The sequence below is a fragment of the Sceloporus occidentalis genome, unplaced genomic scaffold (assembly GCF_023333645.1).
Source record: "Sceloporus occidentalis isolate IW3139 unplaced genomic scaffold, rSceOcc1.0.p SCAF_30, whole genome shotgun sequence".
NCBI classification, from domain to species: domain Eukaryota; kingdom Metazoa; phylum Chordata; class Lepidosauria; order Squamata; family Phrynosomatidae; genus Sceloporus; species Sceloporus occidentalis.
Genome location: NW_028317010.1, coordinates 2,998,841 through 3,140,409, shown reverse-complemented (window position 1 = coordinate 3,140,409; position 141,569 = coordinate 2,998,841). Strand labels below are relative to the sequence as shown.

Below are 141,569 nucleotides of genomic sequence, written 5' to 3'. Positions count from 1 at the left end.
ATCAATGTCTAAACTGTTTAAGCTATGATAAACAAAGCAAACTATAGGATATTTTCATAAAGAGCAATTCTGTGCCCAAGCAGGAATATTCCATTACTATTCATAATGTTTGTTCCACATTTGTATGATTGAAATAGCTTGCATATTCTTTAACAGGTGAATGAGAAATGCAGGTGGCTTATTGTTTCTTGTAAAAGGGAAAATCATTTTGTTATTGTCCTAAAGAGTCTCATAAGTAGATTCATCTACCCATGGCTCACTGCTATTTGAGAAGCTAGTTCTCGACACTTTTTTCTTTAAATAAATAACAAGATTTGCCTTTGTTTGTGGTAATACCGAGGCTTCACATATGGCACGTCTGACATCAGCTAAGGCTACTATTGCCCTTAGCATTCAAAGTCCAACTAGGAAAGGCGACACTGAACTATACAGAACATTTGATTTAATGCAGGTTCATTTGAAAAGAGGAACTAAGGAACACCAACGCAAAACACAATGTAAGTCCTCGTGCTCTTCTGCATCAAGTAACACTAACTACTTAGCACACATGCTATGTAACACATACAGTAATACAAAGAAGTGTCCTTCTAGAATATCCAAAGCTTCGCTGCACTACATTCATGATATAAAACCCACATCCAACATACAAACATTCTTGTACTATTTTATAGAAGGATTAGTGGAAATGTTTTGTTACCCATTTCCATGATGATATTCACTAGTTGATTTGCTTAAATTAGTCTACTCCTATCATTATCACTACATATAATATTCTGTTTATGTCATGTTTTTACAATTGTTAGTGATACATTATATACACTTTATATACACTGAACATCTAAAGACCATGGTTATTAAAGACATAAGAAATTAGAAACTATGTAGAATTAGGTATCATTCCTGTATATTGGTAAGCTCCTCATTCACATGTACATGGCACTTTCTCTCTAGTATTAAGTAAGGTTACATTAGTTAAAATGTAATCCAAATGACGTTATGAAATCCTTGAAAATGTCTTTTTATGTACTTGTTTTCCTTGGGTTATCAGGTTGTGTTCATTATACATTATGTATTCTATGATATAATATATATGTATATGCTATACCCTACACAAATAAAAATTGATTTTCTAAGCAGTTGCAGATTTAAGGTTTAATAAAAAAATGCTTAGAACTGCAATGATGGCAAAGTATAAACTGTTTATTAACAAACATTTTCCATAATAAGACATGCCAAAATGTATATATGTGAATGGAAATGCATATAACCAAGCAATATAACGTGGGCCACACTATATATAAATATTTCTTAGGTTTTTGCTTCAAAAATAACTACCATGAAATAGAGGTATGGTATCCCCAACACGAGTATGCATAAAGGATGATACTTCCGTTTGTACATATCATATATAAGATGGAGTTGGAGCTTTAGCATAGTACACCAAAAGGCCTTGACATGGTCCTGAATACAGGTCTCCAAATGCACCTCATTGGAAACCTGCCTCTTTATGATTGTTCTAGAGTTGCCATTTAGATGCCTCCCTAGGTTTATGGGCCGATGCTGTTATATAAAAAAGTTAGAATAGTATTACCTTTAATTTTAAGGCTTTAGTTGCACCCTATATCACAGTACCCTATGTACACATGCACAGACTTACTCACATGTACCATATATTCCAGTCAAACTAACAAGCCTAATAAGGGTACTTGCTGCACGACAAAGCTTACTGAAGAAAACACCAGAACTGAGACTGTTAAGAGACAGTGACCTTTTAAGGAGTGAAGTCTAAATGATGCTGTTAAGAACTCTGACACCATAAAGGGAAGAGTGTTTTTTTCTGGGAATGTCCTTATAATTACTAATATTCAAGAATTACTTAAATATATTTCTCTTCCTATTAGCATTGAAATTGTTGCCAGCTGGAGCCAAGAGCAGCTTTAACAAAGCTTCTTTTAATTCCCTACAGTTATAAAAAAAACATTGTTGGCACAATCTACTACCTTTTAATGGTGAGGTAAACATATATTAAATAACTATAACTATGTTTTCTTACTTAGCTCAAAAAAGCACAAAAGGGAATATATCAACCAGCTTATCAACGATATACAAAGCACAAGCAAGACCACCTGGGCATTTTCTTGTTCTTATTATTCATTAATTTAAATTCAAACACTGCACAACAATGCATGAAAATAAATTAACTATGCCTCAAATTCAGAGTCATGCATTACATCCATGAACATCAAATATTCTATAATTGTAGTGGACATATATTTTATTTCAAAATACAGCTTGGGGTCATTTTCAACTATTCAACAAGGCTATAAGAGAATATGCCCATATTTGCTTGTATTCAAAATAATAGAAGAAAAAAAAAACAAAGAAAATGTTTACATATTAAGCAATCCTAAGAGTTGAAACTGTTTTTTTTTGCAAGTTATACCAATATACTTATTTTTTATTATTATTCATCAAACTAATGCTTACCATATTGCACTCCGGGGCAGGGCTTTTGGGGTAGATGTCTTTAACCTGAAGTGTCAACATAAAGCATATTCATAAATGTCATAATTCACTTTAATCAAACAAAATAAGTAACACAGTATTTGTTATAACAAAAACATTTAAATGAGGAGGGCTACACAATCTATTCAATGTATGAAACATCTCATGTAAAACTTCCCATTGCCCTAATAATGCAACTTTACAAGCAAGAAGCAGAGTAACAGAAAAAGTCTACCTCTTCACAGCAAATAGTACAAAGACTGTAAATGATGATTTATTACCTTTAAAATGGTAATTACCACTTGATTGGCATAATATCCTTCCGGTTGGATCTTTGAATTACCGTAATTTCACCTCATTACATTTTGGTGCAATGAGTCTTACAGGATAAACCCCCCAAGCATATTATTGTAAGGAAAACTGACATATTATAAATGTCACACCTTGACACAGAAAGATGTAGTTGCTTTACCTTCCCAACATGAAGTGTATTCTCCTCAGTTTTACCTAACTTTCCTGGTAATGTCTCTTCCTCTGTTCACATCCTGACACCCAGAGGTCAGTCAGGTCATTAAGGAGAGTCGGGAAAGGGGCAATTGTGTCTGGGCCCTTGAATAACTGTCCCCTTGTAGCAGGGCCGGATTAAGAGCATCATGGGCCTGGTGATGAGGATTTTGGTGGGCCTTTTTATGGAAATAAAATAAAATAGACAGAATTTTAACTCCCCGGCATCCATATGTACTGGATAAAGAGAACATCACTGTTAAGCAGATACTATAAGATAGAATCTTATGTGATGGGATTGGGAGTACACTGTTACACTAAATAAAGTCATCATACATGGAACACCTGAGGCCACAATTTAGTGTCACTATTCCTTTTTAATAACATATGCAGATTTAAATAGATTAAATAACACAAAAACCTTTACTTTTCCTCCCACTGATTTCTGGGCCTAGAAAGTTTTGTCCTCTGAAGTGAGGATGTTTTATCTCTAGATAAGTAAAAATTAAATAATTAAATTTATTCCTACAGTAAGTAAAGTGCCAGGAAACAGAGGACCAAACACACACATCAGGACGAGCTCTGCAACACTGACACCCCAACACACACACCAGGACGGACTCTGCCACACCGACACCCAAACATACACACCAGAACAGGCTCTTCCACGCGACACCCAAACACACACACCAGGACAGGCTCTGCCACACTGATGCCAAAACACACACACTAGGATAGGCTCTGCCACACTGACACCCAAACAAACACACCAGGACATGCTCTGCCATACTGACACCCAAACACACACACCAGGATGGGCTCTGCAACACCGACACCCAAACATACACCAGGACAGGCTCTGCCTCACTGACACCCAAACACACACACCAGGACAGGCTCTGCCACACTGACACTAAAACACACACACCCGGACAGGCTCTGCCACACTGACACCCAAACACATACACCAGGACAGGCTGTGCCACACTGACACCCAAACATACACACCAGGACAGGCTCTGCCACACCGACACCCAAACACACACACACACACACCAGGACAGGCTCTGACACACCGACATCCACCTCCGGACGGGCTAAACTAACAATTTTTTTTAAATAAATTTCCACGCTGCTTATGTATTTTGTGTTTTTGCACCCTTGTGTATCGCCCCCAACCAGCCCTATGTGTATTTATGCCCCCAGCCTGACCCTCTCTTTGGTTTTGATATATGTGATGGCCCCAGCTTCCCCCCTTGTCTATTGATGCCGCCAGCGCCGACGTGTATTTTTGCACTCCAGCGAGGCCCCATTGTGTATTTATGCCCCCCAGCCAACCCCACATTGTATATTTATCCCACCAGACAGCCCTCTTTTAGTATTGCTTTATGTGATACCCGAGCCAACAACCCTTTGTGAATTAATGCCCCCACACCCTTGCGTATTGCCCCCAGGCAACCCCACATTATGTATTGATGCCTCCTATCCAGCCCTCCCTTTTGTATCAAATCAGCCGTGGCACCCAGATTGCATCCACAGGACCTGCCTAGCACCCAGATTGGTAGCATAGGACTTGCCATCTTTGCCCCCAAACAGCCTGCCTGTGGCATCTTTGCCCCCAAAACATCCTGCCCATGGCATATCTGCCCCCAAACAACCTCCCTTTGCCATGCCCCCCACTTACACATCCATGCTATCACACACATATTTAGTCACTCATTCACAAATATTCATTCACTAATTCACAGATACTTATTCATTCACTCATTCATATACTCATTCATTCACTCATTCATTCACTAAATCTCACATGCTTATTCATACAGCCTCCCCCACCCCCTTACTGCAGATGTGTCTGTGCCGCTCTAGGGACCCGCTGCATCCTTCTGTGTAGCTTGCACTCTGTGCAAACAACCTCTGTTTCACCGGACAGAGGAATCAGACGTGCAGCAGGGTCAAGTGACGTACATGATGTGATTCTGCTGAGTTCCTGCATCCCCTTAGCGGTACAAGAGATGTTGCTCGCATAGTGTGCGAGCAAAGCACAGGTAAGTAGCAGGCCCCTAGAGTGGCGGGCCGGCCCGCAACTGTGGCCTCAAAAACTCAAGGGGCAGCTGCCCCTATTGCCTGCATTAAAGACGGGCCTGGCACTGAGCATAGGCCCAGTCAGTCTTGCCCAGACTGGGCCTTTTTTCAGGTAGGGGCTGGAGCTGCAGCTTCATCTGCCCCTATGTTAATCCAGCCCTGCCTTGTAGTAATGATGTTGTTGTGTACAAGAGGTATTTTATGCCCAATGTGTTATGAATCCTCACTGTGACCTATGTTTACAGTGCCACCACTGTCGTGTTTTCAGCTGTAGGGATGTTTGACTGGATTCCTCTGAGGTTTTGTAGCAAAAAGATATACAAGTACAGTTAGAGTGTGAATGGGCTATGGGACCTACTCAAGAAAATAGGTATAGTTGTAAAACCTCATATAAAATATAAAACCTCATAGGGGTATAAGGCATTTCTGGAGGCAGAGTCATATATAGGGGGTTAAAAGGCATATCATGGGGCAGAGTGGCATATAGGGGGGTATAAGGCATTTTTGGGGGCAGAATGGCAAGTCTGTTGGCAAATAAAAGGACATAAAAACAAAAAACAAAAATTTCTCAATCATAGCTTTTATTAAATATGAAAAATAATTTACATGAATTAAGAAATAAAAGTTTCTTACAAAAATATCGTGAAGAATAATGTGATCACTGTTTTTTTCCACTGAATAAATTGGAACTTTTTCATCAAAAAGGTTTTGCAGTAGCAAATGTTTTGATTCCATTCTGTCTAATGTATTTCATTTATTAGGGCCTTTTAACACTTTTGCTTTCTGAAATTTAATACAAATAATGTGATAAAAAGAATGTTTTAGTTATTTGTATGGCAAATAGTGTGACTCGGGTATGTATAAGGGGTGCGTGTGGGTACAAGAGCTCGAGCGCGAGATAAACTATATGCAGGGCCAGCCTTAGGGGTGTGTGACCTGTGCGGCCGCACAGGGCGCCATGGCAACAGGGGTGCCTGCCCGGGACTTAAATTAAAACATCGGGTTTTTTTGTTTTTTTTTTTTTCTTAATTTAACATCCTCCATGTTAAATAAAGTTTTTTTTTAACTTTATTTAACACGGAGAATGTTAAATAAAGTTAAAACAAAAAAAGTTTTTTTAATTTGAGTCCCGGGCAGGGGCGCCGAGCGGTCGCTCGTGAAGTTTTCAGCAACCGCTCGGCACCCCTCACTCTCCGTGACAACGTCGTGGTGCCGGCGTATCTTGCTGAGCGCTGTGGCAGAGCGGGAAGATAACAGCAATCATGCCCAGGCAACCAGTACATGCTAGACCTGGGCATGATAGGAGTGTGATTACAGCCTCCCTATGCCATGTCACCAGAGGCGTATCTACTGAAAATAGCACCTATGGCAAGCACTGAAATTGTGCCCCTGTCCAAATATCTAAAACCCATTTATTAGCCCCTGCTGCCCATATATATATATATAAATATTAGACCCTGCTGCCGATAGCAGGTATAGATCAACACATTAACACACAAACTCAGCTTTGCATGTATAGATCAATTGAAATTCACTTGTGATCTCAGCACTGAAGGTATATATCAAATAAACAGAATCAGACATACAAATCCTGTATTTGCAGGTATACAATAATAATATATGAAACGTAGCATTGCAGGTATAGATCAAATAAATGCATGGAAACAGCATTGCAGGTATAGATCAAATAAATACATGGAAACAGAATTGCAGGTATTGATCAACTGAATAAGGCATATTAACCATGTATTTGCAGGTATACATAAATAATGTATGGAAACATAGCATAGCAGATATGGATCTACAGAATAACACAAAAACCCAGGTATAGATCAATTGGAATTCACATAAAAACATGGCATTAAAGGTACATTTAAACCCCCCTAAATTACAGGCATAGATCACAGGTTGCACACCCCAAAGCCAGCCCTGGCGTCCACACTGCCCACATAGAACCTGACCAGCACCCAGATAACACAAATAAGATTTGCCATCTTTGTCCCCAAATAGCCCAGCACAAGTCAACTTTGTCCCCAAACAGTCCGGCCTGTGCCATCTTTGTCCCCAAATATCCCAGCACAAGTCAACTTTGTCCCCAAACAGTTCGGTCTGTGCCATCTTTATCCCATATACACCCTGCCTGTGCCATCTTGGTCCCCAAGGCTCAAACCTCCTGCTAGTGCCATCTTTGCATTTCCACAATTATACATCTATGATACACACAAACACTTTTACAGTCACTCACTAATTCACACTTTCATTCAGACAATTTATCCACACATTAACTCATGCTCTCCCTCATTCAGACAATTCATCCACACATTAACTCATGCTCTCCCTCATTCAGACAATTCATCCACACATTAACTCATGCTCTCCCTCATTCAGACAATTCATCCACATTAACTCATGCTCTCCCTCATTCAGACAATTCATCCACACATTAACTCATGCTCTCCCTCATTCAGACAAGTCATCCACACATTAACTCATGCTCTCCCTCATTAAGACAATTCAGCCACATATTAACTCATGCTCCCCCTCATTCAGACAATACATCCACATATTAACTCATGCTCTCCCTCATTCAGACAATTCATCCACATATTAACTCATGCTCTCCCTCATTCACTCGGTGCATCCACACATCAATTCACACTCTTTACTTATATCTACCCCCTCTCCCTCCCTTGTCATTTTCTAACCCCTCTCCCTCCCCTTTCTCTACTACCCTCTTTCCCAATATCTACCCCCTCTCTCACTATCTACCCCCTCTCCCTCCCTTATCACTTTCTACCCTCTCTCCCCCCCTTTCTCACTATCTACCCCCTCTCATTCCCTTATCACTTTCTACCCCCTCTCCTTCCCTTATCACTTTCTAACCCCGCTCCCTCCCTTATCACTTTCTAACCCCTCTCCCTTCCTTATCACTTTCTAACCCCTCTCCCTCCCCCTACTCACTATCTACCCTCTCCCCCTTTGTAGTTCTCTCACCTTTAGGTTTAGCGACGGGAGCACGAGGCTTCTGTCTTCCTGCTCTGCTGCGGTGCGGCTGCTTCACTGCTGAGCGCCGAAATATGACACCAGGACGGAGGTAGAGGCCTCGTGGAGGAGACTGAGGGGCGCTGAGCGGTTGCTAGGCGCCCCTCTCTCTCCTCCGCATAAAAAAAACAGCGGTTAAAAGCCACTCACTGGCGCCTCCCTTTTCAAATGGCACCTATGGCACTAGCCATAGGTGCCATACCTTAGATACGCCTCTGCATGCCACCCTCCCACACACACACTCATTGATATACTCATTCACAGAAACTCATTAATTCCCTTAATCACGCATATTTGCTCATACACTCTTCGTGTTCGTTTTCATGTTCGCCCCAAGACAAATGCACAAGTCTAGTTTTAAGTGTTCTGGCTGTGTTACATGTGGACATATGATTCAGGGAGACAGCATCCCACATACTGGCAAACATATCAAAATTATCTTAATTATAAAAAACTATTGCATTACCTCCACAACTAAATATGTCATAAAAAATAACTTGTCCCTGTGGTATGAATTATTCTGTAATAACCTACAGTTGAATATGAATCCCATAAGAAATAAAAGACATGTGTTTTGGCTGCTCACTCATGTTTTCTATAAAAATTTAACATATATTACCAACTTTTGAGCACAATTGTACCTCTGATAAGACAAGGAGGGGATAGGGTCAGATGTCTTCTGCAACAAGAAATGTGCTGGATCTGGATTTAGTGGATAGCACTAAATGGCCATTGGGCCTTAATGAATACATATCTTTTAAATCCTTTTATGAACCTTGCTGATTAATCGTGTGCTTTTATCTCTTCCTATGGCCTATTTCACTTTATTTTCATTTTAACAATTCATTTAGATATTGTTACCATGTAGACATAACATATATCATGCAGATATCGTTAAAGTGAGAGTGCCTCGCCGTAGAGATATGTTTACATGTGAGTTGGCTCTCAGGGACACATTGGTGTTTCTATATGATACATACTTGTTGTGGTCCTTCCGGGTCCAATGTGGGTGTCCTTTCATCCCAGCCCCCATCCAGCGACCAATATGGCGGATACGTGCATGCCAGCAGCCAATATGGTGGATGCTTGTGTTCCAGCAGCCAATATGGTGGACGCATGCGTTCCACCATCCAATATGGCAGACGCAAGAATCAAATAAAAGGGAAGCGTGTCTAGGTATCGCCATATCCTCTGGATTTCTGCATACTGTTGCTCCTCCTTCCATTTCCCTGGCAACGGAGGCATACCTTGGATACCAGGAAGTATAAAAACTCTCTGCACCATTCCTTCAGCTTGGCATTGCGCATACTGATCTTATGGCTGGCATTGTGTGCAGCTGCTCAGCCATGGAAACCCATTTCATGAAGCTCCTGATGCACAGTGATTGTGCTGATGTTGTTTCCTGAGGCAGTTTGGAACTCTGTAGTGAGTAATGCTACGGAGGACAGGTAATTTTGTACGAGCTATGTGCTTCATCCTTTGGCAGCCCCACTCTGTGAATGTGCATAATCTACCACCTTGTGGCTGAGCTGTTGTTACACCTAGACACTTCCACTTCACAATAATAGCACTTACAGTGGACGAGAGAGCATCAAGCAGAGGAGAGACTTCACAAACTGACTTGCGGCAAAGATTGCATCCTGTGACACTGCCACGTTTAATGCCACTGAGTTCTGCACTATGACCCATTCTGCTGCTAATGTTTGTTTATGGAGATGGCAGCCTATGTGCTTGATTTTATACCTGTTAGGAATGAATGTGGCTGAAACCTCTAAACTTAATAATTTGGAGGGGTGTCCACATACTTCTGGTCATATAGTGTGTAAAATTCAGGTGTAAAGATTCAAAAGTATGTTGTCACCATATCAACCAAAGGACAGACGCAGACATCTAAAACAACATTTCTTTTGATGGCATGGTAATGAGACTTTTTGTTAAACTTTGCACCAGAATCACTTTTTGTATACAACTTCATAGCACTGTATTCTAATTGATAGTTTCATATACATCAGTAGATGGCAATGTGACCTCGTAAAGATTTCCAGGTGAAGAAATACAAATGCCTTCATATTCATGAGGTGGCTTATTTGATATGGACAGTCTGGTTTCGTATGGGTTACTTGTTTGTCGTTCTCGTGTTTTAACAGCCTGGAAAACAAAAATTTTCACTGTCAAAGTTCCTAGCTCTGTCATCCATTTCTATGATTACATATACAACCGTGCTTAACTATCCTATCCAAAGGGTGCCATTTTTATGTAATTTTCTCTTGTATAACGCACTTCCATAACCAGGGCCAGCCCGACAATGGAGCCGAGTGGGGCAGCCACTCCAGGCGGCACTTTTGAAGGGCCCCCTTTTTTTTTTTAAAAGCGAAAGAGAGAGAAAGGGGCGCCGAGTGGTTTTCGCTTACCAAGCTGTCAGTACCCGCTCGGCACCCCTCGCTCTCTCCTCTGCGGCGAGTCTCCCTGTTCGGTCTCGGTGCCGGCTTGTAATGCTGAGTGCCGGAAGATTTCCGGCGCTCAGCATTACAAGCCGGCACCGAGACCGAACGGAGACTCGCCGCAGGACTGCTGAAAGGTAAGTACAAGGGGGTGGGTGGGGGGGCGGCAGGGACGGAGGGAGAGGAAGGGTAGATAAGGGGGGGGCGGCATTTTAAAATTCGCCCCAGGCGGCATTTTGCCTTGTCCATAACGATTACTTCTTAAACCCCAAGTTACATACCTAAAAGTCTAACAGAATTGAGCATAACAGCTCAATAGAAACTACACGGTAAATTCACTACTTGACAAGCATTTTTTAAATTATATTACATAATAATTAGATTATTTTTATTAGTATTATTCTTATTAACATAATAATAAGATCCCTTACTATATGATCACGGGTTATACAGTTTACACGACTAATTTAGACATAACAGATACATAAGGTACAGAGGGGACTGGTTGTTAGAATTTACAATTTGATGGGTATTTTGCCATGATGCATTAGTATCTTTCCAGGGACTCCGGTTCTTGAGCTTAGTCTACCTCAATTTTTTTATAAATAATCCCCTCATTTTTAAATTAGGTAAACTAACTGCCTGAAAAGCCATATGAGAGCTCTAAGGAAGGGGAATGAAAAGTCCCAATGTTTTATGTGACGTTTTCATGATTTACCAAGGACTCCCATATGGCTATATTCATTTACCTTTAGGAAAAAAATAAATCATGTCTTATTTATAATAAGGAAAAATCCATTTGGCGGGTACTTCTGCATTGAGTTATTTTATTAACATATGTTCCTTCTAACTGTAAGCAAAATTTTACCTTAGTGTTTTTCCATCTCCAGTAAAAGAACAACAGGACTGCACATATCAACAACACAGCACATGGTATCCCAACAGAAAGGCCAATTATTAAGGACTAGGAAGAAAAATAAAATGTATTACTTTGGAAAATAGCTATAGATAGTATACTTGTGCACGATGACCACAATCTTTTCAAATTTTTCATTTCATTTCTGCTACATTTGTTTTTGGACAATAGATTTGGTTTCCTGACCATTCAGAGGGTTTTTGTTTCAAAATGAAATGTGGTGCAATATTTTCTTTGGGTGGTGGAAGGACTCACATTTCAACAAGCAACAGCATCGTACGGCAGCATTTTTTTGAAGCAGCAGTTACAGGGTTGAATGCATATGTTATGTAAATGCAGACTCACTGACCAACATCCAAACTACACAATGCAGTCACACCACAAACTAACTAAATAATACACAGTGACCCTACCCTCTACACATGATTTCTATCACAGGTATCCCAAACAAATCACACTACGCATGCTACACAATCACACAAAGCTGTACACATGCATACTATACCATAAAAAGTCACACTTCCCTATACGCAAACATGTTAAACAATATACAGTGACCCTTACTGGCATAACTACAGGGGTCACAACGGTCCGTGCCTCTAAGGGGGCCCGGTGTTACCCCTGCGACTCCTTCTTGTATCCTCATACTGGTTCAAAATAGTTTAGAAAGGGCTCTTTCTAAACTATTTTGAACCGGCACGGGGAGAGAGGAACATATCGGGGTCACGTGTGTGAGCATGCATGTGTACTTGTGTGTGTGAGTATGAATGTGTACTTGTGTGTTTAAGAATGGATGTGTACTTGTGAGTGTGTGTGTGAGCATGCATGTGTTCTTGTGTGTGAGCATTGGTGTTTACTTGTGTGTGTGAACATGGATGTGTAATTGTGTATGTGTGTGTGAGTATGGATGTGTAAGTGGGGTGAGATGAGTGTGAATAAGTGTGTAATTTGTGTATGTTTACATATGTTGTATGTTGGAATGGGGGCAAGGGGCAAAGAAGGCACAGAGCAGTTGTTGAAGTTGGGGGAGCCCGGGGCATTTTTTCGAACCAGGGCCCCACGTAATTTCTAGTTACGCCCCTGGTGACCCTACATTGACAATACCTTATTCACGGTCACCCATCCCTATACACCCCTATGCATACTGAAAAAACACATTCAATACTAAACATGCCACACAATACACAGTCACACAACACTATACACATGTAAAGTATACAAAGTCACACTTCCCTATGCAGATACATACTAATCAATACACAGTGACCATACCATATGCACATTCATACTACCTTATGCACAACTGCACTACTCTATGCACAAGAAAACTGCACAAGTCACTTTACCTACATCAATTATTTTCCTCGCCTCCTTTCTGAGATGTCATCCAACAGTCAATTAAGACTTGTTAGATTTTATTGGAGTCATACAAGGTGACAAGCAGTCATTCATTGTAGGATGACATCCCAGAAATTATGGCCCAGGTTCCAAGAGATTATGTCAAGGAGAGGAAGGGTAAGGTGAGGTTGTAAAGGTGCCAAATTAGGTCTCTCATATTTTTCTTTGTTTTGGGCTCCCTCCTCATTTTTGAAAGATTCTTACGAATGCATAAATTCGGCAAACATCCTTAAAACTGAAGTTTGAAAAAATCTGAGTGCACAAGCCTAATAGCAGTAATGACGGCAGGCCTCTGGGTATGACCTCCTCTCCATTTGGGAGACATATGTTAGCACACCTTATCCTTGTGCTGCACTTCCCTCTCTTTCCCATTTGTCAGCATGGCTACTACTAGTTATAGTGCTCAATCTAATGGAAGGGGGTTGCACTCCAAAAAATGCATAACACAATCACTAAATGTAATGTGGGGTTTAAGGCTTTTCTGGAGGCAGAGTGCCCCATGATATGCCTTTTAACCCCCTTCATGCCACATAGGGGGGGTATAAGGCATATCAGGGAGGCAGAGTGGCATATAGGGGGGTATAAGGCATTTCTGGGGGCAGAGTGGCAAGCCTGGGGGCAGATGTGCATAACTGGGGGGGGGGGCAGGTTGGCAAATAAAAGGAAATAAAAACAAAAAAAAATATTTTTCTCAATCACAGCTTTTCTTAAATATGAAAAAAAAGTTTATATGAATTAATAAAGAAATAAAAATTTCTTACAAGAATATCGTGAGGAATAATGTGATCACTGTTTTGTTCCACTGAATAAAATGGAACTTTTTAATCTAAAAATGTTTGCAGTAGCAAATATTTTATTTATTAGGGCCTGTTAACACTTTTGCTTTCTGGCATTTTAATACAAATAATGTGATAAAAAGAATGTTTTATAGTTATTTGTATGGCAAATAGTGTGACTCGGGTATGTATAAGGGGTGCATGTGGGTATAAGAGCTCGACCGCGAGATAAACTATATGGGGCTGCTCTCCAAATGTTTCCAGGGCTGCTTTTCAGTCCCAGTCCAGCCCTGCCCAGCATAGAGAAAACTGGAGGACAGCACATAAAGGAAAGTAATAATAGCTAATTTATGCAATTAAACCATGGTTCAAATTGTTTAATAGAAAATATTAAAAACGTAACTTACTTAGACACTTACATTGTCTTGTTTTGTTGTACTTGATACCGTAGTTATATTAGCTGTGGAAATGTTCTAAAATAAAGAAAATGATATGCTTAAATGATTGTGAATTGACTACTTACTAATAAAAATGAAAACAATATCAGCAAGATGAAAAAAGTTAAACAGAAATTTGTCTAGTTGGAACCTTCAACAAAACATCATGAACATTGGAAAACCAAGAATATATTGGATATACAAAATATACTGTATCTTATGCAGGGAAAAGCTTCTGTAATAAAAGTCAACGGGATAATTTGAAAATGCATTTTATTGGTACGAGAGGTCTATCTCCAGGGTCGTGGGCAAGGAACAGAAGAAAAGAAGCTGATATCAATCTTACAGCAGTATTCGATTTAGAGTCCATTCAATAAGTTGAAGAGTTAAGTTGTCTGATATGACTCAATTCAGCTTGCATGTACTGTATAAGCATGGGGCAACTAGTATGCTTCAATTTACAATGCAAGTGCAATATTCGTTAATATTTGCATTGCTTGTAAGTTTAAGTGTATCTGGGATCAAACGTATGCCTTTAATTTCCACTCCACATAAACAAAATCAAAAATAAATGAAATAAGTAATAAAAAAAAAAAAGATTGGTTAATAGCTGCATATAATATTAATCCTCCAACTGTAAGATTCTGTTCTAGGCCGCCTTGTGCATTATCAGGGCAAATCAGACTATTGCTTACACACTTCACCCCTACTCAATGGGCCAGTTAGGCAGGTAGGTCGTTAGGCTAGACTAATCTTTCTCAGTCACCATTTCTCATCTGCTGCTCCATTGTGCCAATGGCTGCACTGGCTGCCTATACCCTTCATAATCAAATCTAAACTTTTGACCCTGACCTACAGAACCCTTAACAACTCCGCACCCTTGTGTAAAGGGTGGAAGTCCCATTCCATTCCTCAAGCTTGCAAGTAATTTGAGGATTAAAACATCTGAATTCATGATGATGAATTTTATGTTTAGTTGTAAACTGCCAACTCACATTAACTAGACTAGATTAGTCAATTTACTAAATTGGTACTCTGGTTTTATTTCTCCCAATGAAGTTACAGATTATTGTTATTTTTAATAGCAGCTCCTTCCTTACAGCTGTAGAAGGACAAGTGTTTAAGAGATGGAGCTGCAACCCAGCCAAGGAAAGGCAGTAAGGCCCCCTTTCTCTTTTAGACATGGCTGCCAACACCTTAATGGAAAGTGAGTTATTGAGATTGTTGTTGATTGTCAAGAGCTAGGCTGGGAGCATAAGGCAGGGTGTAGGGCCATGGGGGCCAGCAGACCAAAATAAATTTGAAGATCAATTTCGATTATTTTTTTTGACTGGAGAATATGTATCATACCTTATACCTTTTTGGAACCCAAAACCCCATTGCCCATCCCTAATGTGCCTCTTTTGTATGAGCTCAGAATATCCATACCGAAATAAGCTCTACTTCAGTGTAGAGTAGGTCCACAAGGGATCATCAGGAACCACTGTAAAACATAGAAAACTATCCTCCCCATAAGCATTGCAGTAGGGCTAGTTTCACATGAAATTTCCTTCTAAACATGTAAGGCATTGGAAATTGGATACTTTAACAAAAAAATGTTAAAATACTTACTGTTGTGGTTTGTGAAAAATCCCATGGTATCTAAAAGAAAAAATACTTCAAACACTTATATACAAGCTACTAAGGAAGCAAAGACTTTCTGTATCCAGTGATTTCTTGTGGTAATGAGTAGCTCTACTATCAAAGCATTTTCCATGTAGTGTAAGACCACTAGAGATTATTATTTTTATTATTATTATTATTTATTGTTTTATATAGCGCCATCAAATTCCATAGCGCTGTACAATTGGTGGACAGGACACAACAAGTAGTATGTAACATAACAAATTGACTTACAGAGACAACAGGTGAGGAGGGCCCTGCTCAAACAAGCTTACAGTCTAGAGATCTGCAGGAAGTGATCTGTACCAACAACACAATACTTCTACAAAAATACTAAAATACTCACTGTTGTGCCTTCTGTAAAATCCCATGGAGTCTGAAAGAAAAATAAATCAAACAAGTATTTTATATATCTAATAAATAATAGAGTCTAATGCTTGAGACACAACAGGTGAGATCAGAAGCTGAACAAGCACAGTTCACTCACTGCTCTACTTGGCTCGGAAAAAGGTAGAGAGGTAAAGATTCCCTCTACCAATACATGTTTAAATGGTGCTGCTCATTGCAGAAAAAGCGAGTTTTCTGTAATAATGGAGTTCTCTTTACCAGAGAATCTCACTTAGCTTCCACTCACTAATCCCAAAGTATTCCAGCACAGGTTTTCTGAACATAGGGAAATACAGCATTCAGACTAGGAATAAAAAAGAGCCCTGGAAAAACCTACCAGTCTCATGGTTAATTTTTGTGAGACTGTCCAAACAGAGTAAGTGTATTCAATCATTACTGGGCTTTTCATCATCCCAAAATATGGCTGCCAATGATGTAAAACACTTCGTCCTATCCTAAAACTTTCCCAGGCAATCAAAAACCCTTGGTTGCCATCCTCTGCCAGTCACTAGTTAAATTAGCCGTCCCATACTTCCACCCGTGTCTCATGTGAAATCTAAGCCCCCATACTAGTCTAATGTCAAATTTGATGCTATCCAAAGCAAGTATTATATAATGCCCATCTACAAACCTCTAGTTCATTAGCCTAATTTTGGAGGCTATGGAAGAACTTCTTTATGGATCTTTTTCAGTCTTGCAGTCATATATAGCTTTAACACCAAAAATCCCTACATGTAGCATAGGGCCACACGAAATCAACAGAAAGAGATCTGTGCCAATAAAACAGTATGAATACCTCAACAAAAATGCTAAAATACTCACTGTTGTGCCTTCTGTAAAATCTTTTGATGTCTAAAACAAAAATAAGTCAAAATATTAGGTCAGTTAGGTGTCTCTAAGTTATCTCATAAATAACAGAGAATATGGCTCTTTTTGGCTCACAAATGGTAGAGAGGATCCCCTCAACCAACATACATTTAAATTGTGCAACTCAGGACAGGATCAGTGCGTTGCTGTCTTCTAATAATGCTCAGGTTTTTTTTTCATCATTTTTTATGTAATATTTTTGTCCTGGGGAAAATGTCAGCCCCATATTTTACTTTGTCATCATGGTGTGCTCTGCAAATCAGCCATGGTTGCAAAAAGTACTGCAACCATGCCTAGTCAACTTAGGTACCTCTTCCCTCCTCTCACGCTCCATTTCAAATGTAGTTCCTATTCTAGTTTCATGTCCAATATGCCTCTGTTCAACCAGATAATTTAAGTACAAACCACTAGTTCCTTAGCCTGAATTTTGGAAGCTAAGGCAGCAGAGTCCATCTTTTAAGATCTCTCTCCAGTGATAGCTTGAAGTCATGATTAGCTAAGCACTCCTTGCATATAGTATATGACCACGGGAATTTAGCAGGAACAGGATCTCTTGCAGTAACACTAAAATACTCACAGTTGTCCATTCCGTAAACACACCTGATGTCTACAAGAAAAGTAAAAAATAAATTTAGTTTGTCATCTATACATTATTTTGGGGATCATTCACATGAAGGCGAAATCTTTGAACATTTTTACACCAGTAGAGAGAACAATTCAGATGTGGTGTGCAGGAATTAAGCTATATTGAATAGTAAGGTGATTGGATTGGACGGTTGTAGATAATGTTACTAGACAACATGCTCGTAAGCTTGGAGAAAAAGCAAAGAATGCAAAATAACTCAAAATTAGGGAAAATTGTGAGTACTCCTGGGAATCATTGTATAGTATCTCCTGGAACTAGAGTAAATTGGGTATACCTATACTGCTATAATTCCTACAACAGTATTAAATAATTTTCATGAAACCAAAAAAGGCAAAACTTACCTATAAATAATGAGATTTGATTCGACCCCGGTTATATTCTAAGTTATAGGTTATTTTTCCAGTGTGAAAATAATCAACATTCATTCTTACGTATTAATTCAGGAACATAATTTATGTCCAAATCTGCATTAGGCATGCATATTTAACTACATAATATGGACTTATCTCTTTGAAGTAAAGACGGTGATTGAAATATGATTTCAATATGATAACAACTGAACTGGCAGTTATCGCTTTTCTTTAAATTCACAATAATTACATACATTATATCTAATATCTCATGATGCAGAAATGATTGTGAAACTGTTCTTTAAATAATAAATATTTTATTTTCACAATTATTTGTAACATGTAAATTGATTGAACTTTAAATTTACTTTTGCAAATAAATATTTGACAAATATAGAAAGTGGACATTTGTTCCTTGGTATAGTAGCTTTAACATGAAGGTATTAAAGTGTATATATTAATTGGATTTATTCTGTAAACTGAGTTTGTAGATGTGACCTAAATGGACTCTGTTAACCTAAACATTGCCTTTATTACATTATAATATGCAATGCTGCAGCAAACACAAATGTAGAGATCGTTTTTCCTCAAAATATACTATAGACAAAAAATTACATTCTGAAGGGCCAACTCTAATGAGCAAGTCTTGTAAAAAAGAGTTGATTTAACTACTTCCATGAGAAACTACCAATGTTGGCCTTTCATAACGCAAACTTATGTCTATGGATGAAATTTGTCATAATAATAACTGGAAATCTCCAACAAATACACCCAAACCAAATAATGGTAAACATTGTAAAGTGAAGTGCAACAACTATTTTGCCCCAAAGGCAATAATAATAATATAAATAACATATATCTTACTGCAACTATTAAAGTGCCACAGCAAAAGAAAACAAGGTATAAGTTTTAGGTGTTTTTTAAACTATAAATATTTAACTTTTAATTATTACTAGGTAAACAGACATTATAAGATAACACAATTATTAAATCCTTTTACTGTGAACTGCAATCAAGTACATATCCACGCTCACACACAGAAGTACACATCAATGCTCATACACACACGTACATATCCATGGTCACACACACACAAGTACACATTCATGCTCACACACACACAAGTACACATCCGTGATCAAACACACACACGTACATATCCATGCTCACCAACAAACAAGTATACAGGCATGCATGCATATTAATATATATTTATGCAAACATATATATATATATATCCTACCTCTCACCCCCGCTTACCTCTCACTGCTCCTGCAGCTTTCCCTCTGGCTGGTTGCACACAGTGTGCGAGCAGCCTCGGTTTCACCACGGGGTCATGTGATCCCGATATGCTCCTGTCTCCCCGTGCCGGTTCAAAATCATTTAGAAAGGGCCCTTATAACCTGCATTGGTGCGGTCCAGGTCGGAAGGGCCCTTTCTAAACAATTTTGAACTGGTACGAGGAGACAGGAAGAAGGGGTCGCACTGGGCCCACTAGAGGTACGGGCCCCTATAATTATACGAGTGCTTGGAAGCATAAATCAGTGTTCCCTCGTGGCTGCACAAAAAAAAAATGAAAGTACGACATTTCAATCGGTGGGCCACACGGGCCACAGCCCCCTCTGCCAACGCCACTGTTTAAGAAGAAGGTGTAAAACCCCAGATACAAACTAGTGGCACATTTAAGTAGCTAAAGCACCCATTACATACCATTACTCATTTAACTATTCTTTGCTCTCAGTTCAGCTAGGCTGTTATTATTTTTCCACACTGCTCATTTTACCAGTAGCTTAAATTCAGACATTCAAACTATTTAACAAGGAAGTAACAGAAATAAATGCTCTGATAGAAAGTAAAACTGGACATTGATCACGATTAAATTGGAGTGTAGAAATCACACACCCATATTTACAAGTCTTGTAGAACCATGTAGATAAAAAAAACCTTTATTTCCATTACGAAGAGAAATACCCCAAAAATAGTGTGTGCTAAATAAATAAATCTATTGAAAATAGATTTTCTTACAGCTGCCGCCTTAAAAACACCTCTCTCCAGGTGTTGTAAAGTATAGGTTCAATTACAATTGGGGGCGCTCATGTAAGAGAAACAAACCAAACAACAACAATAGTGTAGACTGTCCAGACAATACGGTGTTAATTATATTGTGTCAATTGCACTCACAATAGTGCTGAAGGTTTGCATATGTTTCTCATTCTCCTCTCATAGCAGGATTAGACTTCAGGGATCCAATGCACAAAAAGTTATGTGCTAGGTGCGCTCAGGGAGGGGGGTGGGGGAACCCCATTGTGTCCAAGATCTCTCCTCCAAATGTTGTGGATCTTCAGGTCCGACCCCCGAAGGCTGTGATACAGCGCAGAACCATCTTCCGGAAACCTCTGGGGGTGGTTTTCCCGCTCCCTGGCTGGAAGAAGTTTCTGTCTACCTATGGACCTTGCGGGGCTCGGTGGCCAGAGTATGGCGCTGGACTGTCTGGGTAGGGCGGGGTTATGTAGACATGATTTATGGCCTTTTTCCTGTGTTGGATTGTATATAAGCCTATAAAGAGTCCCTGTTTTACCTCACTACGAGTCTCGTCTTGTTATTGAGGCAAGCCTCGGCGCTGCCCTTATCAGGGCGGTAGAGCGGTAACTTTGCTTTACTTGCCTGCAGGCCAGAAGGAACCTGTCCTCCCCTGTACATATTCAATTTCCAATTACAACATATCATGCCCTTCTCTCAGATGCTGAGAAGTAACATCTACTTTATAGAACAGTTAAGTCAAATATGGACTACATTTTTTGGAGATTTGAATACATGTATTACATTTTTTTTCAGCACAACCTGCCCAACCAATCACACTTTATTTAAAGCTGAGGCACTACTGAGGTAGGTTCACCTGATGAAGTCAAATGTTACTTGGTGAAATATGTCTCAGGTAGTGATTTTGAACACAATGTAAGGAAAATGGATGTACTAATGTCTCACATGCAGTGACTGATGTTTAACAGATAAGATCATTGTGAGTAGGCTGATCTCCAGAACAGTGGCGTCGGCAGGGGGGGGCCAGAGGGGGCCAAGGCCCCCCCTACAACATGCTGTGCCCCCCGGTGTGCCCCCCCAATGGAAACGCCGTCTCAGCAACCCTTCGGCGCCTCTCACTCTTCTCCGCGACCGCGAGGCCTCTGCCTTGTTCGCAGTGCCGGCATTTCAAGCCGAGCGCCGGTATATGTTGTCATATCTGGCGCCCAGCAGTGAAGCCGGCAGAACCAGGGATACAGAGACCTCGCGATCTCACCGCTGGACAAGCCCAAGGTAAGTGAACTTTAAAAGTGCGGGTAGGAGGGGGGTTAGAGAGGAGGGGTTAGGAGGGGGTTAGAGAGTCATAAGAGGTAGATAGGAAGTGAGAAGGGGTAGATTGGGAGGGAGAGGATATAGATTGGGAGGGAGAAGGGGTAGATAGGATAGATTGGGAGGGGGAAGGGGTAGATAGGATAGATTGGGAGGGAGAGGGGGGTAGATGGGATAGATTGGGAGGGAGAGGGGGTAGATGGGATAGATTGGGAGGGAGAGGGGGGTAGATGGAATAGATTGGGAGGGAGAGGGGGGTAGATGGAATAGATTGGGAGGGAGAGGGGGGTAGATGGGATAGATTGGGAGGGAGAGGGGGGTAGATGGGATAGATTGGGAGGGAGAGGGGGGTAGATGGGAGAGATTGGGAGGGAGAGGGAGTAGATGGGATAGATAGGGAGGGAGAGGGGGTAGATAGGGAGGGAGAGGGGGTAGATGGGATAGATTGGGAGGGAGAGGGGGTAGATGGGATAGATTGGGAGGGAGAGGGGGTAGATAGGATAGATTGGGACGGAGAGGGGGGTACATAGGATAGATTGGGAGGGAGAGGGGGTACATAGGAAAGATAGGGAGGCAGATGTGGTAGATAGGGAGGGAGAGGGGGTAGATAGGATAGATTGGGAGGGAGAGGGAGTAGATAGGATAGATTGGGAGGGAGAGGGGGTAGATAGGCTAGATTAGGAGGAAGAGGTGTTTATGGGACAAACTTGGCGTACGTTCAGCTGTTTGGGGACAAAGTTGACACAATGTGTAATTTGGGTGCTGGTCATGTTCTATGTGGGCAGTGTGGACACCAGGGCTGGCTTTGGGGTGTGTGACCAGTGATCTATGCCTGTAATTTAGGGGGGTTTATCTATACCTTTAATGCAGGTATCTGCAAAGCTGGGCTTTGTGTCATTCTGTTCATCTGTATCGGCTATATCTCCATACATTATTTATGTTTACCTGCAAATATAGGATTTGCATGTCTTATTCAGTTGATCAATACCTGGAGAGCTGTTTCCATGTGTTGTTTATTTGATCTATACCTTCAGTGCTGAGTGTACATGTGATTTCCAGTTGATATATACCTGCAATGCTGGGTTTGTGTGTTCTGTTGGTTTATACCTGCAATGCTATGTTTCCATACATTATTTATGTATACCTGCAAATACAAGTTTTTTTTTTATCTCATTCAGTTGCATGTGCTGTTTCCATGTGTTGTTTATTTGATCTATACCTGAACTACAGGGTGTAAGTAAAAGAGCGCTATGGTTTAGTGAATGAGGGGATAAAGGGACTCTGGGGATGATTAGAGGGGAGAGGACCTCTCAATGTAACGGTGCAGGACTGACTCTCACGGTCTTCCCCTAATCTGCAGTCAGTGTGGGAAATATTTTTTTTTTTAGTATGTTAGCAGAGGGAGTGATTGCATGCAAGGAAGCGTTGAGCGGGGCCCAAGGAAATGCTTGGGTAGGGTCCAATTTTTTCACTATAAAATATATTGGCAGCAGGGGCTAATATTTATTTATATACTGGCAACAGGGTCTAATATTAATATATATTGGCTGCAGGGGCTAATATTAATATATATAGGAAGCAGGGACTAATATATATTGGCAGTAGGAGCTAATATTAACATATATTGGCAGCAGGGGCTAATATTAATATTTATTGGCAGCAGGGTCTAGTATTTATATTCATATTGGCAGCAGGGTCTAGTATTTATATATATATATACCGGCAGCAGGGGCTAATATTAATATATATTGGTTGCAGGGGCTAATTTTATATATATTGGCTGCAGGGACTAATAATATATTTTGGCAGTAGGGGCTAATATTAATATATACTGGTAGCAGGGTCAAATATTAATATATATCAGAAGCAGGGTGTAATATTTCTATATATCGGCAGCAGGTTCTAATATTTATATATATTGTCAGCAGGGGCTAATATTAAAGAATGAGAAATAACTGCCAGTTTAGCTGTTATTTTGAAATCATATTTTAATCACGGTCTTTACTTCAAAGAGATGAGTGCATATTATGTAGTTAAAAATGCACGTCTAACGTGTGTGTATGTATATATATATATATATATTAGGGCTGCAACTAACGATTATTTTAATAATCGATTAGTTGGCAGATTATTTTTTCGATTAATCGATTAATCGGATAAAAAAAAACAATATGCAAATTTTTTGTTTATTTAAAATAATTTAATTAACTGGATGTTAAAAAACAACTTAAAATTTACATTAACATTCTTATTTTGTTATGATGTAATAAAAAAACAATATTTTCAAAGTACAAAAACCCAAACACAATATTTATGAAACAAAATAACCCCAAACATTCTGAAAAGAGGTGGACTATTACTGTTCAAGAAACTTTGCACCCGGCACTTTGCACCCGGCACTTTGCACCCAGCCCTGGCACTTTGCACCCAGCACTTTGCCCCACCCCTGGCACTTTGCACCCGGCACTTTGCACCCGGCACTTTGCCCCAGCGCTGGCACTTTGCACCCAGAACTTTGCACCCAGCACTTTGCACCCAGCCCTGGCACTTTGCACCCGGCACTTTGCACCCAGCCCTGGCACTTTGCACCCGGCACTTTGCACCCAGCCCTGGCACTTTGCACCCGGCACTTTGCACCCAGCCCTGGCACTTTGCACCCAGCACTTTGCCCCACCCCTGGCACTTTGCACCCGGCACTTTGCACCCGGCACTTTGCCCCAGCCCTGGCACTTTGCACCCAGAACTTTGCACCCAGCACTTTGCACCCAGCCCTGGCACTTTGCACCCAGAACTTTGCACCCAGCCCTGGCACTTTGCACCCAGCACTTTGCACCCGGCACTTTGCACCCAGCCCTGGCACTTTGCACCCAGCACTTTGCACCCAGCCCTGGCACTTTGCACCCAGAACTTTGCACCCAGAACTTTGCACCCAGCCCTGGCACTTTGCACCCAGCCCTGGCACTTTGCACCCAGCCCTGGCACTTTGCACTGTGCCCCTGCACCCAGTCTCCAACTCTGCCCTGCACCCAGCCCTGCCCCCACATTCTGCCCTGCCCCCACACTCACACCCTGCACCCACTCTGCTCTGCACCCACACTCACACTCTGCCCTGCACCCAGTCTCCAACTCTGCCCTGCACCCCCACCCCCACTCTGCCCTGCACCCAGTCTCCTGCCCTGCCCCCACACTCACACCCTGCCCTGCATCCCCACCCCCACCCTGCACTCAGTCTCCTACCCTGGCCTGCCCCCCCCCCACTCTGCCCTGCATCCCCTGAAACCCCACCCCCACCCCCGCGAATCGCTCTGTGCGAATGGAGCCACTCGCACAGAGCGGTTCGCTCTGTGCGAACGGAGCCACTCGCACAGAGCGAATCGCTCTGTGCGAACGGAGCCACTCGCACAGAGCGAACCGCTCTGTGCGAACGGAGCCACTCGCACAGAGCGAACCGCAACTAAAAGAAGGCGCGTGTAGCGGAAGCGGGGAACGCTCGCGGAGGTAAGTAAAAGGAGCCGAGTGCTCCAACAACTAATCGATCACTCGATTAATCGATAACGGAAATCGTCGACAACGATTTCCGTTATCGATTATTATCGATTTTATCGATTCGTTGTTTCAGCCCTAATATATATATATATATATATATATATATATATATATATAGTGTATATGTACCGTTTTTTTATTTGCCCCCCTACTTTGGTCCCTGGCCCCCCATGTGCCCCCCCTAAATATGAAAGCTGGAGACGCCACTGCTCCAGAATGGTAGTAGCCTCCCATAGATATATTTTCCATTTTTAGGCAAGTAGTGTGGGGTTAGAAGGCACATGTTTATGGTGCACCTGGATAATTAAATACAGGTGCTGGACGTCATTCATATCTGCCTATGGATTAGATTTTACTTCTAAACCCCCCTTTGATTTGCTGGTTACGTAATAGACTATATCGTGTCTAGCTATTATAGTAGTCATAATAACAAAATGCTCTGGTTTATCAAGGATAGAAAGCTGGCTAAACTAAACAAGATTTATCAAGCATTACCTATACTCTCTTATTACAGTACTCTTATCTGTTTCCTGTTACCTACCAGCAAGCCCTTGAACATTGATAATGTGTCCTTTTTCCTTAATGATGTGGGCTTGTGTCAAGCTTCTGGAAATAATACATTAGCTGTACAGTTTGGGCTAAGATTAATTGGCCTACAGCATGGGGCATGCCATAATGGACAACCCAAGTGGTGTTACATAGTGAATTTCTGCAGTATTGACAATGCAGATTATAATTAACGGTGTAAGAACCAATCAAGCACCAACAAAAAAGAGAAAAACAGACCTGAACTGGATTTCTTTTGGATCAACAACAAACAATATAAATATTAGCAAATCACCTAAAGAGCTAAGTATGTTATCTGTACATATACACAGTCTATAGCACTCATGTTTCTAGAATAATTTAAGATAAATTGAATTTAAGGCGGAAATTTATTATAAGTGACATATATAAGAAATAATACATTTCGATTAACTTTTGAGGATATGTTGTTACAAGGTATACCTTGCATGTCCCTCTATAATATTATGTACATTTTACCAAAATGCAAGGCACTAGAGTTAATAATCAGATAAGTAACCTGAATGCTTATCATTCATTAGTACCGTATTTGCTCGATTATAAGACGACCCTGATTATAAGACGACCCCCCAAAATCTGAATATTAACTTAGGAAAAAAGAAAAAGCCTGAATATAAGACGACCCTAAAGGAAAAAAGTTTTACCAGTAAATGTTAATTCATGTAAACTATTTTTTTTAATAAAAGCTATGATTGAGAAAAATATTTTTTTTGTTTTTATTTCTTGTATTTTCCAGCCTGTCCCCCAGTTACGCACATCTGCCCCCAGGCTTGCCACACCAATATGGCACTGTGGCCCATGATATGCCTTTTAACCCTCTATATGCCACTGTGCCCCATGGTATGCCTTTTGACCCCCTATATGCCACTCTGCCTCCAGAAATGCCTTATACCCCTATATCCCATTCTGGCATTTAGGGGGTTAAAATGCATATTATGGGGCAGAGTGGCATATAGGGAGGTATAAGGCATTTCAGGAGGCAGAGTGGCATTAAGGGAGTTAAAAGGCATTGTATAGAGCACTCTGCCTCCAGAAATGCCTTATACCCCTATATGCCACTCTGGCATTTAGGGGGTTAAAAGGCATATTATGGGGCAGAGTGGCATATAGGGAGGTATAAGGCATTTCAGGAGGCAGAGTGCTCTATTAAATGCCCCCTTAACGCCTCCTCCAGAAATGCCCTATGCCCCCATTTAACTAACACACACACACACACTCTCTCCCCCCCCCTCCCCTCCCCTCTCCTCTCTCCTCTCTCCCCTCTCAGCCCTCTCTTACCGGTGCTTCCAGCCGGGGCAGCGGGTTGACGTCGCCTTCTGCTGCAGCCGGAAGGAGGTGGAGTTGGCAGCGGGGGTTTGTATGCGTCCGTCGCGTATACTTTCCCCGGCTGTCAGAGATCAGAGATCTCTGACAGTCGGGGAAGATCTACGCGACGGACGCAGACAACCCCCGCTGCTAGCCACACCTCCTTCCGGCTGCAGCGGACGTTGTCTACGCGGATCGCGTAGACGTCAACCCGCTGCCCCGGCAATACAGCAGGAAGCACCGGTAAGTGTGTATGATGGGGGGGGGGGGGTGAGACAGGAGGATCCAGGTCCCCTGCAGCGGTGCGGGGGATCTGGATCTTAGTCTCCTAATCAGACTCTATTTGAGGTCTGATTAGAAGACGACCCCGATTAGAAGACGAGGGGTATTTTTCAGAGCATTTGCTCTGAAAAAAACCTCGTCTTATAATCGAGCAAATACGGTAACTTAATTCTTTGAATGCCTGACAAAGACTTATTGACAGCTCATAATTGTATGTTATCCAAATTTACCAATAAAATTAATTGTTGTGGTAGATTACAGGGGCGTAACTAGAAGCCTCAGGGCCCCGGTGCGAGAATCTGTTAAGGGCCCCCCCCCTAACCCAATCTACCCTCCTCTCACACCATCTACCCCCTATTCCCCCCTTCTCAGGCTATCTACCCTATCCCTACCCCCTTCCAGCTACATTTTTTTTTATTTCCTTTTATTCGCCAACCTGACCCCCCCCAGTTATGCACATCTGCCCCAGGCTTGCCACTCTGCCCCCTGATATGCCGTTTAACCCCCTATATGCCTCTCTGCCTCCAGAAATGCCTTATACCCCTATACGCCACTCTGGTTAAAAGGCATATAATGGGACAGAGTGGCATATAAGGGGGTATAAGGCATTTCTGGAGGCAGAGTGGCATATAGGGGGTTAAAAGGCATTTATAGAGACAGAGTGGTATATAGGGGTTAAAAGGCATTTATAGAGGCAGAGTGGTATATAGGGGTTAAAAGGCATTTCTGGAGACAGAGTGGTATAAAGGGGGTTAAAAGGCATATCATGGGGCACTCTGCCTCCAGAAAAGCCTTATGCCCCCTATATGCCACTCTGCCTCCCCGATATGCTTTATACCCTCCTATATGCCACTCTGCCCCATGATATGCCTTTTAATCCCCTATATGCCACTGCCTCCAGATATGCCTTTTGACCCCCTATATGTCACTCTGCCTCCAGAAATGCCTTATACCCCTATATGCCACTATGGCATATAGGGGGTTAAAAGGCATATCATGGGACAGAGTGGCATATAGGGGGGTATAAGGCATTTCTGGAGGCAGAGTGGCATATAGGGGGACTCACTTACATACACACACACACATGCCGATTTTTTTGTTTTTAACAAATACAAAAAAATATTATACAGTTTGTACAAAAAATACATTAGTTTACTGACCTTCTACTTCTCTTCACTTCCGTCCTCTGGTAGCTGCACACGACATCCGGTGCTCTAGCAGTCTGAGTGCGAGGGGGCGGAGCTTTCACCCCTCACGCTGCTCCCATCACTATGCGGCCATCAGATTGCTGGGAATGTGATCTAAACGGCTGATGCGTGCTGATGCCGCCGGTCGGAGCTACTTTAACACTTTTTTTTTAATGTAATATGGCAAGCTGGATTGGCTTGTAAAAAAAAAAAGTATTAAAGCAGAGCCGGCCGGCGGCATCAGCACGCACCGACCGTTTAGATTACATTCCCAGCAATCTGATGGCCGCATAGTGATGGGAGCAGCGTGAGGGGTGAAAGGTCAGTGCGAGGGGGCGGAGCTTTCACCCTTCACGCTGCTCCCATCACTAGGCGGCCATCGCACACGGCTGCTGGGTGCTGATGCCGCAGGCCGGCGCTGCTTTAATAAATTTTTTAAATTAAGCACCCAGCGGCCGCTTATATTAGATTTCGTGCAGCCTGGGGGTCAATTGTCCCCCTGCCCAGCCCGCCCCTGGCGCCGGAGGCGGCTTCCAATCCTGCTCCGCTGGCCGAATCTGCGGGCCCACCGGGAAATTTCCCGGTATCCCGGTGGGCCAGTCCGGCCCTGCTTGGGCCCCCTTGAGTGGCAGAACTCCAGGGCTCGGTCACAGTCGCGACCCCTGCGACCCCGGTAGTTCCGCCACTGGTTGATTATCCATTAAACGCTCTAGGCTTGTGCATAGGAGCATCCAAGTTATTGGGGGCCTAATGCGCTAATGAGCTACTGAGGTCAGTGGGTGGGTGCTCATTGGGGTCACTTTACGTGTCCACATATTACCTGTACGGTAGTGTATGTGTATGTGCTTTGGGAGCCCCAAAGGGTCTTAAGCTGTCACTGTCAATGGGATGCCACAATCCTGATCTACCAGATATATATATATATATATATATATATATATATATATATATATATATATAAAAAAACATAAACTTAAAGTTAACATTAATTTTATTAAGAACATTTTCCCAAGGGACATCCCTTCTGATTACTGTGTTATATTAATTAACGGTAAATTAATTTTGAATTGCTTTACCACTCAAAAAACGCATGCCTTTCCAAAAACTTGCAAATATTGATTTAAAAAAATGAAATAATATTACCTACCATTGTCACCCTTGTCTCCTAGGATTTTCTTATGTGATCCAGTTAAAAGAATGATCGTACTGCAGAAATCTTGTTATACAGTTACTTCCTCATGAGAGAGATTTTTCCTCCTTCATTTGCATTTCTTTAGGGTTACAGGCAGGCTTTTACTTCAGAGGGTGTGAACTGATTGCTGGGACCGTAGTGCAGAGTACAGCCTTGTATTTCTAGAGTTATTCAGGTATTTTGTTCCCAAAATAAGATTGTTTACCTCATTCAGAGTAATACGTCGTTTATTTCCTGCTCTGCGGGTTAAAAATATCCGGCTTAAAGCAACAATATTTTTTCCCTGCAGTTGTAAAGAGACATTGAGTAAGATGTGTAAAACAATTTCTCTGACAATGTGTTCTACCCATGCGTAAAGTAGATGACTGAAGTACCCTCGATATCGGGGCCAGGCCCCCACCCAATTTCTCATTACCCAATAACAACAGACACCAGAAAAAAATTCATTGAAAAGGACATGGCTAATTTATTTATTAAGTCATTGTCATGCAGCCTTAGGCCCAATGTTGTTGCATTAACAGGGCAAAAACTACCAAACTGAACACATAAATATAATAAATAACATCAATGAACATAAATATTTAACAAACCCTATAAAGCCTAGCAGCGAATCTATTAACCACCACCATACCTGGGAACTCTCCAGGCTTGACCCAGAGAACACCGGGTGAAGCGCCGAATACGATTTGGTATGATCTTCCTGAGGTAAACCCATGCTGTTTTTTTTTTTATCTTGAAACCCATGTGACTTCAGATTTTCTACAATCCTATCCTTTAACATAGTTTCCTTTAATTTTGCCACTACTGATGTTGGATTTACAGCCCTGTAGTTGCCCGACTAATCCCTACTGCATTTCTTGTGAATGGGTACAACATTCGCTAATTTCCAATCTTCTGGGACTACTCCTGTTGAGTATAACAATGATTTGTTAAATAAATCAGTTTACGGTTTTGCTAGAACACCCCCAATAAGTCTTTTAATAACTTGGGGTGTATCCCATCAGTCCCTATCAACTTATTTGTCTTTACCTTAGACAACTGAAGTAGAACCTCGGCCTTGATAAACTCACATATTTCAAATGATTCAGTCTTTTTTCCTGAGGTCCCTTTCCTTCATTTCCATCTGTAAAAACTGAACAGAAATATAAATTGAGGCGGTCAGCTAGACCTTTATACTCTTCTACATACCTTCTTTTGTTTTTACTTTCCTTTTCTCATTATGTATATATAAAAATCCTTTTATCTCCCTTTTTTTATGACTCCACAATTTTCTCTTCTGCTTGTGCTTTGGCAGCTTTTATAACCTGCTTTGACTCTTTCTGTCTAATCTGATAGATCTTTTTTTTTCACTTTGGGTTTTTTTGTATTTACTAAATGATGTTTTGTTTGGTTTTTTACTATTCTGGACACTTATGTGGAGTATCACAGTGGTTTCTTTACTTATTTGCCCTTACTGACTAGCCTAATATAATATTCTGTTACCTTCAATAATTCAACTTTTAAATAATACCATTTTTCCTGTAGTCCATTTCAATCGCCTCAGTCTGATAGTGACTCCTCTACACAAATGATCATTTGAGAAAAATCAGCTTTTCTAAAATCTAAAACTTTTGTTTTTGTGTGGTGTCTCACTGTTCGTGTATTAAACCACACAGACTGATGATCACTAGATCCCAAACTTTCACCTACAGTAATATCTGTTAACAAATCTCCATTTGTGAACACTAAATCTTACAAGATGGCTCCTCAACTACTTGTTTTAAAGATAATCCCAGTAGGGAGATTAGAATATGTGCACACTGGTTCCTATCAGGAAGATGAAAGTCACCCATGATTATAACTTCCCCCTTCACTGTCATTTTAGCTGTTTCCTCAATTAGTAGTTTATCTAGCTCTTCTATTTGTCCAGGGGGTATATAAATCACACCTACTAGAGTTACTGTACACCTGTTATTATTATTATTTCTTGTCTTATATAGCTCCATAAAATTCCGTAGTGCTGTACAATGGGTAGACAGGACATAACACCTGTAACCCAAACTGACTATATGTTCTCCTCACTAACTTGTGTTAAATTAAAACTTATCTTTCACATATAGGGCCACCCCTCCCCCTTTCTTGCCCTCCATGTCTTCTTCTATATAAATGGTACCCTGGTATTGCTATGCCCCAGTCATTTTCCTCATTATACCATGTTTCAGTAATGACCACTAAATCCAAGTTCATGGATCTTGTTCCCTAAACTGCGAGCATTTGTAGACATGACCTTTAGCTTGTCATTTACCACACATGCTGCAGACACCTTTTGTCCCTATTTTGGGGAGCAACATATTTCTCACTATTATCTGTACAAACCAAGCCACCAGACTCGGAGATTGCAGGGTGAAGCACCGGTTCTCTGGGTGAACACCCAAATCCCCCGGGTCGCGGGGTCTTGACACGCCCCGCTCTCCGCCCATTTTCTTTTAAATGGGGGTGTTTCCCCCTGACATCAGTGGGAGGTCCTGGACGCGCCCTGCAAGGGAAGGCTCTGGGTAACCGGAGCCCAGGTATGCTGGTTACTAACTAAAACACCTTCCGTTTCTATACTGTCTAGCCCGGTATTTATTCCCTTCCCCTCATTCCTAGTTTAAAATCTCCCCGTCTAGCCATCCTCTCCCCAAGCGCATTGTACCCACGTGCATTCAGGTGCAATCCATCCTGACTCTAAATTGTACTCCAAAGCAAAATCAGCCCAGTGATCTTAAAAACCAAAGCCCCCCTTCTTATGCCAATACATCAGCCATGCATTTAGCGTCCCAATCCTTAACTTCTGTATTTCCGGTGTAGCACATGGCAGTCCCATGTCTGAGTCTGCATCACCAACATAGTGACTTAAATGGGCAAATATTTTTGGGACTAGCTTCTATCTTCCTCTTTTCTCCTCCACTGCAACCATGTCTGTCACCCAAATATGTGCCTGACTCATTTGTGACTGCCCCTCATTTTTGGGGGCCCATCTAATCTCTGGTCACTGTCTCAATGTTTCAATATGGCTCTTCAGAGCTCCAATTTGAGCTTCCAGAGAGGCCAGTTGTTCACACTTGCCACAGCTATATGGACCCAGGAACAGCTCTTCCAAACATGCATACATATGGCATGACATGCACTGAGTGAGATCTCCAAGCTTGCTCATACTTTATGGAGAGATGTGAGTCCTTACAAAATTGAAACAATTAAGTTTTGCCTTACACCTCTTGGTTTGGACTAACTGCTGTAGTGCACAAACCATCCACTTACAGAAAGTAAGTCACCTAGAGAAATGCAAGCCCTTACTATGAGCAAGCTCTGCGAGTGTAGCCACTTAATTTATATAGAGCAGCACAGCTAATTGATTACAAGCCCTACCATTAACTAACTTTACCCACTAAAAAAGGACAAAACAACACACAATTTTTCTTACTGCAGATTGAGATACAAACCCACTGTTGGTATGGAATGTCCCAGACACCGGATAATTAAATCAGGGTCACAGGATTGCTGTCCCAAATCAGACATAAGAATAGAGTGGTAAAATCATGCAATAAGGGACTGTTGGGAGGCATGAGGCATAGATCAAGGTTTTGAGGTCTTTGGCTAGGTTTCCACTTGGGTTTTTGTCCTGCGTTTTTTTTCTTGATGAAAAACGCTAAGAAAACTGCCACTGCATTTTCCTGCGTTTTGGCGTTTTTTTCTGGAGTTTTTTCTGGCGTTTTAGCCTTTCTGTGGAAATTGCTTTTTTTGACTTTAGGCAGTTTTTCCAGCCTTTACAAGTTAGAAGTTTCACCCAGCTAAAAGGGATTAGGATAAATGGCAAGTATCTGCCCCCTGATGTCATTTACTTGGTAGAGTTCTACTTAAACGCCCCGGCGGACCCTTTTGTCACTTTTCTGTGGTTTGTAAGGCCTGCTTTATTCCGAATGTCTGCTCCTCTAGGAAGATTGGCCCCAAATGATGGTGCAAATTGTTTGCTGTTGCTTTTGGCAGGCAGGATCCCGTTGATGCGTCGCGTATGTTTGTTTGTAATGGCATGTTTGTTCCAAATTGTGTAGAATTCAATATGAACTTTGTTTTGTGTGAAACTGTTTGTTTCCAGCCTATTTCTCGTAGGACACACAGATACTGGGTCCATCCTCTGCATTGTAACTGTGGAAAAAACGCCATAAAAAACGCCAAGGCAATAAACCCACATGGCTTTTTCATGGCGTTTTTTCTCTCCCATAGACTTCTATTGGAGAAAAACGCCAAGATTTCCTTGCAAAAAACGCCAGAGTGTCAACATGCTGCGATTTTGAAAAACTGCCACAGAGCCCAAAAAAGCAGAAAAACGCCAAAGAGGACTGAAAAAACGCCAAACAAAAAAACGCCAAGTGGATATGGCATTCTGCGATTTCCTATTGAAGAACAGCTAACATCTGGCTGCTGCGTTTTTTCACAAAAAAAACGCCAGGTGGCGCTATTGGCGTTTTTATGGGCGTTTTTAGCTAAAAAAAACCAAGTGGAAACCTAGCCTTACAGCAGTTCTACAGAAATCTACAGACTTGATTTGCCAAATGGGCTCTTATCTATCATCATATTGTGTGATTCTACTTCTAAGCTGCCAAATGGTTAAGGCAATTAACTACAGATAGTACAATAGTCATGTAATTATTCTCCGTTTCCAAATCATGTGCTTGTTGACTGTGAGCAGCTATGTAAACCCACAGTTGCCTGACCACACATGTAGCAATTTGGGACACCAACGATAAAACAAAATGCCATCTTGGTGTTCAAGATAGAGGATGGTGCTCTCAGAGGTATCCCATGATGTAGATTATTACATGTCACTATTAATATATTGCTAACATTTTTGTTAAATTAGCAGTTGTTGATTGGAAGGAAAAAGTAGAGGATTTCAGACCAGACAACTAATTTTGGCCATGTTGTAAAATAAACAATTTCCTGTAAACTATTTATATTCAAAACAAATAAACTGATTTCGCACAAACTATAGCCCATTTTAATAAACACAGTTCCCCTTGTTTTAAGCAAACAGAACATTTTACAATGTTCCAATGTAATACATTTGTAGTATTATTTATTTCACTACAACGGTAAAGTTCTTTTGTCAAAATAATAACATAACTACAGTATATGGGATTACATACTAAATTCTATACAGTACATAGGAGCCAAAAGCATCAAATTGAAGGCTCCATTAAGTCAGCTACCCCAATTTCACTTTACATCCTGGCCTACAACTTCACTTAACGACAGAGCTAAAGACTGCATAAAAAGTCAAACTGGTGCAAAATTTGGTAACTGTTCCTACGACCATAGCAACTAGAGTAAATGTCATTTGCTGTCTATTTTATTGGTTGCTATGGTTATAAGACCACTTTTCAAACTTTGCATAGTCAGGATAATTCTGTACCTGTCTACCATGTCAGGGATTCAAGGGGCTATAATCCACCACACTATTATTTAGTAGAATATATTTAAGTAACTTCAGTGGGTTACATTATTTTTTTAATAAAAGTTATGTTAATGATATGTCCAGTATTTACATAGTTATGTTGCAAAAATGTTGTTATAATTCCCCTTAAGAGAGAGACAGCACTTCAGTCAAGAAATAAAAAACATTTTAATATCGTAAAAATACATATTTTTTATTTGACAATGGAAATCAGCTGTCTAAAATATCTCCTTTTGTTAAGTACAGATTCCATACATACCTAACTTACATTAGGCAGTAAAGCCAATAAATAAAATGGCCACAGCATGTCTAGAAACTACTTGGAAATCTGAATTAGTCTTACATATTGCACAGGCTAATATAAGGTCGTTTAAAACATTGTATTTACAATCGGCAGGTAATGTTCTCTACATAACTTAAAAGTACAAAACAATACTAAAAAAGCATTTAAGTAACAAAACAAATGGAACATACTGGTGAACCATACAGTACAGTAGACATGAGAGTTTCAAGGAGACTATTGAGGTTTAACCAGTAGAGGGCAGTATAGGAAAACTATGTCACGGAACAAACAACAGAGCTACATAAAAAAGAGTTTTCCATATGATGCAATACCAATTTACTTGGTTAAATCCATATAGCTGGAGCTTAATGTATCTTAAATAGTATTTTATACTTCCGCCAATGACTGGGACACAAAATAAAGACCACAGCAATACAAATATAAAGACATTTTATGATGATATTTGTTTATTACCCATTTTTTTTTATTATTTTATTCAATAATAATCAATGTTAGTTTAGTTTTAGTGTCTCTGTGGGGGTGACAACTCTTCTACAAGATCTTTTTACAATAATAAAAGGTGTTTATATGTGCTCATTTAAAAAATAAAACCTGCCCGATTACATATTTAAGTTGCCTTAGCCCTCATCCAGGGCAGTGGTGTTAAGTACACAGCGCTATGGAGGCTGTGATTGACAGACATAGGCCTCCATAGCATAAACAGACTAGTTACAAGGCATATATTGTTTCCCCCTCCCCTAATTCGATGGAACATTGGTAGCCACCTTTGGACCAGCATTCCTAGGTCTAAATAACCCACCGCCTGCACTTGTGTATGTACTCGAGAATCAATGCTGAGTGACTTAAACTTAATGGCGAGGTCGGGAAAGAGCATTTTGTTTATACGAGAGCTCAGGCTAGTGAATGTGTCACCTCACCAAACTTTGGTCAATATATTTTGACAGGTTGTCTTCTTAGCTAAACAAAAAAAGGTCAATTTGTATTTGTACACCAGAAGAAGGAGGCGGACATCTGAAAATTTAGCAATTTCAATATTTTCTAAAAATAAAAAATAAATTACAAAACTGAATTTTAACTGCAGAGCCTTTTACGGATAAATGTGCTGACATGTAGGAGTGGCGTCAGTACTGGCTATTAGGCTATTTTAGAATACGGATGAAATTCCAGCATATCTTTAGTGCTGTTATAACTGTCAATCATTTGGGCCATGCCAAACACCTTCTAGATTGGATTTAGATTTCAAAACTACAGCTTTCTAATGTTTAGATGTTTTACAAATTCTAATGTTATGCTGAGAAAGTACATTTAGATACCAATTTCTACACATTCTCAATATATAGGGATCAACAATTACATAGTTTTAAAGTGTCAGTTGGTTTGATTTTGGTCTAAAATACATTAAGAACTCTTGCATACCGTAGGAAGGCCATCCTAAAAGAGCTGTGCTCTCAGGGGCATAAATAAGAACTAATAAAACTCCTTTTCAAGAAAGATTTGCGACTTTAGCTGGGTCCATAAGGTACGATAATCGACACTTCGCTGAATAACCACATTGAGATTGTAGGTAAGCTTTAATTCAAAATTATTTGGTCCTTTGAGCAGTGACATTTACCCCTTGGCATTCCAAGTATGGATCCATATTTGGGTGCATGTCATGGACTGCACACAAACCAATCATGGAGACATGTACAGCTTTCAGATCAGTCTCTGAGATCCAAAACGGCTGATACCCAACATAAAAATATATATAAAAAATCATGAGGATTATAATCATTTCCGCATGTGAAGGGCATCCTGAAATTTGGTGCTAATGTATCGCCCATGGAAACCCTTCTTGTTGATTGTGTCATCCGTATGAAAACGAATCATAAGGGAATCCCCAGCTGAATATATTTCTTCAGGAGGCTAAAAATGGAAAGAAACGTATTTATTAGACTTGTGCACAGGGAGCAAAATCAATTAGTTTTTGGCATATCCGTTTTAGTCAAAAAATTTCCTTTATTCACCTTTTGGTTTAGATGAAATTCAGAGGGTTTTCTTCATTTTAAAATTTAATTTGGTGCAATATTTTAAATAATGGAGGTCCCTGCCAGGTCATGTGATGCCGGCGCCCAGTCATAGAAGCCCCGGCAGAGGTACTCGCCAGCAGCAGTGGAGGTCTGCATCCCACAGATCTCCTACAGCTGCCCCACTAGACATCAGGGAGTCTGAAGCATGGGTCACAAGTAAAGGGATGCAGTGGTAAGTCGGGGGGGGGGGGGGTAAGAGTGGCATGGGGGGGTCAATGGTTTTCTGGAGGCAGAGTGGCATATAGGGGGTTAATAAGCATATCAGGGAGGCAAAGTGGCATATTGGGGTGTATAAGGCATATCTGAGGGGAGAGTGGCAAATAGGGGGTTAAAATGCATGTCAGGGAGGCAGAGTGGCATATATGGGTGTATAAGGCATATGTGGAGGGCAGAGTGGCATATAGGGGGTATAAGGCATTTCAGAGGGGCAGAGTGGCATATAAGGCATATCTGGGGGCAGGTTGGCAAATAAACGGAAATAAAACCAAAAAAAAAAATTTTTTCAATCATAGTTTTTACTAAATATGAAAAAATTAATTAATATTTACTAGTAAAACTTTTATTTAGTCTTATAGTCAGGCTTTTTCCTAAATTCATATTCAAATTTGGGGGGGGTCGTCTTATAATCAGGGTTGTCTTATAATTGAACAAATACGGTAATTTATCTTTTATGTATGGAAGTGAATTTACACCAGATGAAATAACTGCAGTCTAATTTGGGTGATATGGTCAAAACTGTACACAAAAAACATGATAGCCAGAAAGTAAACAAAAAGCCTACCCCAGATCCACAATATCTCCCAAGTCTTGGAGCAGTGCTGTCATATCCATCATAGATTTCCATGTAATCGTAACCACAGTCTGCTTCTTCTTCTATCTCAAAAGTCTGGAAAATTAATTCAACGCCATATCCGTCCTCCGCTACTATGACCCACTCACAGTTAGACTGTACTGGGTAATTGTTATCACCAAACTGGGAGTGTGAATAAAGATCCTTTGTCTGAATTTCCGCCTTTAGCCGCCCTCCACATTCTCAAAATGTAATAAAAAAAAGAAATATCAATGTTTATAGTGCTGTTTTTTGCAGGTTTACATAAAGTTCCATTTATCTAGCTAGGTAACACCTGAGCAAGTGTTTTTTGCAGATCTTCTTTTTTGGGATGATTATCACATTATGTTGCAAATTTGTTTGAACAGACACCTGGGCACCTTATGAGTGTGACCTGGAGTCTCCAGGTGAAGCCCTGCTTCCTCAGATCAGTTGGTCAGTCAGGTCCAATTTTTTTTCAGACATCAAAAAGCAGGGCCGGCCCAAGGCAAAATGCCGCCTGGGGCGAATTTTAAAATGCCGCCCCCCCTAATCTACCCTTCCTCTCCCTCCGTCCCTGCCACCCCCCCCATTATCTACCCCCCCCCCCCTTGTACTTACCTTTCAGCAGTCCTGCGTCGAGTCTCCCTGTTCGGTCTCGGTGCCGGCTTGTAATGCTGAGCAGAGGAGAGAGAGAGGGGCGCCGAGCGGGTACTGACATCTTGGTAAGCGAAAACCACTCGGCGCCCCTTTCTCTCTCTTTCTCTTTAAAAAAAAAAAAAAAAAAAAAGGGGCTTGGGGCGGCAAGGTGCCGCCCCTTCAAAAGTGCCGCCTGGAGCGGTTGCCCCACTCGGCTCCATTGTCGGGCCGGCCCTGTCAATAAGATAAACAAAGCTTAATCTGGCAAAACTATGTAGCTCTGCATTCCGGCTAACAGATAAAATTTGCAGTGCATGGGGAGGCAGGTGTGGATTTTGATAATCAGACTGTTCCATTAAGAGGTGGAAACATTTTTCTGAAGTCCACTAAAGAAATACAAATTAAAAGTAAAATAGGCATTACATATGTTTTTAATGTTTTGTAGCCTAGACACTTTTCTATGGGAATGAATAGGACTTCAATTCCACAATGTCCAAGTGAGAATGTTTTCAGGCCCTAGAGTATAAGAAGACTGACAGGTTGGAGAAGAAGCCTCCCATGGAATGATGATTTTTCCCTCTGGGATAAATTCAAAGGACAGCCACATTCTGATCAAAAAATAGATTTCGCTTTCAATTTATATTTGATTTCAACTCACAAGAGAGACTGAACTGTAAATGAAACTTGCAGGTTGCTTAAAATAAACTAAAGTAGTTTTTACTAATTTTTTGAACACTGTTAGAATGATAGTAGAACAAATTAATGAAATGATACAATTTTAAAGGTCATGAAATCTTGAAAATGGTCTGAGCTTTATATCCTTTAAAATGTATTAGAAGATATCTAATTTATTATAGTCAATTATTGATACAATAACAGTCCCAACGCAGAGGCCTACAAGCGGAGACATTTTAAATCTTGAACAAAAATTACCCAGCAGCATTCCCCAAACCAGCGCTGGAGCTGCAGGTAAATATATCACATGCAAGGAGATGTGTTCAGCTGAACACATCTCCTGTGAGGCGTTCAGCCTGGGGGTAAATGCCTATGGGGGGGATTCTGCATCATTTGCAAAAGAGACAATATGAAAATTTAAAGGGACCACACAGTTATATGCATTAATGTGCATAGAATGGCTGGAGTGACCCTTTGATGACCACTTTAGAAAACTCTTGGCTTGGATCTTCTATAAAGATAACTATGATAATTAGGCATCCTCTCTTGACAGAAGATCAACAGGTTGATAAACTCATTAATTTGTTCTTCCAGGAGATTCTGTGCTCATATAAAGTGATTCTTTTTATCTGGCTACTGAAAACACATCTGGGCTAGAGTCAGATAATTTTCCTCTAAGCAATAATGGAATCCACATACCTGTACTATACTTTGCCTGAAATCCTTTCCTTTGAACAGAAGCATCAGAATAGAAACGCAAAAACATATTGTTGGTTGTTGCGACCACTGGACCAGGAGTTTTACTGCCGCAGAAACGTCCAAGAATAGGGAATTTACTGCTGGGTCCATCATACATTTCTAGGTGATCATATGCACATTCTTGATGCTGTTCTATTTCAAAATCATTGAACACCTATAAAGATCAAATCTTCTTAATGAGGGAATATAACAAAAATCACATGATATGTGTAAAAATAGTTAATAAAAAAAATAATCAAACACAATGTTGATAAACAAAGTCTATGAGACGTCTATGACTGATAAACCATTTTATTGAATACACCAGCAGCTATGTAGCTGTTCAAATTTAACAGCATATATGGAATAAAGTGAAAACTCTATAATGCGGTTAAAAAAACAACCTGAATGCTTAATTATTCTGTGAATTTAGGATGAAATGATTTATAGTTTATCCAGTGACCAAGATTTGTTACCCTTTATGACCACAGTGTACCCGTCTTCTGATGGCTACCTCCAGCAAGATAATGCACCATATCACAAAGCGCACATCATCTCAAACTGGTTTCTTGAACAATGAGTTCACTGTACTCCAATGGCCTCCACAGTCAGCAGATCTCAGTCCAATAAAGCACCCTTGGGATGTGGTAGAACGGGAGATTTCCATCATGGATGTGCAGCTGACAAATCTGCAGCAACTGCGTGATGTCATCATGTCCATATGTACCAACATTTCTAAGGAATGTTTCCAGCAACTTGGAATGAAGGCAATTATGAAGGCAAAATAGGGTCCAACCCGGTACTAGCAAGTTCACCTAATAAAGTGGCCAGTGAGTGTATGTATGTATGTATGTATATAATAAATATATATATATATATATATATATATATATATATATATGGAATTGCTTAAAACACTTGCACTCAAAAGGTTTCACAAAACCCAGTAAAATTATTTTCTTTGTTAGGATATAAGAAAGTACTTACGAGTTTGACTCTGTGACCAGCAGTTGCGGTGATGTCCCATGTGCACTCTTTCCGGCTTGGGTATTTATCTGGCCAGTTAGGACTTGAAATTGTTCCTTCTGCACTTAGAAGTTTGTGTTCACATCCAGCTAGAAAATAAAGATCATTTAGATTTAGAAAGCCTATTCATGAGGTTGATGCACTAACTGGGTGATTAGAAAAATGCCATCCTTTAAGGTTATGTCTTATACCCAAGTGTATATTATACTGGATATTGCATAGTAATTAGGATAAAGTATGAGGTATAAATAGATTATTATTACTATCATCACCCTGTGTTTTAAAATACATAAACATAAATACTCTTATCTGATGAATACAGCCAGTAAAAAACAGAATATCGCAGCAAAAATAGCTCTCTTAGTAAAGCCGGACTGGATGACCCCCTCAGGGTCAATACATCTGACAAAAATTGATATATCTGTGTACTTTTTCCACAAGCAAATGTACAAAGTAATGGAAATTCTGATTTAAAGCTGATACCTTCTTTACAGTCGTGTGCATTTTCATGAAGCGTGAATCCATTTTTGCACTGACATACATAGCTACCAAATGTATTGATACACTCATGTTGACAGCCACCATTATCTTTAGAGCATTCATCCTTATCTGTAAAGACAAAGTATGGGTTCACTTAGGGATTAGGCAATCATTTAGGAAGAGGGAATGCTCTATGCAGTCATTTTAATTGTGTCCAAGGGCTGACGTGAATTTAATAATTGAAGATTTTTATTTTGAGGTGTCAATCTCTTTGAAGCTTAGTAGGTCTCAGCTTTCTTCTTATGTCTTCTCTTGTGTTCCACATGTCTAGCTCTTTGCACCATTATCCAGGGCTGCAGTCCTGTAGTAGGGCAGAGCAGATTGGAGAAATGGGGAGAGTCTGTCCCCGTGGTGTGCAACTAGGCTCTGTCCTGTTGTGGAAGGACTACACCAGATCAGAATAATGCAGCCGGAAAAAGCTTCCTTATTCCGTGGCTCAGGCTTCATTACTCTGGCCTGGTGTAATATTTCCGCAACACGGCAGAGCCTCGGCACACGCCACATGGACATCCTATCCTAATAGGACATTCCTCTAATCGAGGGAAAGGGTGTGTGATATGGCTATCTTGCGGGAACTACACCAGGCCGGGAGAACACTGCCAAGAGAGCCAAGCGGAGCACCAGAGACAACAGAAGCAATGGAAACAGAGCAAATGTATAATAATTGAATGTAACCAAAAAAGCTTTCCATATGTATGTATTGCAAATTTTGTATTTATTTACTTCATTAGGAAAAGACAGACCACCATTGTTGTTATGAAATTTGATCCGTTATTACTGTTTTAAATTTAAAAAAAGCAAGCAGATGTTTTGGTTCAATTTTAGAACCAACTCTGCCCTTTTTTAAACCACAAAGTGATTTTATTCCACTTGTATTGGCAGGATTTATCCAGTTACAATTGTTTCATACCTCTGAAGAAGCCGCATCTAGACGGCGAAACGCGTCAGGTTCATTGATTTCCACCAAATGGAGTTTTAACAAATGTAAGGAGGAAACAATTCATACGTGTGTTTTATTATTATTCTATCTGATATTTATATGTACAACCAATGTTGAATTTTACATATTTCTTATGTTTATTACATTTTATTCAATTGTACATTTAATATAATTCCTGCCATTTTTATATATACATCATAATACACTGCCAATCAAGCTCTTCTTGCTGTACTGTAGAGGTTTACAGAGATTGCCTCTCCATACTGCATTGTAGGGCCTGTTAGGTGAAACTACAACTATCCTGCAAGCTCACCTCCAAACGTAATAACTCCATACAGTTTGCTAGATGTATCTCACTTACCCGAGAAAAAGTTAACCTTAAACCCTCTCTTGGATACGGTGTTGTCTGATTTGAATTCCAGTCTTATACTATTGCCTTGAGAAGTGATGACTTCAGGTTTTTCTAAACCACAAAATCTTCCATGAAGTTTGGATTCTGATGATAATCCGCTGCGAATTTCCACATAATCGTACTTACACACCTTAATGAGAGGCCTGATAAGTTAATATGAACACCAATATTTTGCTAAAAAAATATTTAAAAACTATTTTGTAATATTCTAATAAAATATATTATTTTAGAGAAATGCCTCAATTTGCCCAATGGGGAATAGTAAACAGGGCTGGCCCTAGACGAAATGGCTGCCCAGGCAGAAAGCACCCTCAGGGCTATACCTGTGGCACCCTCTTAAATTTGGGGAGTCAACTCCCTGGGTTACCTAAAGCAAGGTCTAAACAAGATTTTTTTTATTGTCACAAGCATGGTGAATCATTTCATAGATTTGATTATGATTAAGTTCAAAGCAGAATTTGAAAACTATTTGTCAATAAATTAATTAAGTTTTGAGTACTTACATCATTGCCTTCTAGCTCAAAGACTTCAAACTGCAGAGATATTCTGTACTGTGCTGGGGCTACCAGTTGCCACACGCAGTTTTTATTAGTGGGGTATTCCTTTGGCCAGCCAGGGCTTGTTACCGTCCCATTCAACTTTGTAATATATCCTCCACACGCAGCTTCAGGGAAGAAGAAATATAAATTGGAATTTAGGAATTGTATAGTACAGAGAAACCCAGGAAACCATAAGTCATAAAAATAAATCCTATATTTTGACCAGGTCAGCATTATACATTGGAAAGCCTGACCAACTGATCCCTTTTTTTCTACTCACTTTATTATCTAATGTTTAATGTGTATACTTTATATAGTTTCGTAGTCATGCTGTAAAGGTTTCAGTTAGAAGTATCCTAAAGTATTAGTTTAGCTGAATTACATGTACAACATACATACTCCAGTGGTCGAGGGCAGCAAACAGGGCACAAGTTTTGGATACTCCACCTTGATCGCAGGCACCTCAATTAAACATTTATTAAACTGCTTGGCATCAGGCGAAGTTACACACAACTCCTACATCCCTGGTCAAGAAGATCTAAGCCATCAGCCCATTGACTGCTGCTCAAAGACCATTTGTGTTTTATGGCAAATTTGGCACTTGGGCAAATTTTAACCCTCTAAGGACAATGGGTTGTCCTTAAACCCATTAAAAACAATGCATTGTGAGCCTGTACATGTACGGGCTTTGTCATGAAGGGGTTAAAATGCTTTACATTTGGTCTGGCTTTAAAAAGTTTCCTTGCTAGCGTTCTAGACAGTTGGCTAGTTTGGTCTCACTGATATACCAACTCTCCATCTATCATATTTAAGCCCATGGGTGACCAAATACACTAAAAATGTGGCCACTTAAATTGATTTAAATTGAAGTAACTTACATACCTTCACAGTGTTTCTTATCTGCAGTCAATTCAAATCCAGGTTCACAAACACATTTGTAACTTCCCAAGGTGTTTACACATCGCTGCGCACATCCCCCATTATCCGGCATGGAACATTCATCCATCTCTTTTGGAGATTTAGACAAATATTGCAGGATACAATTACAACATTATAAAGACTGTATAACATGTAAACTAAATGTTTGCAATGTCAAATGTAATTCAATGAATTGCGTTTGAAAATGGCAAATAACCATATTTGTGTTATTATGATGTCATATTGCAGTTTTGTTGTGGTACTTTTTTAATAGAGCTGGGCTCTTAAATATATATTAAAGAAAAGCAACCTCCTCTGTGACAGCATATAAATTGGCGAACAGTATTAAGAATACTTTAGATTATATTGAACATGTTTATGTGTAATAATAAAACACTACCTAGGGCTCACCTATACAAGTAATATCATCAGGTAGGGTTAAAATAATGTTCTTTCAATCAGTGTTTTCAAATCATTTGGGGAAATTGGGGGGGGGAATATAATATATGTTAACAACAACTTCATTTTCTTTTACAGTATTAAAACATTCTACATGGATGGCAGAAGTTGGCACCTCTCAGTGTAATCCTTTGATATACCTGTGGACTTTTATTACATACACATAAAGGTGTTAAGGGTCTTTTTTGAAGCAGAAAGTGGCTGTCCAAAGACAATGCCAGTACCTACGCTGTTTGAATGTCTCATCATATGATCACTGCTGACACCGCCGAAGGCCTGATGAAATGAGCAGAGAAGAACAAGGAGCTGCCCAGATCTATGATAACTCCCCCAACAATCCCCTATATATGTATGTGTATATGGGAAGACTGAACAGCAACAGATCCTGAGTTTCCAACTTATTTTCCATGTAGACTATATTCTTGTAGAATATTTGAACGCTCAAAGTAGAACTTTCTCCAATAAAGATTTTATTTCGGTTTTCCATAACCCCATTGTTACCAGATAGAAGAAACAGAAGCCTGTACTGTTGAGGTTACTGAAGGACAGACTTTCTGTCCCTATCTATACACCAGATCTCTAAATTAACAGTGTTAAACCTTCTACACATGCATGAATCAAAAAACACAATGGTGTGGGGGAAAAAACACACTTAAACTGCCCCATATCAGGACATGAGCGCTTGTCATCTTACATCAATATAACTAGGTCATAAAAAAACTGAATGGAATAATATTTAATTACCTTTAAAGAAGTTGGCAGAAAATCCAGCTTTGTTGATAGACCCATCTGATACAAATTTTATCCACAGTTTATTTGAGGTAGATTTAATATCTTCAGGCTTTTCATAGCCACAGAAATGACCAATCAATGGACTCGCTTCTGAAATTCCATCACGGACTTCCAGGTAGTCATATGCGCAATTGTCGTGTCTTTCAATCTATGGTCAGCAGAATTGACAAACCATGATATGAATGGTAAGTTCTGGTAATATAATGTAGGTTAATATTTTGTATCTTAATAGGACGGAAAGTATTAAAATATAAATTTGTGGTCATGATCTCAATATATAAGGATTTAAGATCTGGTGGAAATTTATATTTGTTAGATCCCTTGTCCTTTGAAACTTTTGTCATAACAGATATATTTTTGTAAACATCACAGTCTCTATGACTGTGTGCTGGTCACTTAAAGAACGCAAGAAACTTAATAAAGTTCAGAAGACATGACCAAATTTACAACATAATCCTTAGGTATCTGGTCCATAATTCCAAACGGAAAGTTTCTTTTTAAAATTCATTACCTCAAAAGCTTGAAAAGACAGACCCACTAGGAATCCCTCTAAAACTGTGATTTTCCAGATGCACTCCTTAGATGGTCTATAGTCATCAGGGTAATTTGGAGACTGGATTTGTCCAGAGTCTTTTCTGATTTCTCCTCCGCATATAGCTCAAGATTAAAAAAAGAATATTAGGTTGTAGAAACTTGTATATGATTAAATAGTTATGGTATTAGACAATTATAATACATGTAATGATTTTAATACTACTTGAAAATAAGACGTATATAATTATTGATGGCCTTTTAATCTGTAGTAATCTGGTATCTACCTTCATAGACAGCAAAAAATCCCTTTCCCAGGATGTTGCTGCTGCTTCGGAATTCAATCCATAGTTTGCTGTCTGAAGAAATGATTGGCTCTGGAAGTCTATCACCGCACAACCTGCCTAAAAACAGCAATGTAAACATTGCTTTCATTGGTTTTAACTAAAAAATAAATCCTACAAGTTTTCTTGTTCTGGGAAGCTTGACATTTACAGTACTACCTACTTGTGCCCAGAAAGACCTATAAGCAAATGTTTTCCTATAAGCAAATATGGACAACATTTTTGGAATGAATGCTTACAGTAACAGCATAGAAAGATCCAGTACTTTATCCCCCATAATACATCCATATGTTTAATATTGTTTTGTTATATGTCCAATACAAGGTCTTCGTAAGAAGGTACACAGACTGACACAATAAGTCAATCTCTTGCCCTGTGTAACCCAATGGTGATTACATATGATGACAAAGGGTGTGTGCATATAATTACCTAGCAAGGGTGCTTTTCTCCAATAACCATCACGAATTTCAATGTAATCGTACCAACACAATCTACTTTTAAATAGATCCATTGCTGTGAAGTTCAAAATAATCTAAAAAATTCAAATAAAATAACATTCAGTGGTCTAATAAGTCATTAATGTGTACATGACTGATCCTAGACCCAGACCAAATGGTACTGAAGGCAAGAGTACTTTTGGAGGGTTATGTTTTTGCACATTTATTTGGGGTTTTTACACATTTGGGGTTTAAACAATTTAACTTAGAACACTGTGATAACACTCATACCCATCAAACATTCTGTATTCTTAAACAAGGGAAATGGGGGGCATAGGGATTTCATTCTCAGTATGACAATCAGGTCCCTAGGGAAGTGGCCCAGGGGCTGTCGCCACGTTACACCTGTCTCCCTAGGAAGAATATGCCACGCGTTCCTATTCTTTGGTGGCCATGAATTTGCACATTTTCAAGTCATACAAATATGAATTCAACAACAACAGTTCGATAATTTATGACTACAACGTACACTTTGTCCTCCAGTGAAAAAATAGTGGAAGTATTTGCGTATAGATCAACTGAATCTCCTTTCGCAGGGAGAAGACATGCACAATTAATGTGTTCTTTCTTTAGATAAAAAAAACTATAGTAATATGATGTTTACAGAAGCTGGTTTTATGGATGCCGCAGAGTCTCGGAGAGTCAGATTCTTAAACTGAAAAACAAGAAGGTCTAGAGGTTTGATCAAAGCTCTTACCTTCTCTCCTGGTGTAACAGATATTCTCCAGATACAGTGCGTGTAAGAGGGGTAACCACTTGGGTAGCCAGGGGCTGAAAAATTCCCACTTGAGTCCTGCAATGTGTCCCCACATGCTTAGAAAAACAAAACAAAAACATAAATCAATTAATAATGTTAACAGTAAAGATGTTATAAGAACCATGTCTCAAATGGGTATTCGTATAGCCAGCCTTGAGTATGTAGTCTTTTGTTCTGTCCCAAAAGCGTAGGTAACTTTAGGTACATTTCTATGTTGGTCCAATAATGCATCAACCCCGACTGAAAACTATATTTTCTCTTTAAGAAATTCTTTCAGCTTTACCCAGGAATCAAGAAAAACAAAAAATCTCAAGCTTTGACATAGTTTACTCGGATGCATTTTTTTTGTTCTTGGTTGAAACAGACTCTGGAAGATATATTTGGTATTATGTAAAGAGGGTTTATCAAAATACTATAATAAACCAACCAATGACACATGCGCGTCTGGGTTCCTATGCATAACTAAATATATATTTATATTATTATATTACTATACTTCTAAACCATTATTAGACTGGGTTCTAGTATCTAGATGTGTATGTACAACGCTACATTTAGGTAATTAAACAATAGCCCTTCCACATAACCTCTCTAGTTGACGATTGAGAGAAATTCTTCCAAATGTTTTCACTGATTTTAGCTGAATTTATTAGTTTGATCGGCATGCTTAGGTGGGAATGACATTCCAAACTGATGCACATTACAAAGGGTAAACATTCCTGATTGACATTGAAGTACTTCCCACGATCTTAAAAATGTAAAGGCCCATTGATTATAAGTGTTCACTCAAAGTCAATGTTACTTGAATAAAAATCGATTGGCATGAAGTATTTAAATTATGCATGGCTTCGGAAGTAAGTGAATAGTCTTTGAGAAACAAAGGCACAGAAGCATGTTGATAAATTTAAAGATTACAAAATATTAGAACATATGATATTCTACAAATTTTATGTATAATCAGGTTCAAAATATCAAAAAAATTGAGCAATTCATATATATATATTAGAAAGATTTGCTCTAAGAAGTAAGCACCCTTAACAATGTGCTTTTTCCATTTAGCCTTGTTACACTTTGTTTCAACATGCCAGTAAATTAAAGTTACATTTGTATTTCATGGCATGCTGCCCAAGATATCAGCGCTACTACATAAAATCTCCTGTAGAATGGTGAGCCTCAGAACAACATTTGGTAGTGAATTATTTCTTTATTTTTTTTTTTATTATTGTAAGTCTTGGCTTGTCTCTGACATGGGTGATTAATGACGCCTGTGTTGCTATGCTTGTGTTTTATATGTAAACAATATCATGGTGACAGATTATATAATGCTTATTGGATTACTTGTGTATAAATCATCTTTTGTTGCTTCGTTATAAAGATGACACTATACTATACTAAAACATTTTGGGACTGCTCACATTTAATGGCCTTAATATCACTTTTATTGTGCAACATAACTTAGGTATCGCTAAGTCATTCTGGGGTTAATAAGTCATAACATGACTTCAACAAAACAATGTTATACACGCGTGGTATTTTGTTAAGGTACACAAAAAATCTATATATTATATATATTTCTTAAAACGCAATAACCAAATAAATGTACATTTACAAACTATTTCTGCATATGATCTTTGGTTATTTATCAATATGAAACATAATTTATTTTGTTATAGCTAGCATTTTCACATTTTGGCTTTTGAGCTTTCTCTTACCTTTTTCATTGCTTATGTGTGTTTTAAATTTGTGATTCATAGTTCATTAAAGGATAAAATAAAAAAAAGTCTATACTTCATAGCAACTCTTTTTACTTTGATGTTATGTAGTACAGGGTAGAAGATAACTCATTAGACTAGCAGCGCAAAATATAATAAAAAGAAAAGGTGTTCATTTAAAACACTTAGTAGAACACGTGTATTTACCTGGACATTTATAGAGTTTCTTTGCTTGTGCAATGTCTCCTTGGCTGAGCCGTATGCGCTGACCAATAGTGGGTCGGACGGAGGCATCAATTCGTCTAGGAAGTATGGTGTCAAGGAAAACACCCCTGTACATATACATACATAAAAAGTGTTAAACATGGTAGAATCTGGAAACCCTTTGATATTATATATATACATACAGAACATGTTTAGTGTGTAACATATCCAAAGCATGGTATAATGTTATAATATCGTGCTTATTGCATGCCTGGCAGACCTGCATCATTACAAAATACTTTACCCCGATATTCGTTTTACTTGGCATCATACTTTTTTTACTATTGCATATATGAACACAAACAAATATATTTATATACCGATGCATTGTTTTTACAATTACCTCGTCTCATTGAACAAAAAGTTACCATTTCCAAAAATACACTAGAAATCTATTGTTTAAAGCCTACTGAAAAGCTTCAGATCCGAGGTTAATCTTTAATCATATGACAGAAGAATATGTGCCGCTTCTAAACAAGCATGATCTGATAATGATGAATGTTTGAAGAACGATGAATGATGTTTCAAAACACAAAGGCACTTTGTACTCATTACTGGCCATTGTGACAAGGTTTTGATTGTCTTCTCAAGAAACCAAATCAGATCTTAGCTTTGCAGGCTTTTACGTTTAGTCCTTAACAATTGAGGAAACATTCATCATCACAGCTTTTGCATAAGTAAACCAAAACTTGTACATTTTGTCAATCGATGTATTTGTTTGGAAGATATTTCATTTATATTTTTACCATAGAGGAACTGAGATCTGTGGCATAATACAACAGAACTTGCATGTCTAATTAATTTCCTGTCCTCAAGTTACCTTTCTTCTCCCTCTCCACCATAACACAGGCTGCCTGAACCAATCAACAACAAAGAATGTTATGAGATTAACTGGGAGGAAAAAAAAACCATGTAGATCTTTGGCATGACTGCTCCTATTGCTTATAAAGTATAGGTATTGTTCATTTGATTACCTGGGTTTATTTATTTAGTACACAAAACTGTAAGAGGTACGATTTGGGAAAGGTGGCATGTCCTCTAATCTTTCATTTCTTAGCTCACATATATAACGTCTTACACCAAGAGATATGGACAAAAACATCAGGCTATGGCATGTCCAGAACTGCCATGTTTTAGAAGGTTTCGCAATCTGTTTAAACATACACAGTCACGTGTTCCATTAACATCTTTACAAGATTACTGGAGAGCATTGAAACATGAAACATTACGGCATGGGATCACAGCCCTGGAGAAATGAATCTCAACCATTGCACTAAGAAAAATAAAAAATATAAAATCTTAATCAAATATTTAAAAAGCAACTTAAAATTACCTTCACTTTGACATTAACGTCTATTCAGGGGAGTGATTTTGCAACAGTGACACGGGATCATTGTGATGCAGATCTTGTGGTGTGGTAATTAGAGACTCATTAGCTACCATTTAAAGAGACTATATAATGGCATGCTGAGAGATGTTGAAACCTAGAACCCATTCAAAACTAAAATGTAGCAACACTTTGTTGCTAATCACTGAACCATGGGCTCTTTCGAAAAAGGAAAAAAAAAGTATCACTAATTTCTAGCCAGCCCAGAACTCCAATGCATGACAGTGAAACATTGACCAGGCTAATTTGTATATATTGGAAGGTTTGTTTTGGTTGGCAAATTCAAAATGGGAATCTATATGCAAGTACAAAATAATGCACATAACTGATTTTAAAGGATTATAGAAAAAAGTGTTCTAGATTGTAAAGCCTAAAATAAACTTAGTTTCACAATACAGCTTTCACTCTTTTTCATGCCTTTAATTCGTCCACATTACATCTGCCTCTAAACAAAGCTTCTTTCATGAAAAAGTCTGACATAGTTGTCATTCCGAGAGATTATTCTTTTATCTCTTTACAAGCTGTTGGAGGATTAATATCTTTAGTTTGTAGAAGCATTCAATTTGATGGGTGATGAATAGCTCATTCTCAATGTCACAGATGGGGCAACACTAGGTGGAGTATGCTCGGCAGTGGCCACTAATATCTGTTAGTTCAAATAAAGATTAGGTTTATATTTGCTTCTGTTCTGTTCTGTTTAAAACATTAAGAATTTGCCACATGTATTTGCCATTTATTTGGTTTCATCTCAGTTTGTGCTTCATAAAGGTCCATACCAGCTTACAGCTGGTCTGATATATCAGTTTACTTTATACTATTCACTTCCATGTTTATTACGATCAAGTTTACAGTTACAAGCTTAGTGCAGCTGGTACAGGAAAACTATTTTGTTTGTCTATACATATAGATTTGGAACCTGTTATTACAGAATCACAAACTCTACTCATTATTGTGCAAAATAAAAACCATTAAGCCCTTATATAAATATTGACAAAATCCCTATAAAACAGTGTGTGAGTAGGTGATTAAAGCAAGGAATATAGATTAAAACTCAATAAAACATAAAACTTTGGGATATTGAAGCTATTTCACAAAACCTGGTTCTATTTAGGCACCGCCTGGCAACAATTGTGTGTTTATGGGGCCAATGCCCTAAGCCTGACCCAAAGCAGGGCCACAAGTGCCCCCAGTTGTATCATGACACTGGGGATCTTTGTCAGTCTTTTTTTGAGCAGAGCATTAGGACATGAAATTTTATCATGGCACTCCACATTGGGACTCTCTAAAAACTGATTTCTGCTGTATAAGTAGTTGAAATTCAGGGGAGATATTACAAACCAGCCTATTAAGAGATCAAGTCTAATCGCCAAATGTCCAGATCGTCTCCTAGTAAAGTTACTTCCCTGCTTGTCAAAGATAAGAGTAAGGCCATCTGAGTCTTTTTACTGCAATCCAGTTAGTGATTCACTTACGCTCTTCAGAATCCATCAGACCTTTGTGTGACTAGGACATCAAATAGTAAGCATGGGGTTAAGCCTGGTATCTTTTATTTCAGAAAATCATCAATGCATATGACACAACTGTACTTTCTAAATTATCAACCTAAGATGATATACCACAAGGTTTTCATTGGTTATTTCAATGACTTGCTTAAAGAATGACCAACTGGTTGCCCCCACCACAACTGATATAAGCTTTTAACTTATTACACTTTTTTTTCCAGACAGTATGGTCCCATTAAAAAGTTGTAGCTGTTGCTATAAAGAAGACAGTTTGCTCAAATCATGATATTCCCAACAGTTTTCTAATAGGATGGTTGCTTACTTTGCAGTCTCTGCCCTCTATCAGCACAAAAAATAAAAGTAATTTCAGAGAGGAAGATATTTTAATTAAACCATATACAGCTGAAGCAGGCAAGGAAGCTAAACACAAGAGATTGTCCATAATCTATTAAATTATCTATTTTTTCAGCTCACAATGTTTGAATACGGCTGCGTATAACTAAACATGGATTAACATAATGTCATATAACCAAATAGGATACACTGGGTTATGGGCATAAAAAGTATACACTATGAAAAATGAAGAGACATAACCTTAGAATCCAACCTTGAGAATGTGTTCCGGGCATAGTGCATTATACTGTCAAAATCATAGGTTTCTCCTAAAGAATTAACTTCACCTGGCTCCATTTTAAGGAAGTTGTATTCCTGACCTGTAATAACAACACACAGTAAATATAGGGTCTGTGAACAAAGTACCAGAAGAAAATTCTACATTTATTATGGTTGTCCTGAAAAATATTATCAATATACCTATCAATAACATTTGGTCATATATGTCCCAAATATCATGCAGCCCCCGGCCACTTGTGTCAAATCCCTAGCATTATAATAGGGCAACGCTACGGGGTTGATTCTTCATGATGTTCTAAACTAGTCCTAGATTTCGTGCAAGTCACTGATATAAAAGGTTAGATCAGCACTTATTGCCCTGACAATGCGTATCAAATATTCAACTCTCCTGAAAACATATAATTTAGTGAATACTTCCAAAAACATGTATTACTAGTATGGTTTATGGGCACATCTGTGAACTCGGAGACTTAAGATAAAACACTGGTTCATTGAGTCAGTCTCTTTAAAGTCCAGACAGAGGAGCTCTGTTCCTTTCCACCCAGATTCTGCCCACTACTGCCCACTCCCTACTTCCCTTCAAACTCTCATTTGGGCTAGTCCTTCCAAAGAAGGTATAGGCAGCTGTCCCTGAGAAAATCTTTAAGCACATTGCTGACAAATATTACAGCATCAGAAATTAAGGCAAAAGCTAACACAGGTTTAATGAATAAACATAGATTTGGTTGTTCCCTGGTTTATCCTTAGTACTATGTTATCTTACCTTGTTGTATGTTTTCTCTTATAATCGATACATGTTCATCTCTGTCCGGTCGAGTGTGCTCATGCCAAAATCCAACAACATGACCCAACTCATGTACCACAATGCCAAACTTATCGCAGTTTTTGCCTATGGATATAGCCTGAGGACCTCCTCCTCGTCGACCTACATATGAACAGCAGCTTAAAAGATTTTAAAAACAATTATAAACAATCCTCTACACTTAGTGCCTTGCGCATTACTTCTGTCTGTATTTTATCCCACTGTGTACTTCCATTAAAATTTTTTCTTTCTTAAAAAAAAAAAAAGCAACCATATTCTGGCTACCTAAATGTACCTAAATCCAACTTCTATTCAAAACATTTTAATAATAATTGACATCAATTTTAGTCCAATTTTGTAACATATTGTGAATCTTTTTAGTTATTTTGTTTCTACATCTTATTATACTATAAGCAGTTATTTCAATAAACCAAATAAACATTATTTGGCAGAAATATTTTAGCAAAACCAAAATAAGTCTGTAGAATTGAATATTAGTTTTAACACAGTTAAGCCTGCCCTCTAGATTGTAAGCATCTGAGCAGGGCCCTCTTTACCTCATATAATGTCTAGTTTTTTTCTTACTTTACATAGATTGTAAGCTTGCAAGAACAGAGCCATCTTCTCCTTCTGTCCCAGTATGTTTAACTTCTGTTAATGTTATTTAATTTGTTTATTTACTTTCACTGGGCCTTTTTGTAACATCACCTTGGAATCTGCTGGCGCTATATAAATAATTCCAATGTAATGTCACTAACCAAGTATTAAAACCAAAAAGGTTAAAACTGTTGCTATTACTGTTTTTTGATCAATACTACCAGTAGCTTCTGCTTTTTTCCCCCTTTCTAATAAGTGTAATTGTGTTAGAGATATTTAGTTTTAGAGTCTGCAGCATAGAAGCTGCAATATATGGCATTCTGTGGCACAGCCGTCACTATCTCATCAATTTCCTATTTTAGGCTATCACTCTTATGCTCACCTCTCTCTATTACAAAGTTTTTCTGAAACAACCACTAATCAGCAATTTAAAAACAGGTCAGAGATAATCACTGATACTTATACAGGTCCTTATAACAAGAAATGTGGCAGATAACAGCAGCTCCCATGGTATTTGCATATGGTGGTTCTAATGCACATATACGTAGTGTGTCTAATCTCTAAATGCCATTATATGGGTTTATTTAGTGGAAATAACTGAAATATGTAGGATCTGCGGAAAATGAAAGCTCCGTTCACTTGGCATAGCACGATGCATCTGAGAAAATACTTGCCGTCCCAGTCTTTGACCACTGCTATAGTATACACAAATCTATCATGTACATTTTAAGATAAAGAATGATATTTGGGTTAAATGTGTTGCAATCGTTTCCAGCTTTCAAACTTACCCACATGTCCTGTAAGTAAATACGATGAAACTTTCCTCATCGGTTCTTTCTACAAATGTTACGCAAGTGTATTTTTCCCAATGTCTCATTGCTTGTTTAAAAATTGCTCTTTGAGAACCTGGATATATCACAACAAGAAGATAGAGAGGAAGCTTAGCTGTTGGTAAAAGTGATGAACCCACCTGATCATTATATGCAATATCCCCTACACTCAATGATTTTGTACACAAAAGGAGTTACATATTAAAAGAGATTCTGGTTCAACATTTGAAAATGGTTTTGTTGTCATAGCAAACAATGGAATGATCCAGTCAGCAAGAAAGTTCAAGCAGTTGCTATGGCGATAGGATCACTTTCCCAACTTTGCACCAGAAACGAATGCTTAACATAATCCTCACTACTTAAGTGTACTAACAAACTAAGTAATCTTAACTTAATGGGTAGAATATTAACCAAAGGGATACCATTTTATGTCGTTATGCATAAATACATAAATTGCTGATTGTTATTGTAATTTTGTTATAAGGTTTCCTTCAGGTAGTAATTTAGTTAATTGAAGGCACTTTAAACTACCGAATTTGCTCGATTATAAGATGAGGTTTTTTTCAGAGCAAATGCTCTGAAAAATACCCCTCGTCTTATAATTGGGGTCGTCTTATAATCAGACCTCAAAGTCTGACTATGAGACGACTAAGATCCAGATCCCCCGCAGCTGCAGGGGATCTGGATCCTCCTGTCTCAACCCCCGCGCCCCACTTACCGGTACTTCAGAGTCCCCGGTGTGCAGGTGGGGCAGCGTGTAGATGTCTACGCGATTCGCGTAGACAAGTTCCACTGCAGCCGGAAAAAGGTGTGGCTAGCAGCGGGGGTTGTCTGCGTGCATCGCGCAGACCTTCCCCGGCTGTCAAAGATCGGAGTTCCCCGCACCGGTGCGGCACCGGCACCAGCGCCGGCGCGGGGAACTCTGATCTCTGACAGCCGGGGAATGTCTGCGCGATGCACGCAGACAACCCCCGCTGCTGGCCACGCCTCCTTCCGGCTGCACCGTGAGTCTACACGCTGCCCCAGCTACATGACAGGAGACTGTACCGGTAAGTGGGGCTGGGGCGGGGGGGGGTGAGTGTTAAATGGGGGGCATAAGACATTTCTGGAGGCAGGGTGCTTTGTGAAATGCCTTTTAACCCCCTTAATGCCACTCTGCCTCCAGAAATGCCTTTTTAACCCTCTATACGCCACTCTGCCTCCTGAAATGCCTTAAACCTCCCAATATGCCACTCTTCCCCATAATATGCCTTTTAACATGCACAATGGCATATAGGGTTAAAAGGCATATCATGGGGCACAGTGGCATATAGGGGGTATAAGGCATTTCTGGGGCAGATGTGCATAACTGGGGGGCAGGTTGGAAAATAGAAGGAAATGAAACCAAAATATTTTTCTCAATCATAGCTTTTATTAAAAAAATAGTTTAAATGAATTAACATTTACTGGTAAAACTTTTTTCCTATAGGGTCGTCTTATATTCAGGCTTTTTCTTTTTTTCCTAAATTAATATTAAGATTTGGGGGGTCGTCTTATAATCAGGGACGTCTTATAATCGAGTGAATACGGTATTTTCTTTCCATCTTCTTGCATGCAGGCCCAGACTGGCCATCTGGCACATAGGGCAAATGCCTGGGGGACTGGTGCCCAACATTTACTCCGTACATCGCTCCAGAGGCAGATCAGGTGAAGCAGACGGTATCCACTGGCTGGATATGCCTGGGTGAATGCTACGTGAGCCTCGAAACATGCAGGCTCTTATAGCCAGCCATTGACGGTGCATATGTCATTGGACAGCCACCACCTAAAGTGCTAGGGCTGCCTCATTATCCCCAGCCTGGGCCTTCTTGCATGTACTTAATCTTAGCATGTTTTTCTTAATTTTCATACATATATGATTTCCCAACAGCCTATTGAACAGACCAGTAAAGTTTCCTCCAATGACATATGGTATCACTCCCCCAGGCCATATTCTTTCAGTTCTTGATGTTGCAGCTCTACGAACTCTTTCATTAGATCCTTGCAGATGCAGAGCACTGTATGGTGGTGTGGGGTTTTCTGTGACCATTTCACTCATGGTGACATCTGGTAAAGAGAGAATTACAGTAAAGATGAACAGGAGGTGGTGATGAATGACAATATATATATATATATATATATATATATATATATATATATATATATTAGGGCAGCAACTAACGATTATTTTCATAATCTTTTAGTTGGCCGATTATTTTTTCGATTAAACAATTTTTTCGATTTTTTTAATACTAAATAATTTAATAAAGGAACAGGATGATAAAAACAAACAGCAGAATAAAAAACTTTGATAAAAATGCATTTCTTGTTTTTATTTCACAACCTGCCCCCCCAGTTAAGCACATTTGAGCCCAGGCTTGCCACACTGCCTCCCAGATATGCCACACTGCCTCTCAGATATGCCACATACCCCCAGATATCCCACTCCACATACCCCAGATATGCCTTATATACCCTGATATGCCACTGGGCCCCCTGATATGCCTTATATCCCAGATATGCCACTCCGTCCTCGCCAGATATGCCTTTTACCCCCCAGATATGCCATTGTGCCTTCACAGATTCAGAGACTCGTTCACATCACACTGACACAATACTTTCATAAATAAATACAGGATTAATCTTCACTGGCCCCTGGATTTAGATTCCCCTTTACATCTTACTGCACCTTAAGTTAACCTTATTAAATTAATTAAATTAACTCTCAGTCCTCAGCATGAAATTAACCCTAAAGACCCCATCAACCATAACTGCCCCTAAATTAACCCTAAAGACCCCATCAACCATAACTACCTCTAAATTAACCCTAAAGACCCCATCAACCATAACTGCCCCTAAAAACACCCTAAAGACCCCATCAACCATAACTGCCCTTAAATTAACCCTAACGACCCCATTAACCATAACTGCCCTAATGCTATAAGGAAATGGGCGGGGACAATCATCAGTGTGACTGCGAGGAGGGACTGTAAGTAGTAACTGCTTTAAGTGACACAGAATGAACCGGATTATAAAACAAGGGGTATTTTTCTGAGCATTTGCTCAGAAAAACCATCAAATTATAATCGATAAAATTGATTCAACTAATGGATAATGAAATTCGTTGGCAACTATTTTCATTATCGATTATTATGCATTTTATCAATTAGTTGTTGCAGCCCTAGTATATATCACTTTTAGCGATCTCAAGCACAGGCTTCCCTGTCAGACCCAGCTAAGTCAGGTTCCGCTACCCCCTTCCCCCAACAAAATGCACATGTCCAGGCAGGTAGTGACGCACTTGGCTTAGGTATAGTCTTCTGGGTCTGTCCTTGTCCTGGGAGCACAGGGGAACTTCCTCTCCCCTCAACAGTCTTTCTGATTGTGAGCCTTCAGAGAGTTTAAAATATTAATTTTCTGATGCAGGCTTCCTCAAAGTCTTGGACTTTGAAAATCCAGTGTGGACTCCCAGTCTACTGAAACACTAGAGTCGGAGCGCTCCAAATGCTCCACCTCAAGGACCCATACACACAAGAGAGACAAAAAGAAAAGAGAGAGAGAGTGTGAAAAGGAGGATATAATGAGAAACAAGAGAGATGGGGATGGGGAATAATGAGAAAAGTGGGAGATGAGAGATAAGGATAGAGAAAGAAGAAAGATAACGAAAAGGGGAGTGGTAATGACAAAGGGGAGTGAGAGTGTGTTTGTATTTTAAAAGTGCATGTATGTTAGGCAAGCGTGTATCTAAGGGAAAGTAAGCGTGTTGCTGCAAAGGCAAGTGTGAGTCAGTATGTGGGAATGTATGTGTGCGCGAGAAGGCATTTGTAAGGATAGTGTTTACGTAGTGTATATATGTTTATACGGGCATTGTATATGTGTGTGCATGGGCAGGCGTTTGTAAGGGCAATGTATGTGTATACAGTATGTGTGCATTATACAGTATGTGTGCGTCCATACTACCGTATGTGCAGACTGTCTACCCACATTGTGCAGACGTTCACCGGCTGCCAGAGAGGAGTATCGCCCGCAGCGCTGCAGTAGACCTGGATCCTCCTTTCTGGCAGCCGATGTATGTCTGCGCGATGGGTAGATGTGTAAAAGATGAGCACCAGAATTGTTTTTTTTTTTTAAAGTGATGCTAATAATACAAATTGGTGGGATATCTTGTTTAAGTAAGGATACCCCTACAACCTAAACTGTTGGTACTTGAATTTTGGGAATGGTAAAGGGTAATGACTTAATTAGTAGCTAAGTAATTAAAACAAAATTAAAGCATGAAGAAGAGAATCTAGAAAAATGTCACCTTAAGCCCAGAACAGGTGAACCATTACACAGAATCATACTTTAAGCATACCCACATGATACATAGAACATTCTATCCACATATTTTGACTCTTTGAAGGATTTAGTTGGCTAAGAAGTACTTGCATTCTCAATAGGGTAGAGAATTTGCACACTGACTGGATTAAGCGAAGAGCCTACCTTTTCATGCCATTCACTATCATGGGACAATATAAAGGTCCCTCCCACTAGGCAGTCCTTTTTCTGTGGTAAATGCATACCAAATAGAGCTAACCAAAATAAAGAAAGCCCTTTCTGCCCCAGGGAACTTCTTGTTTCAAAGCCTTCGTATAATTCACATGTGCTGTATGCTTTTTCTATGTTGCCCAATAAAATCAACATCTACTAAAGTAAAGCATGCAGGACCTCAAACCTCAGTCTCTTCTTCAGATAGAACCATCTAAAAGCTTTGCTTAACTGTCTATGTCGGTCCAACAAAGGGTATTAACGTAAACTATAGTCTCCAACCTCAACCTATACAACACCAAGAATATTAAAACCAAATAACAGCAAATAAGGACAGTTCAGGGATTTTCTCCCATGTGCTGGTGACTGTAATTAAAGAAGACAAAAACAGTTAATGTTCCTTTCCAAACTCACAAAAAAAGACATTTCCAGAGGCAGTTGACCGTTTCCATTTGGGAGTCTGTGTTCTTATTCATGGAGTCTGTCATAAAACCATCCAAGTTTACAAATTACTTCCTGAAGCCATGGTAAACCAATGAGTGGAACCATTTAATTGGATTATAGACCTGTTTAATGAACTCTAAACCATTCTTTCAACATTTGTTCTTTATATGGTTACATAATCCATAAAAAAGAAGTTTGCTGCTCAAGCACTGTACATAGATTGTAAAACAGACAGTTCACGCAGTCAACTTCTAAATCTAATTTCATAAGAAACTCAAAGAACTATCTAAACCTTAAGTGGATTTAACAGGGGTGGAAAATGCATGGTCAATGCACTCATTGACCTGTTTAAACACAGGCTAGCTGTTAGACAACCCACTTACCGCTTCAATGTGAGCCCACCAACCAGTCACTGCCTAAAAATCTCCTAAAACAATCCCAGGTCCTCTGTCAATCTGTGAGGCTTCATTGAGGCAAGGCATCCTTTGTGGACCGCTGACTGCTTCATGAGGTGTATGGTGAGTCTATCTGGTGCATGTGCATTTGCCGATAGAGTTTTCACTAGACTTGTGCATTCGTCTTCGGGCGAACATCGAAACGAACACGAAGAGTGCGTTTTCGTGTTCGTTCTGAAGACACGCCGAAGAGAAGACAGCGGCGGTAAAACGTAGGCGAAGACGAAGACACACACCACGAACATCTTCGTGATTGTCTTCATCTTCGTCTACCATTCCCCCCCCCTCTTCTAACTTACCTTGTCTTCGCGGCTTCGCGGCAGTTCCCGGAAGTGGAAATCCGCAGGTTCACCGTCACGGGTTACAGGGCAGTGCGAATGAGCTTATTGGTAGTCTACAGGGTCCTCCTCTGGCATCAACCAATTGGTTGATGCCAGAGGAAGACCCTGCAGGTGACCAATAGGCTCACTCGCACGGTCTTTGTAACCCCTGCCAGCGAACCTATGGATTTCCGCTCCCGTTAACCCCTTCGATGCTGCGTTATCTAACACAGCATCGAAGGGGTTAACGGGAGCGGAAATCCATAGGTTAAAGGGCCGTGCAAGCGACCAATAGGCTCACTTGCACGGCCCCTTAACCCTTTAAAAAATAAAGTTAACCCCTAACTAATTGAACAGGGAGGGAGACCAGTGGGATCTGCCGGGTAAGTTGCAGCATTGAGGTTTTAAAACCCCAATGCTGCAACTTACCCTGCCGATGCCACTGATCTCCCTCCCTGTTCAATTAGTTAAATGTCCGTACGAGCGACTTTATTGTTCGCTCGTACGGACATTTAATTAATTGAACAAGGAGGGAGACCAGTGGGATGTGCAGGGCAAGTTGCAGCATTGGGGTTTTAAAACCTCAATGCTGCAATTTACCCGGCACATCCCACTGGTCTCCCTGTTCTATCAGTTAAATGTCCGTACGAACGACTTTATTGGTCGCTCGTACGGACATTTAACTGATAGAACAGGGAGACCAGTGGGATGTGCCGGGTAAGTTACAGCACCAGGACCCTAAAAGTCTGTACGAGCGACCAACAGAGTCGCTCGTACAGACTTTTAAAATCCCAATGCTGCAACTTACCTGGCAGATCCCACTGGTCTCCCTGTTCTATCAATTAATAAATGATAGAACAGGGAGACCAGCGGGATCTGCCGGACAATTACGGCACCAGGAGTTTAACAGTCTGAACGAGCGACCCTATTGGTCGCCAGCAGGGGGCTCGTCTGCCATCAGCCAATAGCATACGGACATTTAAACTCCTGGCGCCAGAGCGGCTTTAACCCCGTTTTAACCCCTTAACCGGGGAAAACGAAGAAAACCCGAACACGAAGAATGTCCGCGAATATTCGCCCGAAGAGAAGACAGGACCAGGCGAATATTCGCGGAATACGAAGTTTTTTTTTTTGCCGAAGACGAGCACGAAGACGAACACGAAGAGCCCCCTGGTGCCCAAGTCTAGTTTTCACCCAATTTCAGTGAAAGATCTGCCAGTGACTTTCAGGATGCTATACAAGACTCTGACATCTTGGTTGTTTGTTGCGCTTGCCACTGCAACGTGGCTCTTTTTTACTTCTGCCTTGTGTGCCCCAGTTCCTGGTTTCCTAACTTCTCCTTTGCCTGGTTCTCGTACCCCTCCAGGCTGCTGATTCCTTTTTTAACTGGCTATTGATATTTGGGATACGTTTTCGAACCTGTTGCTGACCTTGCATTTTGTATTGCTGCTATTGGGACTGTTAACCTGTTACTGACCACAACTTGTCCTACTGCTTCTCTGTTCAACAGCTTCATGCACAGTACCTGTCCACTCTCCAATGCTACAGTTGTGTGAAAAAGAAAGTACACCCTCTGTGAATTCTATGGTTTTACATATCAGGACAGGGGTGGACTGAGACCATCTAGGGCCCAGGGCAACAAAAAGGCATACCCTATCATGGCCACACCTCTTATTGGTTAAGTTCCTCCCTTGTGGTTTCCCCATATCTATTTTCTCAATGGTGGGCGTTGCTTCAGTGCTGGGCGCCAGGGTAAGACATCAAATCCCAGCGCACATATACTTTTACAAAGACATTTATGCACAAATATATTATATATATAATATTCATGCACAAATGCCCTTATACATAGACATTCATGCTCACACGTACTTTTTTACAGACATCCATGATTACATTTCACATTATTACACACATGCATTCAAACATACATGCATTCAAACATACATAGCCTGTCTCTCCCTCAGCCCCCCCGTACCCCGCTCCCGTTCATGCAGCCTCGGTGATTCAGATGTGTTACTGTCTCCCCCTTTAAATGGGCACAGGGAGACAGAAACAAGTGGTCACAGGGGTCGCCATAGTTATGCCACTGTTTGAGCCGGTTACCGGGAGATCCATGATCTGCCCCTAACTGGCCCTGCTCCTGCAGACCCAGTCTATGCCCGATGAGTAAGTCCCCCTGTATCAGGACATGATAGCAATAATTTGTTTGTTAGCACAAATCTAAAAATTAGGTAAATACAACTTTAGATGAACAACACATGACATATTGAGAAACTAAGTATACCTTACGATTAAATAGCTTGTTTGATTACTTAGCAGCAACAACTTGAAGTAATTGATTTCTGTATGACTTTATCTGTCTCATATTGTTGTGGAGGAATTTTGACCCACCCTTCTTTATAACGTTGCTTAAGTTCATTGAGGTTTGCGGGCATTTGTTTATGCACGGCTCTCTTATGGTGCCACCACAACATTTCAATTGGGATGAGGACTTGACTGGCCATTGCAACGCCCTGATTCTTTTCTTTTTCAGCCATTCTGTTGTAGATTTACTGGTGTGTTGGTGTGTGATCATTGTCCTGTTGGATAACCCCATGTGGGCCAAGTTTTAGTTGTCAGACAGACAGTCTCATAGAAGACTCTACAATACTTTGGCATACAGAGGAGTTCATAGTCCACTCAACCATGATCATCACCCCTTCACCACCATGCTTGACCATTGGTATGAGGTGTTTGTGCTGATATGCTTTGTTTGTTTTTTCATCTAATGTTGCACTGTGCGTTATGGCCAAACAACTCATCTGTCCAAAGGATATCTTGTGGTTTGTTCAGATGCAACATTGCAAACCTAAGACATGCTGCCATGTTCTTTTTTAGAGAGAAGAGGATTTCTCCTGGCAACCCTTCCAAACAAACCATACTTTAACATTTAACATGCTAACTGAGGCCTGTAGAGCTAAATGACCCCAAACGTTTGAATGGTAGTGCAATATGGGATCGCTACTTTGTACCACAGATGAGAGGTATGGAGTACTCAGAACGGCAGGGCCTTGGAACATTTGCTGAAGGGCGTTCAACTTTAACATTCTTTGATAGTGTCATGTCCTGACTATTTAAACAAAAAAATAATTACTATTACAAAAATATTATAATTGTTTCTGGAGTATTTTAAAGAGTCAGTTTACTGTGCCTGAAAGCACCTCTGAAGAAGAATGCATATAAAAGTACATTTAGAGTACTTTAATATGCATTATTTGAAGAAAAAAAATATATTTACAATAGAGAGATGCTTCAGCTCCCCTCTTTCTCCTTGATCCAACCAGTGGCAGGAAAATACTCCCATCAAAAACATTCAGCTTGTTTTACAGACTAATTAGATTCAATGCACAGCTTTCACAAATTCACCACTGGAACTGACTGGCAATAAGTCATAAGTCAGGAGTGTTCGGTTAGGTACATATCTGAGCATGGCAAATAACTAGGGGTTCGGAAAGGGGCAATACAATGTTAAAGTAAAGCAATCACATTGAATGATTGTTCGTGCCATTTGTTTTTTTTATGTTTTCAGAATGCCTAGTTCAGTGCATTTTAATCATTATAATGAAAAAGAAAAGTCCTACTATCCAGAGGTCATAATGTTAAAACTTTCCATTACATTATTTAGCAAGAAACCATATTTCAATTTATTTATTCATCTATTTTACAAAACATAGTGCACCTTAATTTGTAAGATAATTTTTTTTGCTTATATTAACGTGTAAAATTAACTGGGAGATTGAATTGAAAATCACCCTGTAGTGCACATTGTGCTCCTGACCTTTGTGCTATTGTTTTAACAAGCAGAAAAGCTCTTTTCTTACTTTGCCTGCGCTTACATTCTTTCCCAGGAAAACGTTTAACCTATTCAATGCAAGTAATGATCTCTGCCTGGAAACAAAATTTTATTTATTTTTTAGAATACATTTTTTACTTGAAATAAAAATGTTATACTAGCCAAAAAGGATTAAAGAAAAATAACTTCTTACAGGCATCATCAAAACACAGATGTTGGCCCACCTTCACACACACTGCCTCAAGTATATGTGTGTGCATATCCCTCAAAGTGGTTAGTAGGAAGGTGAGGATTTAGTTAATAGCAAAACATCAATATGATGTCATATTGACCGAGGTGCTCAGCTTCACAGCGTCACAAGTAGGCCACATGGAAGCTGCCATTCAGCTCTGTGCCGCAAAAACCTTTGATTGATTTCACAGCTCAGTGGGCTTTTCAGAGGAAATCCTCTGATCTCTCTAGCTGGCCCATGATCCCTGCTTCCCACAAAAGCAAGTCAGTTGGGCCGTTTGAAAGGTGTGCAGCCATGTGTATCCAGCAGGTGGCCGCACACTAAAGAAGGAGATTAGCTGCACAAGCAGCACTAAAGGTACATGGGAGGTGCAGTTGGGCACTGGTCCATCCGGCATTGGGCTTGTACCCTTGGACCAGTGTGGGCCCGGTAGTAATAAATATACTTAAGTAACTCCATTCGAACTCAGTGGAATATAATTTAATGTAGACGTAGCATAGCGGCCTAGTGGTAATAAATATGTTTATGTAACTTCTAATTCAATTGACTATAGCAGCTGCTGCAACTGTTGTGCTAGTCTGTTGGTAGACTTAGACTTAAATTGTTATTAGTATACTGTGTTTTTGCGCTCCTCAGCACATGTGCAGGGTGATTATTATTTTTTTTTTACATGTGTCTTATAGGTTTTAAGGTGACAGTTTAAAAACCACTATGGCTTTTTAGGGTTCAGTGAAGGAGTTAAATCACAGATCCATACATTTTTAATCACCATCAACTCCAATTAAGGGTTAGATGGGTGATTGAATGGAGCACAATTAGTGACTATATAATAAGAAATGTCTTGGAAAGGCGCAGTAATTCTGCTACAGGAAGCAATAAACCAAGCACCTACAAAAAGTGATGAGAGCAGCCATATAATTATTAAGAAACTTCTATGAGCACAAACAATAGATTAAAAATAATACAAAGCTATTTTAAATTACAACTACAAATGCAGATATTGCAGGCTTCAGGAAAAGGGTGTCTATGTTTAAGGTTTTTCTTAGTGTCATCACGATTAGTAAAAAGGTCCTCTGGAAAAAGGTCTGTTTAAAGAAAAGGAAAAAGAGGAATTTTACAAAAGCCTTAAAGCTGGTGTTCAACGTTACTGAATATACCATTCCTGGATGCAATTCTAGACCATGGGCATGTAACATAAAATAAGTTCGACAAACTTGATGTCACAGTAACAAAAAACATTGGTCATATTTTTATGCCTATAAATGGTATATCCATTTAAGTTTCTTGTTTAACAACCCGAAAACAATTTTAGAACAACCATTTTAATGTTGTAACTAATTATACAGTGAATATATATACATACCCCTCTTGGTTCCTGAAATGAATACATTTAAGAGTATCTTGATATTTTAGCTCAAATGTTGATACTACTGAATAGCTAGACATTGAATACCTTCTTTACTAAAGGGAGATTGACTGTCAACTTTACTACAGACAAGTCAACTAAAGTTGCCAACTAGTAGCAAGCTGCTATGAAAGACAAATCAACTTTTACTCCAGCCAAAATGCAGTTGAGTTGAAAAAGGGTTCTACCTTAAACAACCAAACTTCTTGACAAGATATTTAGATTCAAGTCAGTTGAGTTACCTCTGTAACTCAATGATCAGCTAAAATCTTAGTGAACAGACTTGTCTGTTAAATACAAAATATATGATTATTTTTACATTTTTTGTTGCTGCTGACAATTGATCTCATATTTACAGTTGTTCTCCATTAAGTTATGTTGCCCTGGAAAGTTAATTGATGTTGTGCTATCCTGAAATGCAAGGAGAAATTAAATCCCCCATCTTTCTTCTGATGGCTAATTCTGATGGCTAATTCACAAGGGTCCGTCTTTGTGAGGATATAGGGAACACAAAAGATGCGCAGACCTCCAGCAGAGAAAAAAACAAGGAATTTGTAGGCACAAAACCATCAAGATCTGGAAAGAGTATGCATAGAAAACTGCAAAACATTTCATAGATTCTCTACAAAAGAACAAAGTGCAGAAAGTGGACAGTTAGGAGGGCGTGTTGCACTTAAGCACTTCATAAACAAGACTTGTAAAGAGAAGCACATTCAGCAACTCTAACGGCTTAAAAATTCCAATAATGTGTTCAGCGCCGAGGCCAGATACAGCTCACATCACAACTACTGTGAGTTGGAAAGAAAAGAGGAAAACTCCAATTAGCACTGCATTCGTGTCTAATATAAGCTTGCCCCCTTATAGCAATCCTCTACATTAAAGAGTTCAATCCAGCTAGGAACAAAGACACGCTGAATATTAGTTCAATGGAGGATTCAAGGTCAAATCCATGAAAAAAGGTGGACAGGCTTAATCAGTCAAATTAATAATCTGTCGAATTGCATTGTCATCCAAAAAGAAGATATGCCACCTTCTACTGACACTATTTATATAAATCAAGATTTGATGTGAAATTCCTGACCGTTTCCCTTGAAATCACCAAGTATTCCAAAATTGCAACCCACAAGAACGCGTTATAGGACATGAAGATTAATTAGAAATATATTCCCCTTGGCATGCCTCATATAAAGCCAAAAACATTGTACAACGCTAGATGTAATTTAAGGAAGGATGGAGAATACAGAACCATACGTTCAGAATATAAAATTCACTGAATACTAAATTTCAGTGCAAAGTTTGGAGTTTCAGCACAAAATATAAGCAGAGCTGGTCCTACAATTTGTATGGTCAGGTTCATTATAATTTGAGGGACTGTATTTTTTTTACTCTTTTACTATTAAATTATAAAAAATTTTAAAACACTTGCTTTTACTTTTCTTTAGTTAGTTTGTAAGGAACCTTAGGCCCCTGGTTTTGCTGTGGTAACATCAATGGGGTGGCTATTTATGTATTTATAACATTTTTAAAACAAAACAAAAAATTGTCACTTCATTTTTTTTTAGTCAAGGGAAACTATTTTGTGTCCCTTCTTTTTACTTTGATCACCATGGGAGGCATATTCATGTAAATCATGAGAACAGAAAGATGACTGCTTCCATGACATACACATAAGGAAGTTTTGTACTACATACATATTGCTTATTTAAATCCATAAACTCTGTTACATAGTTATTTAGTGTACTGAACTGAAAAATGTAGGGTCTGTAAAACAGCAGATCAACTTGAAAAAAAGAGAAATTTGACTTTTAGTGGCTTTAAGATAATGAAAATTCATCAATACAGGTTTTTAGCTTTTGAAATTAACAACAGCTTCCTTGTGTAGAGAAAAAGAACCAACATAATCCAAGCACATTTTTGCATCCTACACTTACATTGTTAATCATCCTTTTCTCCAAACAAAGAAAAAACTGTTACAGAATTTCAGTGACTTCCTGCAATGTGTTTTAATAAAAAATATTTTACAAAGCATTTTGCCAGTACTGGCAGACACATTTTATTACAAAGCATGGAAAATAAATTGACCAACAGCCAACTAGTGGCAATATTCCGGGACTAGAAAATAGTATTACGTTTACTAATGTGCAATGGGAGTTTGCTATTAACTTCAATTCTGCATGATCACACCTCTTTTGTGTATGTGTGCATAGATGTGTACTTGTGTGAGCATGTATGTGTACTTGTGTGTGTATGTGTGTGTGTGAGCATGGATGTGTACTTGTGTGTGTGTATGTGTGTTAGCATGGATGTGTACTTGTTTGTGTGCGTGTGAGCATGGCTGTGTACTGTTGTGTGTGTATGAATGTGTACTTGTATGTGTGTGAGCATGGATGTGTAATAGTGTGCATGTGAGCATGGATGTGTATTTGTGTGTGTGTATGAATGTGCAATTGTGTGTGTGTGTATGAGCATGGATATGTAATTGTGTGTGAGCATGGATGTGTACTTGTGTGTGTATGTGTGTGAGCATAGATGTGTACTTGTGTGAGCATGGATGTGTATTTGTGTGTGAGCATGGATGTGTACTTGTGTGTGTGGGCATGGATGTGTACTCTTGTGTGTGTACGGATGTGTACTTGTTTGTGTGTGAGCATGGATGTGTACTTGTGTGTGTGTATGCACGGTTGTATAATTGTGTATGTGTATGAGCACGGATGTGTAATTGTGTGTGAGCAGCCAGAGGGAAAGCTGCAAGAGCAGAGAGAGGTAAGCGGGGGCGGGAGAGAGGGAGGTTGGATGTATGTATATGTGTTTGTGTATATATATATATATATATATATATATATATATATATATATATATATATATATATATATTATATATATTTATATATTTCTAGTTATGCCCCTGTGAGTATGAGTAAGTGTGTGTTTACATATGTTGTATGTTGAAAGGGGGACGGGCGATGATGGCATAGATCAGCTGTTTAAGTTGGAGGGCCCTGGGGAAATTTTTGCAACAGGGCCCCCGTGGTTTCCTGTTATGCCCCTGCATACATACATACATACATACATACATGAACACATCTGCCGCAGTAATGGGTCTCAGGACTACTAGTGCTTTTTTGTGGAAGGAAATCTTTGCTAGAACTGGCAGCTGTTCACATTCCTTGCTGACAACATGCCTACCATCAGTGGATTTAATCCACCAGAGCACATTCCTCTAGCGCCCACAATAAAGCATTTGTTTACTATATGATTTTTTCATAGGAAAATAAGGTAGGAAGTAGTAAAACCAGGCCATGTTTTTTTAACCAGAAATTGTGTTAACTTGTCGTAGAATAATCAGGTTATACAATATCCTTGCATTCTCTTGCGCTAGAAAGTTTACAGAGTATTGTGTCCTAAGGACCAAACTAATCAGATCATCTTCACACCTGGCTATTCACTAATTAATACTTTCTTCACAATTTGAAGAAGGATGCAAGTGCTGAAAGACTTGCATCCGTTCTTCAAATTGTGAAAGTTTGGCAACACAAGTTTCCAGTGAGATGAGTCTACTATGAAATCAAACAGAATTTAGTTTGTGGAAATTAGCTAGCTTCATCAATTAATATTTGATAATAGGGTTACCAGATCATTCCTATTAACTGTAAATATTACATTTCAAAAGTCCGAAGCGTTAGATTCCTAATTCTCTCTTACCTGTTGTAAGTCCAGTTTGGTTAACTGTAGTTTTTCTGATATCATATGATTTGTTTATGTGAAGCCACTGCAGGTCATCTTCCTCCAGAGCAATATCTCCCCAGTAAGCAGCTGTAGGGACCGTTAGAAAACATTAATTAGCTTGTTTATATGTTAGAAAATTGCATTAATATAATAAATAGTATCCACTGTTATAGGAGGAATAATGGGTAGACTAGATGGACCAAATGGTTCCTATCTGCCGTCAAAATCTTTATTTTAATTTCTGTTTCAGTAAAGTCTAGATCTTCCCTTAGGCTGAGGCATTGGCAGTCTTAGTCATTTAATAAATCACTTGTTTTCTGCTTCATGCTCAGAAAATTGTATAATTTAAAATCAGTATGTATTTGTAAATAGACATGGCTAACAACATGAGGGTAAGAAGAGGTCAGGGTTGTTCTTTTTGTGAAGCCTTCTTAATGCACACATATTTAAACATATATGCCTTGTTCAGTCATATGGAATCCAGAGAAATAGTTATTATCTTAATGAATTACAAGAGAAATTAATCCCTTAATAAAGTAGGCACAACAGGTGTGTTTCACTTCAACTTGTAATTTTAGTATCCTTGTGTCATCACATTCTTTGCAATTTAGAGTTCAGGAATAGTGATTTTACATCAAATAAATATAAATGAATAAATAAATGTAAAGACATAATTGTGTACAGTACAAATACACTTTTACAACAATACATATATAAATATAATCTAAATTTGATATACCCTTAATCCTAAAAGCATGGACTCTCAATAATATATATGTTCTCAATAATATATGTTCTCATAAATCTCATTCATCCCTAAAATATATCCATAACTTTCTTATAGGTATCATTTCGATCTAATTTTCCATATTAGATTTTCCAACTGTATGCTGTATAAATAATGGGTTAACCACGGAGACCGAATGTCTTTTTTGTTTACCTTTACTAATATAGAATCCTTCTTCCATTTTACATTGGAATTGCATTTGTGCATTTATCTCTTCCCATCTTAGTTTCCCTGGTGTTTTCCAATTTCTTGCCATGATGATCTTACATGCTAATATTACTTGAACCACTAAGTTTTTCTGGTTATTATTACATTTGATGGAAAAGGAATGTCTGGGGGGACGGATCTAATTTAAGATTCAATAATTCAGCAATTGTTTTAAACGTATTGACTATTGAAGACGTTATCTCTTCACATTTTCACCACATATGGAATAGCAAGCCATCCTCCTTTCCACATCTCCAACATTTCCTAGTCTTATTCTTATTATATTGTAAACTTGTATTGGAGTTCCATACCATCTGTAAATCAGTTTATAATATAGTTCATGCATACCAACACAATACAAACATTTCCTGAATTGATTGTAGGCTAGAAGCCATTCTTCTTTTGAATATGTTTCACCCAGATCTCTTTCCCATTTCTCCATGTTGGTTAATGAATCATTTATTTTTAGATTATCTTTTAGTGTTCTTATTCGGTATATTAATTTTAATTTGTGTTGTTTACTAAAGAAATCCTTGAATTGAGGGGAGTTTATAACTGCCATCATTTGGAGGAAATGCTTTATTCTTGTATAATTAAATAATTCTGATGTTGGTATGTTCCATTTCTTTCTTAATTGAAACCATGTCAGGAGTGTGTCTGTATCGTATACATCCGATAAATGATTTATATTCACTTGTTTCCATTTGCTTAAATCAATATCCTTTATGTAAGTTGTTAACTCGTCATTTGGGGATGCTAATAAGATTTTTCCTTCCATTTTCATACTCTTTTTTTTCATTTATTGTTTTTATCATATCATTTACACTCTTTATAGGGTTTATTATTTCATTATTCATCCAAATAATATTATAAGGGGTAGATAAATTGACTGCCTTTTTTCAATCTCAAACCATGAGATGTTGTTATTATTAGGTCCGTTCCAAAGTAAGAAGTGTGCAAGCATACAATTTTCATGGATCTCTTTTATATTTGGTACTAATAATCCTCCCCTTTGGATACTTTTAACTAAATTAGAAAATTAAATTCTGGGAGGTTTATTCTGCCATATAAATATTGTTATTTATTTTTGAAAAAGAGATAAAATAGAATATGGAACTCTTAGGGGTATTGTTCTTAAAACATAAACTATTTTTAGAATATAATATGCGTTAAATGCATTTATTCTTCCTATCCAAGAAAGTTCTAAGCCTTTCCAGCCCTGCAATTTTGTTTTCATCTTTTCCAATAAATAGGTATAATTACTGCTAATCATCTCTTTAATATTTAATTTTATGTTTTATACCTAGATAATCAATACTATCGTTAGTCCAATTTACATTGATATGCGTCCTCGTCGATTTAGCTTGCTCCTCTGACTGATGTGTTGATATAATTTGAGTTATATTAATATTTAATTTATAGTTTGAATATATGCAATATTTACTACATTTTACTGAGTTTTCAGGGTGCGAAAGTGTCAAAATAATATTATCAGCAAATAATGTAATCTTATGTTAATTTTTTTTAGTTTTAATACCTGAAATTTCCATTGAGTTCCTAATAGATTGTGCCATTGGTTCTACAGTAAGAATATAAAGCAGAGGGGCCAATGGACAGCCTTGTCTAGTGCCATTGCCGATCTCAAAGCTTTCTGTTGTAAATGTAGTCCCTATAATTCTAGCCGTAGGAGATCTATACAATGCCAAAGTACTTTTTTCTAAATGCTCCCGAGATGCCGAAAGCCTCCATTGTTTCAGATAAAAATAACCAATCGACACGATCGAAGGCTTTTTCTGCATCCAATGCAATGAATGGCGTGTGCTTAGATCTTTTATTTGCTAGGTCTATCAAATCTATTATTTAAGGGTATTATCTGTTATTTGTCTGCCCATTATAAAGCCAGCCTGGTCTGGGTGTATTAATTCTGGAAGAAAATGTTTAAGTCTCTCTGCCAAATTTTACATATTTTTTGAGGCCAAATACATTTCAATTAAGGACTTGAATTTTGGCCACTTTTACTTCTTTGCTCATATTAACTTAAGTACACTTTCCTTGCAGATTCTAGCATGATCTAATTTGGCAGAAATTTGATAAAATAAGCCTTTGTAATGTAAGGGAGGCAGATCTATATTACATTTTACGGACACTGCTATCCTTTCCCCTGATAGTATTGAATATATCTAAAAACAATCACTGAACCGATTATTTTTTCATGAAAAAAGATAATGCTTTGAAAAATGGCTAAATAGCTACTAAGTGAAGAAATGTTTCCCATGAATCTTATGCTGTGTTGTTGGCAAACTGTATAACTTTTTATTCTAAAAGGGAACAAAATATATCTAATATTACATTAGTGTTTCACTGTGATTTCAAAACTGTGACCAATGTTGTTAAAATATCCATTCTTTATTTTGGTATTTGTTTACATTGGTACTAATGCAATTTCTTGGAGTCCTTCAATACTATGGATTAAAACAGCCAAATAGTTTTCCAGCTGATACAATCTGGGATGTCCTCCAGCTGTAGTATTTTTTGAGAACTATTTACTTGTAATCCAATGCAGTTACATTCCTTTTTGTATAACACAGTTCCGGTTGAGGGGATATCCCTTCCTAGACAAGAAGCGTTTTTTCTTAAGTCCTTTGGGGTTCAAAAAAGTGCACAATTTTTCAGTGCAATGATAAAACTGTCTAATGTTGGTTTATACTGTATATGTGATCTAACTCTCTTACATGTTCCTTTTCTACATATCTACCAATCTCTAGAGGCAGCCCTAGAACTTTTAGAACTAATGATGTAAGAGCAGCCGGCGACCGCATGGCCGCACGCTATGTTTTTATGCTTCCGTGGTGTGAAGCCGAGCATATCCAGCCCCCGGCTGCCCACTGGAGCACCCAATCTACCAGTGGAGCGAAAGATCGGGTAAGTGTGTGGAGTTGTCGGCTAGCAGCCCACTGAGCATTTGCCCTGGGTGCCAGATAACCAGTCCAGTCCTGCTCCTTACATTCAAAGTTGTTAGTCTACTTACTTGGTTTAATTTAACACTTTTCTATATAAGTGATGCATTATAATCATCAGTCCTAGTTCTGTTGAATTCCCAAACCATTTGCAGAATTAATTTAAACATATTTTTTTTCCAGGAAAGCTTGTCATATACCAAAAAAACAGACACTGGTAGGTCTTTGTCGTATAACTTCTGAAAAGTTTCTGTGTAGTTTTCACGTAATTAGACCATCTGATGAAAAAAAAATTACACAACATGCTATAAAGCTCAAATAAAGCTCAATTAAGTGTGTACAAAAATATATGTACAGAATATCAGTAGATAGACATTCTTCATGTATCAAATCAGCAGGGTATCTGATCTGGGCATATAACAACTAGTCTAGGGCTTAAGCAGCAGGCCTGATGTGGCATGTGCAGATGGGGCAGATATCCCTGTTGGGCAATCAGACTCCTTGTGCACCTGAACACAGATCTTAATTTCAACTGGTTACATCTTGAAGGTCCGTGCCTAGCTGACACAGCCACAATGGTACATTGTACCTGGCTCTGTCTCTTTCTGAGCACATGCAGTGCCACAATGGTCTTTATTTAGCCAACCTGCTCCTCCCTTTTAGAATGACAAAATCCAGGGTTCAATTTCATAAAAGTATAATAAATTAAGGTGGCTGAGATTTGTAAAACTTGATATCATTAAATTGTCGAAAATGCTTAATATGTTTCTTTGGTACTTAAAATTATTAGGTTTGCTCACATCCGCCAGAAAATAACTGATAATAGTAATAAGAATAATAGTAATTCAAATAATTATAATCAAGCACAACTACAATAAATCTGCACCCAACTTTACTTTAGTAATTGCTGTATCGTTTATGACCCTACATTTGAAATTCCGAGTTACCCCGAGCTCTGCGTCTTCTGGGGTTGTTAGCTACATACAACAGGTTAATGGGAAAAAAACATCTTGGCAATATTTTCCTAATCATACAGAGTGAATTAAATTAAAGTAAATTCCCTTTGCCTTTTCTGGATGAAGAGGCAGCATCCACAATAATCACTGTGGTTTCCAGGTTACATTAGAAGTAGAAAATCAACTAACTTATTTATATGCATCAAAAAGCTATTTTATTGTCCATTTGTAGAGGACATGCATATCAAGCAAGTCCAGAAATACCATACGTCAAACATTAGAACTTTATTTTTCACATTCGCACCAATTTCATGGAAAACCCAAAATTGACACACTGCCAGTTTCTGTAATCCCCATGTGAAATTCTCCATTTTCAACAGTACAATATGATATCCGGCTTGATGCATATGGATAACAATGATTGAGCAACCCTTCATGCTGAATTATTCAGACATGAGTTACCCAAAATGACACAGGAACAAATGGTGATAAACTGCTACAGTTGTATATCCAAAATATCCAAAATAGACTAAAGTATTAATAGCAGATGTATATTTTTGGTGTATATTTTACACCAATCATACTAAAATGTACCTGTATCTGTACATTAGGGTACTAGACCAGCCAAGTCCTGGTGATTGATATCATCCTCTATTAGCTCATTAACTATTATCTACAGTATAAGTTTAGAAGCTATAAGGCTTTAGTTATACCAATACAGCACAAAAACAGCAGTTTTAAAAACACTGTATTATGAAGGGACAACCCGTGTGAGTTTGTACTACATGAAAGGCTGAGATGGACCCTTATCAAGCACAAAGTAGCAGGATTATTATTATTTTTTTTGCATTTTACAGCACCGTCATATTTCCACTGTGCTGTACAATGTGTAAACAAACAAGTGGTGGCTTGTGTTAGTGCCAGATGAGGTGCCTGAAACAGGGGGCACCAACAGTCACCCCAGAAAAGCCCCCAATGTGTAGAGATTGGTCTGATACATGACAGGGGTACTAAGGAGAGGAGTGTCAGTTACCATGTCAGCTTCCCTGAATAAGTCTTTTTTAAGGAATTTTTTGAAGGACTAACTGAATTGTGATGCATACAGGAAGCCAGTGAAGAGATTTTCAGAGGGGAGAGGCGCTAGTTGCACAGTGGGTAAAGAAGATGAAGCTGGTACCAATATTAATGATGTATTGTTAAGGGGGCAAAAAGGTCGTAAAGGATGTGAGGATGGTTAAGACAGGAGATATTGAGATCTCTTTTTTATTAAAGAAAATGAGCACATGAACAAGAGTTTTATTTGCATCTTGTGTTAAGAAGGGAACAATATAGACAGATGTAGAAGGAAGTTTGAGATGAGAGAAAGTAGAGTAATGGGGTGCTGGTTTGACTGGTAGGGTCCAGGGAGAGCTTTTTTCAGGATGGTAGAGGCATATTTGAAAAGGGTGGGAAGGATGCAGTGGAGAGGGGCAGGTTGAAGATGTTAGGGTAGGAATGTGAGTGAACAAAAGCAACCAGGTAAAAAAGAGAGGATATAGGATCACAATGTATAGGTGGTTAGGCAAGAGGAAAAGAGAAAGACAGACATCTTATATTCAGTGACTGTTGGGATTAAAAAGGAAGGAAGAGTGAAATGTTTGCAAAAATGCAGAGTTAAATTGGAGTGTGAGAGCAGGAAGGAGATCGTTCAGAGATCTCACATCTAAGAGTCAGAATTAAAAGTTTGGTAGTAGGGATGCGATGTTTCACCTAACTGTAATTACCCTTGTTAGGGAAAATGCTGCATTGTTCATGTTATCTATTCAGTCATCTTACACTAAAGACTAAACTAGCCACTCTAGCTAAACAGAATCACAATAGAATACGATTTTCTAAACTGCAGACTATTGTAAGGTCCAGTACTTTGATGTCTCTTGCCATGAGGTCTGTTACCTCCTTGCCTCTATCCACGTCTGGAGGTTCCACAACACTCGGCATCCAGTTCCACCGCTGCTCCACATTTGCACTCCAAGCCTTGTTTCCACCATGCAGGGGGTGGAATTAGAGTGCTAATTAAACCCTCAAAATACTCTGTGTGATTGCCTGTGTCACCTTTCACTACTGGGTTCTACCTCCACTTCTCCACCCACTGTTGATGATTGCTCGTTAGATTCCTTACAAGTATCCTGTCATCTCCAGCTGTCCTGTGGCTCCAGGGGTGTGTAACATATTAGTGGAGTTAAACCCACTCAAGACAACCTGGAACTATACTAACACCCAGGTTCCTGCATTGCTGGCCCTCCAAATGTAGCAGATAATCACAGGCCAATATAATGGACCTCGCATACCTGGTACGTGTAGCCACCCATCAACCGGCTGAGATTGTGTTGAGAGATATAGTTGAGCTTCACAGGGTACCCTAAAGCAAGACTTCTGAGAGAGGTTCCCAATTTGTTTCCAGGTTTTGGAAAGCCTTGTGTACATATCTGGGCATAATCCTCCACTTTTCTTTAGCTTACCATCATGAATCCAACAGTCAAGTAGAAAGGACCAACCAGATTCTGAAACAACATCTCCACATATATGTCTCGAAGGTTTTATCTGACTGAGCACCAATGCTCCATTTGGTGGAGCTTTCATATAATTGATCATGCTCCCCTAAACTCTTCTCCCTTCTGTGCATCCCATGAGTTTCAACCACACCACCTTGACACCATGATTTCTTCGTTCTGACAACCCAGCAGCCAATACACAGTACAGGGAACTAGAACAACACTGGAAATCTGCCTCTGAAACCATCTCCAAGGCCAAGCAGCTACAGAAAAGGGCCATACATAAATACCGCTCTGATGACCTATTATTTTCTCTGAAGACTCTCTGGTTATCCATACAGAATTTCCACCTATGCCAGAGTTACAAGTCATTAGGTTCCAAGCACTGCTGTCACTTTAAGAATTTGGTTCCCAATTAATGATGTGTAGTACTCCCTGGAGCTTCCTCCTTTGTTATGCATTCATAATGCATTTCATGCTTCACTACTAAAACCTGTTATCCAGAACAGACCTCACCTGTAGAGGAGGGGGACATGTATGGTTTGGTACCTTGATGTCCCCCACCATGAGGTCCGAGACCTCCATGCCTTCCGCCAAATCCAGACGTTCTACGGGGCTTTCACGACACTCAACATCCTGATCCACCTGCTCCTCCAGGCCGCACGGACTACAGCGACATCAGAAGGAAACATGCTTCCAACAGCTAGTACACTGAACCTCTTAAAGGGTCATATACAACATTGTTTCCACTCCTAAGGCAGGGGCTGTAATTGGGCCTCCTGTACATTATACCCTCTGATCAGTTATTCCGGTGTGACTTTTGGCTTGTTCGTGACCTAGTACCTGACCACAAGAAACTTCTACCTGCCTGGTTACTGACCTGAGCATGACTCCAGGACTAGACTTGGGCACCAGGGGGCTCTTCGTGTTCGTCTTCGTGCTCGTCTTCGGGGAAAAAAAAATCTTCGTATTCCGCGAATATTCGCCCGTTCCTGTCTTCTCTTCGGGCGAATATTCGCGGACATTCTTCGTGCTCGTTTAATCTTCGTTTTCCTCCTGGTTGCCTAGCAGGGGTTAATACGGGGTTAATAACACATCACAGCAGCAGCAGCTGCCGTGAAGGTACGTGTGTGCAGCTCTATTGGTCGTTTCGGCAGGGGGCTGGTCTGGCATCAACGAGTGAATTGCAGAACTGCAGAATGCACTTCATTCGTTGATGGCAGGCGAGCCCCCTGCCGAAACGACCAATAGAGTTGCACACACATACCGAGGTGTACTGTCCATAGATGTTTAATAAAAGAATAGGGAATATTTTACATTTTTAAATTGATTTTGGACCACTTTACATGCCTAACATTTGCTACCTATTTACAATGGCATACTTTGCAACAACCCAACTTACTTATTGGACAGGACTGGAAAATAGCAGGACTGTCCACCAAAATCTTGGGTGTGTTGGCAGGTATGCTGATGGAAAAATGTTGGACAAGAACTAAAAAATAGCTTAGGGTTAATGTACGGTTATGTTTAAGATTAGTAGCAGTGCACTGGTTTGGTTAAAGATGGATTATGTCTAAATAATAATAATTAAATTTTAATGTTTTTTTTTAAAAAAAAATAGGGGTTTATTTAAATGTATTTTAAAGTTAGATTTATTATTTAGTACTTGATTATATTTATTAAATGTTTATAGTAGCGTTACCTACCGAGCTATAACTACCTATGTGTATTTGCATTTTGCATACCTAGTTTAGCTAAATTAGATGGGACAGGACTGGAAAAAAGCAGGACTGTCCCTGAAAAAGTTGGGTCTGTTGGCAGGTATGTGGATGGAAAAATGTTATAGGGTGAAGTGTGAGTTATAGTGTTAATGTAATGCTATTAGTGAGTGAAGGCCAGGGCAAATAACAAGGAAAAGGTCCTTGTGTTTTGTGCATTGTAAGTGTGTGTGTATGTGTGTTATGTGTGATGTCACTGTGTGTTATATGTGTTATATGTGTTATTGTGTGTGTTATGTTTGGTTGGTTGTGTATCAGAAGGAAAATAATGAAATGGAAAAGGAAATGGGAAAGGCAAATGAGTGGGCAATTGGCGACCCGCTCACCTGTTTCACCCCAGGGCAAAGCACCCAAACACTGTCAGTCTTAGACGTTTGGCAGCAGACTTCCAGAGCTCAGACACAAGGCCCTAGCGTAAGCTGGCCACTCCGGCGGAGGTAGCAGGCGTTGCCACACCGCAAACAGAGGCAGCCAGGGGGGAGAAACTGCCCTTACCATTAGGGACATTTTGGGCATGACTCTAGCCAGGAAGCGAACTGGCAGAGAAGAGATGCTGGCACCACCACCAGCAGCAGCATTGAAAAGGCGAATGAGTGGGCAATTGGCGACCCACTCACCTGTTTCACCCCAGGGCAAAGCACCCAAACACTGTCAGTCTTAGACGTTTGGCAGCAGACTTCCAGAGCTCAGACACAAGGCCCTAGCGTAAGCTGGCCACTCCGGCGGAGGTAGCAGGCGTTGCCACACCGCAGACAGAGGCAGCCAGGGGGGAGAAACTGCCCTTACAATTAGGGACATTTTGGGCATGACTCTAGCCAGGAAGCGAACTGGCAGAGAAGAGATGCTGGCACCACCACCACCACCACCACCACCAGCAGCATTGAAAAATTGGAAAGGCGAATGAGAGGGCAATTGGCGACCCGCTCACCTGTTTCACCCCAGGGCAAAGCACCCAAACACTGTCAGTCTTAGACGTTTGGCAGCAGACTTCCAGAGCTCAGACACAAGGCCCTAGCGTAAGCTGGCCACTCCGGCGGAGGTAGCAGGCGTTGCCACACCGCAGACAGAGGCAGCCAGGGGGGAGAAACTGCCCTTACAATTAGGGACATTTGAGGCATGACACTAGCCAGGAAGCGAACTGGCAGAGAAGAGATGCTGGCACCACCACCAGCAGCAGCATTGAAAAGGCGAATGAGTGGGCAATTGGCGACCCACTCACCTGTTTCACCCCAGGGCAAAGCACCCAAACACTGTCAGTCTTAGACGTTTGGCAGCAGACTTCCAGAGCTCAGACACAAGGCCCTAGCGTAAGCTGGCCACTCCGGCGGAGGTAGCAGGCGTTGCCACACCGCAGACAGAGGCAGCCAGGGGGGAGAAACTGCCCTTACAATTAGGGACATTTTGGGCATGACTCTAGCCAGGAAGCGAACTGGCAGAGAAGAGATGCTGGCACCACCACCACCACCACCACCACCAGCAGCATTGAAAAATTGGAAAGGCGAATGAGAGGGCAATTGGCGACCCGCTCACCTGTTTCACCCCAGGGCAAAGCACCCAAACACTGTCAGTCTTAGACGTTTGGCAGCAGACTTCCAGAGCTCAGACACAAGGCCCTAGCGTAAGCTGGCCACTCCGGCGGAGGTAGCAGGCGTTGCCACACCGCAGACAGAGGCAGCCAGGGGGGAGAAACTGCCCTTACAATTAGGGACATTTGAGGCATGACACTAGCCAGGAAGCGAACTGGCAGAGAAGAGATGCTGGCACCACCACCAGCAGCAGCATTGAAAAGGCGAATGAGTGGGCAATTGGCGACCCACTCACCTGTTTCACCCCAGGGCAAAGCACCCAAACACTGTCAGTCTTAGACGTTTGGCAGCAGACTTCCAGAGCTCAGACACAAGGCCCTAGCGTAAGCTGGCCACTCCGGCGGAGGTAGCAGGCGTTGCCACACCGCAGACAGAGGCAGCCAGGGGGGAGAAACTGCCCTTACAATTAGGGACATTTTGGGCATGACTCTAGCCAGGAAGCGAACTGGCAGAGAAGAGATGCTGGCACCACCACCACCACCACCACCACCAGCAGCATTGAAAAATTGGAAAGGCGAATGAGAGGGCAATTGGCGACCCGCTCACCTGTTTCACCCCAGGGCAAAGCACCCAAACACTGTCAGTCTTAGACGTTTGGCAGCAGACTTCCAGAGCTCAGACACAAGGCCCTAGCGTAAGCTGGCCACTCCGGCGGAGGTAGCAGGCGTTGCCACACCGCAGACAGAGGCAGCCAGGGGGGAGAAACTGCCCTTACAATTAGGGACATTTGAGGCATGACACTAGCCAGGAAGCGAACTGGCAGAGAAGAGATGCTGGCACCACCACCAGCAGCAGCATTGAAAAGGCGAATGAGTGGGCAATTGGCGACCCACTCACCTGTTTCACCCCAGGGCAAAGCACCCAAACACTGTCAGTCTTAAACGTTTGGCAGCAGACTTCCAGAGCTCAGACACAAGGCCCTAGCGTAAGCTGGCCACTCCGGCGGAGGTAGCAGGCGTTGCCACACCGCAGACAGAGGCAGCCAGGGGGGAGAAACTGCCCTTACCATTAGGGACATTTGATTCATGACACTAGCCAGGAAGCGAACTGGCATCGAAGAGACACTGGCACCACCACCAGCAGCAGCAGCAGCAGAATTGGGAAAGGCGAATGAGTGGGCAATTGGCGACCCACTCACCTGTTTCACCCCAGGGCAAAGCATCCAAAAACTGTCAGTCCTTGGCGTTTGGGAGCGGACTTCCAGAACTCAGACACAAGGCCCTAGCGTAAGCTGGCTACACCGGCGGAGGTAGCAGGCGTTGCCACACCGCAACAAGTGCAACCAGGGGGGAGAAACTACCCTTACCATCAGGGACATTCGAGGCATGACACTAGCCAGGAAGCGAACTGGCATTGAAGAGAGACACTGGCACCACCACCAGCAGCAGCAGAATTGGGAAAGGCGAATGAGTGGGCAATTGACGACCCGCTCACCTGTTTCACCCCAGGGCAAAGCATCCAAGCACTGTCAGTCCTTGGCGTTTGGGAGCAGACCTACAGAACTCAGACACAGGGCCCTAGCATAAGCTAGCTACACCGGCGGAGGTAGCAGGCGTTGCCACACCGCAGCAAGTGCAACCAGGGGGGAGAAACTACCCTTTCCATTAGGGACATCTGAGGCATGATTTCAGCCAGGAAGCGAACTGGCAAAAGATACTGGCACCACCACCAGCAGCAGCGTTGGAAACGGAAAAAGGTGAATGAGTGGGCAATTGACGACCCACTCACCTGTTTCACCCCAGGGCAAAGCATCCAAAGACTGTCAGTCCTAGGCGTTTGGGAGCGGACTTACAGAGCTCAGACACTAGGCCCTAGCGTAAATTGGCTACACCAGCGGAGGTAGCAGGCATTGCCACACCGCAGCAAGTGCAACCAGGGGGAGAAACTACCTTAAACATTAGAGAGAAAAAATTTAACTTTCCAAGCTAAGAGCTGGGTAACCCAATTTGGGCAGATTGAATTTAAGAAAGGCAATCTGCTCCATCAGATGAGGTGCCATGCGTGAGCGCTGTGGACTCAGTATGTTTCCAGTCATAGAAAACACGCGCTCACTTTGAACAGTGGTTGGCGGACATGATAGAAGCTGCTGCGCAACCCATGAGAGTGCAGGCCACACACTCTTCTTTTCATCCCAGTAGCTAAGAGGATCAACATTAGGAGCAGAAGGAACTTCACAGAGGTAAAGTTTGACCATTTCAGCAGCACTACTCTCCTTTCTGCTGCTAGCTCTGTCAGATGGTCCAACTATACTGCCAAGTGCCTCTTCCCAAAACGCAGCTGCTCCACTCAGCTGTGTTGTGCTGCTTGTGGCACTGCTGCTGATGCTGCTGCTAGGGGTAGCAGACCACATCATCTCTTCCTCCTCCTGCACCTCACCCTCCTCGGACAGCATTCCCATTTTACGCTGCCAGTCACGCACCTTGTTGACCAATTGCTCCCGGTAGCTACTGAGAACATTGAATTTCAAAGCTAGCTTTCCCTTAATTCTTGGATCACAAAGGCACGCTAGCATCATTTCGGGACTCTCTTCCATTCGCTTGCGAAGGTGTACTTTTAGCAGATCCTTCAGCTTCCTGACTATGGCTGCTACGTCAGGATGTAGAGTGCCACCTTGAACAGCCTCACGGTTTCCAAGGAACACATCCATCTTGCTGCCTAGATGGGAGAACACTGGGATTACCTGGGCCAGACTGGCAGTGTTTGAGCTTAAATTTTCTGTGGCATCCCTGAATGGTTTAAGGACTGCCACTAGCTGGGCGATCACTGTCCAATCCTCCCTATTCAATGGAGAGGTAATCCCAATATTGTGCTCTGAGGCAAGATTATGGATTGCCCTCTGCTGCTCCAAAATCCTCTCTAGCATGTCTAACGTGGAGTTCCACCGTGTACTGACATCCTGACGTAGGCAGTGTACGGGAAGACCTGACCTCTCTTGCTCTTCCCTCAAAAGTTGGCTAGCCTTAACACTATGGTGAAAGTGCCCAGCGATCTTTCTGCAGCGGGACAGAACTACTGCTGCCACATTAGTTCCTTCTGACATTGCTGCCTTCACTACAAGATGGATGATGTGGGCTGCACAGCGCACACCAACAATATGACCATCTCGCAGCGCTTTCACCATATTGGCACCTCCGTCAGTTACCACAAAACCAACTTCAACATTGGTGCCCGCCTCTGCTCCCACCCAAAGGCTAAACATTTTCCTAATCGCATGCAGAATATTTTGGGAAGTGTGCTTTTCATCCATCACTTCTGCATGGAGAAGGAATGATCGGTAGCCTGCTGCAGCAACTTCCTTAGACACACCGGGCTGCCACCAGTGTGCTGTCAAAGAAAGAAAGGCATGCTGGGCGCTAGGTGCACTCCACAAATCTGTAGTGAAATGAACACACTGACCAGCAGCCTTGGAAAGCTCCTCTTTCACTGCTGCAACACAGGACCGATACAGCGAGGGGACAATGTTCCTGCTGAAAGTGGAACGTGACGGAACTGTGTATTGTGGAGCCACAGCCGCCATCAATTGTTTGAAAGGCTCCCCTTCAATCATGGAGAAGGATGCCCCTCCAACAGCAATGAACTGACCAATAAGTCGCGTTACTTTATTGGCCTGCTGTTTGGGCATCGTTCTCTTGGAGTGGAATGCCCCAAATTCTTCCAGGGTGGGCTGGGCATGCAGTGCTCCAACCTGCCTTGGTCTCTGGCTGCCAGCACTAGTTGCTGCTGCTGCTGCTGCTGCTATTGGCTCAGAAGAAGAAGCTGTTGGGGTTTTTCCACGGCCACCAGCTATGCTGCCTGCACTAAGTTTTACCTCTGCATCTTTCCCCAATAGCACAGCGTTGTGTTGAGTGCTGAGGTGATGCTTCATGCTAGCACTGGTAAAATGGCCAGACACTTTCCCTCTGCTTATTAGCTTCCCACAATGTTTGCACTTTCCATAGCGCCCTTCTTCAACATTTTCAAAGTGCTCCCAAATTGGGGCGCGCATAGCCTTGGAGTGTGCCTTGGGTGCTGCTCTTACTGCTCGGGGTGGATGAACAGAGGCAGAACTAGTGGTGGTGGGACTGGTGGTAACAGTACTGGCCATAGTGGGACTGCTAATTGCTTTAGATTTGCTAGGTTTTGCTGCTGCTGCTGGTGGTGGTGATGGTGATGATCGTAGCGGAGAAGGTGGAGGCTCAGGGGAAAATTGTGCACTAGTCATTTGGACACTGCTCCCTGAGGAATCTGATTCCTGACCACTCATCTCCTCTACTTCCTCTGGCTCATAGTCTAGCTCTTCATTAGCCAGATCGAATGGAATTCCTGCTAGGCTGGAGCTAAGACTGATATCGTCGTGAGACTCGTGACTAGTAGTAGTGCGAGCAGGAAGAATAGACTCTGCACTTGGCCTCTCAGTCTCAGGCTCCTCTGCTACCTCGCTAGGTGGAGTTCCACTATGTGTAGCCCTCTCTCTAACTGTCTTTACAAAAATTTTGTAAGGACTTGGTGGCTTGCTAGAGGTACTAGGAGGACATGGCGTGGCGGTACCAGTGGGAACAGTAGGCGCAGCACTAGTGGTGGTAGAGGCGGGGGTGGTGGTGGTGGTGGTTTTCCCTACAAAGGAATGAGATCGCTTTGGTTTGGGACCCCTCTGAGTCTTGCTGCTAATTTGGCTCTGCTTGGTACCTTGCATGCTGCTGGTGGATGGGGAAGATGCTGCTTGGGGCAAAAGGCACTTCTTTTTAGTCACTGGGCTGGTACTACTTGTGCTACCCTTTAACTTTGAACGTGCTTCTGGTGCTTTAGGCTTTCCGTAAAAAACCATAGAGCTTGTGGGCCTAGCCGCACTACTACTGCCTGCTTTTGGTGCCTTTCCTTTACTTGATGATCCTTCAAGCAATGCTTCCCCAAATGATAAGCGAGAGCTTGGCCTACTTGGCCGACTAGACTGACGCAAAGGCTGCATCTTAGAGCTGGTGGTGGTGCTGGTGGTGGTGCTGGTGGTGGTGGTGGTGGTGGTAGATGGAGCTTGTCCCTCCTTAGTCCCAAAAGGAGGATCCATTTCAAATTTTGTGTTGTGTGTGTAGTGTAGTGTAGTGTAGTGTAGTGTAGTGTTTAAAAAACTATAAAAAAAAAAATAAAAAAATAAAAATAAAAAAAAGGAAAAACGAATTAAAGACAAAAAAATTAGAGGAAGTTCTCTTCAGTGCTACTGCTTAAAAAGTAAAACTATGCACTACTGCACTGTGCTGTGTGCAATCTGCCAAAATCCTAAAGTTATTGAAATTATTAACTCAAGATTAACTATTTAATAACTAGCAGTATTTTATTTTTAATTTGAATTTACACGGGCCTAAGAGCTTAGCCTACCACTATGCTAGCCTAAAGCTATATTTCCTTACTATAAGTCTACCTCTAGGCAGACGCTCTCAAACCCACTAAGCTAAAGTGAGGTTAAATCAGATTCAGTATATGATTTATTAATTAATATTAAGTTATATAATATTAATAGATTAGAACTAATTTACTTATATATTATGTATTATAGATAGAAGAATATAGATTATGAATTAGAATTTAGAATTAGAATTACTTATATTATAGATTATGAATTAGAATATTATTATTTATAATATATTATAGATTAAGATTAAAGAAGATTAGAATTATTTTAGTACTACAGCTAGTAGCTTGAAGCTTTGCTTAGTACAGCTCGTCACAGTCAATTTTTCTTGAAAAGAATTAGAAATAAAATAAAATGTCACAGCAAAACAGTTATCTTCACTGCTTGCTGCACTCACTAGCCCAACAAGTTCACTTCACTGATGGACTGAGGTGAGCAAAACACTAAGGGTACTTTTAATAAAATTGAAATAAAATGTAAAATAAATGAGAAAATCTTTGCAAAACAGTTAACGTCACTGCTTGCTGATCAAAAAAAAACACAGCACTTATGCGGCTGCACTCACTAGCCCAACAAGTTCACTTCACTGATGGACTGAGGTGAGCAAAACAAATGAAATAAAATGAAAGATTAATTAAGAAAAATTGACTTGGTCTCTTACTGTTGCTAAAACAAAGCACAAACTATAGAGCTGCAGCACCAGTACTAATAAGATTAGCTGAACTATACGCTAGTAGTAATTAATTAATATTATTACTTTTATTTATAGCTAATTTAATTAACTATTAAGATAAGAAAGAATTAGAGAATTATTGATATTACTGATTTTAGATTAGACACTAGTAGATGTTCTGAATGTCTACAGTACACTCTACACTAGTATACTATTACTAACTATAACTGACAAATATATATATAATTTTATAATGAATTCAATTATTAATTATATTAATTAATATTACTGATTTTAAATTAGACACTAGTAGATGAATGTCTACAGTACACTCTACACTAGTATACTATAGTATATATATATATGACTGACAAATATATATATATATATAATATTATAATGAACTATTAAATTATAGATTCTATTAAATTGTAATTTATAAATTCTATTTAATTTATTTAAGCAGGACAGGCAATAGGCACTAGTGCCAGCCCAGGGCAAGGGCACCCCAGTGCCACTGAGGCACTGGGTGCACTGTCAACTCAACAGCACTTACACTAAAGTTGATGACAAATTAATTTTAAAAAAATTAAATTAATCAAATTATTATTATTAAATATATTAATTAAGTAGCACTGAAGTGAGGATGAAGTACACAGTGAGAAATGGCAGGCTAAGGCTTACCAGTCTCACACAGAACAGAACAATCTCTCTCTGTAACGCTCGGATGCAGCACAGCAGTGTTGCCAAAGCAGTCACAGCGAAAAATGAATGGATCTCTCAGGCAAGCTCTGGTCTTATAAAGGCGCCTTCAGAATTCAAAAAACAGCAGCACAGGCATTGGACGAGACCCTTAGCGTTACGTCACAAGAGTGAGCTGATTGGACAGACGAGGATCAGCTCACTCCTGTTTGAAATTTTGGCGGTTGCGCGGCAAAAACGAAGACGATCACGAAGAATCTTCGAATCTTCGTGATTGTGAGTCTTCGTCTTCGCCTACGGTTTGCCGGCACTGTATTCTGTTCTACGTTCCTTCGGAACGAACAAAAAAACGGCCTCTTCGTGCTCGTTTTCATGTTCGCCCGAAGACGAATGCACAAGTCTATCCAGGACCTACAATGTCTTCTCTTCACTTGATCACAAGATATTTCTACCTGTCTGTCAATGTGGTTATTATTTTTTTCTGACCTGCATACCATCTCTGCCACCACACTTTCTCCTTGTTGGCATATAAATATTCTCACTCGCCAGTCATTCCTATCCCCAGGGTTTCACCAATTTCTAACTTGGCATTTCAAGAATACCAGCTGAGTGGAAAAATGACCTCTGATCGTTTCTTAAACAAAGCTTCTAGAGGCAGGGCGCCGCCATGGTTTACTTACCTTCCAAGATGGCGCTGCCCTTCTCCTGGCAATAGCCTCAAAAGCGATTACAAATCGCTTTCATTACTCAGGGGGTGTTTCTGGATACCATCAGCATCCAGTGATTGACACCCCAAGCCTAAAGATCACTCAGGAGAGTGATCTTGATTTGCCCAGTCAAAAGCAATGTTTATAAACATTTGACTTTGACAGGTAAAGATCTGCCTCCCTTCATCACTTGCTTTTAGTGAGGGAGAGAGACAGATCGTGATAAAGCAGGTCTATACTTTTATAAAATATTATAAAAAATAATTTAAAAAAATCCCCACAAAGGCTCTTTTTATTTTTACCCCTTCCTTACGGTTGATCACTGCATTGTTTGTGAACTTTTCTTTTTATCCCCATTTTTTTATACTTTATATTATTTTTAGGTACCATTTACCCCTCCTGTGCTGTAGATCAGTCCTTAGAGATTGATCCCACAGCAGCAGCACCTTTTTGCTTACTGTTTTTTTTTTTTAGCCTTTTACCAGCCAAACAATCTGACAAACCCATGCATGTGGGGTATCACCATACTCAGGTGTTCCTGAACACATATTTGGGTGTTGTTTCACAGCGACACATACCAGGACCTTTATATTTATAACTAATTACAAGTACTAAGTACAATTTGTGTGACAAATAAAATAAAAATATTATTACAAAGTTTGACAAAGTGTGGTTGTATAATTAGTGCATGGAAAGAGAGCATTTGAAATACCCTGGGTTGGCTAGTTTTCAAAAATATATGGATTGATGGGGACAAATTGAGTTAACCAGCTTCAAAGATGTTACAAAGAGGAGATGGAGGCAGAATGACCAGATTTGGAAAAAAAGGTTTGGAAATCATAAAATGCTACTTGTACTTATTGCCCAATAACAAAAAACAGCAAAAAATAAAAATAAAAACATTGGGCATTTCTAAACTCAGGACAAATAGTAGAATCTATTTAGCTAGTTTTTTTACTTGCTTTTGTAGGTGAGTAAAAAAAAATTCAAATAAAATTTTCACCATGTTTTATTATTTTTTTATAGTAAATAAGATGATATGATCAAAATAATGGTGAAGAAAGCCCATCTTGTCCTGAAAAAAACAATATATAACTTGTGTGGGTACACTAAATGGGTGAGGAGAAAATTACAGCTGAACACGAGCACTGCAAAAGTCCCAAAGGGTTAAAAAAAAAAAGCCTGGTCCTTAAGGGGTTAATGGACAAAATTTGCTTTATCTTTAAAAACAAGGACATTTCTACGTGACCCCCAACATTTTAATGATAGTCATACCTGGGAACTTTTCAGCTCCGGCTTCCCTTGCAGGACGCGGCCAGGACTGCACACTGATGTAAGCGGGCGGACGTCGGTGGGCGGTCCCGCTGAAGTTGGAAGGAAAAAGTGGGCGGGGAGTGGGGCGTGTGAAGACCCTGCTCCCGCAACCCGGAGAACCGGAGGAGCAGATGAAATGTATTACTTTTACCTCTCAAAAACATAGCCGGGCTATTTAATTCCCCAGTGTCCAGAAACCATACTTAGATGTCATGTAATAGAAATCAAAATGGCTCTATATCATTGGAAAAAAGAATACACAAACTTTTAAATTCCAGTTTAAGGACATTTACTGTTCCAGGTATATAAAATGCCTACATATTTAGCTTATTATGTGCTATGTTTCCCAGACACTATCAAGAAAATGTCTACCAACAGCTGCTTTTAAAACGTAAAAAAAGCTGCCAAAGTTAATTAAAATATATATATTTTACTTAATGCCAAGATGCATTAAATTTATTTAGGTAGCATTAAGTTGAGTGGAAAAGAGTAACTAGTGCTTAGAATGGACCTGGAAATTATTCAATATTTGAGAACTGGGAAAAGAGTCGTATTCATTTTTTTTAATGTCCTCCCACACAAACATCAACTTAAATGTGTAAGACTAATAAGGGCAGACAGAAAACCAAGAAACAGGACATGATGGGCATTAAACTGTGTTTATTTACTAAAGCAACTGGGATACAACTGTAGGAATTGCAGACAGAGTATTTAGGACTATTGCAAACTGTATGTTGGGGTCTACTTCTGGATGGTCCCCTCTATTAATCTTAGTACTCACTGCAGAAGCACAGAGTGACTGTCGGCATAAGATAACAACCAGGTCTCCAAGGTAGACTCTGAGAAAGTAGCTGTTAACTTCTAAAGCGCAAGTTGCTTTCTAAAAAGTAAAAGTAACCTTTGTTAACCTTCAAAAGTTTCTAAAGTTATTTTAATGTATAGTCGTACTTTAAACAGCGGAAGATCAGAATTTAGAGCCTTAGAGACGAGTTGTCAATGTAATTTACTGTTTATATATGTGTTTCTTATGAGGATTGTATTTCAAATGCATAATTGTCTGATTGCTAACCCCAGGTTCTCCAGGTTGACACCGTAATCCTAACATGCCCCACTCCCTGCACCATTTCCTCCTTAAATAAGGTGTGTCCCATAAGGTCAGCGGGACCATACAACATCAGCTGGACAAGCCACCGACGTCAGCGGGTAATCCTGCGCACGTCCCGCAGGGGAAAATTCTGGGTAGCCGGAGCCCAAAAGTTCCCAGATATGGCCTTGTTTATATTTTGACTGGCTTACTAAGTTTATACAAAATAAATTGGTTACTCGTAGAGCTGGAACTCATAAAAGAATTTGGCATTCATTATCTTCGTGGCAAGGTCCATCATTGGTGTTATTTTTCATATGAATGTACATTTGCAATTTTGGTATATTTGAGGACCACTCACAGGCGCATCACACTGCAGTAACTCACCTTATGTGACAGCCCCAAAATCTACTGTGTTAAACCATGTGGCTATGCACAAAAACTCTCCCAAACTAAGAACCAGTCAAGAAAGCCTGAAGTTGTAAACTATTACTAGGCAACGAGCCTCATGCTGTCAGGACAGTAAACCTCGCAGTACTGAGGATGCTAAATGCATTCATACAAATGAAGAGGGAATTTCAAGGAAACAAAATGTGAAATCTCATAATATTTGTTAGAAACGTATTTGTTTGTTTGGAGCCATAACAACTAATTTTGGCACTTTTTCAACAGGGAGGGCCCAGAATAAATGATAGACTGCAGTAGCCAAAACAATACTGGCATAAAGTAATGGGGCAGTCTAAATTATTACGGCTGTGACTGATGGTCCCAACAGTCTTTCTGAGAGTTAGACTACCACAAAATTAGAAGCCACTGTTCCAGAGTGATGTTCCAGTAAAGCCTCATATTTTGTACAAGACCAAACAAAAACATGCGCAGTATGTCATTTCTTGAAACAATTTTGCTTGGTTATGTATCAGTAATACAGCCTCATGCAGCATCAGTACTAGTGGTAAAATCTTCTACCTACCAAAGTAAGGCAGAATTTTAGTTACTACCATAATATTATGACCACTGACAGGTGGTAAGTAAGGTGACATTAAGTGAATAACACTGATGATCTAAAGTTGATTTGTTAGAAGCAGGAAAAATGGTCAAGCATAAGAATCTGAGCGACTCTGACAAGGGCCAAATTGTGATGATTGGGTCAGAGCATCTCCAAATCTGCAGTTCTTGTAGGGTGTTCCCGTCCCCGTCTGCAGTGGTCAGTAGCTATCAAAAGTGGTCCAAAGAAGGAAAAGCAGTGAACCGGCAACATGGTCATGGGAGGTCAAGGCACATTAATGCACGCGGGGGCAAAGGATGGCTTGTGTGGTAAAATCCAACAGACAAGCTACGCTAGCTCAAATACTGAGAAATGTATTGTTGGTTCTGATGCTGACCCCTGTCCACTGCTGAAAGCACCTGCAATGAGCATAAGAACTGGACCACGGAGCAATGGAAGAAGGTGGTCTAGATTATAAATCACATTTTCTTTTACATCACGTGGATAGGCAGGTGCATGTGGCTCGCTTACCTGGAGAACACATGGCACCATCCATGGAGGGCCCACCTTGCAACTTAAAGGATCTGCTGCCATGCACCGTCTTGGTGCCAGATACCACAGCAAACCATCAGAGATCTAGTGGAGTCCATGCCTTGACGGGTCGGGGCTGTTCTGGCGGCAAAAGGAGGGACCGACACAATATTAGGCACGTGGTCATACTGTTATGGCTGATCGGTGTTTATTAGATATACTTAAAAGCTTGCAATCTTGTACACTTTACTTAGCCAATAAAGGTATAATCTTTACCACATCTAATTTAAATACTGTGCAGCTACATATTGCATTTATACTTTTATAATAAGTTGTCATAGAAACTGAAAAAGCTTCTTTAAACGCTTCTTTGTTGTTTTTATGTGATCAATTTTTCAGTGTTAAAAATAAAATAGCAGGTCTACTATAGTTTAGCACACTAGAAAGTAGAGTTGTGTTAGAGCGGAAAAGCATGTGCTTGAGGCGGTGCTGTTGCCAACAAATATTGGCTACTTTGTTGCTTGTGAACGATTACTCATGGCGAGAAGCCCTTTGAATATATATCTACTATAGGAAGCCCTGCATAATTTGTTATGTAAATAAACAATAATAATGTATACAAAAAACAAAAACTGTCAGCGCTTCTCACCCTAATAAAGTTGGCAACAAATATATAAACATAATATGAATGAGAGGTTTTAGTTATATGAATTGGCCAAAGCATAATTAAGCTCACCCGCCACGTCACCTCCTACATAGTGGGCACACAAAGCAGTTTATACTGCTACCAAAGCCTTATTAATGTGTTGGGTGAGGTGCAATTAAACCTCCTTCCAATTAACCCCTGGACAGCAAGCTGCAACCAGCCAACAACCTCAAATATGTGCAAACAGATAAAGAAAAAATGTTGGTGCGCTAAGCTAGTCTCAGGCGCAAATAATACAAATGTATAATAGCGCAGACAGTTTTTGATTTTTGTATACATTGTACAGCCAATACACTGTATTTGCAGCATGCTTACACCTGTTTGGTAGGCCTCATATTACACATTTGTATTATTTGAGCCTAAGCCTAGCTTAGAGTACCAACATTTTTTCTTTTCCCAATAATAAAAATGTGTTGGTAAAATTCCAGATAGATGGTATTCCAACCAAGAAAGCATGTAGGCCCCCTATCCCAGATAATCTGACAGACAAGGTTCATTGACAAAGTGGGCCAGAAAGTAAAACAATGCTGGAAACACTGCTTGACACTATATATATTACATCATACATGTTATATATGTATAACAAAAATAAATGAATGAATGAGGGTCTGCAGCCAAACAGGTACGTTCTGCAAGCAGCATCTTAAAGATTATATTTTAAAGGTTTCTTACACATTTGCAGAAACCTCAGCTAAGCTACCCCTCCCAAAGTTAAGATGTAGTTCTGCTGTGTGTGAAAGCATACATGTTAATACCCTGTATCCATAGTAACGCCAACGTGCCAGAAAAGGCACTTGTACGACACACAAAGTATGCATCTGAATCAGGTTTCTAATTCAAATGGAAAATACTTCAACAGACTCTAAGCTAAAAAATGTAGTTGGTGTTGTTAGTCAGATAGCATCTTAAATCACTAAGTCATATCAAAAAGACGTATAAATTCAGTATCAAAATTAAGTAAATTATCTTGTATATTAAACAGAATATTACACAATAGATGAAGACAAGTTTCTTTTTTCCTTACCGAGTCAGAAAAGCCTCTACGTATATGTAATTTTACAGACTTTATGATATATATATATATATATATATATATTGTACATGGTATTTAATAGAGATCAACAAATCTCTTAGTATATTTTGTGTCTTTGTTTGCTAGGCTACAGATTTATAGCTGTATTCTAAAGATATTTTGTCACATCAACTGTCACGCCAACACAATTCTTCCATTAGTCTCATAGATCTATTCTAGTTATCTCTTGCATTATAAATTAGTGTTACATAGGTCTTCTGGCTTTTATCTCTAAACAGACAAAGCACTTTAGAAAGTACATTGAACGTTTTGATTTATTTGACATCAACATGGTAGGTCAGTCTGCATTTAAATGGCCTATGTCAAAATGGCTATCCTCCTGCTCCCCCTATTGTTATCAATTATGGAGAACATTACTCTAAAGGTCAAGTGAAAAGCAATTCATTTTAAAAATGTGGCACCCAACATTGGTATAATCTAGTATCTCTTTTTCATAGAACAATTAAAAAAAAAATATCCACAAACCTTAACGCGGCTACGGATTTCATTTGCTAGAGAATCTAATAGCTTCATAGAAAGCGTAATAAGTATTCAAGCTGATTGTAAAGAACTAGAAGATGTTCAAGGTTCACAGGGACAGTGACATTTTTAGCATCCAATCTCCACTGTGAGACAGCATAGCAAAGTCACTGATTTTTTGAGGCTACCTCTGATACCGAAACTGGAACACTGGTATCATGAAACATCGGTTTTCGAGAGGTAATTTGGAAGACCTCCATTTTTTAGTAATTATACAACACAAAAAACACTCAATAGTCGATTCCTAGTCAATTTTCCTTCACTATAACTTAAATACTACTATGTTAAAAAATCATAATATAATAAAATGTGTTATCTAATACATTTTACCTGACGACTCCATTAATTAGAAAATGCACATATAGGTGTGAGAGGAATTATTATCAACCCCACTTTTTGCCTTGTGTAGTAATCCTACATTGATGCCTAGTTAGGTTTATGGAACATCGAGCACTAGTGCCATTATTTATAGGCACAGTATCGTTCACATGGCAATGGGGCTTATTCACGTAGTTAAGATATATTAGGGTAAGTCAAGGGTTATAGACGCAGAGAGATTGACATTTGTTATGATCTCATTAACTATTTATTATGATGGAAACATGTCAGTGTGGGCCCTCCATGATGCATGGTCAATGTCTTATTATTATTTATGATGCTGCCCTAATTCACCTGCAATGTAATAAACCTATAATATCATACATGAGTACATTTGGGTATAATTTGATTTTGCCAAAAAGTCTTTATTTGTTCTACATATATGATGTACATTTAATTTATATTACCTTGCTGACTAAAAGGTCCAATATCCTCCAAACAGCTAGATGGAGCCCTGTTACTCCTCCGTAAACTGGACTTTCATTGTCTTCATCGGTAGCGATCCCTAAGCCAATAATATCACTTACAGCAGAATAGCTCCCGAAATTGCAGAATAGAGATGACTATAGACTACAAAAAAATATTTGATTCAATATGAAACCACACATTTTATAGAATATACAGTGCTATTTCAAGAAAGGAACATCAGAGCTCAGACAATAACTAGAGACAGTTGGCAGCTATGTTTAAATATTGCCAATCTGTTATTAAAGAGTGATCATTAATAGAATAGATTGGCAGGTGGAGTTTTTGTATAATGACAGCGAATATGAAAAATACCTTCTATGGTATTCAAACCATAAGAACCAACTACTTTTGTGTTTTAGGGGAACTTCCAGTGACAAAGACTGACCACGGAAAGTGATCTAAAGCATGGACGAGGATTCTGAAAACCAGCACATCCGGTTACCCCACAATTAGAAGCGAGGACTTTCTTCTGCAAAGCTGCCTGGATGAAAACAGGGAAAGGTCTCCTGCACGACGCTTCCTACCAGAGATGCGTAACGTTACCAACGTCCTCTCAAAATCAAGTACTTTTATACAATCAAATTGGACTAAACCTTCCAATTGTGCGCTTACTTCCTTGCACAGTGATACGTTATTATGTGAAATAATATGTACAGTAAAAAAATACAAAATGGGAGCACACAACCTAATTGACCTCATTAATAGTGTCCAGAGAAGGCTTTAAATTGTTGAGAGCATCTTTTGGGTTTAAATGTACAGCAGTCTCACTGATTCAGCTCCTCGGTAAGCGATATAACCACGAAAAATTATATTTGTTGGGTATGCACTGAATTCTTGCTTTGTTATTTAAAATATGTTTATTTTCATTTTTTTTTCTAACAATATTCTACCAACTGAATAAAACAGTGATTTATACATTTATTTATATATTTTAATATATGTATATATATATATATATTTATATATACATTTATACAGAAACAATTAGTAGGAAATGCCAATCTCTAAGCAGGCACAGAAAACCAGTGTTGGTACATTCTTTACAAACGCATTTTTTTTTTTTTTAGAGTGTGCCCATGGGTTGGCATAAAATGATTTAGGACAGTTGCCCTGGCAGCTACCAAACTCGCAATTTTATTTGTATATAGCGCTTGTTAGCATACGTTTCATCAACGTAATCGGCTCTGGCTGAAAAAGTAAAAGAAATCTATATATTATAAAATGTTGCACGAGGACCTCGCCGAGATAAAGAGCTGAAATATAAAAGCTTTTTGTTCTCGGAGAGGTAAAACATTTTTTTTTCCAGAGTGGTCTATAGAGTTAAACTCCAAAAAGCCTGGAATGTGATCAGCACTGTTGAAACCGGGCTTTGCTGGTCTCGGGGCTTTTTTAGTAAGCCAGTAGGATGTTAGCAGCTGCTACTAGATTGTTCACAGCTGCTGATTCTGTACAAAAGGGGGAATAAAGTAAATCTATATATTGTAATCCGAGTCCTGCACGGGATAGAATTGTATGTGTCCTAATATAACTGAACGTCGCCTGGAGCACAAGAGAAGTCAGCAACTGTGCCTCCTAATGAAAGAATTAAAAAAAACCTACAAAATTCTATGTCCCCCAAACATACAGCAAAAATTAAGGCTCGGAGTACATTCAAATTGCAACCCATTCGTTTTGTAATACATAGTTAAATTGATATTTTGAAATTCCTTAATCGTGCCACTTTAAATTGTCTCCAATAATATAAATATATATATATATATATATACACATATATATACATATACTATAATACAGCAAACTCATTCCATGAGTTTGAAACTAGAGATGGTTATATATTTAACTGCACATATCGCTCCATCAATCCAGCCTGTTACTAATGCAAATGTTCGCAACATACATGATATCAGTTAATTAAGCACAAACACGCGACTTCCTGGGACCAATTCTATATGATTGAAATCTAAATGAACCAGCAGGTGGAAAAGGCAAAACCACCCAATAATTGATCAATTCCTCTATTGCACAAAAATACGTCAGTGCTGATGGAAGCTGATATATACATAAAAACTGTAATCAAGCTTTAATAAGTGAATGCAGTTTTAAGCCTGATTATAATCATTAAGGCACATGTATCGGAATAAATGTGTAAATCGCTGTAAAAAAAAAGGTGCATAATGTAATGTTGGTTTCAGACAAATCAGACCCATTAGGAACACTTAAGTTGTAAGATTCCTGGGGCAAGATCTGGCACAACTGCAGTCTGGAGCAGAGTTGTTGGGGAGGACTAATTGGGGTGAATCCTTTATGTTAACACTGAAATCAGAAAAAATAAAATAGTACTTCAATGTCAGTTTACATACAGAAAAAAATGTCAGCAAGGAGTGAAATGTGTGTGTAAAACATGTGTGTAAAACGTGTGTGTGTGGGACGTCATGTGTATAGGATTCTAGGTGTGCGAATAGTTTGCCATGCGATTGTAAAGGTAAAAAGAGTTTTGAAAGTTCTGTAAAAGCCGAAGCCCCAGAGTCTCGCAAAACACCCCTAGTTAGGAGCAAACGCACACTAAACCAGCAGGAATCCAAGGAGAGACACCATGCGTGCCTTGAATTTCAAGATTCCCATTCAGGTCATGTATTCCTCTTTACACGGTGTGATCAGTATAATGCAGGCAACATTTACATGGGGTTGGCTTTATATATATGTTGTGTGCCACGTAGAAATAAATTATATAAATTAGGTTATGTTCCTGACCTACACACACTTCTCTTTTACAACTGGCCATGCGCATAATGATTAATGAACTATAGAAAAAGCTTAAAAGGATTTCAGTAAACTTAAAAGTACAGCATACACAGCTATCCAAAGTGCAGTGCTCTGAATAACTCGGGACCGAAATGTGGAACTTACAGAGCACGGGCAGGGGTTTAAATAGAGGGGGCCATTGGCCTGTATTACTGGTGATTAAAATCATAATAATTAGATGCCAAAATGCAGCAAGTTCTGACATGATGTAATATGAGATTGGGTCTAAAAAGGAGGAATGATACAAATTGTTTATTATATGCAGCTTGCTCGTTTATGTGTAATGTTACACTCTTATTGACTGCTCAACATACTACGGATGGCATGAATTTGATTGCTATTGTTTCCTGCATTACTTTATTTGGGGTTCCAAATAAAGTAATTTTTTAGTAAGCATTTCTGAATGTGTATTAAAAAAAGTACTTAGCTTTAGGAGAGGTCACAGCTAGAAAGTGCTCCCACTGAAGTTATTGGGAGTACTTTTGTGCATTTAGGTCTTGTAAGCTCCATAAAGATCACGTGCTAGCCAGCCCTGGAGCTTGCTGGCAGCTTGCTGGGGTTGTGTGCCGCCTAGAGCATCTCCTGCAAGCTTAGAGATGGAGGGTGGGGAAAAGGCAAATGCAAAGAAAGGATTCTTGGAACTCCCTTTGTAGATTTGCAAGAGGTGGACAAAACAGTTATTTAAAAGGGACACAGTTATCATATGCATTAAAGGGCATATGATGGCTGGGGTGTCCCTGAAAAATCCTGGATTGTTGTTTTTGTTGTTATCCACCCAAGTGTGTGCCGAGTAGATACTCTGACAGCTTGGATGTTTCACCTTGGATATCTTTTAAAGAATGGCAAGCACAGGTTAAACACATGGTAGATTACAAAAAATATGTTATTACATTTAAATATATCATAATAAACATTTCTAAAAACACAATCACAAAAGGTCTGTCGGAATAACCAGTATTTAGAATGCAAACTATAATAATGTTAGAATAAAGATTAATGTTTCATAAACAGTGGTTTCTATGGGGCGAATCTAAGAAAGGGCTGCATAATATGTCACCCCCCAGCAGGTGCAGTCTAGGATAGCCTTCTAACAGAGACGATGCTCAGCCGTAGCTGGCACCATGTGGGAGCTGCCATTAAAACAGACTCAGATTTCGTATAAGCGACTGTTTGTGTGTCGTGCTGGCAGGTTGTATACGTTATGGTTCGAGTTTTATGTAAATCCCGGCATGGAAATGTAAATCTGTAGCCAAGGCCTCAACCACATTATGGTGTCGTCAGGGACAGGCAAAGTCTCTGTACAAGGACATCAGTGTCTGTGGCAACGTTTGTGAAGGTCCATAGAACATCATGAAATTGCCCACCTTTAGACCCCAGTAAATGCTTTATCTCACCCTTAACTCATAAAGGGTCAGCACCACTAAAGTTTCTCTACGACAAGGACTCACCTATGCTTTAATAGCACACAGTTATAGTGTTGCATTTTCTTGAATACCATCTCACTGCATCAACTCTTCTCAACCAATTGATCTTATGTGCAGTGCCCATTTCAGGCATTGTGCATGCACAGCTGGGGCAGTCCCAATAATCAGGACACCTATTAAGATTTGTCCTGGGCATGTGCCTGATTGTCAGGACTGACTGAGTATTTCTGAATATGCCAGAGGGTATTTTAACATCTGTTTGACTCCACAGGATGCATCTATTGTGATATACAGGTTCAGACAAATCAAATTTAAGAAGGTCTTTTAGTTTACTTTTTTTATACTAACAATACATTTTGATTGTTTTTCACTATTTCCTATGGGAACAAAACAACAAAAGTTGGCAGTTCACTTGTAAAGCAATTGGGAGGCTCAGGGAAATCATAAAAATGTAACTGAGCAGCAGTGGTGAGTAATGGCTCCTATAATTGGCCGTGCAGACCCTGTGTACCCTTTCAACCCACCACATGATTTCACGGTGAATTTATCATCCCTTGCATTGTTGTAGTAAAGGTAACAGCCATTTGTGAAGCAGTTTATACATGACAACTGAATGGCCTCCAAGTTCTATCTTCCTTTCATAGATGGACAGGTGCTAAACACACCATTATTAGTGCCGGCTCAGAAACAAAAGATTAGATAGTGCGGCACACCTTCCCCTTCCTGCCCCCAAGTGCTTCTAAATATACAGACGCACAAAAAATCCCTACACACCCACTACACAAGTCTTTAATTACAATTTGCAATTACTGCATGGGTTTGTATGCGATTGTTTTTTTAAAGGAACAGAATAGCGACATAGCCATGTGTATGCTTGATACACACAGATACAATATTTGACAGCAAAGAGTTACACAGGACTAACATGATGCAAAAACAGTTGAATATGGACAGGGGAGCTAGAACTATGGTAGACATCCATACTTAATAACACAGAAAGGCAAGTTTTGAAAATTACTTTTTGGGCCAATCTTGCAAACGTTTAATTTTCATGTAGATCAAAGAACCATAGAGCCCCACAATCTCAAGTACCTGGGAACACTCCAGTTTTGTTCCAAGGGCTCTAGGTTTGCAGCTTAAAAATGCAGTATTATGACCTATTTTTAAGTCTGTTGCTTTCTATGTAATTTAAGAGCCCCCCCCCCTCCATTCTCCACTTGCTATAGAAAAATATATTTTTGTATGACACTTTGAAGACAGACTTGGAGTTGTACCCTTTAGCTCCATTGTCCATTAGTCTGATTAGCCAGGAATGGGAGGAGTAGCGTGAACGTTAGACCAAACTGGTTTTCCAACTCTGCAACCTCTTGCCGCCAAATTCATCCATCATTCGTATGATTATAACATGTTCATTTCAGGATGTGACATGCTAATAGCTGAAATGCAGCGAGGCTACAATATTTAAACGACAATTCATTGGTGGTCTCTTTCCCCTGCGTATTTCCACATCTGCAACAACCTCTCCACCGATACTGTTGTTTTAATAATAATCCCTACTGATTTGTTCTGATTGCATGTTTATCTTGCTATTGTTTAAAACACAATACAGATTAAGATCCTAATAATCAGGGCTGGATTTATTTATAATCCATCCTAAATTATAAAGTTGTAGTAGGTTTCATTACTTAATACACATTCTTGGATTCCATGGAACTCAAAAAAATTAATTGTATAGTTCAACTAAAAACTATAATGTGTGTGTGCATCCAGTGGCCATCTTTACAGAGTCAAGAGTCCCTGCCTGTCCAGTCAATCTTTAAATATAAAGATTTGAAAAAAATTATAATTTTGTACTAATGAGAACAGTAGAAATGCAGACAATATATATCTCCAATAAAACTGCACCTGACGGTACATGCCAGTAAGTGAAACAAATTGCTCTTTTATATTACATACAGGAAGGTTGTCTACTTGATGGTCCATGCAGAGAAGCTTCCATCTTTCTGAAATCCAAGAATCTGGTGTCTCAGGTGTTACTCAGGCAGTAGCATCCAGGATTGACCCATGTTCACACAGGGTAGCATGGGCTCTGACTCTTTCATTTAGGTTCAGCAATACCATGAAAAGGCTAGGGTTCTTACGCTTTAATATTGAAAACAATAATAAAAAATATTGTTTAGACATAGCTGTTCCTTTAAATGCACCTGCAACAGTTAAAGGAAGTATGCATTGTATGCACTTGATCTTGTGTCACACGCTGTTTAGCTGTTGGGCATCTTCTGCAAAACAGAACCTATTCACCATCTACTCCCCAGCCACTTAATAGTACAATATCTACCGGGAACGACTGTAAATGCCATTATTTCTGGTTGTACAAGCATAATATTTGCTGGCTATAGCTTAACTTATGCTATCCTGCATGTGGCGTTTTCAAGTAGCTGGTACTTGAATGGTGCATGGCAGCCCATAATCACCAACGTTTCACCAGTATTCATGGATGCTGACTTTAACTAATTCAAGTTTAGAATTTTACTGGAGAGCCTGATTAGAGCCTGATTAGCACATATACGTTATCAGCCTTACATAATGTTTCATAATTATTTTTAAACTTGAATTAATAAATGTACTTTATCAACATGATCCCTGTCATCTAATGATCTAGAGGATAACCCACGTATCATTTCTCAAACATCATCACTGCTATGTTTTTTTTCTCTGTAATAGATGACTCCCAAATAGATTTATCTCCCAAACCTCTTTAAGAACAGGTCCCGCATATTATAATGGGTCAAATTTGGCTTCCCTTATAGAGAAGTGAAGTGCACCTGTATAATGCCACAGTTCATGGCATGTCAACATTCCCAAAGCAGAATCTTTATTGACTTCCAAGGGAAACTCGAGTATGCTAAGATGTCCCCTTTTCTCCAAAGAGTTCCGTGAATACTCAAAGAAATAAACCTTCTATTAAGTAACGGTGTGTCCCTGTTCAAATGTTTATTCTGCTGAAAATGGTCTCAATCAGTATCTTGGAATCCTTCCTTGGCAGAATTACCTATTGTCTGGAGAGGATGCCTTAAAACCCCTATGTTCTTTGTTATTAAGATCAACATTGACAACTTATGCTTGGTTAGAAGCCACAATGTTCTACTCTTTCTTTTCACATTAAGACTGAGCAACAGCACCACCTTAAAAAAGTTCAAATTCCTGATGTCATGTGTACAGAAGAATGTCCATTCTTTTTAAGTATAAACAGGTCACAATGTAAGATTTTACTTGCCTCCCTACTGATCCAAAGGGCCTTTGCTGAAGCTCTTGTATACCTAAAAGCTTGAATGTTCTTAAACCTTAATGCTTTTTGTGACACTTGTTGACACCGAAACATGTGTCTGAAAAGTTTTCCACTGGTTGGTACACTGGTTTTCCACTAGTTGGTACACTAATTATTAATGTTGAGAGTGTAAAAGGCTATTGTTTCAAACAACCTTTCAATTAAGGACATTCATGGAAAAAATAAACAGAGATGCATTATTAGAATCACTGGTGTCCACAGAGTAGGTTTATAGATTTGTTCAATCTGAAGGTCTGATTAACCTAACAGTAGATGTTCACTCTTTACACTGAATAAAATTGTATTTTTGTGTCATTGTATTTTGATCTTTTTTAGTGTAGTAAGCAACTAAAATTCTTCACACTATATGTCAACCTACATAAAAAAACAATGGATTTGTTTTGGTGCAAATTCCTATTACTGTGAACACAAAACATGAAACAATGTAAACGATCTTCAAAAAGTTGTGATATTTAAATATGTTGTGATTTTCGATACATGTTAACTGTCATCAGCAACTATATCAAGTCAAACTCTCCTAGGCTCTCATCACTATCTTGGAAAAGTGTCAGCAGATGAAAAGTCAAAATATTACTAATCAAATGACTAGATTTCTAAATATGTAGATCATTTGTAGAATTCAGATGCAGAACAAAGTTTCCTAGCACTGGGATTCCAAAACTCACAGGAACGGCTCGAAATGAGTCATTATAAACACGTATTGCCTGCATCTGAAAGGTGATTCCCAATGATTGTGGAAGATGCACAAGGCTACCAATGCAACAGTGCCACACCACGGAAACCGATTCATAAACATGCAAACTATGCAGAGATCGATTTGCATTTCAATGGCAATATTGCAAAAGGAGAGATCGTTTCCCACATCAGAAACAGCGCATCCACCTACCGGCCTTGCAGGGATCCATGTATTCAAACTCATCAATGTTATCCTCCAGCAAGTAATCAAAATCAGAATCATAATCCAGCTCCAGGCTCAGGCAGATCACCCACAGCAAGGTCAGCGCTACAGATGTCAGCGTGCCCAGAGTCCCCACATGGGTCCCACAGCTCATTGCTGGGAAGAAAAGTTAACTTTGCAGGAACGACGAGGCTCAGTGGTGCTTTGCTGCAGAAGATGACGGGTCTGGTGCAGCTGGATCAGGGATGGTGGGGGAGATCCAGGATGTATCGGGTCGTTGGTATGGGAACGAGGGCTTAATGCGGGGGACTTAAAGAAAAGATAGTTGTGCAAGTTCGGTGCAGCAGGCGGCGTTTATGGGGTACTTGATGGTGGGGGCGGTATTAGCCGGGGGCGCGGTCCTGGAGGCGGTGTTTGCGGTGGTCTCTCGGTGCAGTGCTCGGGGAGATGGTCTCGCTGCTGCTCCGCTTTCTGGATCACGTTTTCCCCGGGTCGCTCTTCACCGGCCTCTGACTCTCTTCACCCAATCAGGGAGGCCGGTCCCTGCAAACACTGCACATCATCCAGTGGGGAAAGGGGGTCTGATTACAGCTCGAGCAGCCCACCGAACACACACCTCGGGGGTACTGGCACAGCCAAAAGCGAGGATGTTGCTTTTATAGCATTACTTAAAAAACACAGTGCTTTTCGATGTATTCGTCTACATTATCTATAGTGAGTGTATGTATGTATGTTTGTGTATAATATATATATATATATATATATATATATAATAGATATATAAGGTTTATTAATGCCAAGAGGCTGTGCAGATGTGGACTCTGCCCCAGCATGGTGGTAAAGGAGACCCCTTCACTTGTTCTGGCAGTGCCAGTTTTCACAGACCTTTTGGGGAACTGGAGTTGGATCTCAAGGGCTATATATATATATATATATATATATATATAGAGGAAATACCTGTCGCACCTCAGGGTGCCATTTTAACCTAAGTTTCTGTGAAATGGATGCTTTATGGGTTGCCAGAAATCGCCTGGCAGGTCCTGCTGTGGACCAAATAGTGGCGCAGGCAAGAAGTCCCTGTATCGCTCCCACACTGCCACTAGTTTGATAGAAGTTCATGCCAAGTTATGTCCTCAGAGATGCGGATGAGATGAAGAACAAGAATATGTGGAAGCAGAAGCGTTCAGCAGAGAAGGTAGGGAAACATTTAGAGAGCATTAGAGAGTGAAGGAGAATGAGAGAGCGTAAGTGGACATTTTTCCCCCCAATAAGCCTATCAGTGCTATCTTAACCCCAAACAGCCTTTCTATACCGTCTCTGCCCCCAGCTTGTCAGTGTCCCCCAATATAGCTTATCTGTGCCATATTTGCTTCAAAACACTCATATATAAACACACTTAGACAAATTACACACTTACTCATACTCACGAATACACACATTTCCTCTGACACCACTCATGCTAACACAGACTCCATGTCACCACATTTACACACTCCATGCTCACACACTTACACATCCATGTTCACACACATCCGTTCCAGATTGGAAGGGCCCTTTCTAAACAATTTTTGTACTAACAGAAAATAGTGCAACATGATTTTACAAGGCACCTTCACTCTTTAATGTTCCAAATGTCATGTTTCTCGTTTATACCAGTGAGGAAGGAAAAAAAAGACAATTGGCACAAAACAGAAAAAACAATGTCTCTACTCCAAGGATCTCAAAGTGAAAATATGATCTTTAGATTGTAAACTCAATTAAACAGGACTCTCCTCATCTTTTGTTTCTTTAAGACAAAGTGTTATGTTATATAGTACTTATGTCCTGTTTACCCATTGTACAGTGCTGTGGAATATGATGGAGCTATATAAATCAATAAATAATAAGAATAATTAATACGGTAGAAGGAACAGTTGAACTTTAACCAAGTAAACTACCATATTTGCTTGATTACAAGACAACCCCCCAAAATTTTAATATTAATTTAAAATTCACATGTAAACTATTTTCATATTTAATAAAAACTACCATTGAGAAAAATGATTTGTTTGTTTTCCTTTTATTTGCCAACCTACCCCCCAGTTATGCACATCTGCCCCCAGGCTTCCCGCTCTGCCCCCCAGATATGCCTTATACCCCCCTTGCATGCCATTCTGCCTCTGTGCTATGTCTCGCTGCCCCAGAAATGCCTTATACCCCCTATATGCCACTCTGCCTCCCTGATATGCCACTCTGCCCCCCAGATATTCCCTATACCTCCCTGATATGCCTTTAACCCCCTATATGCCACTCCCCCTAGAGAAAGGCCCTTTAACCCTCTATATGCCACTCTTCCTACAGAAATGTCTTTTAAACCCCTATATGCCACTCTTCCCCCCCCCCCCCCAACATACCAATGCTTCCCCAGACTTTTCCCTGTACTTCAGACTCCCTGCTGCCCGTTAGTTCCCCTGGGACTTCTATGACTGAGCACCTGAAGTTTGTGTCACGCCGGTGCTCCCTCATATAAGCCATGGCGGAAGTGCCGGCAGCAGCGGAGGTTGCATTGCGCAGACGTTCACCGGCTGCCAGGGAGAAGGAAGCAGATGCACGCAAACAAGGGCATTTCCGCTGGGGCTTCTATGATGGAGCACCAGAAGGTCATGTCACCCCAGCGCTCTGTCATAGAAGCCCCCAGAGGAATTGCTGGCAGCAGCAGAGGTTACCAGAGAGTATCCAGGTCCCCTGCAGTGCCGTGGGTGATCTGGATCTTAGTCTTGTAGTCAGACCTCTATTTGAGATCTGATTATAAGACAACATCAAATATAAGACAAGGGATATTTTTCAGAGCATTTGTTCTGGAAAAAAAACTTGTCTTATAATCGAGCAAATACGGTATTTTAGAACTTGTGCATGTGATTGCTGGATCACAGTTTTAAATCTCAAGGACTCTATTCCCTCTACCTCTATTTCACATTATTCTTGAATAGTCAACACGACACCATATTAAAAAAATTCAAACCTAATAATGGAAGCAGTCTATAATGATGAAAATCTAGCCAAACAAGGATTATTAACATGAAAAAAAGACTACTTACCATGCACAAACACATTCAAGATCCATATATAGTATTGGACAGGAAATTCTCATCCTACATGCTAAAGAAATTCCAAGAGTGCGCCATTATGTCCCGCATTCTTATGGGACTCGGAGTCGGCAGTAAATATAGGGTTTACTTGCCGCTATAATAAAGAGCTACACTCCAGGAGTGGTAGGGTTATGATGCATGTGTAGTGACATGTAATGTGTGGTGATCCAGTGAGTATGTGTTAATGTGAGTGTGTATGTGTGTATGTTACTGGGGGGAGGGGCAATGGCCAAAGGGACACTCATCTGTACCTGTATCCTCAGACAAGGAAGTGCCAGCCCTCCCCTATCTGTTGCTCTATAAATGAGAGATTATAGTCCGGTTTTGCAACATCATAGACTGGTTATTTATGACTACTGGTTCCTTCTTCACATTGGGGATAATTAAAAGCGATCACCTTCCTATTATTCCACATCCATCATTATAGTGTCATCTCTCAGTGTTAAGCAGAAGGCTTTATTTTTTAGACCTACCAGTTAAGATATTATTCTCAACTTCCAAACATATCTAGCCAAGTAAGTAAAAGGTCATTGGACTATGTGAGCTACAGCTGGAGTTGATGAGAAACCACAGTTGCCTAACAAGCTTGGTGAACAACTCCTCTATTCTGTACTGGATAATTTTGCTTTGCATCTGGACTAAAGTAAAGAATGTATAATCTTAGAAACAGACCAATTTGGGAGCCATTACAAAGATAATGCGGATTACATACAGCATAATGCCTTAGCAGAATAATCTTTGTATGTTGAAATTTCACCTAAATATTATAGTGTGGCTGGTATTAGGTAAATTATAGTAGCAGCGCAAGAAGGACATTTATTGAAAGAAAAATGTTTGTGGAGTTACTAAATACTATTGGAAGATGAACCTGTAGGGGATTAAATTGAATTGGGCCCAGGTGATTCAAATCAATTCACACATACTTGTGTCTTGTCTCTCCACTGTGGCCAAAGTTATGGCGGTGTAGCCAGAGCTCTAGTGATTTGGGTTGGGATTGCGTGGAACCATCTAAAATTTGGCAATTCTAAAGGCTTTCACCCTCCGCAACACTGTTGCAGTCTAATATTAACCACAATACCAGGTCTTCAGACATTTTTAATTTATGATATATATGATATTTTTTTCCATTCTTACTTTCCTAGTAACAGGCTCCTAAAATTTAAGAAGCTCCAGCCAGGAAGGTCTGTGGCTCAAGCTAGATTTTGGATCAACTTCAGCTGATCAGCATCTGCCAACTAGAACACTATAGTAAAAGTGCTTAAGAACGAGTGGATCCAAATGAAGATAGACTATAATATTGCTTCAAAGTTTAAAGTATTGTCAGCTTTGAATTTAAATTTAAATTGAAGAAAATACCTTAATCCTCTATTTAAATTATACTTAGGAGTCATTAACAGCCACAGTATGGTTAGTAATATTAGGGTTTGAAGTTCAACATCACCTAGTGAGACAGAGGTTGCATATTCCTGCAGTACGGTATCTAATTCTTCTGTGCAAAAGAGTAATTGGCACTGGTGATATCCCCTCCCCGGCTCAGGCATTGTGCTGTACCAAACGCTGTTTCTGGCTGTAATCCAGCACATGCATTTCATGTTGTGTTTCCTTCAGTAGGGCTTAAGTAATGGACTGTAAAAGCACAAAGGGCCAATTGTTTGCATAGAAAACCATTCTATAGCTGCAATTCCCACAGTTGATGCTTGGTTCAAATAAGGTGATATGGCAGACATGTTCTGTATCAGGAGCTCTCCAAAAGCTGTCCTCAAGAACCACTTTAAGGGTATCCTTACTTTAACACAGGAGAATTAACTGTGGTGACAGAAACTATTTGAAGAGGAACCCAACATGATGATTTGTTTTAAATACCAGTATCATTTAAAACTGTTTTAAAAAATTGTGTTGTAATTTTGAGTTTTCACAAAATATAATGTTTGTAGCCGCTGTATAGTGGCTTCAAGTTTGTTATCTTTGGCAAATATATTATACAAACACACTAAGTTCTTATCAGGCTGTTGTGCGGTAAACAATGGAAAGCCTTAATCACTCAGGGACCTTGTGACTAAATATCGCCTATAGGGGAATGGAGTCTTTACTCAAAGTTGACACAGTTTATGTCTTTGTCCAGAGGGGCAAATTACCTCATTGGCATAAGCAGGACTTCATTAGCATTGTCATGAAGAATCAGCCCAGTTTGGTGTTTGACTTTGGAACGTAACTAAAATATTATATGACTGCCTATAATGGCAATATACAGATCTGCAAATAAATATGATTCTGCAATGAGAATGGGGCTAGCCTACCCAGATGGGGAACAATGTCCACAGGGGTCGCCATTCAAACAAAAGACCCCTGCTCATTTAATGCCTTTTCCCCATCAAGGATGGTAACACATACGCACACACTCCTATTTATTTTGTGCACTATACAATTCCTTGTTTTTTGGCGTTTTTGTCCTAGCACCCCATTTGAATAATAATAATCTTTGATCTGTACTGGATAGAACTCCGTGTTTCCCCCTAATAAACAGATCCTCTTGCTATAGCCCCTAACCACATTTCGGCAGGTTCTCGGTGGGTAACAAAGGGCTATATTACTGCTGCCGTACAGCAGTAGCCAGCAGAGCCTCCCCTGGACCCTGGAAGAGGCATAGCTAGTGACGAAGTACAGTTTATCCCTTGCAACCACATTACAAGATCTATTCAGTGCCATATTTTATTACAGTACAGCGTAACAACTACAACACAGTTTTTAAAACTCAAAGAAATGTATCCTTTAACATTGGCATTTAGTCTGAGAGACCGGGTGTTTGGTAATTCTGTTCTATTGGTCATAAAGCCTATCCAAAGACTTCTCAGGCACCATATTTTCAGGATAACCCTGACCATAATTCTTAATAACACACAGTTAAATAACGATTGTAACCTATTCACTGTCAGGTGATTCTACAATGGTCTACAATATGCACCACCTGTAATCAATGAAACTGTCATGAACGGAAAAGTCGATATGGTATGAAAAGGCTCTAATTTATAAATAAAGAACAGCAATAACCTCATAGCTGTTCCGCTGAATATCTTTGTAATTGAAGGGAAAGCATTGCTACAGTGCACAGAAACAAAGTGAACATCAGGAACCTTCGTGGGAACTTTGTTCCTATAAAGTGAAGTGATTCCTCTGAAGGGAATTTCTTATAGGAGAAGGACAATTGAAAGAGAATTGGTGGAAAGACTTAGAAGAATCATTTGCACTTCAATGATGAATCTGAAGTGGTTTTGTGGGTACACCACCTGTTCACATCAGTAGTCACCAGTCAGATTCAAATTAAGGTAGACTGGCATGTACCAAGAGTGGTGCACTTTTAGCTGGGGCAAAGAGGGGTATGGTCCAATTCCATTGGGCAAAAGATCTGGATTACAGTGCACCACTTCTGCATGGGCCAGTTGGAAAGATCACTGATCTCCCTTGTACCCAGGCATATACACTATGGAGCACTGTGAACTTATGTGATAGGGGGTGGCTGAATCAATGACCTAGGTCAGGCCTAGGGCAGCACCAAGCCAAGATACATTTCTGCCATTATGTCAAATATAAGTTCCTGCGGTCTCCACCTGGTTTGCCGAATGTTTGTCTATTACACTCTATAGAGCCAATAGAGTGTCCTTTTTAGATTGATGTGTAGCTGTGTGTTATTGTCATTGATAGATCACTCATGGTTTGATCCTGAAACTTGCAGCTAGGAGAAAAAGCACATTGTAGATCTGAAGATGCTGCCTGCAAGTAGCAGGGCATGAGCCACCAGGCAAATGAATGGCTGGAATTAACAAGTAGAAAACAAGAAATGTATCACTAAAATGAAAAGGAAGACATGTACGGTTGCTGTTAGCAACTAATTATGGGTGATTTCTACCACTATATCAAGATATTAAACGAAATGTTTTCAAGGCCAGAAATTCGCCAGCCTGGTACTCTAGTGTCTAGTACTATTTCTGGCGCCTGAATTGGGTGGGGGTTTGGAGTGCCACTGTAACTGTCTCAATAATTGGGTGCAGGAACTGTAGCGATCACTTACAGTATGTACACTCACCTCTCTTGCCTCTATTAGGACCTTCTGAGGCAGTGCTTTACGACTGACATGCTGTCATGTATGGCAATCCAACCAGTTAGTCATGTAAAGCACTAGGGCAGTGTGAGTTGAGCAATCAAATGCTTGAATTTAAAGGTTCCATTTAAATGCAAACTAAATGTTAAATTCATTTTTACAAGAAATGGATGACAAAACTGAGGACAGCAGGGAGTATTGTTGCCTGGTGTGGCATTTGGTCTATGCTTTTATAATCTAGATATCTAAACGTATATATTAAAAACTGCCGACCCAGGATGCTATAACGCACACAAGGAAAATCTGAGCTTCCCTTCTAAAGATATAAAACCATGTTTTGTTATGCCATTACAAAACCGATTTGCATTTTAATCCTTAACTACACAACACTTTGCTTAGACATGTTTTAGGTACTGGATGGTGCACATTGAGCCGTGTAACCGGGGATGTCATGTCGAGGGTGCAACCAGTACAACTCCATGACACCTAGCTTACCCAAGGGGTCACCACAGTACTTACATCGAATAGCAACGCCTTGCTTTGAAGGGAGTGATTTGAAATATGGAGAGAAAATAGGTGGATTAGCTTTTTTTAGGAGGAGGCTCCCTGGGGAACGAGGGGAGAAACATGAGAAAATCCAGGGTGGGCGTTTCAGTTTGGTAGGTCTTGACAGAGTTGTAGCTCAAACACTAAAATGTAAATATCTGATGCTAGCCTGCTAGTGTATTATCTGCCAAATATATTTCTGTCTGCTTTATTACTGAACCATTTGAATGGAATTGCCCTTGGGCTGAAAATCGCTCTGTGCAATGCCCCATGTGCCAGGCTAAAGGGAACTTCTGCTGAAGGAAGATTTTTACTGACCCTGTATATTGTATAGTTAATTCAGAGAGATATCTTCCATCTTCTTACCCATTGAATCATACACTATGCAGGGTCAGGTCAGGCCCCCTTGCTGCAAAAATCTGCCAGTGTTCTTCATAATAAATAATAGAAGGAGAGAGTTGAAATCACAACGCACAATGCTAATGCGGGTATTTATTAAAATGCCTAGGTACTAAAGAGATTTGAGGCATCTTGGTCAAGCATGCTTTACTTACTGCATTTAATTACAAATGAAAACAGAACAGATCATATGAACAGATCAGCAGTGAATGCATCAGATATCAAACGTTTAAAAACAAACAAAAAATAACGGTACAGTTAAAGGGACCAGATGACTAATGTCTGCCACTCTAGTTTTTCTAGTAAATAAAAAATGCCTACAGTATTAAGTCTTAGTGATGCTCTACGGTCATCATTATACATAATGTTACCAGTTACACAGAAATGTACGTCACTAAATGGCTTAATAGCCATAGCCGCTTGAAAAAGAAGGGGGAAAACAGTGATTAAATGAATACAAATTCTGTCACTCCAGGGCATGCTTTATTGACTCATCTTAATAGTCTTCAGGTGGTCTGAGTCAATTGGCCCTGGAATTTAACAAGGTATGCTTAAATATAGCCCAATAAAAACATTTACTATCTTTTTCTCATGCCAAGGTTAAGCTGTTTCCTGTTGTAATGTTGTTAACTACATCAATATTGAGACAACAGTAAATGTTTGAACTCTGTCTTCTATAGCAGGATCCTAGGAACATTTAAAGGGAAATTATACGTCCCGAAAAGAGTAGAGATCAATATATGCATAGCCCTTTTCCTGCCTTTTTGATGAACAGTTTTTTCTGTCAACTGATAAATTTACGGTAAGCAACCTAAATGGGCTGGCCACATACATTCCAAGTGTTTACAACTTGCATATAAAATTGTCGTATCATCTACAAGAATGTTTAAATAATATTATAGGACTGTTATAGGTGGTATAGTGGCAAGAAAAATAGTTCTTCAGAATTACCTGGTTTCTACATTAATTGTTCATAAAATGTGATTTAATAACTGGTTAAAACCCCTGGGAAACAAGTGCTTCCTTTAGCTGCCAATTCGTTTTTGCATGGGTGAAGAGTAGGGTGACCACATGTCCGGGACAGTCCCGCAATGGGACTTTAAGTCTTCCCCTAATCTGCAGTCAGTGTGGCGAATATCAAGCTGCTAGTCTGGATTACATTACATTACATTTATTTATAAAGCGCCGGCCGATTCCGCAGCGTTGTTACATTTATTAGAACAATTTATAAACACATACAATAACAAACTGGTGCAAAGAAGAGGGCCCTGCTCTTGCGAGTTTACAATCTAGTCGGTGGTTGAGGTGAGTGACACGATAGGAGAGGACTGCTTGGATGGGGATGAGTTGATCTGGTTGTGATGATGTGTTGAAGCTGTTGATTGTTCAGGTGGCTTGATTATGATGATGGTTGGGAGTACTGGTATGGAATGTTGTACGCTTCCCTGAACAGGTGGGTTTTCAGAGAGGTTTTGAAAGTCGCGTACGAGGCAGAAAGTTTGACGGAACGGGGAAGGGAATTCCACAGGAGAGGAGCGGCGCGGGTGAAATCCTGGATACGGGAGTGGGAAGAGGTAACAGTAGATTAGTACAGGTTCTCCAACAGGTAGCGAACCACTGCAGCTGAGGAGGTTTTTACAAAACGCATCCTGCTTGTGTTTTCTCAGTGGTAGGTTTCTATTTTTATTTATATATTTTCTTCCTGTATATTTTTTAACCCTTGGTGGGGCAGGTTGATTATTTTACTGTTTTGATTTATTTATATATTTGTGTATTTATATCAAAAATGTTTAGGATATTTTTTATGTATTTTATTTATTACTGTGTATTTTTTGTTGTTTCTATTGATTGTATATTTTTTTTTTGTCTGTATATGTATTCAAATTATTGTTTTTATATGTATTTAAGCGCTGTCTTTTGTAGAGTGTTACATACTTACAATCGTGTGAAAAAGAAAGTACACCCCTCTTTGAATTCTATGGTTTTACATATCAGAAAAAACAAATACTCATCTGTTTCTTAGCAGGTCTAAAAATTAGGTAAATACCGTATTTGCTTGATTATAATAAGGTGACTCTGATGATAAGACAACCCCCCAAAATTTGCATACTAATTTAGAAAAAAAAAAAAGCCTGAATATAAGACCTCTCTATAAAAAAGTTTTATTAGTAAATATTAATTTACATGTACTTTTTTCATATGTAATAAAAACTATGATTGAGAAAAATGCATTGTCTTTTTCCTTTTTATTTGCCAACGTGCCGCCCAGTTATGCACATCTGCCCCACGCCTTGATATTCTGCCCCCCCAGATATGCCTTATACACCTGTATATGCCACATACCCCCTATATGCCACTCAGTCCCAGATATGCCTTATACCCCCCTATATGCCACTCTGCCCCATATATGCCACTCTGCCCCAATATACCTTATACCCCCCTATATGCCACTCTGCCCCAATATGCCTTATACCCAATTTATATCAATTTATTTTATGCTTTAAAGAAAAAATATTACGTCTGACAACTGTGCTTCAGGGTAATCTTGCAGACAATCTAAAAATAAGCCCACAACATGTTTCTACCTAGAACTATTTAAATAACATTAGTTACCCAAGAGTCACATAGATGTAGAGCCACACAAGCTTTCAGTTTCTGCCAGTTTCTTTGCACTCTCTGACACCAATACAGAAGTGTACAGTATTTAGTACTTAGCCATATGGAGCCACGTCTTTAAACTGCAGCGGAATGAGGTATAGGAAGTTAACTTTTGTCTCCTAGTCATTCCAATCCATTTGTTTAGGGAGTGTTGCAGGTCCACTAAATTAAATAAATTTCAACATTTATAGAGGAAACCGTATTTTAAAACAAGACATATACAATCCTAAAAAAGGATAAAATACTTAACAGGTGAATAAAAACAAAAACAAATCTGTTCTACACCGCCACTATATACCCCTTTCACAAGTCCAGGATACATTTGTGTGTGTGATGTATATTTAAATGCCATGCCTGTATTAACCAAGCGAACTAGAATTTTTTTTGTTATTGCTAAACCTCCGAGATTTTAACTGTTAGGTTTTGTACGCTTGCTTGTATTTCCCCTCCAAGCTCAGATTCATTATTTCAATTCTTTATTTTGTCTGTAAAGCATTTCCAGTTCCAACAACTCTTCTGGGTCTTCATGTCCTTCTGGATATGCAGTCTCAAGGCAAAATTTACTCTGCAACTATAATCCGCTATCTTGCAAACATTACACATCTCTATGGAAATCATAAAAAAACAAACAGTATTTTCTCTAGTTTTCTACTTTAAGATTGTGTTCTTTGCCTTCTTGTGTTTCTTCAATAATTTTGTATTTATCAACATTAAAATATAGTTCCCATACTGTTGTCCATGTCTTTTATCCAAATTATTTAATTTGCTTTTTGACTTATTTTGGCCTGGAATGTCCTCTTTACTGCAGATCACAATGGCATGGTTAGTAAAGATTCTCATGCCCAATCATTAATGGTTCCTTCTGACTAAGGAATAAAGTCAATAAAAAGTAAGGAAAAATTACATTGTTGCATATATTCTTTGCAGTCACCCTCTTACAGTTATTAAAAGAAAGTCACACAAACCACAACAATCAAAATATTGCATCAAGTATATGCCTTCATAAAGGTGGGGTAATCAATGGTACAACTATTGCCTGCATAATTACTTTACAAAAAAAAAAGGAAAACAAAAGTTTTTAAAGCAAGACGATTTGTCTGAAAATTTTATTTCAGTTTTCTGAACACTCTAAAGCCGCAGTGCTTCAGATGTTTCACAAGTGTCCAGACAGGATTAACAAAAAATTAGATGTTTCTAAATTACAAATTTGACATTTCATGTAGGAGCTTCAGAAGAAAGAAAAAGCTAACATACACACATCATTGAGAAAACCATAGCCTCATGCAATGGCAAGCAAGATGTAAAAGCCACCAGACTCCACAGATTTTATACAATGAACCATTGTCAGAAAAAAGTACTCTGTAGTAAACCTGTACATCCAAATACATTGGGATCTAAACCTAAGTTACATTATTTAATGTTATATACAACTCCCCTTTTACATTTTAAGAAAAATGCCTTTGTTGAGGCCCTCCCCCCTCGACCAAAAAAAACCCACATGGAAACAAAATTAATTTGAATCTACGAACATTACATTGGAATTTTGTTAAAAGATTTTTTTTTTTAATCTAGACCTGAAAATGGTTAAAAAAAAAACAAAAAAAAAACACTCTTCAACTGTTTTCCCATTCATAGTTATACAATAAATTGCAGTGGAAAGAAGACCTGTTTTCCTATTTCATTCTATTGATTTCTGAACTGCCATTTCATTTGTTTCAGAGATAAATATGTGGGAAACTGGTCCATTTATATGGAAGGTTATTACGTACAAGGGATTTTTTCTTTCATTTTTTACTTTTTTTTTGTAACAAAACAGGTGCAGCTATATTTAACACTGCATAATAATGGACACCACAGTCAAAATATAAACACCCATCTTTAAAGTGGCAACAAAAATTAGAGAAAAGGAGGTTTCCTGGAACAGCATTTCTAGAGCATTTAGAAGGTACCAAGAAGACTACTAATCAACTAGTTTGAGCAGCCAAGTTTCCCTCTTTTTATTTAATGGAACAAATGCCTTAAATAAACTGTTTGTCCTCTTCACTGAAGAGAGCTAGTCTATTCATCTTTAATGAGCTAGTTTTTGGGAAGATTAGCCATGTACTGTAGTAATGCTTACTGCATATTATCCAAGCATTTTCTGTGAACGGTTGGAGAAAGCAGTCAGTAAGAACCAAGGATCAATGAAATAGATGCCGTTTTAAGCCATCCACATAACGGAGACCAACACAGTACCCAGTGTTAAAACCCAATCTCTTCTGGCACTAATGTGCATTTTTCACCCGCACCCCAGAAAAAGTAGTAGCCGATCCAAAGTTCCCATTCCTCTTGGATTTCCTCAGTCAATTTTCACATTAGTGTAAATTTTTCGAACAAAGGCACTTGTTCCCATATAACCAATTGCTCCTATAAAAGGGGAAAAAAAAAAGATTAAGAAAATGTAGAAGATATAAACTTATACTGATTATATAAAACAATTTGATTAAATCGCCAATATTGATATATATATATAATGAAATATAGGTACATGTTTAAACTATGTCCATTAGGATAATGTACCCCTTGCAGATGGGGTCTTAAAATGACAGGGGTTTTTTTGTTCCCACAACATTCAAATTGAATAAGGTATTTATGTTAAGGGAACTTACCACACATGATTCCCAAGGCTGTGCTAAACACTGCCATATATCCAAAGTAAAATGACGTTTGAAACAATCCATACATCCTGGCAAAGTAGAGAGAGAAGATAGATTAGTTTTAATGCAGAGAGCATTGGCCCTGGGGGGGAAAAAACATCAAAAGGAGAGAAATATTCTTAAAGGCAGGGCTCAAATTAAAATCTGGTGAACCATACACACAATGTCCTGGGCGGCAATGCTAGTAAATTAAAACTAAAGCAGTATGAAATCAACAAAACAGTATATAGAAAATATATATCAAAATTAAGCTTCGTTTCATCTATTGTAAAACACAACGATTCACTGCTCATACAGAAGTAATTTGTAGTATTTTCCTACATATAAGAATAACTGATGAAACAAAGCATATCTCACAATGTATATAAAAAAAATGTACTTACTTAGTTTTGAAAAAGTAGTAGTAAAATGAGTACATGTAAACATAGATTGCAGTTGATGCAGCCGAAAGAAAGCTTGTCCATTGCCTAGAAGAGATGACACATTTTAGCAAAAGATATACAAAATATATTTGCAAAGAAATCAACTACTTTGCTTGTTAAAAACTGTATTAAAGGGGCAGTATGGTGGGACACAGCATAATGAATAATCTATATACCCATAAGAAAATTTGCAATAGGACTTTTGATAAATTTGGTGATTAGTACAAAGCTCAGAAAACGAGGTCAGATTCCCCCCCGCCCCCGCCCACACACAAATGGGGAGAAAAGGCAAAAAGCTCAAATTTGTCTTCAGAAATTCATGGATCTACATTCACTCGCAAATCTTTTTCTCTCTCTCTCTCTCCCCCTCTCTGTTTTGCTACCTTCTCTGTCAAACACTTCTGCGACTTCTATCTTCTCTTCTCTATTCTATCTTCAATCCGCTATCCCCTAATCTTCATCTGCATCTCCGTGGACATAACCCAGCGGGAACTTTCACGGAAATGGTGGTGCTTGTCGTGACATCTTTCACCAATTGGCGGATAAGCGAGAGGACGTCACTGCAAGCGCCGCCATTTTGCCGGATACCGGGCACAAATTTCACAAGCTGACTTGTGTAAAAGGTGGCAACCTATGACAGTGCCATGTTCAACATCACTAAGTTCCTCAGCACAACCGATGCTACTGCCAATGTTTGTCTATGGAGATGGACACCTATGTACATCTGTTAGAAATGGATGTGGCTGAAACCCCTAATTAGGAGAGATGTCTCAATACTTATATACTCCATTTACACACACGCCAGTTTTTCTTGTTATAAACATGAGGTCAAGAAAAAGGGAATACATACCACCTGTAATCCTCTGCGTTCAGGAGAAAGTATGTACATACAATGGTCACACAAACAGTTACAATGCAGAGGATAACGAGCACCAGCATCATAAATCCATAAACGTAATAGATCTTATACGCCCAGAATGAAGTGAAAATGAAATACCTAGGGAGGAAAAAGCAAATATGAGTTATATGAACTAAAGAGAATTCTAAACCAGCCACCCAACACAGAATCTTGCCGTGTTGTTAGCCCTCCCCCATGTATGTGGCATATTAACGCCATGTGTTTGCTCAGTAATAAAATATGACAGACGTCATTAACAACAGATTAGGGCCAAGTTCAAAGGGCCTACTTCTCCAACAAGCAGCTTGTGTAGGGGTGCTGTGACGTTTTTATAACATGCTAACATAAGGGCTAACATGAATCCTTACACTCAGCAGCCTTATTATCCAAACTCAGGAGCATAAGCTATATATAATATATAACACTGAAAAACTACATGCTCCATATTGACTACACTAAGTATTGACAACAAATACACTTACATTTCAATAAAAATGGATCCAAAAGGTAAAATGCCACCCAGGCAAACGATGACAGCCGGCTCCATGAACCTACAATGAACAAGGCATTACTTTTGGAAAATCGTATTTAATCTCATATCAAGTGTCAATGCTTTGCACACAATAAAAACGGCATTCATGGAAGTATCCATGGTACAAGTGTCAACACAAACACAAAACACAATTCCTAAGAATTATGGATATGGGGTTTCCATTCATTTTCCCTGTTGATACTTTATAGCTAGTGGAAACAACTCATTGGTAAAAATCCCTTTGGAGCATTATTACATAATCATAATAGTATATCAGTGCAAACACTTACACATTCAATTAAATTGTACTTACCATTTTTTCTCTGGAATGGGACGTGGGACAGCATTGACGCGACAAGGGAAGTTGGGCTGTCCTGCCAAGTTCCGACCAAGAATAGTCCCCACCAGGTTCAATGGAAGTATCACAAAGAGACAAATGCAGCACACGGCAACCTAGGGAACATCATGTGTTTGGATTACTAAGCGTCTTATTACTGATTGGAGCAGAGACGTATAAGAACATCTCCAAATGGTCATCACTGCTGCTTCCTACCCAGGATTGTAACTTTCATTACGAATCCTCAAATACAGCTGACATTAATGTAAAAACAGGTAAAAGTGGCAACTTAAAAACACTCAAGCAACTTTAACAAATCACAAACATATTATTATATATACCAATGCAGAAACTGCGACAAAGAAAAATCAGGATTTGACATTGACAAAAGCTCAAGTATACTTCCCCCTAAAGCCCCAATTCAATGCAGAAACGGTTTCGAAACATAAATCTCTAACATGTAAGAGCAAGTTTTATTTGTAAGTGAAGTACCAGCTTCAATTACCCTGGATATTTTCCAGGCACGTAAAACTCAGAGGTTAAATTTTGCTTTTCTTAGAAAAGAAAAAGAAAAAAAAAAGCCCTGTGTGACCCCAACTAAACTTCCAAAAATACATAGTTGTCTAGATTAAACACGTGTGTACTTAAAGCGCAACCCATAGAACCAAAAAGAAAGCTTTAATGCAGATGGAATGCCCCTCTGTCAGCATTCCCAAAGACTGAATGATATACAGATTACTACCAAGGAATGCAATACTGGGAAAATGCACGTTCAGCACATGCCAGAGACCCACATTAGAAGCTTTTCTGACAGGGGCTGAAGAATCTTCCTGGCACTGGATAGGAAAACTACACCAGTAGTAGATCAATTCTAGAAGCATGTCAAAGATGGTCTATTCTAAGGGACTCAACTATTTATTTAGAAGTAAAATTTGAAGGGAAAAAAAACAAACAAAAAAAAACAAAAACACAAAACATTTTAATGGCAAGTAATTCTATAAAAACAATACATGGGGGTACAATCAACATCTGAATCCTAAACAAAGGTTGTTCGAAAGGTATTAAACTCTGCAACACTAAATCAGTTTAAGACGTACAGAAGAGAGTTTGAACAAACTCGTAAGCACTTACAAGCGCTACACAGTCACATGCTGGAGAAACCTAATCACGGCAAATTGAAGCTAATGGGTGGTTACAGTGCCACCTAGTGGCCACAAACTGGAAACCAGACTTGTGTATTAGGGTTTGTGGTCAATTTGGCGATTTGCACGAAACCCAGGAAAAATAGGCCAGACGTGGGCTCAGACGAAAATGGGGGTCCACATTAACTTACACTCTCTCACACTCTTATTCGCTCTCACCATATATCCGCATAGAAGCGGACGATGAATAAGGATTTAAGAGAGAAAATAGAAGATGCAGCACTAAATCCAGAAACGGTCGGGAAGGTAGGGAAACATTTAGAGAGCATGAGAGAGAGCATGAATGAGATAAAGAGTGAGTGAGTGTGAGAGTGACTGAGGGCACAGGGCAACATATTTTGTTCCTAAAATAGATCCCTCCAACCTAAACCCCCCAGTCTAGTGACTAGTCAAACAGCAAAAGAGGAAGACAAAGTAATGCTGCCATGGGGTAAAGCAAAGAAAGTTATGCTAATTGTGTACAAGAAAGATATAGTGGAGCTGGAGAGGGTTCAAAGACGGGCAACCAGAGTAATAAGGGGAATGGGAGGACTACAGTACCCAGAAAGATTATCAGAATTAGGGTTATTTAATAACTATGTATAAATATATAAGGGGGCAGTACAGAGATCACTCCCAGGACCTATTTATACCCAGGACTGTATCTATAACAAGGGGACATCCTCTACGGCTGGAGGAAAGAAGGTTTCTACACCAGCACAGACGGGGGTTCTTTACAGTAAGAGCGGTGAGATTATGGAACTCTCTGCCAGAGGAAGTGGTAATGGTAAACTCAATAAAAGAGTTCAAAAGGAGCCTGGACGTGTTTCTTGAAAGCAATAATATTACAAGTTATGGATATTAGATTAATAAGGACAGAACGTTGATCCAGGGATTTATTCTGATTGCCATATTTGGAGTCGGGAAGGAATTTTCCCCCTGGTATGGGGCAATTGGCATCTGCTTCATAAGGGTTTTTTTTTGCCTTCCTCTGGATCAACACAGTAGGGACACAATATGTATATAGGTTGAACTTGATGGACTTTGGTCTTTTTTCAACCTTATGAACTATGTTACTATGTTACTATGTAATTATGGATTAATTTTTAGTTCTCCCGGCTATACATGGCAGCATTTACTTATGGGTACCCAAACGAGGAGGGCAAAATAATAAATATCTGTTTTCGTAGTATTCCTGTTTGCGGTTGAGGCAAGGCCCCAGCCAAACTTTGGACCACATTGGCAAACTGGGCCTTCTCTGAAGGTAAAGACCTGCCGATAGAAACGGACTTAACCTCCAAGAAGAGAACTGGGGGGCAACCAAGCCTTCAGCAGTATGGTGGGCGAGTGGCATAGGTTTACCCTCTGGTCACTAAGAAGGGGACCACACTGACAACTTGGTGAGAAGGTACATACTGCAGCTTCCAGGAAAGAGGCTGAATTCCCCTAGATACGGCTAAAACCAAAGCCAGGAAAGGCCATAAAACAATGTTTGTAAAACAAAAGCCACCTTTCTAATGAAGGACAGGAGAAAAATACTGGGGGTTTGGGGTAAAGGGGACTATTTGGGATCTCTGCTTCATTCCCTGTCCAATCAGCTGCAAGAGCTAACCCATAAGTTAATGCTGCCATGGACAGCCAGGAAGGAACATCTGCATGTTACTTCACCATGCAATCCGGTATCCATAATGCTAACAAGGTATGGAAAGCTGTGTTTTTAACCGTGCCCAATATGCTAAACTCAAACTATTTGAAAAAATAAACTATTTGCATCATACAAAGAGCAACAAACCCCATACACAAGCCATTTAAATACATATTCATTTGGTTATTTGCTTGTTTAAGAGATCTGTGGCCTTGTTTGAAACAAAGGAACCTGTTAGAGCTTTCAGAGTAACTACATCCATACCTTAGAACCACCAATGGACTGTGCTATTAAACGTCGAGCTTTATTCAAACCATTAACAGGAATGCACCATTAGTTTGATAAAATCTAAATATCTACCTTGCCACGATGTAATATTTCTATGTAATAAAATAATTCAGGTGTTTCAGAAACAAAGGGAATAGCTTCAACAAATGACGTATCCGTACATTATCAATATTTTACCACTACAAAAGAATGTGGTAAACGCATGTTGAGAAGAATTTCCCTTCATCATGCTAAATTTGACAAAAAGTGTTTGATTGCCATCACAATTAACAGAAACAAAGCAACAACTTACCATAGTACCAAATGGGATTGCCCTTGAAGCGTGATAATACATTGCAATGAAGTTGATAAAGAACGCAGTCCCACAAACCATTGCTGGGATAAGGAAAGCTCCAATAAACATTTGCTTTATCCATCTTCTACCTGCAGGTAAATATAGTTTATTTGTGAATAAAGGACACTCAAAAGTACAAATGGGAAAACTGTAATCCACTTTTTACACTCAAAACAAAAAAATAAAACCTTATTCTGAAATTTTTATAGCGGCGATAGGAAGCAAAGTCAATTGGATCACTTGTACAGCACAATAAAACGAAACATTTTTTTCTTTCATTTTATGGTCTGTTTGAGAAGAAATAGTTCAGGGATATCTGTGTATTATATAAAAGTATGCGTTACCTCCTTGCCTAGCATAAAGGCTTCCTCCAAAATAGCCATTTACCGGAGATGTTGCTGCATAGACAAATATAGCTGTACTTAACATGGATCCCCTCCTAAAGAAAGAAAAAAATGTTTTTGAGAAAAAAAAAAAAAGTATGAGTAGGTAAAGTTTGCATTTATCCAATATTAGAATCAATGTAGGGTAAGACTGGGTAAAGCAGTGGATGTTTTATAGAGTAGCAGAGGTTATTAACCTGTTATTTTCCTCATTTTGTTCCAATAAACTTTACTTATCTATAGATAATAAGGTTGGCAGTCATTTGATATTTTAGGTGACTTTCCTCTCTAATACACCACGCCGAGTTGATCCTTTATGGCAATGCTAATGTACCGTATGTTGCTTCACAGACTCATTTGTTGAGTGTGTCTGGCTATACAAAGCCATTGCAGTAACACATGCAGTATGATAAGGCATCAGGATGTGTGTCTAGTAGATAATGCTAAACTAACAGAGATAGAACACATTATGAAAAAGCTAGTAATGAAAAAAAAAATCAGTTATGCTAATTCATACCCCCTTATGCAATATGTGATGCAATATCAGCTAACAATAAAATAATTACATGTCTAAAATTGTAGATAAGGTATATATCTCAGAAAAAGGCTGAGACACAGATATGCTAAGGTGACATTCTGAAGCTGTGAAACCAATCAGGGAATATAGAAGGCACTTTCATTAGAGATGTAAGGCAAGCACACATGTAAAAGTTAAATAGGGCCCCTAGGGAGATTACCGAGCTGTCTGTCAGGAAACAAATATTACGCTTACTCTGTATATAGATCTTCAATCATGGCAACAATGATTACAATGAGCGATACAGCAAAGATCTGGCACCCGGATCCAATCAAAGACGAAAACATTAGTGGATGACTTGATGGCCTAAAAACATCACCATGGACCTGCTTCCAACCATATTCATCACCCAAATCTCTGTCCTAGAAATGAAAGAAAGCGTACAATTAAATAGCAAGCGTGCAATCTGAAAGGAACAGTGGGAGGGAAAACATTTAAACAATATTTGACAAGATAAATTGAAAATGGGCTACGCATTGACTTCTAGGAGCAAATAAGACACAACTGACAAATCTGGAACCGTGACAGTTTGCAACATTCACAACTATGAAAATATTGCCGACCAGTGCAAAACTATAAGGGAATATATTATGCCCAGGATTAAGCAGTGTAACAAATATGAAATAAATGGTTGCAAAAATAATTTAAAAACAGAAGTCCAATGAAAAAAAGATAAAATGAAATAATTGATGAATAGTACCTAACAATTGTGATTCATGGAAAAACAGATTTTGTAAGTATTTTTTTTTTTTTTCTTTACACATCAGTCTATATTAGTGCCATATACTCACCATATCATCCATTTCTTCTTCTTTACTGTATCGAGCATAATCTTTCCTTAAGGTGCGCATCAAAATCATGGACACCAAGCCCACCAGGAAAATAACCATCATGAAAGAATTGAAGATTGAAAACCAATGTATCTAAGTAAAAAACAAACAACTGTCAGCATAAGAACACCATGTAACCAGTTCAAACATTTGAAAAATCAATTTACAGTAAGGGGTCAGCCACATTTTCTAGATAGGGCTGTTGGGGGAAACCATGCGCCAGACAAATATCGTCCTATCAGGCTCCTTAGTTCACACTGCTCGTTGGGCTGGTTAGAGAGGAGAGTACGTTATTTGGAGCAGGTCCACTTACACTACGGTACTCACAGCATCTATGAAACGAAACAAAACAAGCAACAGACCAGGCCCAGGGCTGCCCCTCACATAAATACAGCACTTATTAAGCTGGTTACAAAGTAAAACAAAAAAGGGGTGTCAGGAGTACCTTGGAAAATGATGGGGAAAGGGTTCACTGATATTTTAGCAGATGAAACCCCAATTAGTTGTGGGAGAATTTGCATAAAGTGAGTAAAGAATGGCCTTCTTTGGATGGGACAATTCATTCTTTTCTGCCATCACTATCTATGCATCTTTACCTAGGATAGCTTGGGATCACGACCTGCAGTTGCTTATTATAGGTCACAATCACTATATTTATATATGAGATAGCCGGTAACTGGCAAGATCCCAGGAACAGAACCTTGGAATGCTACTTTGATAGCATTTAACATGTCACTTTGGATAAATCGATAATTAATAAAGCGTAAGTGCCCACAAAACCTGGATAAAAAAAGCACACTACTCTACTATATGGGTAATAGTTTTGTTTGATTTTAAGTAGGAATTAGTGTTTTACATACTCTGTGTTGGAAAAATGAAGGGTCAAGGTATTTATCAAAACGATCCTCAAATCGAACATCAGATTTCTTCCATTTAACCTTTAGGACAGAAGGGAAAAAAAAACATTTTTTATAAAAACAATTTCATATATTATTTCTAAGAGAAGTATGCCTATGTCAATTATTAACAGCAGCATTACCGCAAGCCGAAATATACCCTGTAAACACAATAATTCAAGTCAATTAATGTTAACTATCCTGGCTGGCCATGTAAACATAATGAAGGTACATATGTAAAAAAGAATAAAAAAGGAGGAAAAGGCATGAAATCTGTGCAAACAAATGCATTGGATTCTATGTAAGATTGCCTGCATAATGCAAAACCAATAAAATGTAAGACTCAAGATGCTTCCTCTTGAAGACCACAGTACTCGTTTATTCAAATAGCCCGACATTTAAGCAGCTATTACTAAACTAGCTTTGTGCTCCACCTACATACTGAGGGCCTCCTGCTTCACAGGCTCCTCTAACACTGGGAGTCATTGTTGTCCTCCTCTCTGCCGTTACCACTCCAGCACAGTAGTCTTTGTCCTCCGCCTGCATAAGAGCGCCTCTACCTAACCACTGCCCCTCGAACCAAAGTCCTCCTCCCTAACCTCTCTTTACATAGGTGTTGTCTACCTACCTACCTGCAACGCGCACCAGGATCCACCTCTGTGTTCTAGAGAATTGCAATGCTGGGCTGGACAGGGTCCAATCACTATGCAGAAAGTTCACAATGATTGGACCCTCAGATTAATTCTGACCCAATGTGACCGACCATTCTCTCGTTAATAAGGAGATTAAATATACATAGCAAAATACGTGATATATATTTACAGAGTTGCCACCAACATGGGCCGCAAGTATTTTTGCATACTGTAATGACTGATTCAAGTACCATCTAATTAGACTTTACAGAAAAGAAAAACGTGTACTCCGGCCATGGGTCTTACCAATAGACAAGTAGCATTTGCGTGAATATCCAGATCTGTGGAATGTGTTAATAAATAACGCTATATTATATGTCGGCAATGGCTTTTTTGATTTGGGTGCTGGTTTTTGAAAACACCGCACAATTCCACAAGCCAAGAATGTTTAGGGCTGTTAAAATACCATAAAAAGTTAGAAACACTACAGCGTGCTCTGTAAAGTCACAGAAAATACTCTAACAAGGACTGCCTGTGGATAGTCTACTAATTTTGAAGCCAGGCCTTATAATGTCAAAGAAAGGCTATTGACGCAGTAGTTTCAAACCAAAACCTTTGTTCATTAACTTGCCAATCTTACATCAAAGACTGAAGCTTATTTCATACCACAATCTGCAAAGAGTCATCCGATATCCAATTTGGTCAACCGATGAAATAATACAAAGTAACATTGCCCAATAGCAACAAGAACCCACAGCTATACGGCCACTGTCTACTTACAGAGTACGACATCTGGACTTTGGTGTTTGGGACAAGTTTGACTTTTCCTTCACTGGTAAGATTTACATCTACAATACGATTCCCGTTGTAACCTATTTCTAGTTTTTTGTAAGTCCAGAGATAATAATCTTCTCCATTTTCATCGGCTTCGCCTACGATACCTGTGTATTAATAAACAAATTATATTATTCCATAATTCCATATCAGCGACAGTGCAGCATTAACCCCTTCAATGCCGCAATTGCGGCATTTTACGGGTTAATATGCGTTTTGTACAAGGCTCTGCTGCTGCTGGTCTGCTGCAGCAAAAAAGAGCCCCCACAAGCCCTTTGATCACTCCTTCAGGAGTGACCAAACAGGCTGCTCCCTGCTTAAACAACAAAAAACACATAATTATTACCTGATCACTTGTGAGTAACATTTGAAGTCACTGATTATTGATTGATCTCCCCTGAGCAATGTCAGTGGCCTAAATTTGTCCCTTAAATATGATAGCAGTGTGGTCCACTTTGCAAATGCATGGGGGGGTTCCGCAATCATATGACCATCTAAATGTATTCAATTGATCATAAAGGAAAAAAACAAAAATCCCAATATACAATATCTTACCCCAGATTGGTAAATCATCAATGTACATTTGGTACCAATAGTGGTTCTTGATTGCATAAACAAATGCATCTCTCTTGGCTTTGTCCAAATCAATTTCACAATAACTGGTCTGCATGACATCATCTGCGCATAAAAACAGAAAGATACTTCATTCAACAACTATATATTTTCAAGTAAAAAGTGAATGGTACCTAACATGTTAGTGAGCTTCTCTTACAAGAGGCTGGCTAGCCCCGCAAAATGCAGTATTCTATGGCTGCAGAGACGCCAAAAAATAGTCCCTCGTTTAACCCTTTCAATGTTTGTAGCTTTACTAAAGCTCGCTCTAGTTAGGTAATGATCATATAAGATGTTCACGCTTTACAGAGCGAAACACGTGGTTAAAACACAATAGACAATTATGCTGAGACACAAAATAGAGATAAAAAATAAAGTATATCAATGTTTTTACACCAAGTTTAAAAGATCAGCTGGCAGAATGCAGCCATGAATGATTTTATTTTGTCAAGGACCTATCGCAGACATGTTTGGCACTGAAAGTGTGAACTGTGTATTATACAGGGCCAAAAAGCTTTTCTTGCAGCAGAAGCTCATTGAGGCCGGACCTGATGTAGTTTGAGCTTCGTTAGCCAACTCCTGCTTTAGTGAATACGTGCTGGTAGAGAACCCAGGGCATCTAGGATCTGTGTTCCAACTATATATTTAACTCTGATCATCATTAGTTTCAAAGTAGATATATAGAGAGCATAGCACATAACTATTCATCACAAACAGTATTTAAAACATAGCAAAATGAAAAAGAAAATCCATTCTTACGTAGCAGCTTTTTCAAAGTAAATGTATCAATGTTAGAGTTTAATGACATTGCTATTTTTTCTGTGCAGATGATTTAGATTATTTGATGTTCTATAATATACAATAATACTGAACTAATTGCATAGGTTAATTACATCAATATGATATTCTTAGTTTTTATAACACTTGCGCACTCACCCTTAAATTTAATATCCAAGCCACTAAATTCCAACTCCACTCCTTGAAGAGCTTCCCCTAAAGTTTCATGGTAGTGGCTAATACTTTTCTTAGTCCCCACGCAGAAAGGCAGGGAGAAGTATTTGTATGTCTCTTGCCGATTGTGATACGGTCCCACTGTGTTCATCCATAAAACAACTTCTTCCTTGTCATTATACTACAAAAAGAAAGAAAATAAGGTGGGGGGAAAACAAAACAAAAAAAAAAAGATTACATTTATCATTAATGCACAAGGAAGCAGAAAAAATGATATATGGAAGCTTTTAAAACACAAGAAATAAATATTTCCTTTTTTTTTTTTTGTATTTTTTGTCTTCTGTTGAAAAGATTGCGTATCCCAAAATGTTGCTGTCCTCGGATATAGGCTGTTTATTTAACTACTTTTAGCACTTCGCATCAACCATTACGTTCCACGCCATCGCGACAACTTGTGATCTTTCTTACTCTGCATCAGTTTTGTTTTCTGGTTTACAGCGTTGGATAAAGCCCCACATATACTAATACAGAGATACATGTTTCTCCCTTTAGAGAATAAACCCCTTTGTAGTTGACTTCTTGAAATAAGATATATTTATCACATGTTTTACCATCTCCTTTCTTTTTCATTCCCCTCTGTTCTAGCTGTAAGGACTGCAAACGGTATCATAAGAACTCAAACACAGATGGAGGAAGAAGCAATTTAGCCAGCATGTACTCCTGTCCCCCCAAAAAGCCAGGAAGAACCAGGTGTGGGGTTAAAGCCTGTACCGACTAACACAGTTTTATACGCATTGCCCATCCTGAATGTCTGAATATCCACAGATAGACGGTTATCTGTAAACAATAAGACACTGGCATTGTTTTCACAGATTTATTAACGGACCAGAACTTATTTACCTGCATGTAAAAGAACCCATAGGAACCCACCAATGGGCATCAGATACATTACACAGATATCACAATTCCTCATAATATTGTGTGAAATGATATGCACTGCAATAAATGATGCAATGTTTTCAGTATATTAGAAGCAAATCTCTGGTGGAAAAGAGAAAAAGTGAGAGTGCCCACCGGGTCTTAACTGGCCGTATTCTGGAAACAGCAAATTCTATGGGAATGGAATTTACATAAATTATTAGAATTCTAAAAAACTTTCACATCTCACAATATTTTAAGTGTTTGCATCAAAACCAAAGAGCAGATCTGAAGCAAAGTTGTAAGTGGTTGCTATGGTGATAAACAAAACTGTACACCAGAATTTTCTCTTTTTTTTTTTTTCCCGATCTAAAACAAAACCTTTCTAACCGGCGCTATTGAGAAGAAGACTATGATAAAATAAATGCATCTTACAGACAAACCCAAGAAATGTATTAAAGAAAAGCAACACTGAAGAGAATGCATGTATTTTAGAGATTCATAAGTCTCTGGTTTCTGCTTTACCGATAACAGGATAATATCACTATGCCTTTACTCTATGCTCACCATTTGTGGTTTTCATGTGGACCAGAAAAAATAAAAAAAAACACTGCCGAGTGAATGCACGGGTCTCCTAGCAGACAGGTGACAAACCATTAAGTTACCGGTTAACGTTAGCTAGTATTTGTTCAATGAATGTAACAATTGGCATTAGAAACCGTTTCATCTGTGAGGTGCTTAACATGTATCAAGTTTAAATGTAAAGGGCATCCAGACCAATGTCAGCTCCCCATCTGAAAAAGGGCATAGCTACATATAACTAAGTCATAGACCAATAAATGTCCTGTATCAGCAGACCTGGAGGCTGCCATTGCTGTCAGTCATGCAATACATTGGGTACACCATTGTGTACTATATGATCCTATATGAAAAGGGTGTTTAACCCCTTAAGGTCAATGGGCAGTCCTTAAACCCATTGAAAACAATGCATTATGATCCCGCACATGTACGGGCTTTGTCATTAAGGGGTTAAATATATACGCTACTACCTAGGAGAAAAGTAAGTATTTGCCTAGTAACCTACCTGCAGGTAATTTTATCTGGGAAAAAGCAAACCCCTCTTACCATTTATATTGGGTACTATATGGTAATGGCGACTCCGGAAGCTGCTAAGTTACTTGAAATAATAAACTTCTTTAATTTACAGATGCTGACTATATATAAGAACCAATTACATATCAATATTAACCAGTGGGGAGAAAATCACTACTGTGTATGCTGCAGATGTTCCTTGAGTTTTATAGTTAAGAGTACAATGTAATAAACACTCCATCTTAATTACATATACTATTCTCATGACAGCAGTTTTACTTTTCTATACTCACTGCTGTCTCTTTCACCTTTCTGTGCCAAATGAACATCACAGGAACATTTCTTTGCATTAAATTATAAAAACAAACAATTAAATAATGTTATAATCAGCACTGTATTTACTTAGTGCTGTGAGGCTTGTACTGAGAAAAGTAAATGTGTTCAGGACTTTTGTATGTGGCATTTCCTGCTACTAATCCAGGAAGTGTAAAGGTGTGTAGCTCAGGTGTGCAAAGGTGGCAGTAGTCGGGGTCATGAACAATACAATGCCTGCATGTACAGTGTGACCTGGTCTTTGCAAGCTGGAGAAAACAAAAAAAAAAGTCAAATACACCTGAGCACATTTCTACAAAGTCATATGTATAATAAATAACCTAGAACAACCCAAAGAAACATGTGTGTCTAAAACGGGTTAAAATGAACAGTGATGTATTTTTGATCCTCGACAATTGTTCCAACAGAAAGTAACCATGGCGAGAAAATATCAAAAACGGTGTTTGTGAAAACCCTTGCCTTGGTTGACCCTGGATAAAGTATAGAGAAATCAGTGATTTTTATCCAGTGACATCACTGATTAAACACATTATGTAGAGGCAGGAGAAACTTGCCAGGGTGGGACCTCAATACCATATAATGAATTTTGAAGTCGCAACGGTCCAGCAAACCCCCACTTTAGTTATTAAGAACTTGGTCTCTGAAGTCATCATCATTGTAAAGCATGTAGTTTGGCATTGGTATGATTACAATCATTTTGGGAACAGAGAATACCCAGTCGGCTTTTCACAAATCTAAATGAACAAGTGTGGGTAGGGGATTGTAGACATGATCTGTAGAATTTTTAATGCCATAAGGAAATATTCGTTATGGCATTCAAAATTCTACAGATTATGTCTACCAATTTATACCTGTGATATGCAGGTATAAACTTCACGCTCCTTTGAAACTCAAGGGTGTGACTGTCCAGGCATTCATAAAAAAGGCACAGGGGACACGTACCACAAGAATGGCGACTATTTACCCAATAGTCGGGACGAATCAGTTGACACTAACACCGGTTAAAAAAAAAGGTTGGAAGTTACTTGCGACCGAGATAAACACATGTAAATAAACATGAGATGCATTTCTAACTATACTTTGTTTGCTATTGTATCCCTGTTTAGTAAAAGCAACAGTTTACTGTTGGAAACACAAAACAAATGAAGTGCGACCATGGTTACTAATGTTTTAAACCAACCTATCCACAAATAACTAATGAGGTTGTAAATGCTTTATCAGTGCACACCATTAACCCCAAGCATATCTAGTCTAAATCCTACATTTTAAGGGGTGCAGGACAATTCAGCAAATTAACCCATGTATGAAAGCAAGTTTTAGCAGCATGTGGAGGTTTACAATGATATAATAACTCTGTAACGCAGCCATAATGATACATGTGAAGCCAACATGTTACACATGACAGGATCTTCGTAGAACAGGATCTGTGCAGAGTCTCGAGATCTATCCTGTGTCAGAACGCAGGCCTGAAGCCATTTATCAGCAAGTACTTAGCACCAGATGAGCGATACAATTGCAAATTTGGGCCTGCGCTCGGAATGACATTTGTAAAGCCCTGACTACACACATACAGAGGCCTGACGGGATCAAGTCCTCCGGAATCGAGCACATCCTAGGCCTGAGCCTTTGGCTGTAAAGTCAGAAGCCATCCCTCACCCCGGAACACACCAAGGGACGTGTAAAGCCCACCCACTATCCGCGGTGTCTCACCGTGTGCTCATGTTCATCCGCCGTGACACACAGTACGGACACACACAGCAGCACCAGCGATAGCGGTCTCATCCTGCCCTGGCACTTCGTGACGAACAGCGGCGATGTCGCGGAGGCTCCTTCGGTAGTCCCTCCTACCAACCGCTTCCTGCTGGTCCTCCTCCGGCTGCTGTAACTGGCCCTATTCCGACACCCGCCACCCTCTCAGCGGCCGCTCAGCCACGTCATCCGGCCACGGAGCTTCGGACCGGAAGTGCCTCACCTCCTGCCAGCATCCCGGAAGTGCACGGTCTGTCGACGGGGGGGGGGGAGAGATACCTGTGTTGGCACAAAAGGGTTGTGATCTATAACCTATTGTAAGGCTTCGGTAGCATATAGGTGGTATATAGATAGTAATTATGTAACAGTGGTACACATAGATATGGCCACACGCACCAAGAATGATACTATACTTTGCCATATTTAAAGTCTCATTGACACACAGGTGGATGTCTTATTTTACCCTTTTATACTTACCCGGTCTAACAAAATATATAGACTTTTCACAGCCATAAATGTAACATGCCGCAACGTTGAGTTGTACTGGAGTATTTAGAATTGTTTTATATAGTGCGATCGTATTCCGCAGAGCTGTACAGTAGGTGGACAGGACATTACAAGTAGTATAAACATAACTATTTGATTTACAGAAACAGCAGGTGAGGAGGGCCCTGCACAAACTAGCTTACAATCCAGACTAGAGGGAGTTATGGTGTGTTACACAAATACCTAAGTTTCATTTTTTTACGAGGAGCAGTTCCCCTTTTGCCTTCAAATCACACTGTTCTTCTTTTCTCCTCTGATTGGTGAGTGTGCCCCAATGTTCTAAAGCCATGAAAATAATAATGTTTATAGAAACAGCAATTATTCAAATAAAATACATTATCTTAATACCTTTCATAAATATACAGTAGTGAGGTCACATGAAAAGGCTTGGTAAAGCCCTAGCCACACCCACCTAAAACAAAGGTGTTCCTCTCATTTGAAATGTTGGGGGTTATACAGTAATTTCTGGGAATTCTCTGGATTTGCCTGGAGACTCCGGATGAAGTACCGCTTCTCTGGGTCACTAAGGTCACAAGAGTGGCATTCGGCATGTTCCACTCCCTGCCCACTTCCCTATAAAAAATAGTGTGTGCCCCACGATGATGCAGGTACTGCCCACCAACGTCAGTGGGACCTCCTGCCTCCATTCCGCAAGGGGGCTCCATGTAGCCAAAGCCAGAAAGTTCCAAGGTATGTATGCAGTTATACATTATACGTAGCAATGGGAAATGCTCGACAAAACCTACTATACCTACTGGTGTCCATATGGTTGGTCTTAATGAGGTCTGGGGTCTAATCTCTGGAGTAGGGCAAATGGCTTTATAGTCAGCTTTTTCTGTAAGTGTCCCATTGGTAGCAATGATTTCCACAAGCCTTGTGGCGTTACAGCTATCGGTAGTATCCTTATCTACCACCTAAGGCCCAGGTTGACTGGAGCATCAGGCGCCAAGATCATAATTGGGATCAGTAAAGATTTTTAATCCCCAACTCTATACTTTTGATGACTTTTGAGTTCTGTGTAATAAAAGAGCTCCTGCAGAAATCAGTGGGGGCACAAAACCCAGAAGCTGCTCGGTGGAAGGTGAGTATGTTAACATGGCGCACCAGTTTCTCTTCTATGTATTTACAATTAGATTACTTTGTAAGATAATATGTGTTGTTACATATGTTTGGTATGATTTGTGTATTGTCCGTTATACGCTATAGAAAGTGTTGCTTCGGTATCATCTAGCATGTAAATTGTAACATGTAGTTTGCAAGCAAAACGTGCATGTGTTTTATTCCTTATGAAACCTTGTGGCTCAAAAACCTTGCTTTTTCCAGACACATTTTAGGACTCTGTGCCCTTCAAAAAGAAGAATCCTTGTTCTTGAGGTTACATATTTTGTCCCGGAAATATTACTACAAAATTTGATACAGAGGTGCCAAATACTAAAGTTCCTATTTGAATATTTGGTACTACCACTCAAATCTTTATCTGTGGTAGCTCTGCTCAGTTCCTCTCTCACGGTCTCTGCCATATAAATGGTGGATAGTAATTGTGTATATTAATGGAGCATTGTTTAAAGGGCTGTCTATAATTCATTACATTTCAGTACATCTACAATATTCTGTGGGTACAGCTGTATGGGTCCCGGTCTCTGGAGAGGCACCCACAATTGCACACTGTGTTACTTGTTCACCAAATTTCTACCTTGAGTACTAATACATTGTTTTCACGGTAGGATCTTGTAACATGGGGTCTATGGAGGCTGCAATCTGCCACGATGTCCAAGATCTTCTGGTTCTTCCTGTTAGTATGCATGCCAGCATGACAATAAAAAAATAAGACCCTCTAGGTCTCAAAGTTTTTCCCTGGGTGACGCACCGCCCCACTCCCGCACACTTCCTCTCCAATAATTGTGTGTGTTCTGCAATGTCAGCTGGACTGCCCACTGACATCAGTGGGACCACCTGCGATGTCAGCAGGGCCACCCTTGACGTCAGCGAGACCTCTTACCCACATCTCGCAAGGGTGGGCTCTGTGTAAACAGGTATGTTTATAGATCAACCCTGCTGTCATGGAAGGGGAGTTAATTAGGCTCATTAAGTTTCAGTCACTGATCGAGATATCAAATCATCCAGGGAATGATAGTGGCAGAATGTGATCACAATGTATGTGATTGCCAAAATCAACCCCTAATTCCAATTACATATATGTGATGCATGTCATCCTTTCCTGTATTTTCAAGGGCTGCCAATCAGCTCTTGATACAATTTGCAGCCATCTCCTGCTCTGCCCAGGGAATGTCTTGTGTGTTAAAGTATACGAGAAGGCTTCATCTACAGTAAAAAAAAAAAAAAGATTATGTTCATCACAGACCAATTCTGAGTTTCTCCACCTTAAAAAGTAATATTCGATCTCTGCCTTTGGGTAGAGATTAGGGCATGATATTGCTATAATAACAAAAGTTTAAAAAAGTAAAGGTGACAGCATGCTGCAAGCAGATGTATTGTGTGAGATCAGCAGTCTAACATGCTGAAAAAAAACCTCATCCCTTGAGTACAACTTACAGCATGCTCAGTCATTTGATACGGATTGTGGCCCTGAAAAACAAGGGAAAAAATACTTGCAGACATTCCAATTTTCTACTTTTCCTTTAACATAAATATAGAATTTAACTCTTTTTTATGTGTGCCTACCAAGTAATACATTGTTTAATACATGAATTGCTGAACTTGTCCAGAAAAAAATATACAGTTTTCCTTAGGTAAAGTGTAAGTGTCATCTAACAAAAAAAACAAAATAATTAGTCTATCCTCCTACGGGGCAAAAATGTGTCTGGAGCCCCAGGGAATCAGGGTTAATACAAGAGATATATTTGCCTGTGCGTATATTTATTGGCTGCTTTTAGGTATATGTATTGTATGCGTATATGAAGTATTATTTGTCGGCTATATAGTGAAATACATTTGTTTAAGAGTAATGCAGGCTTTATAGGTTCCTGCTGGGAGGTTGAAGGCTTCACATAAGGTACACCAATGTGGTGCTCCATGCATTCTGATGGTGCCCAAGGAGATTTCACTAAACCTGCTAGCCTGCATTAACCTTTAATGGGGGTAGAGGTTATAGGAGCTATCAGCAGACAGTATAGATCTCCCAATTATATATTTCTACATGTAGTGTATTTAGGGTAGACAAGACTAATGGGCTAATTAGAGGGTAAGAAGATAGAATAATAAGCTTAGAAGGAAAATAGACTGTACAAGGCGCAAGGCGTGTTATAGAGGGGATTACATTTATGGCAAGGGAGTTAGTTGATCCACCCTGATTAAAGCCCCACCTACAGACTTTACAGACAGTTAGGAATGTATTATATGGCTTATTATAGATGTTTGAATGTGTACACTTGTATACATGTATCAGGGAGAGTCCATGTTTCTATATTTATATCAATGGGGTAGAACATATACAGTATATATACACATATTTACACATGGATATACATTATTTTTACAAAGGCGTGCTGGCCTGGTTGGGGATAAAGTGCCCCTTCTTAAAAAAGGCCAGTCTGACTTTGACCCATTCCCAAAGACAGATCACGACAGAGTCACGTAATGCACAGAGCTGCCTTTAATATTGATTGGACCCTGGGCATTTGCATGGGACCCCCAACCCAAACTCCCTGGCATACAGTCACGGCCTTCACTCAAACACCAAAAGCCCCACAATAAACAAAATAACTTGTCACACTGACTCTACAGATTGGGAGGCACTAAAAAACCCTTGGAGTCTGATACTCAGAGAGACTGTTGGGGGAAGAGGAAGTTCCCTGTGCTCCCAGGCCAAGGAGAGGCCCTGAAGAAGACCATCCCTGAGCCAAGTGAGGCAATACCTGCCTGGACCTTTTGTGTGCTGTCTGGGGGAGGTTTTCCAGAGCCTGGCTTAGCTGGGTCTGGCTGGGAGGTCCAGTTAGTGGGTAACTAGGCTGGTCAGTCTGGACCAGCATGGTTTAGTTAGTGAGGGCTGGCAGCCTAAGGCCTGGGGGGGCAAATCAAGTCAAGTGGCCCATTGTGCCACAGAATCAGCCCATTTTTTCCTGATTTTCTAACGCATATTGATTATAAAAATACAAATATGATTCAAATGTGGTTAAACATAAGTAAATTTAATAGCAACAAAGGATAATATGAGTACCCTACCAGGATCAAGTGGGCCCATACACTCTCAAATATTAATTCCCTGGAGGAGCTGATTGGGGACAGAGCTGACACATGGGAGCTGAATGTGGACAGTAATGACATGGGGGGCTGAATGGAGACAGAGGTGACACTGGAGAGCTGAATGGGGACCGAGTGACACTGGAGAGCTGAATGGAGACAGTAATGACATGGGGGGCTGAATGGGGGCAGGTGACACTGGAGAGCTGAATGGGGACAGTAATGACACGGGGGGCTGAATGGGGACAGGGGTGACACTGGAGAGCTTAATGGGGACAGTAATGACATGGGGGGCTGAAAGGGGACAGAGGTGACACTGGGAGGGGCTGATTCGGGACAGAGGTGACACTGGGGAGCTGAATGGGGACAGCAATGACATGGGGGGCTGAATGGGTACAGAGGTGACACTGGAGAGCTGAATGGGGACAGTAATGGCATGGGGGGCTGAATGGGGAAAGAGGTGACAGTGGGGAGCTGAATGGGGATAGTAATCAGCACCCAGCGGCCGTTTAGATTAGATTTCTGGCGGCCTGGGGGGCAATTGCCCCCCGGCCCAGCCCGCCCCTGTGAGGGCTCCAATTGGGAGCTAGGTTTTCTTTTTATGATTTGGTTTTTAGGGTGTTGCATTTAAACAGTTAAAATAAAGCGCTGTTTTGTTACAAGCTGGTGTTCCTGATTCTGCCCTAGAGGACTGTGCTTAGGACCCCTAAATGTGACATTTATGGCCCTCATGCTACAGGGTTTGTCACAGTATGTGTATATATATATATATATTTATACTGATCAGACGTTAGCAGCAGATCCTTTAAGTCCTGTAAGTTGCGAGGTGGGGCCTCCATGGATTGGACTTGTTTGTCCAGCACATCCCACCGATGCTTGATTGAATTGAGATCTGGGGAAAAGTCAACACCTTGAACTCGTGTTCCTCAAAGCATTGCTGAACCATTTTTGTTTTGTGCAGAGAGGCCAGTGCCATCAGGTAATACTGTGTCCATGAAAGCGGGTACATGGTCTGCAACAATGCTTAGGTATGTGGTACATGTCAAAGCCACATGAATGGCAGGACCCAAGGTTTCCCAGCAGAACATTGTCCAAAGCATCATACTGCCTCTGCCGGCTTGCCTTCTCAGCATAGTGTTTCCTGGTGCCATGTGTTCTCCAGTGACGCACACAGACCTGGCCATCTACGTGATGTAAAAGAAAATGTGATTCATCAGATAAGGCCACCTTCTTCCATTGCTTCTTGGTCCAGGTCTTATGCTCACATGCCCATTGTAGCCACTTTCAGCAGTGGACAGGTCAGCATGGGCACCCTGATTGGTCCCCAAACACACCTCCAAGACAACCACTGCCTTGCTAAAGAAGCTGAGGGTAAACGTGGTGGACGGGCCAAGCATGTCTCCAGACCTAAACCCTATTGAGCATCTGTGGGACATCCTCAAACAGAAGGTGGGAGTTTAGATTCGTTTTCCAGCAATCTGATGGCCGCATAGTGATGGGAGCAGCGTGAGGGGTGAAAGCTCCGGCCCCTCTCACTCACCTTTCACCCGTCACGCTGCTCCCATCACTTGGGTGCTGATGCTGCCGGCCGGCGCTACGTTAATACTTTTTTTTTAAATTTAATAGCCGATCTGGCTTGCCATATAAAATTAAAAAAAAAGTATTAAAGTAGCGCCGGCCGGCGGCATCAGCACCCAAGTGATGGGAGCAGTGTTAAAAAGTAACAATTGTAGGAGTGTTGGTATTTGTGGTCTATTCATGAAGGGGAAAAAAAATAAGCCAGCAAATATACCTCAGATTATATGCAGCAGAGAAAAAAAAAAAATATATATATATATACATACTACTTGTGTGCACAGTTCTTATTACTTATATCCATACCTGGGAACTTTCAGTCCCCGACTACCCTGATCCCTCCCTTCTTGGTATTCGGGTAGGCAGTCCAGTTGATGTCGGTGGATGGTCCTGCTGATGTTGCAGAAAACTAGCGTGGTTTAAGGGGTAGGGAGGGGGCAATGCAAAAAAGTACATATCGTTTTTTTGCAGATTACTTTTGTTAGGAGGTTCCAGTAATTACCGTCTTAATTTGATGACTCATCTATACATAAAATGTTTTTTTAACAAAAGATCATTAAAGCATGGTTTGCAATTCAGTTACCTGTCTTAGGCTAGGTTTCCACTTGGTTTTTTTATGCTAAAAACGCCCATAAAAACGCCAATAGCGCCACCTGGCGTTTTTTTAGTGGAAAAACGCAGCAGCCAGATGTTAGCTGTTTTTCAATAGGAAATCGCAAAATGCCATTTCCACTTGGCGTTTTTCTGTCTGGCGTTTTTTCAGTCCTCTTTGGCGTTTTTCTGCTTTTTTGGGCTCTGTGGCAGTTTTTCTAAATCGCAGCATGTTCACACTCTGGCGTTTTTTCAAGGAAATCTTGGCGTTTTTCTCCAATAGAAGTCTATGGGAGAGAAAAAACGCCATGAAAAAGCCATGTGGGTTTATTGCCTTGGCGTTTTTTATGGCGTTTTTTCCACAGTTACAATGCAGAGGATGGACCCAGTATCTGTGTGTCCTACGAGAAATAGGCTGAAAACAAACAGTTTCACACAAAACAAAGTCCTGGACTGGTTCATATTGAATTTTACACCATTTGGAACAAACATGCCATTACAAACAAACATACCCGACGCATCAACTGGATCCTGCGTGCCAAAAGCAACAGCAAACAATTTGCACCATCATTTGGGGCCAATCTTCCTAGAGGAGCAGACATTCGGAATAAAGCATGCCTTACAAACCACAGAAAAGAGACAAAGGGGTCTACCAAGTAAATGACATCGGGGGCAGATACTTGCCATTTATCCTAATCCCTTTTAGCTGGGTGAAACTGCTAACTTGTAAAGGCTGGAAAAACTGCCTAAGGTCAAAAAAAGCAATTTCCACAGAAAGGCTAAAACGCCAGAAAAAACTCCAGAAAAAAACGCCAAATGCAGGAAAATGCAGTGGCAGTTTTCTTGGCGTTTTTCATCAAGAAAAAAAACGCAGGACAAAAACCCAAGTGGAAACCTAGCCTTATGCTCATGCAGCTACACAGCTGGTAGCCACACAATGCAGCACCTGATTTGATGTCTACTCGCTGCACCTACTTTAGCCCAGCTCTGGAAAACCAGTAGCCAAATGTTATTCATTTCTTTTTACACATTATTTCTGCTCTTAAAAAACACTGGAATATTGATAAAATGACAAACTTATGAAGCTCCTGATAAGTGTAAATTAAGCGATGATTAAACAAACAGATTACATGGATACATATGAATTGACATTCCACTTGTATGAAAACATTAAATACCGTATTTGCTCGATTATAAGACAAGGTTTTTTCCCAGAGCAAATGCTCTGAAAAATACCCCTCGTCTTATAATCGAGGTCGTCT

The 141,569-nt window shown here is 39.7% G+C and overlaps 2 protein-coding genes across 2 annotated transcripts; both read right to left on the bottom strand.

Annotated features, from left to right (window-relative positions):
- Positions 1-37,008: 37,008 nt before the first annotated feature.
- Positions 37,009-104,582, bottom strand: TLL2 (tolloid like 2). Its single transcript, XM_089486765.1, has 20 exons — positions 104,417-104,582; positions 70,587-70,697; positions 57,573-57,734; positions 55,608-55,725; positions 54,184-54,362; positions 53,395-53,500; positions 49,842-49,966; positions 47,863-47,978; positions 47,098-47,200; positions 46,612-46,728; positions 46,305-46,450; positions 45,746-45,941; positions 44,507-44,632; positions 43,589-43,749; positions 43,035-43,215; positions 41,677-41,802; positions 41,155-41,282; positions 40,129-40,342; positions 38,089-38,339; positions 37,009-37,143 (listed from the first exon to the last, which is right to left on the bottom strand). The coding sequence occupies exons 1-20, from the start codon at positions 104,580-104,582 to the stop codon at positions 37,009-37,011; spliced, it is 2,967 nt and encodes a 988-aa protein (XP_089342891.1).
- A 13,011-nt stretch (positions 104,583-117,593) lies between these two features.
- Positions 117,594-133,428, bottom strand: LOC149298905 (transmembrane 9 superfamily member 3). Its single transcript, XM_089486764.1, has 15 exons — positions 133,357-133,428; positions 129,289-129,484; positions 128,296-128,418; positions 127,687-127,847; positions 126,239-126,316; positions 125,340-125,471; positions 124,744-124,910; positions 123,933-124,027; positions 123,547-123,677; positions 120,117-120,256; positions 119,754-119,822; positions 119,224-119,370; positions 118,335-118,418; positions 117,904-117,980; positions 117,594-117,661 (listed from the first exon to the last, which is right to left on the bottom strand). The coding sequence occupies exons 1-15, from the start codon at positions 133,426-133,428 to the stop codon at positions 117,594-117,596; spliced, it is 1,740 nt and encodes a 579-aa protein (XP_089342890.1).
- Positions 133,429-141,569: the final 8,141 nt, after the last annotated feature.

Excerpts from the sequence above, each read along its gene's own strand:
- LOC149298905 (XM_089486764.1), bottom strand. The coding sequence starts at position 133,428 with ATGAGACCGCTATCGCTGGTGCTGCTGTGTGTGTCCGTACTGTGTGTC. Across the intron at positions 125,472-126,238 it reads CTTCATTTTTCCAACACAGA|ATACATTGGTTTTCAATCTT; the intron begins GTATGTAAAACA and ends TTTTTTACTTAG. Across the intron at positions 124,911-125,339 it reads AAGAAGAAATGGATGATATG|GACAGAGATTTGGGTGATGA; the intron begins GTGAGTATATGG and ends TTTCATTTCTAG.
- TLL2 (XM_089486765.1), bottom strand. The coding sequence starts at position 104,582 with ATGAGCTGTGGGACCCATGTGGGGACTCTGGGCACGCTGACATCTGTA. Across the intron at positions 47,979-49,841 it reads GAAACTCTATAAATGTCCAG|CATGTGGGGACACATTGCAG; the intron begins GTAAATACACGT and ends TGTTTTTCTAAG. Across the intron at positions 43,750-44,506 it reads AGATAAGAAACACTGTGAAG|CTGCGTGTGGAGGATATATT; the intron begins GTATGTAAGTTA and ends TCTTCCCTGAAG.